Source organism: Pavona decussata, unplaced genomic scaffold (genome assembly GCF_977016875.1).
Source record: "Pavona decussata unplaced genomic scaffold, jaPavDecu1.1 SCAFFOLD_215, whole genome shotgun sequence".
Lineage (NCBI taxonomy): Eukaryota > Metazoa > Cnidaria > Anthozoa > Scleractinia > Agariciidae > Pavona > Pavona decussata.
Window position 1 is genome coordinate 1,528,019 of NW_028145620.1, and position 122,416 is coordinate 1,650,434.

Below are 122,416 nucleotides of genomic sequence, written 5' to 3' on the forward strand. Positions count from 1 at the left end.
CAAACCGGAGATAATTCGTCAAATAAGGAAACAGAGTAGATTTTCACTCGACCGATGTTTGGCTCAAGCTGCTCTCTAGGATGCTTATTATAAGGACAATTTTTTTCTCTGACTTCCAGTATCCTAATGAAAACAGCTGTTGTAAGAGACCAGCAGAGACTCAACTACTTTACCTCCCTTTCGTTGTAACTGGCCAATCAAAATGCAACAATTTTGACAAAGTGGAAAGAAAAGTAAAAGTATATTTTTCGTTTCGGACGACGTGAAAATCATTGTTATTATAAAGACTAGAGTGTCTATACTAAAATTTCAAAAACTAGCTACTTTTGAGGGGAAGAGCCATGGTCACCCTTTTATTTTAAGTCCTCTACTGATATTAGAACTTATACCTTTTAATCCTGCGGTCGGTTTTTTTTTTTGCTGGTAGTTCATGATTCAACCCGATTTTATACGCTTTTCGCAGCAGAAGCTTTCAAGTTAACTCAACTTTCAGTTAAGATAGCTATTCATTTGTCTATTTGCTTAGTTCATTTAGCTCATTGGGAAACTGTTCTGGAATCATTATATCCCTTTAGCTTATATTCACCTGCTAGATATAACGGTGTCTGTTATTGTCGCGAGACCCAGCTATAATAGATAAAAACTGCGCAAAATCATCCATCAAACCGGATTCCATCGGGCGGTGTGCGTCACCACCCATAAACAGTGCTGGGTAAAAATATCGAACGGCTCATGCATTTGCCTCTGATCACGATCGAGTAAACATCTCCCGAACATAAGACTTACAGTGGCACTGAAATGGGCATTCAAACATGCTTCTTTTCGTAAAAAGTATCACTGAAGACAGTAATTCGGCAAATTTAAACGGTCTAGTAGCAGCCGTAGATGCTTCTTGTTGGATACACAGGCGATTTCGTTAATTAGTTAAGCTAATTCGCGGTTCGGAGACAATCGAAGGCGAGAGTTTTTTATGTTTATTCTTGTACTAGTATTTTAAAGACGCTTTTTTATTTAGACCGCGAGCAGTCTCTGTCTTTTCCTCAGTTTTGTAGCGCGCGATGAATCTTGCAAGCGGTAAGACCGGAGGTTCAATTTTTTAATTTGCATAAGTTTATCGTCACTTGGCGACGCGTGTTCTGAGGAAAAAGGTACGACTGCTCTCAGTCTATATTTTATTGTTTTTGCCCATTTTTAGTTTGCTTCGTTATCTTAGGTTGAAAGACATCTACTTTTCCTTCCTGGATTTGTTGGAGAAAAGTAGCCGATTTCGCGGGAGTTGATCTACTTGGTTTACATGATCTCATTATAAATTCCTCATTAGTTCAACGGCTTCCAACGGGAAAACCAAAAGGGGTAGACCCCGAAAATTCTAAAGTAGGAAGGATAAGTTAGCTTAACGTATAAAAAAAATTGGCAAAACCCGGCAACAATAAGAAGCTTTAGCTCCAAGAAAAGCAGTAACATCAACAATCAAAACAACATGGCGGCAGGCGCGAGGTCATCACCTTTAAAATGGTTACAAACGCGAACAAACGCTTCAACTTGAAAAGTAACTTAACCAGCACTAAGCCAATTTGTTGCTCTAACTTTAAAACGAGTTTTAATCGGGAAAAACGGTATCACGGATGTCGTTAACGACGAAATTTGCAACAGGCTAACTTCTCTGGAATGATGTTCGTGGACGCGAAACCTACTGATCAAATGACGCATTCTGATTGGTCGAATTTCGTGACGCACACCACCTGGGATTCCATCAAGAAAATTTCCTAATCTCCCAGAAGGGTATCAAGTGGTACGCAGCAGTAACATAGATTTTCAGAATTAGTAAATTAGACACCTTTGATGTATGCGAGTTGTGCATACTAAAATGGCCATTTTAGTTTTGCGAATAAAGTGTATTGTTACGTTAATTAACTACTGAACATAAAGTGCAACTTTGAGATATTGGTGACAATTTTTTTTTATTTAAACAATATTTGAACAGGACATTTGCTCTAAGAGCAACTAAGTGTTCATCGAGAGAGCTTACGAGCTTACATGGTGACGATTTAATATATTGGTGAGAGAGTTTGAATCAATGTTGGTGATGAATGCCAGCGGTGAACATCACTTTTGAATTATGTTTACAAATTCATAGACTTACATAAAAACGAAGGTAAAGTGATATCTATCATGGCGGAAATGATAATGTTTGCTGAAATTTAAAAGTTTCTAGCTAACGTTAAAAAAATTGAGCAAAAATTTAACGATTTTATTCTCCCTCCCACCGTCAGATATGGCAGTACTTACATTCAAACATCAAGCAATTATATCATGTTGTTAGAGTGTCACTGCATGGTCATAGAAGGAATAGTTCTCTATATTTGAAAAACGCTGTCGTATAAATTAACCTGAACAGTAAAAAAATAACAGGTGTTCTTTTAATTTAATTAATTTTTTGCCAACGAAATTCCCTAAACAAAGTGTTTTATTTTTATCCTATAAGTGCCTTAACGTGCATCAAAATAAAATGAAATAATACGACGGAAAGCTATGGTGAACTTGTCTGAGTTAAAACGTTTCCCCTATATTTTGAATAAAGCAAAGTTATTTTCGTAGTAGTTAAAAAGTGCATTTCTTTGACAATACAATGAACGTTTTATACCCTCTAACGGAAATACAGTAAAAGAAAACGGCATGGCGTCGTACAAGTCAAAGTATTGCTTATAGATAAAATGGGGAAAGGCTTGAGAAAAGGATAATAAAATATCCTTCTGTACTTTGCACATCTTCTGCTAGTGTATGCACCTAATGTATGCGAAATGGTGTGATGGCCAATTTCTGCATTTAGATGAGGTCTTTATTCTGACCGCTGATGGGCACTTTGAATAATCCGTTTTATTATTTGGCGATTGGCAGATAAATAAATTGAGTGATTTTTTCCCATCACCCACGGCCTTCATATCATGCAATGTTACCAAATAAGGAGCGTTGGTTACAGATATTTCGCCGGGAGTAATCAATCTGTCTGCAAACTTGCTCAATCGATAGACAAAGTGATAGGGGAAAAAATTGAACGATATGGTTGACTCTGATACCCTAAAGATAATCCTTTCATGGATGACCATTCCATTTTTTGTCATTGGACTTATCGGAAATGTGTTGATTATCCGAATCGTGCACAAAACGCCAGATATGCACACGCCAACTGATTACCTGCTAGCAAGCATGGCTGTCAGGGATGCCATCGCCATTTTGTCGTGCTCAATATACTGGTTTGGAACCGGAAGATTTATTTGCAAGTTATCAGCTTTCATTGAAATCGTTATGACCGTGTCTTACCTTACTCTTATTGTGCTAGCAGTGGAAAGATATCACGCCTTACTGAAACCTTTAAGAACAGGATTGCGACTGCGAGAAGACAACATTAGGAAAGCCATCGCGATCGTTTGGAGCACAAGTGTTGTCGGATGTTGTCCACAGTTTTTTCTCAAAAAGTGGAGCGAGACTTATTCCACATGTATTGGTCCATGGACTTTGCACAAAACACCGAAAACCAAAGCTTATGTGATCGTAAACGCTAGCTTTGTTTTCATTGATCTGGCGATCTTGTGTTATTGCTATGGGTCTTTAATCAGGGGACTTTACTTTACCAACACAGTTTGCCCAGAAACAACTGAAGAAAGGAGTTCAGAGAAAAAGAAGCTTGTCATTACATTTCTCCTGGCAACTATCGGATTTTTTATTGGCTATGCACCGTTTGTAACTTTTTACACAGTTGTAGCATTAGGAGATGACAAGCCACTGGACTCCGAGTTGTACCATACACTTTCTTTAGTGGTCGAGCTTGTACCAGACAGTAGTTTATGTTTTAACCCGATTTTATACGCTTTTCGCAGTACAAACTTTCAAGAAGGCTTCAAACGTATGCTACGTGGTGAACCCGCACCAGCACCAAACAACATTCAGTTGACGTAAGTGTTCAGTTGTAGAATAAATTTTTAGATCGGGAGTATATTTCCTTATCCAATATATACAAGAAAACCCAGGAACCTTTTTCTTGCGGAATAAAGAATTCACAAAAGCCGAGCAAGTCTGGTTAACCACGCAATAATGGTTGCTAAAAAAAAAATTCGAACATGCAAGTCGCTGGATTATTAAATTGCACTGTCTAGCAGTTTCCTTAGCTTCGGACTTTCAATGAAATCGTCTGAAAAGTCCGTGTTTTTCGCTGAATTCCTTTATCGCAAAGTAAATTCATTTGAAAAGAAGTAATATAATACTCAAAAAGTTTTAGTTTTGAAGAATGACCAAAGTAAGTTTAAGGAACCCTGTTACATAAATAAATGGATAATAATAAACGAATAAAATGTGGTGTTATCCATGTTTACTTTCCAGATTCTTTCGTTAGTTAAGCCTGTTTAACCTGGTTGGGGTTGGGAAGTGCCTGCACTGCCTTTGAACATTACCTTACCTTTCCAAAATTTGTCCGATGGTAATTTCGAATGACAATGAGTTGTTCACGTGCCATGATGTTTCAACGAAAACAGGATTTTGATAACCATGTTTTTCCCGATTTGGATAGTTCTTTTACCTTTTTCGTAAAAAAAGGAATTGGATTTTCCACAGGAATTATTTACGGAACACCAGTGCATTTAAAACACCTTGTTCGCTATGTTACCTTATATGCAATACTGTTGCATAACATGTGAGCTATGCATGATTTTTCAACCTCGTGGGAGGGACGTAAGGTGTCATATTATGTGCTTGCATAAAGTTGGATCGAAGTACACAACTTTCACTTCTCACGTCTCTAAAGCTTTTCTGCGGTTTATTTCTGTCGTTTGCTTTTGGTAAGTTATGCATGGCAGATGTCTGAGGAATTTCACCACAAGTCAGCTACTGCGGAAGGAATGTTCACACGACAACCCCGCTCTACACGATTCCATATCCAGTTAAGTTTCCATTTCACAAGGAGTCGAAAGATTATCCTTAATTTTTTTTAGGTTTTCTTTTCGTAACTGCTTAAGTTGCGTATTAACTGCGAGGATCTTTCTTCTATCTAATCTTTCATCCGCGGTTCAATGTATGATGTTTCATACATTCATATTCGTTTATTCATCCTTCACGGGTATATTACGAACTCACAATATGACTAGCTCCCAGTTGGTTTGATCGCCTGGTAGAGCACTGCACCGGCATCGCAGAGGTCATGGGTTCGAATCCCGTTCAAGCCTGAATTTTTTCAGGCTTTCTTTTCGCAACTGCTTAAGTTGCGTACTCTTATCTTTCATCTGCAGTTAAATATATGATGTGTTTTATATTCATATTCATTTCTTTAGGGCATATCCCGAGAACCGTTTAGAGCAAAAAGAAAAAGAGCTTAAGGGCGAACAAAAAATCGATCTTCTCGCGGAATTGTTTAAGTCATTTTCTCTTGGTTTAAGTTTAATGGCAATCAGAAACAATTCGTAGTTATCGTTGAGCTTAACGAATTAGTCGATAAAATCACAGCAGCAAACGCCGCGAAGGACTACAAGGTAGTAGAATTAACAGAGCAGGCCAAGTCCATTTTGCACAAGAGACAAGCTGATCAAGCTCGCAGATTCAAGTGATGGACTGGCTGGGACGCGTTGTTCAGGAGTACTGGAATCTCAAGACTATTTCCACGGATGATGAAGACGACAAGAAAATTTGAAACGCTAGAGCTACGGCTAAGAGCAAAAGAAAGCAGAAAGAAAGGGAGTGTCAGCAGCAAAAGAATAAGAGGCGGTATGCAGCACCTCAAGCGGGCACAATTGATCATTAGTTTTTGCGTGGTATTTCTTATCCGTTAGATTTTTACTAAGTTGGGTTTTTCATATCTAAATTGTTATAGAGGTGCTTTGTTTGTTTTCGTACTGGCTCCACGCGAGTTACCAACCAATTTGGTCGTTATTGGAACTAATAATATTACTCCTATATGAGATTTAGAAAAACATCTTCATTTGGTCGAGCACAGTGAGTTCATATGAAATGTGAACGTATTTTCCTTAATGTCCCTTCTTTTTTTTTTTTTTTTTTTTTTTTCACCATATTAGCATTTTATTTATCGGAGTTGATTATTTCGGGGTCGATTTGAACCGGGTTTTCTGAGATTTTGGAGAAATAGTGAAATCAAAGATGGCGGCTGTGAAGACTCACAACGTAATTCGCCCATTATATGGCCTCATGGTCCCATTTTTGTATGGCAGAGGAGACAAGTGCGGACGTACCATTTACCCTCCACGTTTCGTTGCATTGTTGTACCTTTAACGTTCTCAGAGTTACGGGAGTTGAGTGGAGGAGGGAGGGGGGGGGGGGGGAAAGGAGGTCACTGCCCCCTCCCCAGGCTTGGGAACTCGAACGATTAGGCTGACCAGGGTTACAAGATGACGGAAGTGTCGGATAAAGGAACAAGAAATCACTACTCCTCTAACACCATCCTGGAAAAAAATATTTCCAAGGAAAGCAATCTTAACCGTTAAGGGGATCTTATTTTCAAGTTAGAGTGTGACATCATCACCAAAGAGATATAATTGGGTCCACTATTTTTCGGCAGAGGCTGAATCTCAATTTCAAAGCTTAGTGAAGAACCACACTGGCGGTTTTTCCGATTCTTTTTTGTTGTTGATTAGAAACGTCCACGATCTCCATGGTTAACTATCCAGGAATTGCCGAGAGTGACATCAGAACAAAACCACCACCGGCATCCAAGAAAGTACGAACAAAACAGGCCACACCCTTAGCTGAACATCTTTACCATCTTCCCTTGTGAAAAAAAAAAGTTTCTGATCTGCCTGGCTTTGCGGTGTGCATCCCGGCGCAGGATCATAACATGACTTCCATCTAATCCTTTCCCTCTTACTCCTTCTTCACTGTACTCGACCACTTTGCATCGCTAGCAGCACCTCTCTAGATTCATTCATCATAATATTTCTGGAGTACATTTCGTCCTTGTGACATTGTCGCTGAGTTTCTCCAAACCAGTGACCATACCTGCGGAAGTGTTTGGTTCTTATGTCCCGGCCTTCCCGGTTGCACTCTATTATAATTTTAACAAACGCGATCTATAATTCGTCAAATAAGGAAAGTTAATTGGAAATTTTATTCGACCCATGTTTAGCTAAAGCTCCTCTCTAGGATGCTTATAATAAAAGCTGTAGTACTATTTTCTCAAATATATCTTCCACTTCTGGTATCCCATTTGAAACAGCTCTTGCCGTGAGAGACCGGCGGATACTAAACACCTTACCTCCCCTTTGCTGGAACTCCTCTATCTAAGGGACCGATCGTTTATTACGTCCTAGGGGGGGGGGGGGGGGGGGGGGGCGGTGTTTTTTGAGGGGGGGTAATTTTTTTAAATGAGCTCTTTTTGGGGGGGTAATTTTTTACCTTGTACGAAAAGTGAGGGGGGTAAAATTTTAAGACATACAAAAGGTACCAACTAAATGTGTTTAGCAATCATTCTCATCAATCATAGAGTTGGTAAAATCGACTAGAAACTTCTCCATATCGCTACTATTCTTCAGAGCGACAAAGATCTTGCACGTAATAGGTTGAGTAATGACATGGACATGCAAACCGTGTATTTCATCAAGCAGTAAAAACAGAATACAAAGTAGAATGCATTTTCAACTGAAGATGTCAAACGGGCTTGTCTAAGCATATAATTAATCGTAGATCCTTTTCTTAGAACCAGAAGACATTGAATAAGCTCTAAAAGGGAAATATGGGGAACATAGGAACGACGCCTACGACTGCTTTCGTCTGCCAACCGCCATTTAATTTTTACCACGTGACGTGTTTCGTCCAATGGCAGCGCGCGGAAATTAAACGGTGGGATATAAATTTGCATATCATTGAGGTCTCTATTCATGAGCCGGTGGTTACCAATTAATGATCAGTTTAATTTGGTGAACATTGACAGACAACGAGGCTGAGAGACCTGCTGATTGCAGCTCATTTGCTTTCACATGATGCACTGTCGCCAAATAAGTTCAAACAGGTGCAGAGAATTTATTCTGGTCTTGGCGGTCTCTCTTTGGACTTCCGAACCTCAATCGACAGATGTTTTGGAAAGTATATTATACTCGACTTCCACAATCGATAGTTGTTTGGAAGATATATTATATTAGGTATTTAAGATACGAATTATGGTTGAGACAGGCGGTGTGAAAATCATCCTTTGCTGGACGACCATTCCGTTTTATATCATTGCCTTTATCGGGAATGTGTTGGTTATTCGAATCGTGCACAAGACACGAGACATGCACACGCCAACTAATTATCTGTTAGTGAGCATGGCTGTTAGCGATGTTACAACCGTTCTGTTGAGTCCAATATCCTACTTTGCATTTGAGAAGTTCGGTTGCAAGTTGAAGTATCTCATCAGCATTTCTTTAACGGTTTCTTCCATTACTCTTATGGTGCTAGCGGTGGAAAGATATCACGCGTTACTGAAACCTTTTCGAATAAGACTGCGGCTGAAAGACGACAACATCGCGAAGGCCATCGCTTTCATTTGGATCGCAAGTGTCACGATATGTTCCCCGGAATTGATCCTCAATGAATGGAGTGAACCATTTGCCACATGCGTTGGGCCATGGAATTTCCAAACGAATCATGCAACCAGAGTTTATGTGACCATAAACGCTATACTGAGTACTTATATTCCTCTGGTGGTCATGTTTTATTGTTATGGAGCCTTAATTAGGGGACTCTATTTTACCAACTCAGTCTGCTCAGAAACGGTTGGACAAAGAAGTGCAGAGAAAAAGAAGCTTGTTGTCACATTTATTCTAGCAACTATTGCTTTTATTGTTGGTTATGTGCCATTTGTACTTTTTCACACAGTTAAAGCATCAACTCGAGAGGACAACCAGATAGACTTCAAGTTGTACTCCGTTCTATCTTCAGTCTTTATTTTTGTGTTTGACTGCAGTTTATGTTTCAACCCGATTTTATACGCTTTTCGCAGTACAAACTTTCAAGAAGGTTTTAAACGCCTGTTATGTCGTGAAAGGGCAGCCTGAATGCAGTCCATGAATTTCTAATATTTCAGCGCTCTACAACATTCGGCATTCGAGGTCTTAAGCCTCACAAATGCCTCTACTACTTTTGTAGTGAGCACAATTCTCGAAAAAAAGCATTTTTTCATGATTTGTGGGACATTTGCCACAACAAAGATGAATGAGAGGATTTATAAACCTCGGGGAAACTCAGAAAAATTAAGACGTTGGGTGTCTTAAAATTAGTTTTTTATTTCAGGTTGAAACCAAAACACACTGCTCACCACCTGTTTGATGGCGAAGAGTCCGGCAGTGCGTGCAAAATTTTAGCAATGGATACACATTTTTCCTTAATTGTGTATTTGTAGTACTTATAGTTTTCAGGTTGAGCTTTAGGTTCGCTACCTTTTTAATAGGCTATCTACGAGTTCATTTTACTTGTTACTAAGCGAGATGGGTGAATAAATGAAATATGTTTTACTTTTTCACGTAAATCAAACTAATTTACATTTGAATGACTTCGCACCAGGATTAATTTTAAAACAGAGACAAAAAGCAATTTTGAATTGGCATATAAGCAGCCTAGTTTTCATTGAAATTGTAAAGAGCTTTCGATACCTTTTTGGATCCACTGAACTCAGTAGTATAGTCGTTTTCGTTGTAGTAGTCGTCGCAGTAGCAAGTAGTGGTAATGGTATAGTAGTAGCGAGAGGAGGAGGAGGAGCAGGTACTCCTTTCCTTCTTACTCTTGTCTCAGTATTTATTTGGTTAATTGATAAGTTTGTTTAGCTCACACAGAACAGTTTTAAATGAGGATTCCGTATGTAAGCTATATGTAGGATACTCTATTGCTTTCTTTATCATGGTAACGAGCTTAAGAACCAAGCGAAGTTGTATAAAATATCCCCAAAATTTACTGAAGGGTAAAAGTCCGTAATATTATAGCTGATCTCCGACGACGCATTATGTAATGAAAGTTACCGCGTTTGATCTTTCCCCTCCACGCTGTATATAATCTGCTAATAGGGGAAGTTGTAATAAAGGTTACAAGCACCATGGATCAGTTTTTACTATACACTGCCGGGTAGGGGTGGGGATGTCTGTCTACTCTAAATTTAAACATTTATCACTTTTTAAATATCCTAGCAAAGACCTCTCAGCATTGTCTCCACAGCCACCAGGTTTTTTAATAAGATTCTACTCAGATCCCAAATTTTTTATATACTTTATATATTTTATTTATATACTAGTAATCGGAAGGTCTTAGGTTCGACTCCTGATAGGAGCACTCGGATTTTTTTCCGAGCATGCCTGTGTCACTTACTGAATAATAAGTCATTCTCGTGTTCTTTTTAGTCATAATTTTCTTCTTATACTGAATGTACTATATGCATTTTCTTTTTTCTTAAAGTATTTCAAGTTATATTGTAGCTTTTATAACTATATATCAAGGGCACCCAACGGATCGTTTCTGTAAATTATCTGTTCGGAAGGTCCTTAATCCCCTACAATTTTCTGAGGGGAATTGTCACCTCGAACTTTCGTGATATGGAAAATTTAAGGCCTAATGTTTTCGGATTAGTAAAAATGTCGTTTCGGGTACCGAAGAAAGGTCAGCTAAAATTTTGGGTTGCAATGTGAATCAAGGCATTTAACGCCATTCTTTCCGGCACCTCGTTCTTGGTTGCTTCTGTTAGTCGTCAGTGGAGGAATATTTAAAATTTCTCCTATCCCTTCCACTTCCTTTCTGGCAAATTTGAGCTGCTTAAACTTGGGCTTACCCTGGTGATTCGTAACTTTCTCCAGACATGGATCTCCAGCAAGCAGTGCTCCTCATCTACTATGGTAGCCATTAAGGGAATCTGTAATAAGGTTTAAACTTATTAGCGAGGGAACTGTGCGAATTCTGATATATTCACTCAGGGTAGACAATAGAGCCAAGAACAGTGGACCATCCAGGAAAATGATCGATTATTCACCTTGACACAAGTCTGCAGTGGGGCCAATTACGTGGCGTAATAAAATGGCTTTAACAAGTCCATTCTACCGTGTAGTACTCTATTGCTTGTTCAAAGTTTTGGATGCTATCATATGAATTACCCAGATTGCCATAGGCATTTCCTTCTCCTAAGATGTCGTAACTTGTTTGGCGATGGCCAAATTTTTTTTATGGTACTCTGCGACTTGTTGGAAGTGTCCCAGGCTATGGTAATCGTTGCCAAGATTGCCATGAGAACGTCCTTCTGTAGCTTTATCGCCCATTTATATATTGATAGCTAGATGTAAGTTTCTTGTGGTACTCTTTAGCTTGTTGCCAATTTTCGAGGCACTGGTAAGTGTTGCTGAGATTGCCACAGGCCGTTCCTTTTGCTTCCCTGTCGCCAATTTCTTTGGTTATAGTCAAATGTTTGTTGTGGTACTCTATGACCTTTATGGCTTGTTGGAGACCTTGGAGGTTTCCAAGTCTTTCATGTACATTGCAGACATTGCAGCACCCAGCTCCTTCTTCTGCAATATCACCTTCTTCTTTGGAAATGGCCAAATCTTTCTTGAGGTACTCTATGGCTTGTTGAAAGTTCTCTAGGCTTTTGTAAACGTTTCACGCCCCTCTACCTGCTGCCCTGTCACCAACATCTTTAGAAATGCTAAGACAAATGTTGTGGTACTCTGTTAGAGTTTTCCAAGGCACTGCGATAAGCAATGCCAAGATTGCTATAGGCACGACCTTCTGTTGTCCTATCGCCAGTTTCATTCGTAATTGCCAAATCTTTTTGACGGCACTCTGAACCTTGTTTAAAGCCTCCGAGGCTTTGATATGCTTTTCCGAGATTGCAATAGGGAACGTCCTCTTCTGATATGTTCCCCTTTTATTTGGCAATGGTTAAGTATTTGTTGAAGTACTCTATAAGTTCTGATTCCTTTCCACCATTTCGTTATTACGTTAAGCAAAGTGGATGGCGTATGTATGAAAATTAATTCACACGCAAGGGACATGAATTTTCTATAACCAACTGGAAAAATTGTACGTAAGGTTTCTTGATTCTGTTTTGGCAGTGATTTGAAAGCAATTTTTTGAGAGCAATAACAAAAACGACACTAGAACAAAATGTTTGTGATTTAACTTTTATTAGCGGATCCCAACTACAACATCAACGAAGTGCTTAAAAAATTGAAAAGCGAAATTATTTTCATTATATAACTTGTAACGGTCAGATCTAAAGATTTTATGCTAACAGAACTACAGGGAGTTTTATTGTTCATTATTTCATTCAAGTTATGTGACACCAAAGGAAAGGTAATAAAATTCGACCATTTGATACCAGCCATGTCCGCAATACATATACCAGAATAGCTCTCGCAGCCTCAGAAACTGCCCTGGTGCTGGAAATTTTCATTTATTACACAGGTGATAAAGTTTAAGTTCTATGATTCTGACACAAACGTCAAACAAAAACTGAAAGTAGAAAAGTGGAAGTGTTTTATTTTAAGCCATTTTAACCGAAGGTCTGAATCGTCTCTATTTCACAAACTTGAAAAACGAATCTTTACTTCCTGAATGCTCTCTTCGTACTCTCTACACAAAGCACGGATGGTGAAAAATAACTGGGAAATGGCGTATCTGCTGACCAGATGAAGTCACATAACGTGACATCCCTTGCTTTGGAAGAGGTGTGAAGAGGAGCATATTTGTGTATCTCTAGTCGAGGGCATTTTGTAAGATTTATATCAATCGTTCAACTGGGTCTTAGGATCGTTGGGTGACCAATGATTAGATTGTCTCAACTTCTTGCAGGTTCACATCCCAATACATACATTCATACATACATTTTCACAGACTTTACTTTAGTTCAAATTCAAATACTGAATAGCACACTAGACGCTATTTTCTCCAAGCAGACAAAGAAAAGGACAGCATGTTAAACAGCACAGCCTCTAATACTACGTTTAAAAGCAGGCAGTGATTTTGTGACCCTTGCATCGTCAGTTAAACTGTTCTATACACTGGCAGCAAAATATCGAAATGAATGCAAACTATAAGTTGTTGTTTTGAACTTACATGATAGTTAGCTTCTAACACCTCTCAGCTAACAACAACTCAAACAACCGGCGAGGGCAGAAATTGGGAAGTTAGATATGTGGGAAATACGTGGGACAAAAACTTTGACTTATAAACTATAATCAGCATATGTTGGATCCTCCCATATCTCAACGACACCAAGTCTATCTACTTTGCAGTAAACCATCACAAGTCACACATTATAAAACTTTAGTTTGGTTTCCATGTGGGCACATTTTCAAGTAAACAGAACGAACAGGAACAAACTGTTTTTTAGAGCACATTAAAGTACTAGTTGACATCATATGTTCACAGGTTGAATAACTTGATAACACGTTGTGGACAGGCATGTATTTGAATGTCACTAGTAAGAACACTTTGTGACCCTAATATGAAATCTAGACCTGAGTACTTGAGTGATGTTATAAATGGTTAAAAACTGCTGGTGACACTTCTTGATGCTTACTTGGGATCTTGACCTGGGTCTTAGGAAAGGGGATAGCCCCGATCAGATGACCTTCAAAGATGTAAAGAGGAAGTATTTTATAATCAGTGGTGGGGAAATTGTGCAACTGACATCAATTTTCAACAGGGCTTTGGGAGGGTTGGGTAATTATAGGCCAAAATAATGTGACAAGCTTGGGGGGTTTACATCCTTTGACAACAAAAAAGGTATAATTTTGAATACCACTAGTAGGCACCCTTTGTGACACCTACATAATTTCCCAACCTGGGGTTTGGAAAAGGTGGGTAACTGATGACCAAATGGTCACTGCAAGGTCAGGCACATCCCAAATTGCAAACAGGCATCTGATAGGGACTCTTCATGATGCTTACATGTGCAACTGTATTAACACCTAACATGAACGTTGTAAAAAAAATAAAAGCCAAACACAGTACAAATAATGTCAGTATATCAACAACGAACAAAACTCCAACATCCAAAGGGGGCGGGAAATATAGAGAGGGGCTGCTTAATAAAAAGTTCAGGCTCCAGTTGTTCAAAGGCCGGATAACTTAATCTTGTGGATAAGTCACTATCGACAGTTTCAATCTGTGCAAAGATTTCAGTATTTCCTCTTGTAGGAGCGAATACATGTATGCACACTCTAACCCGACAGTTAAGTTTGGGAGTATAAGAAAACCTTGGACAACGTTTGATGTGAAGTATATTTTAGACCCTGAATAGTGCCTTATCCAGCAGATAAAGTTATCCGGCCTTTGAACAACTGAGGCCAGGCTATCATGGACGCAACAGAGCGTACGGATACGTCGTGTCACTCCGCATGTTTCTGAACACGTGCAACCTGACCTGCAGACGGCAAATAGGATGACATTCAATTTTTATCAATGTGGTTCGGAATATGAACTCGCCAATAGTTAAAATTGTTTGTTCCATTTAGTTCCATTACCGAAGAAAATGGGAATTTGATTCAGATTATCGATTAAAAATTTCGATCCTATCAATGTTTTTTCAATCTCCGTTCGATTTGAGATTTGATCCCGCGAACAAATTGCTACAGCTTTTTGGTAAGTATATATAAACAGTCTGCTTATTAGCATCGACCTCTAGCTAGGTTGTGCAAAAGATACGGATACAGTAAGAGTGATATTAATTATTACCTGTGAGATTTTTTCTTTTGCTGTGTATGTAGTTCCGTTTCGAATTTGTTGACCCGGCGGATCGCGGTCTAAGATGGAGGGAGACTGGGAGCAACTATTTCTTTATACTGTCGAAAGGACTTCTGGGCTACAAAGGAAAGTTGACTTCCGCTGACTCGCCAGCGCCATCTTGTGACAGTTGCAGGCAAGGCATTTGTAGCTTATAAGTTGTTGTTTTTTTGAGTTTCCAAGATGGGGAATAGAGGTATGGAAGACCTTATTCCCATCATGAACAAAATCCAAGATGCGTTTTCCCAAATTGGACAGCCATCGAGCATTGATCTTCCACAGATCGCCGTTGTAGGAAGCCAAAGTGCCGGGAAAAGTAGTGTGTTAGAAAACTTCGTTGGGAAGTAAGTCGGCTAATCGATGACGTCAAAGTAAATCTCTTTCATTTTGGTTTGATTTTAGTATCTGAAAATAACTTTTCACTGCAGAGATTTCCTGCCGCGTGGATCGGGTATTGTCACAAGAAGACCGCTTATTCTTCAACTCCATCCAGCTAAGTCAGGTTGGTACAAGATTGCAATTTATTTTCCCTGATCGTTAACCTATAAGCATCTGTCTCAAGAGTTACCCGATCGAGAGCAGCTGTACAAATAATAACATTATCAGATGTTTGCCTTTTAAAATCTTGTGTCGATGCCACACAGAAAACGAATGACAGCGTAATTCGTAAAACGATCAACTAAACTGTCACAGGAATTGGTAGAACAAAATTTTCGTTGAAATGTGATTACGTGACATACTAAAAAAAAAAGATGAGTGACACAGAAAATTAAACCGAAGTAACCTGAACATTTTGAAATGTGATGTCTTAATTTAATTTGTTTTAAGCTTTGAACATGATGATTTCAAAACAGAAAATGGTTCAAACAACCAAATGATCAGTAATTACAGTTGCGTACAGTCCAGCACACACTAAACATGTTTTTTGTCAATTCCACATACAACAAATGCTCCTTTCTGGCTACCCCTTACTGGTTCATACTTGGTGTTTTGATTGCCCATTCCAGAAAAAATGAGAGGTCTGTTCCGGGTTGTTCAAAGAGTGGATAGCTCTATCCAGTGAATAAACTGCTATCCAGTGGATAAAAATTAATGTACTCCAACCAATACATTTTATCTGCTGGATAAAGTTATCTGCTCTTTGAACAACTGGGGCCTGGACATAAGCTATCAGTGATGTTTTTGGATTTTTTGGTGTAACAACAAACATGGCAGCACATTATCCTGAAATGTCGTTGTCACAGCTTGAGATTGTGATCAAATATGACAAGGAACATGAAGTTGCCACGGCTTAGTTGACAGGGTTTGTAAAGGTCATGGAAAACCTGGAAAGTCATGGAATTTTAGAATTTCATTTTCCAGGCCTGGAAAGTCATGGAATTTAGTTGTGGGACATGGAAAGTCATGGAAAATTATGTTTATTAAAAAGAACAAAATAAATTGGCATTTTTTGTGAAGAAAGCAGTAAAAACATACCTAAAATGAGTGAGGATTTTCAAGAAAATGGTCAAAAGTAGGTCATGGAAAACTATGGAAAAAGTCATGGAAAGTCATGGAATTTCAAAAGGTCAAAAGAGTATCAACCCTGGTTGATGAATTACAACAACATGCACATGTGAATTGCATAATGTGATCAAAGTTATGGCAAGAGTGAAATCCTGTGCTTGTTATTGTTCCTGAGCTTTTAAAACTATACCATCTTAACTAAAGGTAACAAACAGTGTAAATTATATTTTTTGGGTCAATCCTTCAGGAAGTGAAGCTGGTTGGACATCTTCCTCAGACAGAAGTATTGTTGTTTTGCAGCAGACTTTATGCCCTATTGTGAACATTGTTAAAACCCCTGCATTACTGCACCTTTCAGTAACATGTGAACTCTGGAGTTCATGATTCAATCAACCGTTATGCTTTTCACGGATCATGTTTACTGTAGATGGTACAGCTGTATTGGCCGACACTATTGACCGATATATTGACCGACACTTGTTTGATATGTCGGCCGAGTATTGACCAATTGTCGGTTACATGTAGGTATGGGTTGAGTATTGGCCGATATGTTGGCACGTATGTGTGTCAGTCGACATGGTTGTAGTCTTGTCGACACTTGGCCGATACCTTATCGATACTTTACCAATAGTATACAAATACGTTGCCGATACTTGGTCGACACTCGGTCAATATGTTGGCTGAGTATCGGCAAAAATATTGTCTGATTGGATTTCAATCCACTTTGTCGGTTTCTATATTTTTGTACTCAGCGGTCGCTGTAAATATGATTGACAGCAGTATAAAAACACGTATATCGTTAGTTGCATTTGAAGTTCAGAGTTTGTATGTTATTGAAAGGCGCAGTAACCCAAACAATCGGCTACTAAAGCCATAATGTGGATCTGAATCTATACCCGAACTTCCCATAGATAAAATAGTTCTTGGAGTGGAAATTAGGGATTGATCAAGAGGATTGATCCCTTAGGCCTTATTTTTTTATTTAATAAATTAAAAAAATAAATAAACAAAATTATGTTTTCTCTCATCTATTGAAACTTAACTTAACTTAATTAGCTCATTCCCTTTCCTTTTTGAGTAGTGTGTTTGGTCCTTTTGAGCTGTCCCTTACTTGTTTGAAAAAGCCTAATTTGTGTTTTTATGTTACCGTCCAGAGTGGGCAGAATTTCTTCACTGCAAGGGAAAGAAATTTACTGATTTTGAAGATGTCAGGAAAGAGATTGTAGCTGAGACTGACAGAGAAACTGGCAGCAATAAAGGAATCTCATCTATACCAATCAACCTTCGAGTTTTTTCCCCTCATGGTAAGTCTGAAGTTTTTCCAGTGATAATGAACAAATCAAGTCCAATAGATTAATAAGCCTTTTAACACCATGTTGGAAAGACATATTAAAGAGGGATTATGTGTGATTGTAGTTTTATTATTTAGTTTTTACTTTAATCTTCTCTACTTGACTCAACTCAACTAGCTTCAACTTGAGTCTGTTCTACATGTACATGTATTCTACTCTACCCTTCCTGACTTTTCTTCAAACAGGTAGCTCTAGTCTATACAACGATAATCAAACAGATTGTCAGGCACCAAAACATCAATTTACAATGTATTATGGCCAAAGAACAAAACTGTGAAACAACAGGGTGCGTTGTGTGACCCGAAACTGCAGGAAAATAAAGCTAATTACTTCATATATTATAAGCACACTTGTTGCATGTACAATCTACTCTTATGAACTGTACTTTAAAATACAGTTATAATACTCTATTCAGTTATGTATTACTTGACCAGTATCTACATCTATCTCTTCACAGGAATCAGTTTTTTTCATGGCTTTGTCACACTGATGCATACAATGTATATATAGTTTATGTGTGATAAGTGCATGCTTAATTTCATTGTACAGTTATTTGATATTTTCATTTCTTTCAGTTTTGAATTTGACTTTGGTGGATCTTCCTGGTATGACCAAAGTTCCTGTTGGGGATCAGCCTCCAGATATTGAAATCCAAATAAGAAGCATGCTGCTGCAGTTTATTACCAAACCAAACTGCTTAGTTTTGGCAGTATCTCCAGCAAACTCTGATCTTGCCAACTCTGATGCTTTAAAGATTGCAAAAGAGGTTGATCCTGAAGGTAAGAATTCATTGTGCAGTATGACCAGTTAAGGTGATCTCTGTAAATTAAACTCGTCACCAAAAGATGAGTGTGGACGGGGTAGGTGCATACGTGGTTGGTGGAGCCACATGCAATTCAAGCCAAGGCCAAAGGGTAACCAAGACAACCCTGTAAGCGTCATTTACCTACATGTACCAGCACCATCACACTGACAATTTAGTGGAAAGAAAGTGTACTTACAGTACACTTACAATGTACTCTGAGAGATGGTGTTTACTTTATTCTTTGATTTATACAATATGGGGCCCTGCACCACCAAGGGGGGCGCCAGTGACCTGCAATTGTTTGGAGCTCAACTTAGCCAAAATTAAATCTATTTTAGCATATACATGACTGTATAAACATTAGTTCTTGAAGGGCCAAACATATTTCTCATTTTACATCAGGAGTCAGAACAATTGGGGTGATAACAAAGTTGGATCTTATGGATGAAGGAACAGATGCTCGAGATATCCTGGAAAACAGAGTTCTTCCACTGAGAAGAGGTAAGTGCAATAAAAATTACTCAATAATGCAAAGTCCAGCCTCTGTGAGTCTAACCTCTGTGAGTGACCACCTCTTGTAAGCAGACACCTTCTGACAAAACTACTGTAGCATTGTCTTAAGGTTAATCCACTATATTAATAGTTGGAGCTTCTTGTAAGCAACCACAACATCTTCTAGGGTTATGTTTTGACCTTTTCTATTGTTTTCAACTTCTGGTAAGCAACCCAATCTTGTCAATAAGTCTGTTTGCCAGAAGAATTTGTTTGCTGGCTCGGAGACCGGGAAGTCTTGCCGCCTGGGAAAGTTGAGAGGCCTGGTGCTTGTTTGAGCAGAAAGATCAGTCACTGGTGGAATTGCCAATGGCCAGTTTTTGTGCAGATGCAGGTCTAATTTAACCTTTTCTTAAATCACTCTCTCAATCTAGAGAGTGTCCCTAGTAAATGGCTGATTTACACTGTATTTATCAAATGAATTTGTCACTCGTTTCCACCTACATGTACAAGACAATGTTTACTAAATGTTTTCTACAGGGTACATTGGTGTTGTAAACCGAAGCCAGGCTGACATTGATGGTAGGAAAGACATCAAATCAGCGCTAGCTTCAGAGCGCAAGTTTTTCCTATCCCATGGATCTTATAGGTGAGCATTATTACACGTAAATTAAGTTGAAAAACTAATGTTGCTGAGATGCCAATTGGCATATTGCTCACACAATTTTTTTTGTGTATAATTGATAAAAAATAATGAATTAAAGGATACAGTAAGTAATCATTAGATACAGTATGCTGAAATGCTGTGTTGAAGGGTCCATCATTCAAACATAGGAGCCATGCAAATCTGGTCTCTACAGTGCCCGCCAGTAATTTGTTGAAAACCCAAACAGCTACACTTATCTCTCTGTTTTTTCATTTTGCTCCCAAATTTGCGATCTGACAATTTTGATGTAATAATAATAATGATAATAACTTTATTTCCATAGTGCTCTTATCCTATGTTTAAGGCACTTAACGTAATATATCAAACACGAGAAAGAGTGTTTCATCAGATATCCAAACACTGAGAAGTAGGTTGAAAAAACGAGGCGCAGCCGAGTTTTTTTAAATGAGGTGTTGGATATCTGATGAAACACACTTTCGAGTGTTTGATATGGCTTCTTAAATGATCAATAATTCTTGGAGAAATTCAAGGCTAAAGTTGGCAAAATTTTATGGTAATTAGGATCACATATCCAAACCACGGTCACAGTAGTGATTTGCTTTGTTTTCTCTCTATGAATTATTAATGAGTTTGAGAAAGTCATGTAAAACAACATCATTGATAAATATTTACAAATTTACAACCATCTCCTATTATATTAACGATGATCAAAAATTAAAAACTAACGCAATATATACAAATCTATAGAAACAATGGTCTGTCATTACTGAATGTGCTCTTTCTATCCCTGCTATCATCAGTAGTCCAATTTATTAATCATAATTAACTAGGAACCATGTGCCTTGTTAGGCTATTAGACGTGCAACTGTCTTTACTGTTAGAGTATATAATTTATTCAATTTCAGACACTTTGCTGATAAAATGGGAACAGCTTATCTCCAAAAAGTCCTAAACCAGGTAGGGTCTAGAAAATAAATGTTTTAATTACTGCGTCTTTCAATAACATACGGACTCTGAACTTCAACCCCACCTAACAAATTATTTGCGTGTTTTACTGCCGTCAATCCTAATTACGGCGGCAATCGACCGACCGCACAAATACAGAAACCAACAGAGTGGATCGAAATCTGCCAATCACAGTGCACGAACATGACCTTTTGACCCGTTGAACCAGGCGGTTTTGTATCTTAGAGGTCCGCTGCAGTGATTGACGGCAGTGAAAAGCATAACGGTTGGTTGAATTTTGAACTTCAGAGTCTGCATGTTATTGAAAAGGCGCAGTAATTGGACTCAATGTGTAAAGCACCACTGACGTGAACTATAAAAATTATGCACCCTGGTGGAAATCCCTTTAAGAAGCAAAATATCCTTCAGGGTCTTCTCTCTACATTTACATGTATAATTAAACATACAGCTATATCAGTCTATAATGTACCAGACATAATTAATGTACATGTAAGTATAAATTATTATGTACATGTAAAAGTAACTAACAGTGAAATGAATTTTTTTATCTGCCACATGTGTATAAAGTTGCCTTACTTGCATATATTACTCATTTTGTTTGCTTTATTTTCCAGCAATTGACCAATCATATCAGAGAAACATTGCCAGCCCTTCGAAGCAGACTAGAGGAGAATGTTATGTCACTTGAGAAGGAGGTCAAAGGCTTTGAAAACTTTAATCCTGATGATCCATCCATGAAGACGAAAGCCCTGATGCAGTGAGTAACGTAAAGTCATGTAGTGCATAATGTTCAAATTAACCATAACTAAAAAATCTTGACAAGTTTGCCCAAAAATCTCCTTGTAGTGGTGGGGGTGGGGGTTTCATTAATGTTTCAATAAAGTAGAAGGGTTCTTTATGGTGAATAGACAGGCATCTTTTAGCAATTTTGTTTGTTTGGAAAGATTGTATTGAATAAGTTCAATACACTGTAGACAGTGTGTCCTTCCCTAGACTTGATGAGGGGAATGCCTCTATTTCTCTTGACTCCCTCTCTGTGACTTGTGCTAGATGCTTTAAAGTGCTGCACGCGAGCCTGGTAAGAACTTGATTATGCTGGCTGCACTTGAAGAAAGATTCATGGGTATATTACGAACTCACAGTGTGACCAGCTTCCAGTTGGCTAATGATAGCTTTATTGGTAGAGTAGTGCACAGGCAATGCAGTTCAAATATAAGTTTCATATACATGTATTCATATTCAGAAAGCTGATCATTGGCCATTAGTGTCAGATATTTCTTCTCTGTTGTTGTTAACTTGCTTAGATTGTTATTTGACTTTGGATGGCATAGACTAAAATACATTATTTTTATAGTTATGTTATATATGCCTTCTCTTTAACAGGATGATTCAGCAGTTCAATGCTGATTTTGAAAAAGCCATTGAGGGATCTGGGGACACCATTGACACAAAGGAGCTTTCAGGTGGAGCAAAGATTAACAGAATATTTCACGAAAGATTCCCGTATGAGTTAGTCAAGGTAAAAGGCTCTATCTGCATGATATACTGTACAACCCTTACAAACTTACACCTTCTTTGAGACAAACAACCAAACAATACCTCTTCTCTAGGCAGCTTGCACTGTTGGCTGCTGTAGAAGGTTGTGACACACACAAACTGCATGAAGCCTTTATAAACCCAGGATATTTATTTCAGTGTTATAACAGTTAGACCTTTTCTTAAACCTCAGGTGGAATTTGATGAGAAGCAGCTAAGGAAAGAAATTATGTTTGCAATCAAGAACATTCATGGCATCAGGTAAGTGGAGTAGGCGTGAATATTACAAATAGTGCTACACATCTACCTGCTTGTTGCCGTAATTATCTGGTCTCTTCACACACCTTTCTTCTGTCATCCCTTGTCTCTCTCTCCTTTTGTTCCCTCTCTTTTTTCCACCTTTTTCGTTCCTCTCGTGTTTTTACCCATTTCAAGTTCCTTTTTGTACACCTCCCCACCCTCCTTCCCATATCACCCACCCCACCCCCTTTAATCCCCAGCCTTATCTTAGTTGTTCTTTCTTTCCTGCCCATTTCTCCAGTGCTCTCTCTTACTCCTTTTTCCCACATCATACCCTTTCTCCCTCCTACCCCTCTCTCCAATCCTTCAAACCCAACTTCCCACCCAACCATAACCATTCCCCAATGGTATCTCATCCTCTATTTAACTTCCTGCTCCCTATGACTGTCTTGACCTGTCTGTACCCAGTTACCTCCCTACTCCCCATCCCCCCATTTATTCCTCTGCTTCCAACCCCGCCCCCTTTCTATTCACTCTTTGTGGTTTACACCTACATGTACATCTCCCTCCCGTTTCTCTGCTCTTCATTTTACTACCAGCTCCTTCAAGTTAGACGGGAAGGTCTAGTAAGGAGAGCTCTGAGGTCTTTTTCTGTTTTCAATACAGGGTTGGTCTCTTCACACCTGACATGGCATTTGAGGCTATAGTCAAAAGGCAAATTGACAAACTCAGAAGCCCAGCAGTCAAGTGTGTGGACATGGTTATGTCAGAATTAACAAATGTTATCAAGAAATGTGCTGGCAATGTGAGTGGGATAGCTTAGGTTACATATTAAAAGCTTGCATTAAGGCACTTTTGGATGAATGAGTGAGTGAATTAGTGAGAGGGCAGGTGACCAGTTGAATGAGTGTAGGAGTTCAGTAGAAAATTATATAACCATAAATAATATTGTGAAAGCTTTAAATAGCCAAAGTGGTAAATGAGTATAACTTATTTTATTGAGGGTAGACATGGGGTTATCTGATAGCTGAGAATTGGCCAACATTTTAACTGTCAGTTGAGAAAAAGCAGAAATGTTAAGAAAAGCATTAGCTGAGATGTCTAAACTTTTCCTGTATAGTGTGAATTTTATTTGCCAATGGCTGTGTAGAGAATAAGCTGCTAACGAACAAAGTGGTTTTAAGCTTCTTACAAGTTGTTTCTAGAAGTCGTGAGGTCATCAGAAGGTGATAAGCAGTGTTCATAAAGTCTTGCAAGGGATAGGAATCACTCGAAAGTTCTTCAAAAATCTTCGAACGATACTCAACACTGTTCGGTTAATGCGATACGATACAAAAACGTAAAAAGTAAAACTTAAACTGAGATCCGTCATATTTAACTGACAGCTTGGAAATGGAATGGCTTAAAGTTTGACTGATTGCTGAGATTCCATCACCCTTATGTCTTCATTGTGCGGTGTTATTTTTTTATTAAAGTTTTTCATGCTTGTTGTCTTTTTGTTGACCAGGAACTAATTTATTACTGTAAGTGCAGTTAAACACTCCACAGGAAAAGGCACAGCGCGCTAAATATTGGATTTCTGTTTAACCTCGCCTTACGACTACCTCGTTATTACGACGACTTTTCTGTGCCCCAAATGAATTGAAAGTCCAGTTATTTCCTTAGTTTTACAACCTCGTTAATCCGACTACCCCGTTATTACGACCACATTTTCACGGCCCGAAGGTGGTCGTATTAACGCGGGGTTCCGCAGTTTTTATTTACCAGACTAGTGTAAACCATTTGTTTTTGTTTGTTTGTTTGTTAATTTTTTTTTTCGACGAAGAACAGAACAATTTAATTAGTTCACTTACCTTGGGTATAAAAAGACCAAAGGTTTTTAATTACTACTTGAAATTTCGTAAATGTTTCTTGTGATCGTTTTTGGTTGATCCATGGCACCACGCTAAATTCACCTTGCGATAGAACGGCCACATTTGCAAAATCCAGGGGTTTTTTTTTGTGGTAAGGAGGTCATATACGTTGGTGAAAGTGTCCTGTGTAACCACGCCTCAATATTGAGTTCCTTTCTTTTTCCATTGTAGATGGACAAATACCCACTGCTTAGGGATCAGGTTGAAAAAATTGTTGTGCTGCATGGAAGAAAAGGAGAGACTAAATCGAAAGACCAGGTACTGTTAAAAGGCTAACTTAACCCGGTGGTGTGGGTTACAGTTGTATGCTTCAGTGTTTACCCAGAAATAATTAAACATTAGGCTCCCAAGAAGGTAGTATCACGTGAAATTTTTGAAAGATGAGGTGATCTTCTCCGACTTTTCTGGTTAAATTTGCTCTCACTTCAAAACCGAAATTTCCTAGTTTCAAATCTACGGGCCCAATTTTATTATGATAATCACTCTCATTTTCCTGAGGAAATGGGTTACCAAGAGTTTTGCCAAGTGAAGCAAAGCTACAATGTATCAACTGTTTCCATGGTTTCTCTGACTTCTTCCTGTTCTTTGGAGAGGAGAGAAACAGATCAAGGTTGTGAACATACATGTAACATCTGAGAGTGTGTAAAATTTTCTAAATATCTGTTTGATCAGGGTAATATTATTGAGGATCAGCGTTAAAGTGGTGTTCCCCTCTAAATATTATGAATTTTAGAACAGAAATAGCATCTTTCTACAATGGCGGTTCTTAAATGATATTGTATAGTAAGGTCGCACTTTCGGCCTAATTGGCCCATATGGTTCGTGTCTTAACCCGGTTCCTTTAGTCTGAAGCAACTTGTGAGAGTATTGCTACCACCCCCCTTCGGATGGGCTGCTAGTCCACCGCAGGGTTACCCCCAGCGTTTTGTCGTCAGTACCCATTTATACACCTGGGTGAAGAGAGACAATGTGGAGCAAAGGTTCTTGTCTAAGGAAACAACATATCAATGTCAGAGAGTAACTTAATATTGAACCACTGATGTTACAACTGAAAGCCCGACCAAAATCCCACCAGTCTAATCAGGCCTACGAAACAGTGTGGAAGTCGCTCAACGTATAAATAAAATGAGTGCCTTTGCTATATTGCAGGGTCCGAAATTAACTTTTTTAAGCAGGCGCCAAGTGTAGACTGAAATTTTTTTTTCAGTCGCCATATGGAAAAATGTGGTCGCCAAAAAGCAGAAAAAAAAGTGTCAATAAAATTTTTCCTTCGCAGCGAAACGCAAACCAAAATTTTTGGTTGCCAGATGGAAAATTCTGTTCGCCAATTTTTCTTTTAAGAATCAGAACGAAGAGAAGGCGTTTGGGGCCGCAATGGCGATTTACACTGAAAACCACGACAAACGAATCGAATGCCGGCTATATACCCAGTTTCATAAGACTGCTAAATGTTTTAAGTCAACTTAATACCTTCTCTTGTCTCTACCTTTTGGAGAAGAAATATACCCAATTTAAAAAAAACTGCCGGTTGGTTCTTTGCTCTATGTTCAAAACCGTAAACGATCTTTCCTTTCGCGTTCTGTCAAGACGATCGACGGATCGCCATGTTGTTCGCACCAGGCCACAACCGTGCAGCATTTCTCGTTTAAAAAACATGGCGGCGAAGCTTCGCACTGCTCGAGCTGTGAAGCGTTGTGATAGATTTATAATAACAGGAAAATCAGTTTTATACTTCAAAAGCAGTGGAAAGGTAAAAAGTAAGTGACCAATTGGCGGGCGGCTTTGAATTTTATTTTTATCGATTTGGCTGAAAATCAAAGTTATTGTTTGTATAATGATCGTGGCATGAAATAGTTAATCGCCCGCTGGCGACTAGTTGTAAAATTCTGGTCGCCAGTGCAAAATTTTTAGTCGCATTGGCGACCAGGAAGGCGCAATTTCGGACCCTGTATTGTCATTACTGAGATTTCGATGCTTTGATGTCTCTTTGCAGGTTAAAACATTTATTGACATGGAACTTGCTTATATTAATACAAATCATCCAGATTTCATTGGATATGCAGAGTAAGTACAATTCGTGCATCTTACATGCATCATACAGTGGGACCCAACGAGAGTATTTAAAGGGGCAGTATCATGGGAGATCGATGGGAGATATCATGATTTTTGGCCAAAATTCACTAAATTTAAACTTTGAACACTGTGCTTATTAATTTCTCAATCGCTTATTTAAAGAAATATTAATAGTAATTCTTAGACGAAAGATTAAACCAAAGTATAGTACAACCGGCGATTTTTGGTGCGTTACAACAGCGAAATTTGAAAACTCCGCCAGACGTTTTCAAATTTGAACCCCTCTTTATCTTGGTCATCGTCCGGTGAAAATATCCTGGAATAGTTTCTTTGCATTCTGATAGTCTTTTAATGGGATTTTGTCATTATATCTTGGGTGCTATCAACCGAATAGCGTCTTTCCGATTTTTGATGTGTTACTAAAAATAGCGTAATACTGTCCTTTTAAGCTAAATACTTAAATGTTGTTTCCTGTGTCCCCGGATCGTTTTGTGCCCACATATTTGTGTACTCTAATACAATTTGATCTGTGCGGATAGTTAAGCTGAAAATTAAGTTGAATCTTATTCCCCGAATTTACTCGCTATTGTAAGCTGGTCAAAAATGCTAGCTGACTTTTTTTTCGGATTTTAACGACATTTTTGCTCCTTCGAAAACCAAAGGAATTAGATTTCCAGTGGTAGGAAATTTTGAGCTCACATACTTGCGGGAAGAAACTAAACCCGAATTTCTGAAGAGATGAAGACCTTCCCAACCGAAATGATGATTTGTCGTTGCTAGCTTTTGTCAGTTTTCTGTTGTTTTATTCAGCATTGCAAGCAGATTTTTTGTTTTCTTCGTGTTTAGGGCATCAAATAGCGCCCAACCTGGTGAAAGAAAAGTAAAGAGGACTGTGTCCAACCAGGTGGGGTCATAACTTATTACCGTGTAAACGTGTCGCAAAATGTAATTTAGGTAAGGTTAAGATCGAGACAATGCCGGTCAGCGGTCGCCTCTCTACGTGGCTCAGGGGCAACTTTTGAGCTCTCTGCTGGGGGCGCCTCACGGTTTGCTTTGCATTCGCTGGCTTGCCGCCCCTGTGAGTGAGGTCATTTAGCCTGCTTAATTTTCAAGCTTTTTTCCTTCTCCTCCCTCCCTTTAGTAAGTATTGGGTTCGGTGAGTATTCCACTGACTGGGTTCAGTGTGACAGCGCCTTTGGTGTTGGCCGCTTGCAGGTTTGCCATGGATACCTCCTTCCCCGTGCCTGAGTGCTGCCCGGCTCCACCAACTTTAATTTTTAGGCACCAGCTCCCAAGCTCATCTATTGTTCATGCGTTTAGCGTCAAAATAAGACAAAAAATATCGTTGTCAATCATTTTTTGTAACGCAAGAATGAGGTCTGTTAGTTCTTAAACGAACTATTGTATTCATACCCCTGTCCACGCGGACACAATTTGAAGCTTTCTTCCCACGTGTCGTCTCCAAGAATAAGCTCTGAAACCCCAGACTCTCGAAAATGGTTTCCAAATAGAAACTTTAGAAAGTGAAACGTTTGGAAAAGGAATTCGTATTGACCGCGAGAACGCAAGCTTTTGTAAAACGGGACCTATTTCTGGCACAGTTGTTTTTTACTTCTTATGTAAATATGATTTTTTATTTTTTTTTTCATTTTTTTTTTCAGGTCATTAGGAAAGGCTGGCTAACAATTAGTAATGCAGGCTTCATGAAGGGCATCAGCAAAGAGTACTGGTTTATTCTCACAGGTCAGTTTGTGTACCACCGTTCATGTGGTAACAAAATGTACATGTATTTAACTTGACCTTACCACTCACAAGTCACCACACTACACAATTGCACAAATTGTAAAGACTCATAACCTTTATTCCAAAGTGGCTTCCATTTTAATTTTATTTTTTTCCTGCAATCAAATTAGCCCTTCTTGCCTCGATCAAGGTAAAACATTCTTTTGATTTTTGTGAACGAGGTAAGAAGGGCTTATTTGAATACGAACAAAAGAATATTAAAATGGTAGCCATTTTTAATAAGGTCTATGGGATGTTAGTCCATCACAGTGTTACCCCCAGCAGTTGGGTGGGACCAGCCTAATCCGCTCGAGCCAGCGACGCTCGACACACTAACTACTGCGCAATAGCGCATCTACAATGAAAAATGTTGAAAAACCATTACTTGCCATGACTGTCGTATAACTAAAGGTGCGTTTAAACGGGTTCAAACTTTGCCCGGACGTCAAGCGAATGTTGGGTAAATGTTGAAAGGGGAAACAATGTTTTGTGGAGGCCGTTCAAACGATTTCAACATCGGGCTAACAGTCGACCTAACATTTCCAAGAAATTCATTACGAGGAATTGGGAATCAATTTTTAGAGGCTGACAGTGTGCGCCTCGTGTGCGCCTGCGTTTATGCGACAAATGTTGAGCGAACTGTTCAAACGGCATGGACACCATCCAATATTTTCGAAAAGGAAACGATTCTGAATGAAAGTTTAAACCAACTGAATTTAAATTTGTTTCAACAAACTAAACATGGACATGGACACCATCCAATATTTTCGAAAAGGAAACGATTCTGAATGAAAGTTTAAACCAACTGAATTTAAATTTGTTTCAACAAACTAAACATTTTCGACAATTTTGAACGATTAGTTTAAACGTTCTCCACATTGGTTCAACAAAATGTTGAACGAATGTTGAAGCAAATGTTGAAACCGTTTAAACAAGACTCAAGTAACACAGAGTTAGTTGCCAGTTTGCACCACGTGTGCACGCTTTTATCAGGTCAATTTGTCAAGGAAAGATTTTTGGCCGAAACATCATTCACTCAAGACGTTTCTTGGGTGTGCAAATGGAGTAGCTTTTGCGGTCGAAACAAAGTGCTTGTGAAGAGAATCTGGAGCAGCAAAACAAAGGGAGGGGATGGGGGTAGGGAACAATGTCTCCGCAACAAATGTTAATTGCTCGCTTGCAGAGGACTTACGAAATCTTATCAACGGTAATCATTTTAAATTTGTGATTTCAGCTGAGGCACTTTCATGGTATAAGGACGAGGAGGTATGTTCATTTTTTTTTTTTAGTAGTTATCACCAGTTTCATTGTCTTCTTTTTTGTGCTACTTTGTAATATATAACTGGACATGATTGCTTTTACTTGAACTCTTTAAACCACCAGGTCAGATTTCCCTTCATTACACACTGATTAATTTCCATCGGGTTTGTCGTTTGTGGTTGGTTCTCGTCCCTGCTCCGAGGGTTTTTGATCATGTTCTTCGGTTTTCCTCCCTCCACAAAAACCAACATTTCCAAATTCCAATTCGACGCTGAACGCACGGACAACTTTGAGTCTAGTTGCACAGTAGAGAGCTCTTTGGTGCTCCGTTAGCCTTTTTCAAAGTCGCTCGCTCTCTTCTCATTGAATGGATGAGGCGCTTCCCGCTTCTAAGCAAGGTGCACGATCGCGTTTCGCGCTCTCTGAGCTCGACTTGTAGACAAGTCTAGTGCTCCGCGCGGATAAACAAATTACGCTTCCGTTTACTTTTTAGGTAGCCTCCCACGCAGTCGTTTTTAGGGGACTCGTGTGGGGAGGAGGTAATACGATTCCCCTAAAAACGACTCCGTGGGAGGCTACTTTTTAGGGTGAAAATTAAATTCCTGCATAAAATGGAGTTACTACACTCCTGAATTTGGAATATTGAAAGCAATATTTCGGCGATGTCACAGTAACCTCCCCCCCCCCCCCCTCCAAAAAAGAAAAAGAAAAAAAATTATTTTGAACGTGAATAATTACTGCAATGCTGTTTTGTTTGTTTTTTGTATTTCTTATGATCAGGAGAAAGAACAAAAATATCAGCTGAGGTTGGACGGAGTGCGCCTGCGTGATGCAGAAGCAGGATTTATATCCCGAAAGTCTGCCTTCTCTCTCTTTAATCCTGATCAGAAGTAAGTATGTTTTTTTTTTCTCTCAACAACTCCGAGATTTTTTATCCCGTGATATCTTATCCCGCAGAATTCAACCAATCGTTCATGAAACAGGCTTATTTTGAAACCGTTTCAGAGGATTTACGAGGAAAGTATTGTAGTATTTTTAGGGTGTTCCTTGATTTTAATACGTAGTCTTTTCAACATTTTTCCAGAAACTTGTTTAAAGATTACAAACACCTGGAACTGGCAGGGGAAAACCAAGATGTGGTGGACAGTTGGAAAGCTTCGTTCTTACGTGCAGGGGTTTACCCAGAGAGAGAATCATCAGAAGAAAAAAGTCTGGTAAAGGCCCGGCCTAATTTGTTTCGTCCGTTATACTGTAGCTTGAACACTCGCGCGGCAACGCGCGGGGCAAATATAAACAGCAAATCGTCGTCGTGAATACAGATACCAGCAAAGTCAACTTAGTGGGCATTTTACTGTACTTCGCGCACATTTGCTCTTCGTCAAGACTCTTCGTTGAATATTGTGCCATCATCCAAAAATCAATGTTATTAGTTTGAACCGGCTCTTGGATAGTCTATTGGGGGGTAGATATTGAGTGGTAACTTAATGACGACAATCTTATTTTTTTTTCCTACAGCAAGGAGAGATTGGCACTTTGGATCCTCAGATGGAGCGACAAGTGGAAACGATACGAAACTTGGCGGATTCTTACTTAAAGATCGTCAGCAAGACAGTCCGGGATCTTGTTCCAAAAACTGTGATGTTCTTTATAATAAACAATGTAAGTTTCGCTGAGATCCGTTGATTTGAGAAAAAAGGAAGCTCTCTGTCTTACAATCCTGGCGAGAATTGTCGGACGCTTGCACTAAACTTTACACCACGTTGGTGGTGTGGAACAATAAGATTTTTCTCCTCTGGGAGTTAACGTCCATTTGTTATGGAAACTATGTGAGCAAATTGTCTTTTGTTTTGACCACCAACATGGCGGCAATGCAATCCACCTATTCTCGAAGTTCTCCTCTTTCACAGAGGGTTGATTTCAATATTGTTTCAGTCCTGAATCGGTCCAGTCGTATCAACAATGTTTGGGAGAAGGAATGCGGGATTGGGGGCCTCGACGGTCCCCGAGAACAAGTCTGGCAGATCTTCCTCTGTCGCTATTATATGACCAGAGTACAAACGTTTTACTTTATATTTGTATTTTCACGCGCTGTTCTCAAAAGTAACACAAGAAACTTTGAGCCAGGATTATATTTGGATATCAAGCTTCTTCTTGTTTACTGCTGTTGTAACTATAGTCCATCGTTTTTGTTATGGTTCATCTTCAAGATCTTACCAGAGATGTTTGTCTTTTGCACTGAAATAATGATGAATTACTCGATCTAAACTGGTATAAAAGTATATTTGCTGTTTTATCAGTTATTATGATTATTATACATTCATTGGTGTAGTTACACTAGTAGTACATTTTGACGGCGGAGTTGTACTCGCACGAACGATTAACCCCACCTAATAAGGGTTACTCACGGGCTACTGTTTGGAGCGTCAGACCTGATACGTAGGTTACACTGAAGGCGACTTCATTCTTATCATGTGATAATCATTTCATTCAGTTCAACTTCACCTGTCGTGCGCGCGGTCAGTGGAATGCTAATCACGTGATAGCAACCAGTTTCATCCAGCCCAGTCCACCGTACGTAAAAAGATTGCGGCCGTACATCTTACCACGGTATCTCGTGAACTTATCACAGCCAACAGGCATATAGAAAGCTATTTTTTTTGGGAAGTTTCTCCCTGTACTAACAACATTGGGTATGCAGGGTTTGAAGTTTTTAGAACTTTTGTGTGCGTTTGTTTGAGTGTTTTTAGGGTTTTCATACGCTGAGAAATACGGGTAAATGTTAGAACTTTAGTGTGCGTTTGTTTGAGTGTTTTTAGGGTTTTCGTACCCTGAGAAATATGGGTAAATGTACTATCAGTCGCCATCATTTTCGGCAAGGTGGATTTTAAGGTCCGTTTTAGCACTCTACTACTTCTCATTGTATTGAGGTAAATTCATTTTATCATTCATTCTTGTTTCATACATTTTAGGTGAAGGATTTCATTGGTCAGGAATTGTTAGCGAATTTATACTCTACCGGTAATCAGGTGAGATATGGCAAGGGCTATGATCACGCTATGTCTACTGTTTGTTATTTCTAACGGTACAGTGGCTGACTATCACAATTTGTTTATCAGAATGACTTGATGCAAGAGAGTGACGCTGAGATAGCACGCAGAGAGGAGATGTTACGCATGTTCCACAGTTTGAAGGAAGCCCTTCGGATTATTGGCGATATCGACGCCACAACCATGACCACAGCACTCCCACCGCCTGTTGACACAGGAGACCTGGATCTGACAGACTCATACAAGGCACCACGGTATGCGCGTGACGTAATCAGTTTCATTCACAACAATTCAGAAGCTATGGGGGGACTGGTACGAGCTAGGGATTGTGTGATCGTTTGTTAGACGGATGGAAATTACGCTGATGAATAAGTCCATTTCCCGGCAGTCAGTTGTATGGGAAATACTCTTTTAGATGAAAGCTATTTAACAAGAGCTTCGCTTTCCCCAGACAATTCCCAAAAATTCACTCATTCATCGACGTAATGCGCATGCGTCTACCCAAACGATCCCATAATCCCGCACTCGTACCAGTCTTCTCGCAGATTGTGGAGTGAGGAACAAGAATTGTATATTCAGGGTTTCTTCTCGAGTGCAACAGTTTGGGATTAATGCAAATTAAAATATATTGGCGTATAAAATTTGCAGTAGTGCGTAAAACACTTTAAAGGGAACACCGACATTGTATTTTGGTATTTCTATTCACAGAGGCACCAGACAAATGCCTCCACCTCGACCATCTTCAGGCACAAATCCAGCACCTCCAACGCGTCCTTCCCGTCCCGTCCCGGGTGTGCCATCCCGACCAGACAGCGTACCGTCTGTACCCAGGTGAGTAGATTGTTGCATTTACTTTTGCTTGCGTACCTGTCTTTAAGCGATAGTTACAACTCACAAGGGGTTTATACTATGTTGGGATAAGTATTCGGCATTTCTCAACTTCAGTGGTTGCTGTTGATTTTAAAAGTCTTTGTTCCATTATTTCCGTCCATGTTTGCCCGTATTCTTCCATCTTGCTCTCTTTCATGGGTTTTTTTTTTATTGTTAGCGAAAACCGTGACTCAGATCACTAGAAAAATGTTGATCACTGTGATCTCTTGTGGAAATTTTAAATCATGTTCAGAGAGGTTTTCTTGTCACCCATACTTTCCCTTCCCCGCCTTTCTTTCCCACTACCATTTCAAATCATTGTTCTGAGACTTCGAAATACTAAATTGTGAATGGCAAAACCGCCCAGAATAAGTTACGCTTGACTTATGAATTTCGCTCCTACAAAATGAATAAGCAAAAAATCGACACAATAACAGGAACAGGATGTTTGTCCCATGAACCTTGTTTAACGGCCGTAGCTCCCACCAGTCTCCTGTAGCTCAGTGGTAGAGCATCTGAACTAGTAATCGAAAGGTCTTAGGTTCGACTCCTGATAGGAGTACTCGGATTTTTTCCGAGTATGCCTGTGTCATTTACTGATTAATACATCATTATCAAAACAAAGTTATGTTCAGTGTCGTGTATTTTTGCTTTGTTAAGCAGAGCAACCGGTGACAGTTGTTATTGATTACTTATTTTGATCTTTCGTATCACCACAGGAGACCCAACGCACCAGGCAAGCCTGCTCCTCCACCACCCATTCCCGGTCGCCCCCCTGTGCCATCAAGACCTTAAATGTCTATCACCTCAGCGTAGGATCCCAGTAATGTTACTGAACATTTCTTACACATTACGACCTCTGTTATTTTCCCTCAAAAAACGTTTGTTACAGTATCAATTGAGATTCAAAGCGTTGATCATTGAGCGATGGTATAGTTTAGTTTAGTGTAGGTAGGATATTTAATAGTTGCTCCAAGTTATTGAGCGGCGTAATTGTTTTATTATATAGACAACTCCTGTGTCATGAGTAATATTATTACCGCACCCAAACAAAAAAGCATTTTATTCAACACATTGTAACAATGCCCAAATATGGTCACGGTGAACTCAATATACGTCGTCCGCACTCAACAGATATCCTGCGTTATAATCAATCAAATATTTTCGCTCGCGCGCGATTGGTCTAAACGCCTCACGTGACCGAATATACCCCAGCTAAAACTGGGGAATATCCGATGATATTCCCCAAGTGATATTCCCCAATTTCAAAACCTTCAAGGCGCGTCTTGTTTTCAATTAAAATTAATGTCAAGATGGGGGAACGGTTTGCTTTTGTGACAGAAGGAGAGATAAACCTGCTGGTCGATAAAGCAGTATCAGAAAACAACACACGCTCTAAACGTTTTTGACGGTAAACTGTTCTTAAACGAAATGTTCAAATACTCAAGCTCGTTGCTACATGTTGCGAAAAATATTTGAAGGATAATAACCACAATAGCCTCCATTGGACTCACAGTTTTCCTCGAACTTTTCGCTTCTCGGAACAGATAATGTCCGCGGACAAATATCTGAGCATATTTTCGCGCCAAATAGCGGCTATTGTTTATATAGCTTACTAGTAAGGGGCCAATCAGAGCGCGAGCTTGCTCATATCCAAGGGCTGTCTATATAATAATTAGCAATTAATTATTCCACGAGTGCTCGTTGGATATTTAACAAGCACGAGTGGAATAGTTGTTTTATTACAAACAATGAAGAAATATTGCTAGATCTTGCCGATCTCGCCTTGCAAAGGCAACCAGGAGACAATTTAATGGTCGCTATTTCTCGGGCATGGCATAATAGCTAATATATCATGGCCGCTAAGCCAATCAAATTCCTGGAATTGCATTATACAATGATCCAGTTTTTAAAAATAACGGGTATTACGATAGCGCTTACGACATTTTCTCTTTCACTTCATTAGTCAAAACGTGTGACATGGCATAATGTCCTCTAAGCAAGCTAATATTTACGGCTAAAAGTCAGCAACTTACTTTGAGTGCAGTGTTTGCAACTTAGCAGGACCTTTGAGATAAACTATGAAAAAATTAACACAACCTTCACTTTGATCCAAAAATACGCGGAGGAATAACCCTGCTTTTGGAAAACTGTTCGTTCGGACCCATTCTGTAAAGGTTATGCCCGCAAACAGTTAATTTGATCGTAAAGTAGGTTATTGTTTATGTATTTCTACTTTGCTACTACAAGATGAAAATGGTATACTTGCAGCTAGGATTTCTTATCATTCCAGAGTTATTTTGGCTATGCACAAGTGTAGAAATGGAATGTTGCAAGATTTTACGCAGAAAAATTTCGACATAGAATGGGGCTGTTAGCAAACTTTAGTGAAATTTCATTTCGTGGCACCAAGTTATAAGGTTTGGCAACAAAGTGGGTTTTGGGGGAAGCGCCATGCAAGAGAACCGTGCTGGATTTGATAATTTTGTGTGTTCTAAGAAGATGGATAGCAGAAAATTCGTTCAGCATATGCCCTAGCCAACTACTTAGAAAACCAAGACAAGTTTGGGTTTGGTTAAGAAACGCTTAATCGATTTTGGCCTCGACTTCTTCCAATTTTGTCTGCCTGAAAATATAGGGCGCGCATGACATACGCGAGAGAGACACACGAGGTCACCCTCGCGTGTCTCCCTCCCTCGCGCTCCACGCTTTTCTTTGCGACCTATATATTTTTTTCACGCACCTGCCACGCAGGCTAAATTTTGACTGGTTCATTCCATGTTGAAGTGAACAGATTCATGCATTGGTTACTGCGCTTGCAACTTGGTGTCAGTTTTGTACTGGTTGTTTCTGTAGATATTGAATTTCTCAGGGAAAATAGATGAAAAATTACTGGTAATTGTATTTGTCAATGTGGACCCCCCTACTCCAAGCAATCAGAGAAAGTGACTGCTCGCTAGTTTTTAGTTGAATAGTCGAACATAGAATTTAGAACTTTAGCGCTAGCTATTTAGCAAAGTTCAGACGGGATTTACAAATCCGATTACAATCTTGCCAACCCAATTAGTTAATAATTGTTTCTGTAAGCAGTGTCAAGAAGGCCTGTATCAATGATTAGAATGTAGTCTATATATGTCTGTAATGTAGCCTTAAGGACGGTGCCTACTATTGTTACTGCGCATACGTTCTGCGCATCGGGTTTCCTATGGGTGATGCCTACTAATACAGGGATATTTTTGCGCGGTTTAAAACTATACGAAGAAAGCAGAACTTAGCAAATGCTTTTGGTATCTCAAAAGAAAATTGGGGGTAACCATGCATTTTTCAGAGATAATTAAGCTTCAAGTTGGGAAAAAATCCCATACATTGCTTTATATTTTGGCGCTTTTTAGAGATATTATTGCTTAGTTATCTCTGAAAAATGCATGGTTACCCCCAATTTTCTTTTTGGATTCCAATAGCCCTTGCTAAGATCTGCTTTTCCCGCATAGTCATAAACCGCACAAAAATACTTCGGTATTAGTAGGCACCGTCCTTAACTGCAAGAAGTAGAATGACAAATAAAAAAAGTATCGAATTTTGGCGAAGATGGAACTCCATAGTGACAATCAAGGAATTATTAAAGTGGAATGAAACAAGTCTGAAGTTTTTGGTGTATTCTTTATGTTCGGCATGCACAGGGGACAGTATGTATCCACTTCATTTTAGTTCCTCTAAAAATTTACATTGTTCATTTATTCAGCCAGTTAGTGACGAATCAAAAGGCAGTATGCGACAGGCTTCTTGGGTACAAGGGACAACGGGGGTGCTTACCATTTACATGGAAAACCCAGAAATTCCAGTTAAAATCAAATGGTAGGCATCATTCCATTTGGAGTACTTCTGAAATTGTGGGCCTCTGGTCAAAGTGATGCAGTTTTATTACTCCATTTTGGATTTACAGCTGATTTTCATACATTTTGTATGTTATCCATCTTCTGTTAACCCTTTAAACCCCAAGAGTGCCAATTGGCACATAATGCCATATTGACAGATTTCTATGAATTTTTGACACCAAGATGGTGTTGTGAAAATCTACTCATTAGAAGGATAAAAACTTAACCCCTCCCATATGTGATATGGTTGACCACCCCCATAGCTTTTTTCCCCTAGAAGTTATGGGTCTTAAGACAGCTCTCACATTAATGAACATATTGAGAACTGCAAAATAAGCTATAGTTTAGGGGTATACCTAATATACACAAGGATTTGGACGTTTTTGAACTTTTAAATGTTTACGTTTTAAGGCCATTTAGCTCAAAGCAATAACTTTTCTCATTCATAATTATATCTGTTATGAAATACACTCATGAGTAGCTTTAAAATGGTATATCATACATGGACATTGAGTTTGTAGTCTTGGATCTGGAGAAAATGTTGTTTTGCCTTGGGGGTTAAAGGGTTTATTTCATATTCATCAATTTCCATCTGGGTGGTTTGCGTAAATGGTAAGTACCCCGGATGTTTTTAGGGATCATAGACTCGGAAAATCCCCGCGGTGTTAGAATTAGGAGTTTTTAGTATAAGGATCGGGTTTCACGTTTTCGGGGTTCGTGGACACTGAGGACTTAAGTTTGGGTTCATGTATCTCTTTCTTCCGCAGAGGCTCCGTCAAATAAATAATAATAATATTAAAAAAGCAGGAGCGAAACGTCATTACATGTATTTGTCTCCGCTCGAGCGCGAAGAGAGAGAGGTTCATGAATGGAAAATATACCTCTTCAAGATGCTACTACACAAGGCAATTTGTCTTCGCAACTTGTAATGCCACGCATTCGCGAAACAAGTCGCAGAACAAATGGCACCCCCCCCCCCCCCCAAAAGAAAAAAAAAAAAAAAATTAAGCTAGCGTCTTGTTTCGCATGGAAAACTTCCGTTGCGAGTTAAAAGAAAAGCAGACTAGTCTTCCACTTTTTGCAACGTTGTGAGATAACTTGCGGCGCTTAACATCTTTTCTTTCAACATGATGCTGACGACAGTATTGCGTTGCGAATAGCATCCATCAGCGGGGTTACTTACTCGTTGAATTTGAGATATACGGATGCGTTGGCGTTTCAAGTTGAAAAAGAATTTAGTTTGAGTTTGCAAGTAACGGTGACCTGGTTTACAAACGAGGAAAGTTCTTACGTTTAATATCTCCGTGGAACTCCGCACTAAATCCGAACAGATCCGTTTCCACACTTCACTCTGACAGCCAAAATAATATCTTTCCATTTATTTGAGTATTTGCCTTGAAAATTAAAGTACACTAAGACAAAGTAACATTCCTTAGTAAAGATTTTATGACTGTTCTCGAGAAATATTCTTGACAAAGTAATACTAGTTAAAGAGAAGTAAGATGTTCATCATTCATTGGAGTTGAAGTGCAATCATCAAATCCCTATTTTTCTTCTAGCTTTTATTTTATTTTACTTCTCTTCAAGTTAAATAATTTCCTTCTGCTCCTAAACGTCGCTCTTTTTGTTATTAATCTGACGGTCCACTCATCGCCAATATGGCACGAACAGCCGTTATTTCTATCTACATGTAATAATTAACTATTCACAATCGGCCCTCCAGACCTACTGTCCAATCTACTGCAGCCCCTGCTGTCCGTTAGGAGACTGGATCAGAGAGACAGGCACAGCCTGAGCCACTGTAGACTGGGGCGAGACAGGGAGAGTGACAACTTGAGGTTGCACAGCGCTCAGGATTTGAAACGCGTCCGTGGCAAACAAACTTTCCGTATTCAGAGGTGTTGCTTGCGTGGCCGTCAGGTTTCCTTGCAAGGCAGCTGTTGATAACGTATTTGATGTTGCCACGGTAATGGTGACGTTAGGTTGTGTTTCTTGCGGCTCCGGTTGCTGCGTGGTTTGTTGTTGTGTTTGAGTTGTTTGTTGTATGGTCTGCTGTGGTTGTTGTTGTTGTTGCTGCTGCTGCTGCTGCTGCTGCTGCTGCTGCTGCTGCTGCTGCTGTTGTTGTGATTGTTGTGCCGTCCCCTGTTGAGGCTGTGCTTGCTGTTGTTGTGGTTGAGTTGTCGACTGTTGAATTTGCTGTACTGGCTGAATCTGATGGACAACCTGACAATCAGAACAAGTTTGGTTATAACGACATAGGGGGCTACTGATCGGAGTACAGGTGCGATCAGGTCTGGATGGGGCTTAACTGATGGCAGAGTGTAGTTTTGGTACATACATGTTATTGAACTAGCGTGAGGTCCGTATTGAGTTAAAAAAAAAAAAGGACGAGACCAATATTTTCCCAATACGGACCGAACAAGCTAGTTCAATAAGGTTTTTATTATACAGACCTTCCCGCTTGTTGCTATCTCGTGCGCGTAAAACTTGTTCAAGCAGTGCGAGAAAAGGTGCAATAGCCTGTTCCAGCCTCCTAGAGAGATGCGCGAAGGAGAGTGCGAGGGGACGAAAACGAGGGGGGAATTCCCCCCTCGTTTCCGTCCCCGCGCATCTCTCTAGGAGCCTGGAACAGGCTAAAGGTGCAAGAAAGTGAAAACTCCGACATGGCGGTTTGAACAGTTTCTACTTCATATGGCTTAATTTAAAACACTTTGGCTTTGTGTTTTGTCAAAATTGAAACACTTTACTCCTCTCAAACCTACGTTTTAATGCAAGCAGTCCATCTTAGCGGTCCGTATAGGAAAATTCGGACCGCTCAGGGAGCCAATCAGAATGCTGCTATTCAGCGCGGAACAATTCAGCTATGACTCCCCAAGACGTAATTTTACGTAACATTTCGACATAATACGAGCACTGTTCAAAGCTGAACAGTAAAAAAAAAAATCCTTAACTTTAAACGCTAAACCTTTTACTTACATGCGCCTGTAGTTGCTGCGATGCCTGCTGCTGTAACTGCTGTGTTTGCTGCAATTGTTGTTGCAACTGTTGCTGTTGCTGCTGCAGTTGTAGCTGTTGATATTGAAGCTGTTGGATCTGCTGTTGGTATTGCAGTTGCTGCTGTTGCAGTTGTTGTTGGACTTGCACTTGAACTTGAGGCACTTGGATTGGTTGTGTTGTCTGAATCTGCAAAGGGCAGAAAAACGCAATTGTCAATGCACTGTGTATTTAACAAGTCGATTATCGATTTCACCTCTTCATGCTACGTTGGGAATATTACAATAACTGTCTCAATTCTCGCGCGCTCATTGGCTTATTTTTATCATCAATAAGAGTACAATTAAAATGTGTCGCTGTACCATATTGGCCCACATTATTACAGCGGACGCCGTATCTCACAGCCGGAGCTACCGGAAGTATCTTCCGAAATAGCTTAGCACTGAAACAATTGATAACATACACGTGCACTATAGTGTACACTGAAATAAACTTTAATCAGGTTGAATCCCTTGTAGGAAAGAAACTTTCTTATCTTGTAAATAGCACGCTATACATGCATGACCGGCGATGACTCTCTCTCAACCTTGTATTAGTCAAAAGAAAAATTGTGGTGATAAAGAACGACAACTGGATTAAAATATAAAAAAATAAATATCACTTTATTTAAGTGTCAATGCATTTAGCGCAGAGCACTAATTGGGGAAAAACAAACATACGCGAAAGTTGTAGCTGTTTTAAGTTTGAAATTTAACATTGCAAAAATGCTGTGTCTAAAGAAAAGTTATAACTTTCGGTTTCGATAAGCACTGGCTAAAGGGTGTGGTCTCCGTAATTACCATATGTAAATTACCCGATGAAGTTGTCAAAAATAAAATCGCGTTCAATACGGCTCCATGCACACGGTCATCCCACCTGCTTTTGATGACTATGGCCAGTCGAAGTGGATTCAAGTTAATTTAAGGACAAGACGAAGCAAGTTTTCATCCTATCTTGTCTAGCATCTCTACACAATCAGATTAAAGAGCGACACTGACCTGAATAGGTGCCGACTGCACCTGAATGGTGCCATTAGTGAAGGTGACTGTAGGAAGCAGTTGAGTCTGTGTCAGCTGTGATGTATTCACAGTGGAGAGTGCTGGTATCGCGGATGACACAGCTGGCTGCATCATAACAGCTGAAAGACCTGCTGAACTGACTGCGGCTTGAAGGATATTGACCTGCGGCAATGTCTGCTGGATCTGCTGCAAGGCTACTTGCTGTATGGTCTCTGTTTGTACTTGCTGTTGAGATATTGGCTTCACCTTTGGTTTCTTGGGTTTGGGGTTTTCCTGCCACCATTTTATGAGGCCATGAGACGGAGGCTCCCGATCACCACCTGAAATGAAAACAATAAAACGAGAGATAAGAATAACTTAGCTTGAAAACATACTTTGCCACTTTAGCCTGTGAACAGGCTCCCAAGAGGGGTATAGAGCGAAGAGAAATTCGGTCTGGGGGCAGAACCACTTGCGAGCCTGTTCACAGACTGTAGCACTTCCATTTGCTTTTTAAATGGTCTATGCCATGGGTATTTTTACGTTTTGAAGTCAAAACTGTGATATAATCATACCTAAACTTTTTTACTTTGTGCCTTCTTGGGATCTCTTTCCCACCTTGTTAATTTGCATCTACTGTACTGATTTTCACTTATAACTTCTTCACTCTGTCCTGATATCTGCCCCTGTTCTCTGAGGATCGCTACGTACTTGTAGCTATAAAGCTGTACTGGCATACACTGTACTATTAGTTTTACTTGCCTGTTTGTTTCATTTGCTCATTGACTCTGCCAATTGTGCTGTGACTGCAACCTGTCACCCAAGAAATAAACTTGTAGCAATTTGAACGAGCGCCTCCTGAAGGAGTCAGCATCTCAGCGAGAACTCTTCGTGCCTCTGTCTGGCCTGAAACCGCCCTGTCACGCCACTGCTTCAACAGGTTTGCATGTGTCAGGGCAATCTGTGAAATACAAAGATCAGAAACATTCAATATTATAATTTACTCTTACTTGAGAAGAACGTGAACTACAGTGCAAGTTGGTGAATGCATACGATCACTGAAAACAGGCATTGTCCCATCCATATAAGAAGAGAAGGTGTTTCAATCACATTTAAAATGTAATAATAATCTTTTATTAGGAAGCCTCCATCACGTAACGTGGTTTTCAGTAAGGTCCTATAAAGATTAAATATACAAAAGGTTAAAAAAATACAATATGTAAGACAAAATTACAAACTGATAAAAACAGCAATTCAAACTAGAAGCTGAAACTACAAAGATATCATCGATAGGGTTAAAAACTTTAAATTGATAAAAAATGATCAGAGCAAAGAAGCTAAAACTACAAAAAATTCTTACCGATAAGGTTAGTTAAAAAATCTGGCAAACACGTTTCGCTTAAAAGTAGCAATATTCAGTGCATTTCTGGTCTCTCTCTCTAATTCATTCCAGTCTTTTAGAGAGTGATGGCACACTCTCTGCTTTCCCCAATTTCTGGTAACACGAGGTAGTCTGAGCATGTCTTTGTTCCTTTAAACGCGTTTGAAACCCGTTTCAAACAGTTTCAAACATTTTCAAAATAGACAATGTTTCAAACACGAGAAACATGCTTCATGGCATTATTTTGATACACTGTAAACATTAATTTTTGCATGCAGTACATGTATGACCAGTTTGGTCTCCATACAAACCCATGCCAAATGACAAGGGTCATGTACAGGTCTGATTTTACATGAAACTTGTCAGAAAAATAATTTCATACGGCTCATACCAGTTCCGGTCCAAACAATTCCAGGAGCAGAACCAAAACATATATCTTCAAATCAGACACTCCTGTCTGACTAGTCCAAGTCTTAAACTACAACTTCTGCCCGGCATTTTAGGAGATGAAATATCATAAAATACATGTAACTTCAAACAATTCCAGCACACTAGCCTGACCACTAGTTCGACTGAATCCAACTACAGCAGTCCAAGGAGCTGAACCAATACAAATGACTAGATACTTGCTTAATAGGCTTCTGAGGGACAGGGATAAGGCTCAGCTGTGTAGCTCCTCACAGACTTTAACTTGACCACTCACCATAACACAGTTATCCACACAGCACCGTTCGTTTGGAAGTTCTTCAATCACTCTCAGTTTGCCAAGAGCAGCCTTTCCTTTCTGTCTTTCAACTCGGAGGGGTTTCTAAAGAAGAAATTCACCAGTGAATCATAAGACAAAATAAAATAAATTATAACGAAATCCCATAAACCGTGTTGGTTACCAGTAAGAATAAAGGATTCACCTAAATTTTGGCACATGTGTCGGGCTCTGTTTTTTGCTGCCAGTATATTGTAACAATGTAATCAACTTCAAACATTTTGCAAATAAATCAACAGTATTTAAAAGTGTTCAGTTCTCTCATTCAGTATATTTGTTGGAAAAGCGCAGTGAAGTTGGTAACTTATATAGCTTTTAGTGATTGGAATAATAATAAAAGGAAAATTTGCTTCTGTTCTCCCTTATGTTTGTTTAATTCCACAAAGACGTCCATGCACGTACTGATTTACTACAATGTACATTGTAGCTGCAAATAACACACAGTCAATGGCCATTGTCTGAACAAATTCCACACTGAAGAGTGAAAAAAAATTAATGTCAAATTGAAAAGATGCCGAGAGATCTACATGCAATCTGAGAGATGTAAGACAAGTCATATTTGCCTTGAAAATCATGCATGTACACCTGTATATGTTTGTTTAGTAACTAATCAAATTTGTTTCGCTAATTTCTCACTATTTTTAGACATCTAAAGTAAGCTACACTGCTCCAAATGGGCAAAAGGTTAAATTGGTCAGCAGTATACTCTGATGGCCCTCTGGTTTGACATTATCCTGAGTAATTTACTATTAACTTCAGAGTGAGTCATGTATGCTGGCCAATGGAATTGTGTCTCTGGATGTTAAAAGTCCAACAGGGAATACAAATGTACATGTATGTATCCGATGAAAATTAAAGACATCCCACAAACCAACTGAAGGAAAAATTAAAATTATTTTCTCAATCTTCACATACCGCAGGATCAGTCTTCAGCCTCTTGTGTAAGAAGTTGTTGGAGTAAAGCAACACCCGCTGAGTTGCACGCTCACAGAATTTAAGATCATTCCGAAGGTACTTTCTTTTTTCCAGTACAAATTCCTCAAATTCACTTGACTTCCTTTGGCCATTACCAAGCCCAATGTTTTTGGACCTAGCAAAATTAAATAATAAAGAAAGAGCATTTAGTATTCAGTATGCCATGCACGTGGGATCGGAAAAAGAAAATAATATTATGTGTCCACTTTTGAAAGTTCAACACTCTACCATCAACACACTGCCCAGATGCTTGAGATTCCAAGACCCTTATGCACCAATCAATTTGAACCTTTCAAGTCAACATCCCCAACCTCCCAGATACATGTATACCCTGGGCATTTGACCATGCACTATGCCCAGGGAACTTGAGGAGAGGCCTTGGAGCACTTAAGGGTTGAGCATTAATTTTATAAATGGCTTATTTGACCTTAGGAGGCAGGAATTTGAACAAGCTTATTTTCAAAAATTCAGTTCAAGCAAAATAATTGCGCACATAATTTACTTAAATTGAATGAAACATTTTAAAGGTTCCACAAACTTGCACAAACCTCTTGGATGTTTTTGTCTGGTTTCTCACTTCATCCACATCATAACACTTTTTAGTGCTCAGGTCTTTCGCTTTCTTGAGGAGTTGTAGCATATCACTGGCTCGTTCACGTGATTCTTGCATGTTACTTCCTAAAAAGAAGAAAGAAGATAACTAACCTACATGTAGATGCTTTACTTTCAAGCCTTTACGTCAAAAAGTAATTAAATGGAAAGAAACCTTACAAAGTTTGGTTGACTCTTACATGCACGCAGTGTAATGAAAAAATATATAACTTGCAATGTTTTAAGTCTGCGCCTTTTACAAGGTGATATCACTCCCTGCCCCCCTCCCTTCCCCCCTTCCCCCCCAACTACTTCTCAATATATAGAAAGCTGTACAATAAATTGGTTCACTAAAAACGTGACTTACCATCTCCAATGATGTAACTCTGCAAACAGCCACATGCTCGGAATTTAAAATGTGGACAACACAGCCTTGCAGCTGAAAAAAAAAAAAAAGAGGGAATATACTTCCATCAACAATTGGGTCAATTAGTCTATTTGCTTAGTCTATGGAAGAAACAAAGACGACTTTTATGAACATAATTACAAAATACTTCCTTTGATGCAACAAATGTTTAAAAAGATACATCTTCATTCGCATGGAAATTTAAAAATTACCAATAAAATAATATTGTGTTCAACAGAAAAAGCCTATTGACCATACCAACAATAATTATTTTGAAAAAAAAAAATGGCAGTTAACTACGAGCCAGGGTACATTTAACTTCTTGGATGAAGATAACTCTATTTCAAGATCGAAACGACATGTACTGTATATTATTCAAGTAACTCTTAGATGACACTGAAATTTACCGTAAAATGTACAGTGTAAGATAAAGTGAGGACGAGGTGAACATACACCTGTAACATTAAATAGTAAGAGAATTGATCAAGTTTATGATGTTTGTGTACATACAGTACAGGAAATACATGTACACTGTATCTGTTTATTACCATCAGGATCTCCAAGTCCCTCCACTAAAGACATGGCAAATTGCTTTGCCTCCTCTTCGTACTTTCTCTTTTCTTCAGGGTCTGGCTCACTGCGCTCTTTTCTTGGCTTTTTGGGTCGATCAAACGACAAACCTGAATGTGAAATAGTCAATAACTTTCACTTCAAGATAAAGGTGCTGTTAATCCACTGTACCTAGAAAGATGGTGACTGGTGCATTCTACATTTATCCAAAATTCTTTACCTATGAAAACCCTAAATATGCTCATAAAAATGCAAAGAAAAGCAGACATATAGCGTACACAATAACTGCTGTTTGCACAGCCTGAACCGATTTCACAAAAAATATGACTGGCTGTGTAAGGTTTACAAGGTATTGTGGTAAAATGTACAACTTGGCCATCTTTTTCCTTATGGTGGATTTTAAATTATAAATCATTATAAATAGTCTATTATTTTTTTTGGCATGAACTCATCTCAGAGTCTTGGTTTCTCTAACGAGGCTAAAAAAGTCTCAGGCTTGCAAAAAATGCTATGTACAGCGATTTGCTGTCTCCCAAAGTCTCTTAATTATTTAACATTTGGCACCCCTATTGATGGGAAGCAGTAATTTCCTAGAAATAGAGAATCATGCCAAACAGCTGGTTTTTATTGTCAACTTTCATAATAATATTTGGAATACTTTTATTATCAATAATAAGAACTTTTTTTTTAATTTAATGAATTGCTGCCCCAGCAAGCCTATTAATTTCTCAATTTTTGACAGATTTAAGAACCTCAAAAGAAACTATCAACCAATACTGTTTTCTCTAATAAGAACATCTTTACAATTGTTGTAAAGACGTTCTTCTGAGAAGTCTATAAAGAAGTCAGTAAAACATTATTCTTGTCAGACCTGAGAAGCGGAGTTGAATACTTCCAGTAGAAGGCCCTGTGACCTGAGAACTGTAATGAAATATTATGCAATAGATTATGGAAGACAAGTGTAATGTAGTTCGTAGCACATACCACAAGCATTGCACAGGGTGAGTGTCTTTCCTGTTGCTGGATCAACTTTATGTCTAGGGCTTGGCTGATGAGTAGAGAGTTTAGGACGGTTTCCACGCCGTGTAGGGTTGATTACATAAGGGGAACCACACAAATCACACTTGAATGGAGTGCTAGGGTCGCGGCGAGGTACTCTCAGAAGAGGATTCAATCTTCTTCTTCTCTTCTTTTTGGTTTTAAGTTCGTCCTCTTGGGATTGAAATCGAAATGGCTTTCTCTTTCTTTCACGCTCACTTGCTCTCCTTGTTTCCAGGTCTTCTGGTGATCCCTTTGAAAAATGAATTTTAAGCATTTTCAGGTGGATATAGCAGTTCTAGATACTTATTATACAACCACACAGGAGAACCCTGTACAGACATGACAGACTTAAACCCTGAACAAATTAGCAGTACATAGTGTACAGGATCCTAGTACTTTACAGTGCAATGTTCCTTAGCCACCCAACAAACTTTTTGTACAAGTCAGCCAATCAGGATACGCGAATTTGATTAACAGAATTTGGCCGTTTTCTCCGCGAATTTGTCTCCAAAAATCCCGCGAAATGGGTTATTTCAGAAAAAATCCACACCTCCCCGATGGATGGGATTCTGGAAATTCTCACCGGAGGGGGGTTCAAAGACTCTGGAAATCCAGGCGGGAGGGGGGGGGGGGGGGGTTGAACTTAAGAAAGTCTTCTGCAGGAGTCATTTCAACCGATAGTTCACGCAATTCGAACATTTAGTTCAGTGACACTTCAGCGCTCTCAGACCCTGAAAATAATAGAAATATTTTGTTCACATATTTCTCACCTAAAATAAATGATAATCTAAGTTCCTTCGCAGGTCCTTTTATAGCAGAAAACGCGAACAAGAAGATAGTAAAGAACGAGCCATCGCAACATTGTTGCAACGAAGAGTTTGAAATGCCTGACACATTTCTACTCGTACCAGACCCAGTGCGCCACCGTTGCGTAATTTCACGTCCGCCATTGCATTCTTAGCGTGGATTCCACTGTGTCAGGCAGAAGAATTTTTTACTTGTGCAAGCAAGGATGCAGAGCTATTTGCTGAAGAAGATAATTCCAAAGAATTTTGGTCCAAACATTCCCTCTTCGTCGGAAATACTCGAGAGGAACTTGTAGCCATCTGTACCTCGAAAAAACTTTTGGAAACGTAAGTTATTGCGAAAGCAACAGAAGGAGAAAGTTCTTGGACGGGTTCCTGCAACATATACAGTGGTAACCTCTCTGTAGCACAGTTGAACAAGCAGCCAGTGCATTTTCTACATGCAGTTTTAAAATTCCATGGGTGTTGTCCATTGGGCACAAAGGATGAACTCGTTCGCTTTTTCGCATTGTTGCCCCTTTCTTTTTTTAGTTCCATGCGATAGAGTTTTAAATATTAGCCGAAGCTTTACAAATTAAAAAAGAACATCTTCTAGACGTGATTGCGCATATTTTCTATTAAAAATAAATTGAATTTAAGGCTAATATTTTTTTCCCGAAATCCAGGCGGGAGGGGGGTCTTTTGTTTTGGAAATCCAGACAGGAGGGGGGGGTCTTGTGCTTCAGGAAATCCAGGTGAGAGGGGGGGTTAAAAACGACCCCATCCGTCGGGGGGGTGTGGATTTTTTCTGGAATAACCCAATTTGACTTTTTTCCCGCGAATTATCAGAAGCCCTGTAATATTCATTTTTCTACAAATGTGTGTGTGGAAAAAACTACTGGTAACAAAACCTTACAACAGAGGCTTCCGCAATAGTAAGAGATCTTGAATGTGACAGATTCATTGCCAGTAAAGAAGGCATGACAGAGACACTTTATACCCTTTCAAGACACAATATCATTAATGTTTAATGTACCTCAACATCCCCAATATCTGACAAATTTTCTTGAGTTAAATCCAATGTCCCTTCCTGTAATTCCTTGGATGAAGACAAGCCTGTGCGCTCCTCAGTGGTGCCTTCTGTGACATTCTCATCCCTACCATGGCCAAATATCACACTAAACACTGGATCATCAGCTGCTGGAACTTGATCTAGAGTACTGCTAGATGCTGGGTACAGGTTAGGACCATCGCTTGAGCTGGGCAGGTCATCTGACCCAGCATCAACATCGGCTCTTGCCGCTGGATTTTCCTTCGATGTTTGCTGGCCAGGTACATTTACGGAGTTAACTGAGGAAGATGAATTCTCGGCAAGAAGTGTGGATACTGCTAAACTTTCGCAAGCAGTGCGCACTAATGTCTCTAGTGCACTTGTGTTTGGCGTGCTTGCTGCATGAGATTCAGGCTCGTCATCATCTTCTGACGTAGATAAGACTAAAAAAGAAACAAGAAGTATACTTTAAAAAAATGAAAGCACCTCTGTCAATTCCTTGCTCCTTGTTCAGACAGTTGAAAAGCTTTTTTTTGTCAAATGTAATCAAAAAATAATTAAAACATTTGCAACATTGCTTCACTACAAAGTAACTTGAATGGGTTTCACAGTTTAGGCCAAGAAGTATGTGAAAAAGCAGCCACTTTAGTTAGCTTTAATGTCCAATGCCACAATTGTACGGTGCCATCATAATTTTTTTTATTCAGGTACAGCTGTGAAACATCACAAATAACAGAGAGGGGTTGGGGTAGGCTTGATTCGTTTCTACAACGGTACACTAAATAAATATTTATCCATTAAATGGAATAAAGCATTTAGGTAGCTGCCAATTAACCTTTGGCTAGTTTACAACAGCACGGCTGATAATTTGAGTATTTGGGGCAGTGGAACAGTAAGCAATAAATTATTTTTGGATGCTTGCATTATTCTCACAAACAAAATCTTGACTCTGACTTTGATGGCAGAGACAATAACACTACTTTAATCTAGCTATGAACTAAGTACTTCAACGTTACTTAACAAGTCGTCTATTTGTGCTACAAGGCTTCCCTTAGCTTTGTTGTATAAAAAACCGATCAAACAAGTTTTTTTTTTTTTTTTTACAATTATCGGCTAAAGAGAGCTAAAAAGGTAAAAAGTTGAGAGGAGAACAAAAATTGATGTGCAACTAAAAAATCAGTGAGGTCACATGCATCTACAAGTAGTTTGATCAAGAAACCTCTGCTCTAGTTTAGAGATCGAGTTGAATAATCCTAAGCTTCCAGTAAGGTGAAGTTCTCCACATGCTCGACTACTGACATCTACATGTACGCATATAAATACACCGCTCAAATTAAGCTTATTATAAGGCCCACTCAGAAAGTCAAAATTTCGTATGATTGTAAATAACTGAAGTTTAACGTACATGTAGATCTTCGATACAAATAATCTTACATCAACTCACGACATTAATTTTGGTCCCCAGATCGAGAGGATTGCCAGATTTACCAAGCAGATGGAATGCAAGCTAATATACAACCAGTTGTTTGAATGGTAAGCTTATCCTCGGCACCGGTGAAAAATCACTTGTACTCGATAGATTCATCAATCAGCCACAATCCAATACCTTGTCCTGTCACACTGGAGTCTAATTAAGAAGCTTACGACGTAAATTCCCACAAGAGATGGGGTTAAACTCTCAATTCTCCTATTTCACAGATGATAGAAGCTGGGATAAAAGCTAAAATTTGAGAGAATCTGGAAGCTCATACCAGGTGATCGATTGTTGTCTTTCTCGCTTTCTGTCGCTCCCGAGAGACTAAAGGTAGCATCAGGTTCCCTGTCTTGTTCATGCAATATATCACTCCCAAACTGTTGCTCTGGAACGGGATGAAAGTTCTCCAAGTCGGTGTCTAATGTCTTTTCTGCGTTGATCGATTCCCCGGTTCCATGGGAAGCCATCTTCTTTCTCAAAACTATCACCAATCTCGTACCCAGAGTCCTCAGGCTTTTTGGTCAGCGGGGCGGCGCCAGGAGAGACTCTGGGATAATGGAATTTCTTATCCCAGAAAACGTCAATCTCGTCCCCAGAGCCCGCGCACGTTTAAGGCCAGCGGTGGCCGAGCGGTGGCCACACGTCCACGAGCTCTGGGCTAATCAGAAACCGGAAGCAAGGATCCTGCTTCCGGTTTAAAGGGGCATACTGCTGACCGAGAGGAAGACAGCCTCTGGTAAAGGGCATCAAAGGCCAAGAAAACGAGTGAAAATGGCGACAACCTCCATCCCTCCCGTTTGCCAGTGATTGTCATTTATGTGAGACTTCCTTGGAAACAAAACAACCAAAACAAAGGCTGCGTGAAATTTGGGTTTGTCGGCGATTTGCCTCTCTCGACCGCGACAAAATCATTTTGCACAACAGTTTCAGGTCGTTTTAGAAAACCAAACATTTTCTTCAGGCAGGGGCAAAAACACATATATAGGCTATATCGGTTAGAAACCATTTGTTGGACTATACTCATTTGGAATTAAATTTATCTTGTTTTCGCCTGTAAATGTAGTTTTTAAAACTTTAAAATGGTAGTGAACTGATATGCAGTCTACGCAGTATGAGATAGCCAAGTTTTTTCATGATACCACGGTAAAGTTAATAGCGAAACGAAAATAGAGCCTGGTCGGAGGTTATATAAGCTTCAACCTAATTAACTAACACAGGGTAAAGATTTTCAAACGACATTCAAGAAACTTCAGCAAGATATCGTTCCTAACCTGATTGCCGTCGACGACAAATACCAACACTGATGTTTACAAACGCAAGATTAATTTTTTCCGTCGTAAAATTTACAAACGATAGGTTTCACAAGATCAGATACCACGATACCACGATCCCAGAATAAATACAATAAAATGGCAGAAGTACATTTAATAACAAGACACAATTAACTCTGTAAACGTTCAACCGAAATAACCAGCAACTTGAAAATCTAAGCTTATCAGAAAGATCGGCAATTTTTTTTTTCAATTCACACATTCAGCTTAAGCTTAAGAAACTCACCCTGAAAAAAAATATTTTACCTGCACTCGATGTAGTTTATCAGTCCTATAAGCTGCAAACTTACAAATGAACTTTTGCTCACAAATGAACTGTTGTGTAAAGAGTGACAACGATCGCTATTCCAAGCGTTAATATTTTTGTCTTTCTGTCCGTCCGCTTTCTGAACCACTTTTTGGGCCACGCATTCTTGAATACTCCACTTTTAACGCAGTGGTGACAAAGGCCGTTGGTTTTCCTTGTTCAAGTTCAATTATGTTTCTGCTGGACTGCTGACAAAATATCTGTTCCTGTTCAACAAAGTAATCTTCAATAAATTCTGCTCCAGTTGAATCAACTCGCAGACTCCGCGGCGCGAATGGATTACAAGTTTGCTTCTTTCAGTTCCTTCAACAGCACGAGAAAGGCTGTTAAACTCTTATCCGCTTTAGACAATGTTAAGAACGATTTTAAACGGCCAGCATCGACTATGAACCACATTTCAGAGTCGATAATTAGAGAAGTGTTTCCGAAAATTGTCAGGTCTACCGTTAACCTCGACCGTTGCAAGTGTCATACTCCTGTCATTCAGCTTTGTCAAACGCTGCAACATATCGCAAAGGTTTTCGCGCCTTTTCCGTTAAGTCGTGTGATTTGACTTGTTATCTTTTTCGTGTTTACTTCACTGCAAAAAAAAAAAAAGCGTATTAAATTTAGTTCCATTTCGATTCTATGGCGGCTTTTGCTCCGATATCCTTGACCGGCCGGCAGTCTATTTCATTTCTTGTTTTGAAACCTCCGATTCAAAGACACTTCCGGTAAAATGTAATATCCAATCAGATTTCGATTTACTGGATTTTGACATTGATTAGCCCAGAGGTCTTGCTTCCTTGGTGCTGACCAAAAGGAACGCAGCCTCTGGGAACGAGATTGAGAAAACGTGGGATTCCGGTCTTTGTGCGCATGCTTAAGATTAAAACGGAAGTCAAATGCCCCAAAATGGCAGTCGTGTTGATGTTTTCGGGCCTGAAGGTTTTATCGGGCCTTGAAAGTGTTCGAGAAAGCCAAAGTTGGTTCTTACACGCGATCAAAGGAACTGGATTTTTTCCCGTAAGAGCGGATCAAAGCAACTGGATTTTTTATCCTGTAAGAGCGAGCGAACGGTGGACTTGATTCGACATATCATTGCTACAACACATACAGACAAGTAAATAACAATTATTTCTTTATTATTTTTTATACTTACAAATAAAAAGGAACCATCACTTCTCCTCTCACAGAACTGTGCAGCTGACTGTTTGTTGAATTTATGTTTAAATTACCTTCGCCCTTCCCTTTACAGTTTATTTCCAAATGGGATTTGTTTAAGTTATGTCTGTTTATTAGTTATTGCTTCAATGAACACATAGTGTAAGTTATCGTTTGACAATTTAAATCACCTCTTGATATTTACTGTTTTTGCCTCTTTTTAATTGCAATAGAATGAATTGTGTCCACGCTTTTCTTAAAGTGAATATAATTAGAATGTTATATCTGTTCAGTTGCAAGCTAGTACAATTTAAACATCAGCACATTTTTATACATCTGTCCTGAATGACATGTCATGAGCAGCTTTGAAGTTTTTCTTTCTGAATAGACATTCCTTTTGCCAAGCTTCTGATAGTCTGAAATGTCAGCCGTCTCCTCTCCCTAACCCACTGGGGACGCACTCCCTCTGGGTTAGGAAGAGGAGACAGCTGACATTTCAGACTAAACTTCTGACGAATCTGATAGAGAGTGCTCACATCTTGCATGGTTTTAGTGCTGTAGAGTTGCTCCCAGGTATACTATATATCTAGAAATAAAATGAAGTAGTAATAATTTTTTAACAGTGTTTTAAATGCATAATTTCCAGTGCATGTTGGGTTTATTCAATTCAAATCCCAATACTACCTAGTACCAAACTTTTTCCTGGCACAGGCTATGAAATTAAGGACAGTGAGTTGTGTTGAGGTTTGTTAACTTTTCTGCCTAACCACAGAGTATTTACATGAGAACTGTGTAGAGAGTGGTCATCACCTCTCATCAGTAAATTAGTTATAATGTGATTGTTGAGAGACTGTTGATATCCTGACTATGATATTTCACTTAGTCAATTTCTATACCATGTATATAATCTCCTCAGTCTGTCCTTGTATATTTAATCAAGGTAAAATTAAAACTATCTTATGTGAGTTCTCATATTTTTGGGTGTGTACTATAGGAAGCACAGGGAAGGGGTTAATAGATTGGGGAATTTGTGTTTATATTATTAATTTACATAAATTGGTGGGGCCCAACTTCATTTGGTTGTGGAGTGTACTCTTTAACTAAGAGCTGAGTCAGATAGCTCAGGTACTGACACACATTACCTAATTTATTTTGATTAAAGGGTACAACTGGTAAATTGATAATTTCTGAAGGATTTGCCATTTCTTTCCAGTACTGAATGGTGATCTGATTTGGTATCACACTTTTAATTATTGACTTCAGGCAAGGGAAGTACTCAACCAACACTCTGCTGAATAGTATAATATAATCTCTTCTCTGATCTTGCTGCTCTCGAGTTGACAACAGATAATTATTATTGTCAAACTCCCCAATATCCTGAATGATTGGCACAGTGTTGTTGAGACCTTTGCTGGACACCCTGTCAAAAGTAATGAACTGTGTAAATTATCCAGTGCTTGTGGGAATTTGTTGTCCCTTGACAATAATGTTAGCTAAGACCTAAAAATAAAACAACTATTGACTCTTAGTTCAAGCCCTTCCTGGACTCTAATGGTCTATCATGCCACAATCTAGGTCATCCAGCATATTGCATAATGTTTGGTGGGACTGGGCCAAGTCTAGTGAGCTGCATTGACCAAAGATCTGCAGCAGCTCTATTTAGGGCATTAGAGGCGTCAACAAGAAGAACAGCGTCTGTTTCATTGGCGTCAAAAATATTGTGCATTGCATGAATAACAGCCTAACTCCCACTTTTATGGCCTGCGCACACCTGCAGTGAGCCGCTTGCTTTGACGGCATTTGGTTTTGTTACTCTCATCACCCATTTCCCAATTATCCTCCATATTACTTCACCAACCCCAATCAGCCGGACCGCGCTCTCTCCTTAATAATAATAATAATAATAATAATAATAATAATGATTGTTATTATTATCATCATTGTGGAAAATATTTAATATTTTTGCTGTTTAAATGAGTAATATTAAAAGAGAAACGTTTTTAAGGTGGGTAATTGATTTTAGTGTCCTTTGTGTTAAACTTGTTTTAATAATAACATGAAGAAATGATAGGAAGGGTTGCCAAAATAATTACGTTAGTTAATCTCCCCATTATAAGTGGAGTGTTTGATACCAAGGATATATGATGAAAGTGGTCACTTTCTGTACAAGGCTGTGCAAACATCATCTGGTCGCATGTCACACAAACGGGGGGTACTTGGCTCCCATGTTCATGTACAACAGGTACACTTGCAGTAGAATGAAATCGAGCAGAGACCTTCTCCTGTATCTCCTCAATGATAATTGTGTCCCAATTGAACCCTTCAAGGGAAGACTTGGTGTTCTTCCTTATGACATATAACACAGAAGGTCACAGCACTGCTCATCTATTTTTTTCCAACAACTGGTACTTTAGGCATGATTTCACACTTTGCAATAGCATAATTGCTTTGGAAATCTCAACAGGAATATTTGTCTGCAAGGGAACCCACAGTTTCCTTGTCTCATCCTTCTTCAATGGAGTTTTTGCATGTTCGTGATCAGAAGTAACATTTTAAAAAAGTTAAATCATTTTTACTTACATATTAATATACAGCCTTTAACAGAGTACAATTAAACCATCGTTACCTTTAAATTTTTGCCATCTTAATTTTAAACTCAGTGTGCATTATATGTTTGGTTATATAAAAACTCCAAGCAATATTATAACTTTTGTATTTTAAGATTGAGGAGACTTAATATTCATAAGCCCCATGGTTTCTTAGCCTCCTCTCCACTTATGCTTTTCTTTTATTTGTTTGTCTCTGTACGTTGGGAAATAAATAAATGTAAATATTTTTAAAGTATATCTGCATTTGGAAGACCAGCTTTCTTCAGTATTATCTACACCTGTTCTTTGACAGGTCAAGTTGGGTGGCTACTTCACTGTCACAATGTGTTGACTTTCTTGCAGAGAAGATGGTTGTAAGTAGCAGACTCACAACAAGTCTTTATTCTCAACTGCCCCTCTACTGTAAATCTGTATGTACTGGCTATTACATTTGAGATTTAACTTTCATCTTAAGGTAACCTATAAAACAACGGCCTTTTACACTTTTAAACGTTTACATTCAAAACAAAATCTCTCAACATTTGAGAAAATGTTCCACACGCCATTATAATGCTGAAAATAAAATAGATTACCTCCGCCTCTAAAAGGGATTTTTTTTCTGAGTGGTTAGCTAGCTTTGGCAAGATGGGCCGTGACTGAAAAAAGTGAAACGTTTGCTCCGTGTGCGGCGTTTGATCATCGTGGAGATGTGTTCAGCGTTTCCCTTGTGGCAAAACCGAAGGGGAAACGGCAACCTGAGATGGACTTCGCTCCACAACAGATCTCTTCATCTCCAAATTTTCATCCACAACAAGGTAAGTAGCTGCTTGCATTTTGCCGTGTTTTACCATCGTATGGCAGTAGTGCAACTTCCCACGCTAAAACGACTGATGTTTCGTCGGCTAGAAATTGTTGCACTGACAATGACATAATTCAAAACCCGTCTTTGAATTGGAGTGTTTCTAATTTTTGATGTAAATGGAGGCGATAGGAAAAAAAAAAACGTGACACACACATAAAAATTACAAAGCTCCGAGTTTGACATTTCAAATCTCCCTCCAAAACAGGGAAGTTGGTTCGGGGGGTTTCCGGTTTAGTTAACTTCCGCAAATGACCAACGGACTTCCTGTCGGTCTTCCATTGTTATGCAGACGACCAATCAAAAAAATTATATTTTTCCATTATCCCAGAGTCTCTCCTGGCGCCGCCCCGCTGACCAAAAAGCCTGAGGACTCTGGGTACGAGATTGAACTATCACCTGCCGATCACCCGGAGTGCATGATGGGATTTATCCCGGGAAAACCCGATTACTACCGACAATTTTCCGACCCATTGTATTGTGAATCGTAACTACGTTTGGTAGTTCGTTTCGTACTTTTCGTAAAACCGAGCCGCTTGGCTTGTCAGCGTTCAATCGTCCGAGACGAGTGCAGGGCAGAGTGAATCGACGAGTGAATCACAAATACCATCCGCGTTTTTCGGCTGAAAAATTGGTTTTCCTTATGTCTTAACGAGAAGTTAAGAGGGCCATCTAGTAGATACGTCTAGTAAATACGTGAAAATGCAGAACGCCCAATACCCTCCAATTACAGATATCAAGATTGTTTCTCAGAAGGATCGTCGCCCTGCAAAATATTTTATGGTAAGTTGAAGTCTAAGTCTTAATTAAGTTGAGATGGAAGTAATTTAGTTATTGCCAGTGAACTGTCAGTCCATGGAAGGACCTCAAACAGTTTTTGGATACAAGCGAGAATGATTTGGAGTGGATTTTTACCGCAGGTATTCTCCTGTGTATGACATTGACTTGGCAATTATGTTTTTCCTTGTTCAAAACTGAGTTGTTGGGTAGTGGCAAAACTTGCTCATGTCAGTCATCCTGGACAAGGTTTTACATAACAAGTTTAATTTTCTCAGATGCAGCAAAATTTGTCAAGCTTCTCTGCTTGACAAGTCTCCTTGTTCAAGAAAATTAATACGCTTGAACCTCTTGTAAGCGACCACCTCCCATAAGGGAATACTAAATCTTTGCAGTTTGGGTGGTCGCTTACGAGAATGGAATGGGAGGGGGTCTCTTCCGAGAACAGGTCAGTCTCCCACCCAGAGTCCTCAGGCTCTTTGGCCAGCGGTTGGTCACCAGAAGAGACTCTGGGGAATTGGAAATTTCATTGTTTAAAGTTTTTGATTGGCTGCCATGCGGCACAGCTCGAGCAAATGGTTGACATCAACTGGGGAGCTGTAAATTTACTGAGGCCCTGCAAAACCCTCGGGCCGCCCCGCCTAATTTAAGGGAGTTAAGACCGCTGGCCAGCAGTGTCTTGAGTTTAACCTTGCCTAAATTACATTTAGCTCCATGTAACAGCGTTCATTGTTTTACTGCAGAAATCCTGCAGGTGTCATTAATATAATTATCATTGTAAATGCAAATTTTAAACATGACTGAGTAGTGATTGATTGAAGCTGAAAATTTGTCCTCGAGGAGAGGTTAATGATTAATGCTGGCGGTTTTGTCAGGTGATTATTAAAATTAATGTATGGTTATAAATCAAAACAAATAACAGATGGTGAACACAGACATCAGCACTAGCTTTTAACTTCTTCATCTTTGAATAATTACAATGTATGTTTAGATACAGTACTGTTGTATAATAATAATATGATGATGATAATATTGATAAGGACAGGTTGTAATCGTTATTTTGTTCATGGCAGCCGTATGCAGAGCTGTAACAAAAAACATTACGCGTAAATTAGATCTCACAAATCTTTATAATTTTGTTTAAAGTAAAAATTTCTTGTTCTTGTAGATTGAAAAGACAATACAAGGGCATGATGGTCAGTTGTTTGACAGCACATGGCGGCAAAAAGGAAAGCGTTATCTCTGCTTTTCACGTGAGGTATGCCAGTAAATTCTGCATGTATATACAGTGGTTTACATGAATGTTTATTATATGCACCATTGTGCTGGTACATGTTGTAACAAATTGTCCACTTCTTGATGTTTGTTCACTTAACTATGCACATAATCTGATGAGAGGATTTGAGAGCAACAGTAACAAAGTTAATATTATCCTCCCTCTGTTCCTCTATCTTGCAAGTAATAAAGAAACAATACAATGATTGCTTCACTCAGTTGCAGGAATGCTTGATGCAAAAACATGCAGAGCCAAATATAAATACATGTATACCACAGTTACTCAAGTTTCACGCACTAAGCAATCATCAGACTGTACCGTTGGAGTTTGTAGAGTTATAATTAAAGGAGGACGGTTGGAGCGATCTTGCTTCTGATTGGCTGCGTAGAATTTATTTTCATGCCTGCATTTTGTAATTACTGTAACTCAGATCGTTTGTTGAGGAGGGTAGATTTGTCAGCAGATAGGATGCAGAGCTTCTCAGATAAGCACAAATTGCAGCGCGAGGGATGTCGGTGATATATATTTTTTATGTCTTTCTTTATTTTTTCTTTATTTTTTCTTTATTTTTAATCTGTTTAATGTATTAAGTTACACTTGATTGGCCTTTTCTGCCAGGCGGGAGTGAATGTAATTGAAGACCTGACAGTTATTGGTGAAGATGATAATGTGCTAGCAGGATTCACAGCAATTACCAAAGCCCATGATGATGGTATGTAAATACATCCTCACACTATATGCCAATCACTCTGTACATAATAAAGTCAACCAGCATTCATGGACTAGTGTGGCAGTGGAAACTCATTAGATATGTGACCACCAGTGCTGAATGAGCCATGAAATCTTACTCTTATCAGGACTGTAACCTGTAACACCTGTTTCAGCTGAATACCATTCAAAGATCCTTGTAGGGGTGATCCTGGTGGTTGTAAGGTCATTTTACTCAGAAACTGATAAGATTACGGGCAAGAAGCTCACTGCAACATGGGTCTAAAAAACTTAATGAGAGCCCCACTTATTTCAACCCTCTGAGCCCCAAGAGTGTCCAGCCGCTTCCAATGTCTCCTTTAAGTATACAATAATTTCAAAATGTCTTAGCCCGGTTGTTCAAAAACCTATTAACGCTAATGAATCCACGTTATTAAAAGTTAGTCAAGGTTTTCATCTTGCTCATTAAAATTGTTTTAAAGACCAAAAAGCTAGAGGTAAAGAAAAGTCTTAAGAAATCAAAACTGAGGAACAAAACTCTTTTTAAAGAAACTTTATTGATTAGTAATTAAACTTGAATCAAAGTTCACATTAACCCAGGATTACCTAATAATTGGGCTTTCAACAACTGGGCTTTGATGTTTAAAGAAATTCTTCCAGCTAGAATGGTTACCATAAAGAAATGATTTATACAGAGAATTGTAAGGAGAGTACAAAAGTCAAGCATGCATGTTGATAAGTCTGTTGCTTAAAGGCTGCTGGAAATGTTTGTACATGTAGTGTCGTGACAAATGCTGTAAACCCTGTAAGATACTGGGAAATACAGCTGACTGTGTACATGTACAACAGGTTTTGCAGCCCTCTGAATCTGATTCATTTGGGATGAAAGCAATTCACTTAATATCTTTTCTTCCAGATGACAAAGCCTTAAGGAAACACTTTCTCTGCCTCAAACTTCAGTCAAGCATGACAGCTAGTAATGCCATTTGTGATATCGTGTTAATAAACAGAACCAAAGGAGAGACAGCTCCTCCTGGATATCATGTAATTGCGTAAGTACAACATGAAGTGATTCCAAGTTGCTGTTAAATCTGTGAAACGTACTTGTTTGCTTTCAGTTGAACAATTCACTGCAAAAACAGTGTAAGTGCATATAATTATGACTGTCATTAAAGTGCTTGATTTTTTTATTAGAATCATCTCAATCTTAACTCAGGGCATGTATTATAGTTTAATTCTATGTATGCACAGGTATGATACTTACATGTACAATACCTTGCCTTATACTGTAGAGCCATAAATGGAGGATGTTAATTTATTATTATCATCATCACCATCATCATCATTTATGCAGTATAAAGCATAAGAATGCTAATCATGAACCACATTTGATACACAGCGTAGCCCTTGTGGCCTTAAACGGCTTTCACACGGCAAACTAAAGTTGGCAAACTCGTGTTGGCGAACTTCAAGAAGTTGACAAATTCGTGCTTTCACAACACGTTAAATTTGCAACATGTGTTAATCGCCGAAGAAGAAACAGAAAGCGCTGAAAAAATAGAAAGGTTTTGAACGAAACCTTATATCAGTAGAAATCCCACCCTTGGAGCGTCAAATACGAGTTTACCAACACAAAAAAGTTGGTGAAAAAGTTGGCGAGAATAGAGGCTAGTTCTTTTTGTGGCCAACAGTTTACCAACTTGTTTGCCGACTGTTTTTGTGCCGTTCACACACACCAACTTGAGTTTGCCAACTTTAGTTTGCCGTGTGAAGGCCGCGCTAGAGGACTGTTGTTTCATATTTTAAATTACTTAAAATCTAATTCTAAATAACTTGGTGATAAAATGTTGCAAAAAATAATTTATTATTATTGATTATTTATAATTATTGATTATTATTATTATTGTTATGTTAATTTAATTTGTTATTTATTATTTTTTCACCTACAGTAACTTGAAGTCAACTAAAGCCCCATTTACACTACAGAAAATTTTTGGCCCCGCTCGGATAAAAATTGCATGCGTACCCAAAAAAAAGGTTCAGCTCTGGTAAATTTTGTAGTGTAAATGATTTTGCCGTACCAAATTTTATCCCTGCTGACCCAAAATTTTACCCGTGCTCGGCCCTTCTGAAAAGGTAGTCCGAGCACGGGTGAAATTGGTACGCGTTCCCAAAAACTCGGCCCGGCTCGGACGAAATGTGTAGTGTAAACGATTGACCGTGCCAAACCAATTTTTTCCTGATGAGCCTTCATAACTGTGGTCAGCACCATCTGCTGGAGCATGTGTAGTAATTCCATTCAACATGGTGGAATCGGCGCGCCCTGCAACAAGCAAGTCGCCAAGAAAATCTCACGGTCACTCTTAGAAAGGAAATGAAGTAAAGGAATACACTCCTTGTCCCTGAATACTGTTTCTAGCAACTCAAATCAGTGACCCTTACGTGTTAACATCCAAAATCGTTGCTCGATAGGACAGTTACAAGCCAGCAATTTTTGCTGCTATGACAATGAACATATTTGAATCTTCACGCCTTTTCTATTATTCTGGAAAGAAGAACACGAAGAGACTAATTTTCGACGTCCTAGCGACAAGATGTGTGGCCTTTTTAGAAGTAGACACTCCAAATACTTCTCACCCGCCATGTTTGAATGAAATAAGCCATTGGCCGCATGCGCCCTAAGGAATAATCGCGTACCCTACCCAAGATGTTGAGCCTTTTACCCGTACCAAAACATTTTCTCACGCCGCTTAGCACAGCAGAAAAAAAAGAAGTGTAAACAGGACATCAGTGCCATAGTTTTTGGTACGTGTACCATTTTTATCCGAGCCGTGCCAAAAATTTCCTGTAGTGTAAATGGGGCTTAAGAATACTATAAAAAAATTGGTGTAAAATTTGGTCCTTTGAAGATACACTCCATGATGTTTGTACAGTCCCCAAAAATTATATATGAAGTTGCAATCCAGCTTCATGGACTAAAAGTTTGTTGTATATAATTCATCTTCTTTGCTTTAGGAATGAGGTGAATGACCTGACTTTATGTTACAAAACGGCACCCATTATGAGAGCTCAACCTGTGCCACCCAATACAGGGCATCCGTATATGTACTCCAGTGCTCCTCATGCTCTTGGACCAACCAGACAGGAATGGTAAGTTAATGGTGGTCTGGTCTTTGTCCGATATTATCATGGTTGGGTGGGAAAATGCTCGGAGATATTAGCTGCATAAGCTACTCTACAATCCCAGGGTAAATAAAGATTGATGATGATGATGATGAATGGCTGTTCTGCCTGATGTTAAAAACGTCATAAGTGACATTCATGTAGCTGTGTGTTTTTATTTTATTTTACTGCAGGTATGGCCAGTCTTCAGCCCCAGGTCCCTGGCAACAGCAACAATATCCCGGTCACCCATTTCCTCACCAGGCCCCATATCCAACTCACTCAATAGTGCCTGCTAAACCAGGCGGAAGTTCTGGTATGTGGTACGCAATCACCCTGTCCAATTGAAACTGTCACATTTTGTTTGTACATGTATTTGTGTGTGATTTGAAGCCACCCTGACAACAATGTTGTCATATACAATGTACACTGCCCATGATCTTATTCTGTGTAATTGTTTAATTGGTTGTGCAGTTACTGTACAATTCTGCTTTGATTTACCAGGTAGCTAGAGTTCTTGCTTTCCAGGGCAGATGTACTTGGCTTTTTTCGCGACCGGGATACAATTCCGCCGTTGTTGCCCTCTCAGTTTTTTTTGTTTGTTTGTTTTGCTGTGATTGTTGAAGGGAAAGTCTAAATATATAACCAAGTACTTAATGTATGTTCCCTCAGGAAACTAGTTAGTTTTGTTTTCCCTGGAGTCCTGATGTTTCCCTCGAACTAACTGTTTCCCTCAGGACGATACATTGCCGGTAAATGTATACTTGTTGTTTCCAGGTTAATTTGCATGTCATAAATACATTGTACTAATGGCAGTGTTTTATGCAAGAGGATCACAGGTGACTAAATCAAAATTGCTCCAGATAAGCACACAGACTGGCGATCATGTGAAAAACTTACTGTAGCTGCTTATTACTTAGTTTTTGAGCAAAATGCTAAATAAACAAGAAATCATTCGCTTGATTACTTTTCTTTAAAACACAAGCAAACTACACTGTACACAAAGAGGAACAGACCCTTGACTGAATTCTTTTGTTTACAACCATGAATGCTCAGCTTCAGCTGGTTCAGTTTCGTACATACCGGTAATAGAAATTCCATCAAGCATTAAGGTGGCCGAATACAGTTTTTTAGTGTACAGGTGTTAGAAGACGTTATTTGGAAACTATGTATTTCTGGACGCCCAAAATTGGTATGGTGTAAGACTAATTAAGAAGGAATGTATTTGCGTATGTCTTGTTGAGCTAAGTACCGTTTCCATGGCAACGTGGCAAACTATTAAACGTCCATAAATAGTAGGTTTCCTTAATTTTTAGGAAATGTACCCATTAGATTTTTTCCAATTTTTTGTATCCAGAAAAACGCACAAAACACTGACACATTTGCACTACTTTCATGTAATTTTAACAGAGAGATCTCCTGAAAATATTGATTTTGCATTTGAATGTTTTGTGAAGATACATGTACCCTCTGTTAGATTTAAGTTTCTCTTTGTAGGCGAGTTACGCTTTTAGGGAACTATTTTCATGCCAAATGTCACGAAATTCTAATGAGCGGTTCCTTAGAAAACAGTTCATTTCCATGAAAACAACCTGTCACAATTTTTTGGTCAAATGCGCATGCATGGCTTAATTGGGTTTCACGGCGAAGATGAAATACATGCAAAAGATCTTGGTGAATGACTTTTTTGCTCGGAAAGAAAAGAAAAAGGGTCCAGAAACGAGAAACTTAGTTATTTAGGATCGAAACTTAACTTTATTATCCATTTCATGTGAAATTGAGGGATCACTTTATCGACCGCCGTATTTGCGTACCACAACCCTAGTGCACGCTTAATTGCATCACTAACAGAATCTGTAAAGCGTGTGCAAACTGTGTTCGGCCACCTTAACTAGTCTCTTTTTTGTGAAGGTCACATTTGCTTCAAAGAAAAGTACATGTAGTGAGCTATTTCTTGTTTGTTTAGCATTTTGCTCCAAAACTAAATATGCAACTACCGTATAAAGTTTCTTACCTGATAATCAGTCTCTGTGCCAAAATAGAGCTTATCTGGAGCAATTTGGATTTTAAGGCAATAAGGGCACTTACCATCCTCTTGCATAAAACCCTTTAATTGTTTTTGCTGAGAATCTCAATTATCTGGAAGTCCTGTGATTAGGAGTCCCAGTAAGACCAGATAATTGAGGTGCAATTGCCTTATCTTACTTTTTTTTATTTGCACCATAGCTATTGAAGGGCTTCCCTTTCAAGTTAATTCCAAGTTTGATGTGTTATGGAAAAAGTCGGGGGTAAGTTCGGTTGTACAAGTAGTTTTTGAGTCTCGTTTCGTGTATGGCCATTATGGATCAGCATTGCAAGATAAGAAAACCAAGACAATAACTGAGTAGCAGTCTATAAACTTGGAGTACTTTGCTAGTGAACACTAAACAGATGCGTGGAATATAATCCAAACATACCCAGTGAGCAGAGTAAGCCAAGGGAGGCTTGGGGAGGGAGGGGAGGGGGACAAGGCCACCTACTCCAATTCTCTACACTTTGGCACTGTTCACAAATTCTTCCTACTTGTACACATGCCCCTCTCCACTACAGTAGAAGCCCTTGCTACATGTATGCTGAGACAGAGTGTTATTTGGTGCACTGTTCTTTGGGCGAAAACAGAGAAATTTTCATAAAACCCAGATTTTAGGCTATTGGTTTTCGACTCTATGCATTTTGATCAAAGACGTTTTTATTTGGCTTACATGTACAGCTGTGGGGATTTAGAAGAACTCAGTATTATGAAAAATTGTTCAAATATCGTCCATCAGATTGCTAAGTAGATTTCAGGGCCTCGATTAACACCAATCAAGAAAAACACGTTCACCAAACTTGAAGTTTTTTCTCATTAAAATTAATATCGTTGCAACAGTTGTAGCTGCTACACGTCTCAAGAAAATTTCCAGGAATTTTTTTCTATAATCTACAAAAATGTTAATACTTATACCTGCGTTGATCAACCAGGCTTTGAAGATAGTTGCCGCACGTTTCTTTGAAAGCGCAGGCAATTTATTACTTGACAAAAAGTCGAGTAAAAACACAAACTGTGTCTCAAATGGGAAAAAGGTTTAATCGAACTGACTTGCTATGTATCTCATTTTAGCCTGCAATACCGAATATGCAAAGTTTATCCGTCAGCGACATAAATTCTAAGGTAAGTCATTTTTTCCCTTATGAACTATCTTGTGTTTATTACATGGGTAGTTTTCAGGGGGTTGTAAACCCTAGGAAATACTCGGTAGCCAAAGGCAAACGACCCCAACCAGTTTAGTTTGTTTGTTTTCTCATGCATAAATGTACAAGGCCAAATAGCAATAAACATACGTACCACGGTTTATCCTGGAAGTAATTGACTTGTGAGGGAACAGTTGGTGGCGTTTAGTTGGCTTTTTTCCGCAATAGTGTGGGTGAAGGAGATATTATTTGGACATCTTTATGCACAGCTCTAAATTTAATGATAAATTGGTGGAAAGTAACGTTGCCTAAGTTGGTCCTGCTGAATGGGAGAGTATATGTTCATAGCGTAGTTTGTTGTTTGTAGTGAAAATGAAAGCAATTCAGTGTCAACCGATTACTTTTGAACCATCAAACCGTCCCATTGGCAAACCCCTCCGACGACGTCTCTCTGCCAAGTTTGGCAAAGTTGTGCCTCACCGTTGTAAAACTTTTTTGCATTATTTTTATGCAATAGATAACATAAGCGGAAGTGCGCGAAGAACGAGCAGTCATGGTGAATGAAAGGGCACGTTTTGCATCGTGGCGCGCTGAAAACTACAAGTTTGATTACGGCTGTAATAAGAATGTTTTTATATTTTTATTGCTTTTGAATGGAAAAATCGTGCAAGTTTCAGGGTCATTTTTAGAGCAACTTGAAGTTCTAAAAAATGGTGCTTTTGTCAAAATGTTTATATAGTGTTAACGTACAATGCCCAGGAGCTAGTTTTCATCGGCTAAGGGTGGGATAAATTTTCATTCTGTGAATTCATTTTCGCTATTTGTTAACAATGCGCGGGACAATGCATTATTTTAAACTCCTTCTGAAACCCCTCTGCCCCTCCACCCCACCCCTTCCTTGTGGAAATAAACAGTAAAATATGCATGAGTAAATTAAAGACCAATTCTCTTGTCCTTTTTATAGGCTCTGCTATCAGAAGTTAATTTTCACTTCTGTGTTCCTTTTCTTGCAGTACGATTACGACTTCAGCAAGGAGCGAGCTTTGATCTCAAGATAAAACAGAAAGGATGCCTGGATACATAATGACTGTAGAATATAATTCCTTTATGCTTTACGACTGCCTGCTTGGATTAAAGTAAATCTCGCGGCGTTTCATGGCGAGGTAAAATGAATGCTGTGGCGGTCGGCACCATTTACCGCAATGTACCTCTACTGAGCCATTCTGAACATCTTTAAAGATGAGGGAATTGAATCAGTTGTAAATACGGGAAATATTGGCTACCAGACCACCTTGTGCGAGTTGACAGTTTAATCAGTAGACTATCAGTAAGCTTGACTGTTCCCCGAAGTAGTTTACGTGAAGAAAGGACCACTCAAGATTAACTGACCCTACAAGGCAGAACTCTTAGACTGGTTGTACAGGAGCAAATTTTCCTTGACCCATTCTGAATTTAACGAGCTTTATATTCTTGCATGTAGAACAAAACTTATCATTAAGTTGTTTCCTGACAAGTGTCCTTGTTCGAGTATTGTCGCTCCAGGTTTTTGACAAGTTCACTGAAGACATGTTGATCCTTAGCCTTGCACGCAGTCGTTTCTATGGGCAACGTATTACTCTCCTCCCTGCGACTGCGTGTGTGGCTTGTTCATCCTTTACACAAGAACAAGTTAAACTTGCCTTAAAACTCGTCAAGGAAAACGTGCTCTTGTTCTTGCCTTAGGCAACCTCGTTCCCAGAGCATTTTCTCTTTAAAATTGGTAGGGGCGGGAAAAAGACCCTGGCATCGGCTGGTCACGTGACTACCAAACACCCGAAAATCTTGGGTGTAATAAATTAGCGGCGACTAGATTATGCATAATGTTGATATCGACTGGCGCTTCGCGCTCGCGATCGGGTAAATGCGCCAGTTATGCAGGCTACATCAAGGCTCGAATCTTGCGCAATATTATAGCCTGGTTTTCACTAGGACAGAAGTAGAAGCATAAACGCCGTTTTATCATGTGAGAACACGTGCTACATAAGCATAAGCATAAGAAGCTTCTTGTGCTTATGCTTATGCTTATGTCGCCGTTTTCACCAATGAGAACAGGGACGACATAAGCACAAGGCAGTCAACCGTTTCGTCCTCCATCTTGCTTAACGTTGAGGGCAGCTGGTATCGAGAATTCCGTCAAGAAATGGTTTTCTGCGCGTGCGTCTGTCCTTATGCTTCTGTAGGTAGTGTTCTCACTTGCTTATCTTTATGCTTATGCTTATGTCCTAGTGAAAACCAGCCTATAATCGTAGCAAGATGGCGTGAACAGGCAGAAAGTATCGGCTATGGTTGGCTCTAAACTATCATAAAGCCAGGAAGACATTGTGAATTGTGATAAACAACAGGGTACAGAAGAGTTATTCCGGATAAATTCAAGGAGCACCCTTGTGGCCCATGTAAATCGAATTTGTTGATTCAAATATATGAACGTGACAAAACCCCAGTGAGGTGGGGTACTCCGGATTTCAAGTTGCGGGGATAATCGAATGGGGCAAAAGTCGAAACCCAAAAAATCCCTGGACCAAAAATTAACCCCCAAAAAATCCCATGCCGCAGAAAGCATTAAATGATATGAGACGAAAAATAAAAACATTAGAAATTGAACGTTTGTGTTTGTTTACTCATCACACCATATCTGAAGTTATCGTTTCCGCATCTCGAGACACCAAACAATAACATGCAGAATGACAACTCAAAGGGCCTGTTTACATGGAGGGAGGGTAACCCTCCTCCTCCATTGTTTTTCCCGGTTTCGTTTACATGCAAGGTAGGGTTACCCTAGGAGAAGGGTAACCCTCTCTGCATGCTAGGGTTACCCTCCTAGGAGGGGCAACTTTTTGTTTGTTTAAGCCATGTAAATGCTAGGGTTACCCTCCTAGAAGGGTCAAGTTTAGGGTGATTAGATTACTGTTACATTCTCGTCAACTATAAACATGGCTAAACGTTCAAATGTTTCGAACCATAACCAAACATTATTTTTCCTTTATTTCTTTTCGTGTAACGTTTATTATGAGACTATAAGTATTTCTGTACGACGAATATTTACAAAGTAATAAATTTTGCAACAAATATTTTATTTTTATTCGAGCGGCCAAATTGCACGCGAGGAAACATTACGTGGTAGCCAAATTTTCTTTATTGTGCGCATTTTCAAACTTTACACAAAATGCATTAATAGTTTCCACAGGAGAAATATTTGAGAGAGAGCGTAATTTGTTCATCCACAATTGTTTTATGCTCTCGAACGTCATCGGAATTCAGCAATGTGATCAAGCACGATCAACAAGAACAGCTTACGGTTCAAATATTTTCCGCTGACGGGTAAAAAGTTTGCTTTATATGCACTTAAGATATATAACTCGAGACAGGATGTAGAATTTGTAACGTTATTTCGTTCATACAATAAGCAGAGTAGCATGTATATAAATGCTATTAAAAGGGAATTGTGGAGGTCCGCTTTTAGGCTTGGCTAAATATATATATTAGGGTTATTTGGCCACCATAAAGAGATTCGAGTACTGGCGTTTCGGATTCCGTGTTACTTGAAACGTGCCCTGCCTTCCCACCAATACGTCAGTCATCTGACCTTGTATTTATTTTTTTCCATAACGCATCACGTATTCTCGGTTTTCACGTGACGTCACCAAATTCTAGAATTCAAAACTGGGAGACCTACAAAATTTTTACCTTCATTCAAGGAAAGATTACCTAAAAATATGTCTGTTCACAATTTCTTAGCTCGATGTAGCGCTTCCTTTTGAAAATAGAACAGTTTCAATTTCCGAGTTTCCATCGTGCGTTACATAAGGAGGACGGCCGTGACAGAGCTTTTCCGTATCTTAAAAATGACTCTTCGGGTGATTTTCAGCATTCTAAACAATTCAAGTTTGAGGAGAAATATTAATCCAAACATTCGAAAATTCACAAGGGCAAACAAACCTATTTTCTGGCAAAAGTGAACTCCAGATGTTTTTTCGTATTTCCGGCCGCCATGTTTGTGCCCTTCAGAGGGACACAAGCATGGCGTCTCCATACTAAGCTCTATAAATTTATGTGGAACATTTTGTCAAATAACTCGAGTACGGAATGCCGCACAGACCTGACACCTGGACAGATGCCTTATTTATTTATCCTCTATACCATGTCAATTTCTTGACTTCATTCATGGAATGGTTTCGATTTTTTTTTTCAATGGCAACCGAGAATAATACAGCTATTTCAGTTAACGTTGTCGGTTCAAAGCATAAAGCTAAAAGACAAGGCCGAAAATTTACGTGGGATTTTTATGAACAAATTAATCAAAATCAGTCATGCCTGGAGAAAACAATAGGTTGTAATTAGCAGTACAATGACCTGCACGTGCAGGAATGATTTTGATGAAATTATTCATGAACAATAATCCCACAAAACATTGCGGTCTTGTCTTTTAGCTTGATTTTAATCCGACAACGTTAATTGAAATAGCTGTATACAAAAACCGTGTGAATGCGCAATTCCTTTAAATACCAACCCGCAGCTGACAAGATGGTCGTCTTGCGTGGATCGAACCTGTTGCTGTTTCTGGCGATTTATCTGACAAAGGCACAAGGTAGACCGGTTAAACATGACTAGTGTCAGTTTATCGACTTTCTCTCTTGAACAGTTGCTTGTCCAAAGGTGCCGTGGATTTATTAAATGGAACGAAGCATAGAAGCGACACTACTGAACCAAGTCTGAGTTTGTATCAGATTGGAGATACGGCTATGGTCATTTCTACCAGCTGATGAGCCTTAACAATAGTTCGTGATAAGACATTCATCTACCCTTGAGCTGAAAATTTCCAAATCGGGTTTTAATTAAGAAGCTTGCTGAAATTTTACATTCAGATATCATCTCGAATTCGAGACCCTTTCACATTCTGCTCAAACGCACTGACACTTCTCTTTCAAAGGTCTTGGACTACGGTGGATACTGACAAATTAGAGATCACCAATGGGTTGAAAATTCAACGAAAGCTAAAGAAGTCAAAAATTTCCTTTTGTATGCTTATATATTCAAAATCTGAATGTAAACTTGTCATTTACATAAAAGTCAGTCTCGTCAAGCAGAATTGCTTTTGCATAATTCAACGAATCGGTTCTGCGTGATAATGGGCACGTTTCAGACGTTTAAGCATCCGTAGCCCCGTAAAATACACTTGACGAAGAACTTGGCCATCGCCAATTAGAGTAGTCAACCCGGAGAAGAATACGAATTTGCTGTCAAGTTCGGTCTGCTGAACTATTAAAAATAACAAAGCAGTAAAACTATGATAATTATATATAAGATTAGCAGGGTGGAGGTCGTGCATACAATATTAGGGTCAATTTACATTGACTGTTTTCTTTTTTCAGCTCAGGATAATTTTGGGATCGTCGAGCCATTTCCAGAAAACTTATATCCAATTGAATTCACCTCAGCTCAGGTTACTTGTGTGGCTTTTGATTCTACCGGAGTAAAGACTCCCGACAAAATACAGTTTATGAGGAAAAATAACTTTGCTATATACACAAAGCTAACAGAGAACGAGAATTTGTACTTTACAAGAAGGCAAGCAGTGGACGTAGGGCAAGGTAAGTACTTGAGTATGAAAAACGAAACTCTTTTTTAAGGTCAAAGTAGCCTTCTGCCGCATACGGTTTCCTGGATTCTTAAGGACAATCCTATGAAATAAAAGCCACACTACGATTTTGTTCAAGTTTCGTCAAGTTACTAATCTAAAACTGTGTGCTTCAAAATTGGAATATAAAGAGGGGGTCATCATGGGGCCGTTCCCGAGTAAGCCTACTTCGCGCTGACTGCTAGATCTAATAATTTTTTTAACTTTATAAATTAAATGAGTTGAAATGTGAGGCGTTTTCGCACAGAATCTTCAACCATTCCCAGACAGTGAATGTGGATTTGAACCATAAAGTTGAGCAGTATTTACCGCTTTAATTTGGGAGTGGGGGAATTAAGGAGAATAAGAATTGCATTGCAACAGGGTAACGCGTTTCGTAACAGAATCTTCAGCCATCACCAAATCTGTGGATAAAAATCTGTATGTAAAGTTGTTCTCTCATCAAAGATTTCAGGCGCTCGGCAGTATTTACCGTTGTCCCAAGCTGTGCGCTTACTCCTGATTTATCATAGCCATATAAGTTATTGTTCTTGAAACACGACAACAGAATCAAATTCCTATCAGCATCAGCCTCCGATGCTGATGCAAAGCAAAGGACTTCAAAGAGAGAGAAGCTAAAACATACAAGGAATGACTTCAGCAAAAAACCAAGAAAGTAAAACTTTGGTGTAGGCATAACAGGCAGAAAACTATGGTACAAGGGTCAAACACCAGGAAGAGAGGCAGACGGATCAAACATGTCACGCCATTTTCTACTGTCTTTTAGTAGTAAAATCATATCAAACCGTAGAAATCTGTCATTATTTGAACAGGGTACATTGTGTCTACAACTAGCACATAATTGTGACAATGAATTAGAATAGAGAAAATGGACAGTGCGTATATAACCACATGCGACCAGTGTCCGTAAAGCGAGGTTGACGATGTATGAGAGTTTGTCACTCGGGACACAGAAAAGTGTCCATTGTCCGTATTAACCGGTGTCCGTGTTAAGCGGGTTAATTTAAGAGAAAATGTATGAACTTTTCGCCGGGACAAAGGAAACTGTCCGTAATATCCGGGTGTCCGTATAAAGCGGGTGTCCGTAGAGCGGGGTTCCATTGTACTTTCCATAGAAAAACCTTTCACTTAACTCCAGTGGAAACACTGCTTCTCCTTTCGGTGGGTCTCTTCGAGATGTTTCTGACAGGCCCTTTTAAAGACTAAAATGGCATTTTCCCTACCCTTTCTATACTTCAGCTCGCGACACTCCTACCATTTTCCATCCTGATAAAGGTAGCCATTTCGCGACAAGCCTCCCCGTACGGTCCATTAAAGGAGTGCCCCCCTCGCCCCTTACCCCTACTCTGGTGGTGTACATTACAATGCAGCTATGAAGAAACCACTGTACAACTACGAGATGTCATCCGTGGCAAGTTTATTAAACATTTCTGTAAAGTTTCACGCAATATCGGTTCTGGGATAAATGCAACCTTTTATGCCAAAACTCCAGCAGACATAAGACAACTGATAGACTCCCTATGCGGCGTCGGTAAACCGTAAGCGACCACCAAGGCTTGACATGTTAGCTAGGCGGTCGCTTATGGGAGGTCCGCGAATTCATTTTAAAAAGTAATACGCGAATTAAACTTTGCAGAAGGCAAACAACTGAAGAAGCTCTTCGTTACTTTGCACATTCGGAATGTAACGTTGGAAGATGATACCCAATTTGGTCCACTGGGAAGGTACGAGTGTCACGCTTATGCAATCAATGACTCGACAGTGAGGAAGCACGGCTTTAGCGTCATTGTTATAAGAAGTAAGTACTTTGATACACAAATTACTTAAATCCAACATTTGAAGGGTCTGTTTATATGGAGAGAAGTTGGCCCGGTAAGGTAGGCCACCCTCCTTGCCAGGCCGGTAAAAGTTGACCCGGTTTCTCCTTGAAAGAGTTCGCAGCGTTTTGGTATAAAAGTTGGCTCAGAAAAGTGGGTGACAACTTTTCTCCACATAAACGTTCCGCCTAAGAGAGGAACAAAAGATACAATAGGCGAAACTAATACAGGCCAGGTAACGACCCGCTAGAAGCCTAAGTGGCCCATACGGCTGGAGCCTAGCCCGGTTTCTGTAGCATGAAGCAACTGGGAGTATTGCTACTCCCCCCAGGATGGGATGATAGTCCATCGCAGGGTTATCCCCAGTACTATGTCAAGGTAACCACTTCACTATATCAGTACATATACCCATTTATACACCTGGCTGAAGAGAGACAATGTGGAAAACATTTCTAGTCCAAGGACATAACACGGAAATGCCAATAAAACCTCTGGACGTTCGTCATCCAATGGTCCAATTTTTAATATATATTTTTTTATACACTGAGCTGCATGGTGCTGGATATTGGCATAATCCTAGTTTTTGTCATTTGTTTGTTTGTTTTTGCGCCGTTACAGTATATATTGTCATAAATCATACCAAAGGCTTTTTATAATCAGTGACAGACGATGTGAATATCTTATTTCTCGTTTTTAAGATACTAAGATACTTAAATTTTTTTCTTAAGATACTTAAATTAATAACACCTCCCTTTCTAGCTAGGCAGCGATCAATTTACTATTCTTAAGATATACATTGGGTTATTTGTGGGTGATCGAATTTTTAAGACGGAAATGAACTCAGCTAGAGTGCATCTTCGATGTTAAATTTTGTGTGCATTAATGTCGTCCTTTTCAGGGGCAGAAATCCCCTCAGTATCTGTCACTAAACCCAGTATTCTACAGCATGGAGATGATGTGACAATTGTTTGCAACTTGACTCAAAGCCAGGGCTTCTCAAACACAGCGCTGAACAGGATATCGTGGTTCAAAAATGGTGTATTATTACAAAGTGTGCGAAACCCTGATCCGAGGAATCCTCGGGATTTCCTGGAACCTCTGGTTTTAAGTAAACTTGGTGTTAGAGATGGAGGCAATTACACCTGTCTTCTTGAAGTGAAGCTACGCAACATAAAAAAACACAACGTGTCAGATTCCACCATGATTGGAAGTGAGTTGGTATATTCAGTGTGTATATCTTAGATCCCCACTACGCTTCACTTAGTATTTAACCATAGCGTCCATTGAAGTATAATTCCATTGCACGCTTCAACATTGCAGCGTTTCCAGTTTCTTAGGGTTGGGAATCGCTTTGAAAAGGAAGACGAATCACTAGTTGCATTACGTTCCCATTGAAAAATACGCCCCATTAACATTTGCCACGAATTTCTCGAAATAATACGTTTTCATCACAGAAGAATTAATACTTGCTGTTTTGATTTTTTCGTCAGTTGCCCCGTGGCTTGATAGACCCGAAGAGGATCCTCAGTTCAAGAAGAATATAGGAGACAGGGTTTCATTTGTGTGTCCGGCTCAAGGATTTCCTTTGGAAGTTGAATGGAAGGTGCAGAAAATTGAAGGTGCACCAACTTGCATAAGAAAGGGTGGTAAGCTTATTAGTATTGTATTTTGGCGCATGTTGGTTTATCAATGGAGATGATAATTAAAGGTAAATTGCTCATGGATCATCGGTATGGGCTTCTGTTGGGGTCTGCATGAGGGTGGTAGATTCTTATGTATCAGTTGAAAGTTTGGCCATTTCTCAGCTATCCGTTAATTAAGACGGATCACTGCATCACTTCAGACGTGTTTTGTGCTTGTATCGTATCCGCGGTGTATCGTATTCATCCGACGACTTCTGTAGAACTTCCGAGTGATTCCAATATTTTTCAAAAGTAACATTGCTTATCGTCTTTAAACGATCTCGATCTCTGACGTTTCGAGCGTTAGCACTCCTTCGTCAGAGTAAACTCAGTGATCGAATCAACTTGCTGCGCCAAAGACGAGCTTGTTTGTATTCGGTAGGGCGCGTCAAACGAAAGGGAGCTGAACCCGGCTTTCATCGTTGGTTGTTACAAGTGGAACTTTTATAAAATCACAGAACTACAATATTACTCGGTTAGGAGAACTGTCCGAAAAATTCGCACGAAAGAAACAAACGTAAAGCGTCTACAGGCTATTTATTTTAACAGATGAATCAGATGGAAAATACCACATTGAGCGCCGGGGAATTTACGACCCTTATGTGCTGACGGTATCTAATCTGCAGCACAGTGATGATGGTATCTACTCCTGCTGCGTTTCCAACAACTGCTCATCAGGTCGTACCACTGGAGACTTGTGCCAGCGCTTTTTTCTCAACTTGTCAGCTGGTCAGAGGTAAGATGCTTGATATTAGTTTCGTTACGTGGTCACAATTCAATCCAACTTTCAAATCTTATAAATGTATAAATGTATAAACTTCTTCCTTTCTTATCGTTTATTCGGACCTTGTTTCTTGTACTCAAAATTAAAGTGCACCCGAAACCCCAAATGTTTTTTTTTTTTGCTTAAATAATTCTACTTAAGATTCAACTAATTCTGAGAAAAAAAAGTTGCCTTTGCTCGAATTTAACATGTTCAGTGACCCAGTGAAGTTTCGGAAATACCGCCAAAAACGGCGCCATTTATACATAGTTTGTTTCTTGTCACGGCTTTTTGTGTTGATCTTTTATTTATGCTGGGGCTTACTTTAGAGATACGTAAGGCTTAAGTCTAAGATGTGGATGATTTTTGGTCATCGCTTCGCTGCGCATAATAACTGAGTTTAGTTTTGTGTTTGTCTGCTCGTAAGTCAGAGACTCTGCTTCAACCTTCAAGCTCTTTACAACAATAACATTTGTCCGGTTGTAATTTGCAACAACTCGACCCCACAACTCCCAAACCTACAAGTGGAAAAAAGGGAGAAGGTTTAGTCAGAGATTAGTCCAGAAAAACAAAGGAAACATGTGCTTTGACAATGTACTTTTTATAGCTATAGCTGATAACTGCTGCGAGAATTGCGAACGTTTCCTTCCATTCTCTGACTTCTTCAGCGCTGTCTAGGCGACCCTTGAGCTTTAATTTCTTCAAGCTTTTTGTTTGCCTTCATCTCGTTTGCTTTTCTTTACGTCAATTCCTGGTCTGCAAGTGGCTCACCTTGTCTTCGTCGCTTGAAGTGCTGCGTCAGTTTGTTTTGCGTGTTGCCGACCCCACTTAATTTCTACATCATGAATGAAGTTTATTTTGCAATTCTCAGTTGTTATACAAATCCAAACTCGACTCTGACTCCGAGGACGACGGGACGTAATTTTAACGCATTATGTTGACAATGATCACATTTGTACGCTCCGATGATCCACACAAAACCTTGCAAATAAAGAAAATAACTTAGACACCATTGTTCTCTGTTCCGGGGTGACGTCATCAACCCCGCTTGACCCAGATTCCTTGTACTCGGTCGTGCGACAGAGCAGGTCAGACTTTCGTATGGCAAAGAAAATCGAGGATTCAATCGAATCCAAAAACGTTTTCGAAGAAATTCTTCGAATAGCAAATTTTGGGGTTAGGTGCACTTTAAGTTTCGGGAATTTAAATTTGGCTCAAATCTGAGGATCAATTTTACTCTGTATCACCATGGCGTCATTCGAAGGTGTCAATGGGGTTAACCGTCAAACAGCCTAAAATTTAACCGTCAACTGTCAAAAAAGGGTAACTTTTACTGGCAACCGTCAAAAAGAACAGTTATTATTAGCCGTCAAACGGTTTCAAGGTCTTTGAAATATCATTATTTTTTATGTTAATCACAGAGAGAGAAGAGGGGTCAGGGAAAGACTGTTCATGAATTAAATAACTTGTCTAAGTGTTTGTTTGTTTCTTCGTTATAGTACATCATGCCAAATATACAAGAGTTATCTGTTTGCGATGGTAGTTCTTAGGTAAGCCATAATGTTCATAGACCACAGGCCTGCATGTTTCTAACCTCGTCACCAGTTACTTTTTTATGGAAGGGGGATGGGGAAGGGTAGTCAAATGTGACGTCGACAAACCCCTTTCTCGCAAGCTCAGTTGGCTTGATAAGCGCGTTCAGGCCTGGAAATGAGACTGTCCTGTTTTGATTTTTTTTAGCACTATTTAGAGCGGGTAGGGGCGGGGAAAGGGGTGCAGATTCTGCCCTCCGTAGCTTTGAACCTGAATAGCATTTTTAACATTAGATCAAGCAAACGGCATGAATGAAACTTCAGGACTTTTTGGAAATTAATGTAGAAAGAACCTGATGTGGTCGGTTAGTGTTCATTAATTTTTGAAAGGCAGTTTTTTTTTTATGAAAATACCTTTATAACTGAAGAAAAATTACTTTTCGTAACGAAACTTTTGTTTTCTTAGCTCATACTAGTGTTCCTTTATTGGTTTTTATTATTTCCCGGCGCTTTGCTGGAGTTTTGGGGAAATTCAGAAATCCAAGATGGCGGATCCAACATGGCCGCCATTTGGCAATCATGACGTAATTACCACGTAATATGACGTCACCAGTTTATATCTTATTTCTCTATCTCTTGCGTTGCAGCACGCTTTTGATTTATGCAAGGAACGAACTGTAACTTCCGACTGAAGCAGAGAGGACAGTGGCTGATATATTTAACGTAGGGAGATGTTAACGTGACCTCTATGTATTTGATAAAACATGCCGATATCACATATGCTTTGTCTTAATTGCAGTGAGGGCCAATTTAAGTCCGTGAGCATAGATGATACACTACAGGGAGTTGTAAACCCTAGGAAATACTCGGAAGCCAAACGCGAACGACCCCAACCAGTTTAGTTTGTTTGTTTTCTCATGCATGAATGTACAAGGCTAAATACCAACAAACAAACATTCCACTTTTTATCCTGGAAGTAACTGGCTTGTGAGGGAACAGTGGGTGGCGTTTGGTTGGACTTTTTCCGCAAAAGTGTGGGTGAGGGAGATATTATTTGGACATCTTCATGCACAGCTCTAAATTTAATGATAAATTGGTGGAAAGTAACGTTGCATAAGTTGGTCCTGCCCAGTGGGAGAGTAGATGTTCATAGCGTAGTTCGTTGTTTGTAGTGAAAATGAAAGCAATTCAGTGTCAACCGATTACTTTTGAACCATCAAACTATCCCATTGCCATCTCCTCTGACGACGTCCCTTTGCCAAGTTTGGAAAAGTTCTGCCTTACCGTTGTAAAACTTTTTTGCATTTTATGTAATCGATAACATTAGCGGAGGTACGCGTAGAACGAGCAGTCGTTGTGAATGAAAGGGCTTAAAAAGGGCAAATTTTGCATCGTGCGCATGCGCGCTGAAAACTACAAGGTTGAGTACGGCTCTAACAAGAAAGTTACTTATGTTTTTATCACTTTTGAATGAACAAAATTGTGCCATTTTCAAGGTTATTTTGGAGCAACTTGAAGTTTTACAAAATGGTGCTTTTGACTGAATGTTTATAAAGTGTTAACGTACAATGACCAGGAGCTAGTTTTCATCTGCTAAGGCTGGGATAAATTTTCATTCTGTGAATTCATTTTCCCTGTTTGTTAGCAATGCGCGGAATAATGCATTTAAGCTCCTTCTGAAACCCCTCCGCCCCTCCATCCCACCCCTTCCTTGTGGAAATAAACAGTAAAATATGCATGAGTTAATTACAGACCAATTATCTTGTTGCTTTTGTCCTTTTTATAGGCTGTGCTATCAGAAGTTAATTTTCACTTCTGTGTTCCTTTTCTTGCAGTACGATTACGACTTTAGCAAGGAGCGAGCTTTGATCTCAAGATAAAACAGAAAGGATGCCTGGATCCATAATGACTGTAGAATATAATTCCTTTATGCTTTACGACCGCCTGCTTGGTTTAAATTAAATCTCGCGGCGTTTCATGGCGAGGCAAAATGAATGCTGTGGCGGTCGGCACCATTTTCCGCAATGTACCTCTACTGAGACATTCTGAACATCTTTAAAGATGAGGGAATTGAATCAGTTGTAAATACGGGAAATATTGGCTACCAGACCACCTTGTGCGAGTTGACAGTTTAATCAGTAGATCATCAGTAAGGGCTTGACTGTTCCCCGAAGAAGTTTACGTGAAGAAAGGACCACTCAAGATTAACTGACCGTACAAGGCAGAACTCTTAGGCTGGTTGTACAGGAGCAAATTTTCCTCGGCCCATTCTGAATTTAACAAGCTTTATATTCTTGCATGTAGAACAAAACTTGTCAAGTTGTTTCCGGACAAGTGTCCTTGTTCGAGTATTGGTTTTTAACAAGTTCACTGAAAACACGTTCATCCTTAGCCTTGCACGCAGTCGTTTCTATGGGCGACGTATTACTCTCCTCCCTGCGACTGCGTGTGTGGCTTGTTCATTGGCTTGTTGCCTTTGGCAACCTCGTTCCCAGGGCATTTTCTCTTTAAAATTGGTAGGGGCGGGAAAAAGACCCCGGCATCGGCTGGCCACGTGACTGCCAAACACCCGAAAATCTTGGGTGTAATAAATTAGCGTCGACTAGATTATACATAATGTTGATATCGACTGGCGCTTCGCGCTCGCGATCGGGTAAATGCGCCAGTTATGCAGGCTACATCAAGGCTCGAATCTTGCGCAATATTATAGCCTGGTTTTCACTAGGACAGAAGCAGAAGTATAAACGCCGTTTTATCATGTGAGAACACGTTCTACATAGGCATAAGCATAAGAAGCTTCTTGTGCTTATGCTTATGCTTATGTCGCCGTTTTCACCAATGAGAACAGGGACGACATAAGCACAAGGCAGTCAACCGTTTCGTCCTCCATCTTGCTTAACGTTGAGGGCAGCTGGTTTCGAGAATTCCGTCAAGAAATGGTTTTCTGCGCGTGCGTCTGTCCTTATGCTTCTGTAGGTAGTGTTCTCACTTGCTTATCTTTATGCTTATGCTTATGTCCTAGTGAAAACCAGCCTATAATGGTAGCAAGATGGCGTGAACAGGCAGAAAGTATCGGCTATGGTTGGCCCTAAACTATCATAAAGCCAGGAAGCCATTGTGAATTGTGATAAACAACAGGGTACAGAAGAGTTATTCTGGATAAATTCAAGGAGCACCCTTGTGGCCCATGTAAATCGAATTTGTTGATTCAAATATATGAACGTGACAAAACCCCAGTGAGGTGGGGTACTCCGGATTTCAAGTTGCGCGGATAATCGAATGGGGCAAAAATCAAAACCCAAAAAATCCCTGGACCAAAAATTAACCCCCAAAAAATCCCATGCCGCAGAAAGCATTAAATGATATGAGACGAAAAATAAAAACATTAGAAATTGAACGTTTGTGTTTGTTTACTCATCATACCATATCTGAAGTTATCCTTTCCGCATCTAGTATTCATTCTAACAACACTCGAGACACCAAACAATAACATGCAGAATGACAACTCAAAGGACCTGTTTACATGAAAGGAGGGTAACCCTCCTCCTCCATTGTTTTTCCCGGTTTCGTTTACATGCGAGGTAGGGTTACCCTAGGAGAAGGGTAACCCTCTCTGCATGCTAGGGTTACCCTCATAGGAGGGGCAACTTTTTGTTTGCATGTAAATGCTAGGGTTACCCTCTTAGAAGGGTCAAGTTTAGGGTGATCAGATTACTGTTACATTCTCGTCAACTGATGAACATGGCTAAACGTTCAAATGTTTCTAACCATAACCAAACATTATTTTTCCTTCATTTCTTTTCTTGTAACGTTTATTATGAGACTATAAGTATTTTTGTACGACGAATATTTACAAAGTAATAAATTTTGAAACAAATATTTTATTTTTATCCGAGCGGTCAAATTGCACGCGAGGAAACATTACGTGGTAGCCAAATTTTGTTTATTGTGCGCATTTTCAAACTTTACACAAAATGCATTAATAGTTTCCACAGGAGAAATATTTGAGAGAGAGCGTAATTTGTTCATCCACAATTGTTTTATGCTCTCGAACGTCATCGGAATTCAGCAATGTGATCTCGCACGATCAACAAGAACAGCTTATGGTTCAAAACATTTTCCGCTGACGGGTAAAAAGTTTGCTCTATATGCACTTAAGATATATAACTCGAGACAGGATGTAGAATTTGTAACGTTATTACGTTCATACAATAAGCAGAGTAGCATGTATATAAATGCTATTAAAAAGGAATTGAGGAGGTCCGCTTTTAGGCTTGGCTAAATATATATATTAGGGTTATTTTGCCACCATAAAGAGATTCCAGTACTGGCGTTTCGGATTCTGTGTTACTTGAAACGTGACCTGCCTTCCCACCAATACGTCAGTTATCTGACCTTGTATTTATTTTTTTCCATAACGCATCACGTATAGTTTCCCCGCATATACAGAAACCGTGTGAATGCGCAATTCCTTCAAATACCAACCCGCAGCTGACAAGATGGTCGTATTGCGTGGAAACCTGTTGCTGTTTCTGGCGATTTATCTGACAAAGGCACAAGGTAGGCCGGTTAAACGTGACTAGTGTCAGTTTATCGACTTTCTCTCTTGAACAGTTGCTTGTCCAAAGGTGCCATGGATTTATTAAATGGAACGAAGCATAGAAGCGACACTACTGAACCAAGTCTGAGTTTGTATCAGATTGGAGATACGGTTATGGTCAGCTCTACCAGCTGATGAGCCATAACAATAGTTCGTGATAAGACATTCATCTACCCTTGAGCTGAAAATTTCCAAATCGGGTTTTAATTAAGAAGCTTGCTGAAATTTTACATTCAGATATCATCTCGAATTCGGGACCCTTTCACATTCTGCTCAAACGCACTGACACTTCTCTCTCAAAGGTCTTGGACCACGGTGGATACTGAATTAGAGATCACCAATGGGTTGAAAATTCAACTAAAGCTAAAGAAGTCAAAAATTTCCTTTTGCATGCTTATATATTCAAAATCTGAATGTAAACTTGTCATTTACATAAAATTCAGTCTCGTCAAGCAGAATTGCTTTTGCATAATTCAACGAATCGGTTCTGCGTGATAATGGGCACGTTTCAGACGTTTAAGAGGGTGTCTTTTTTAAAACCACCCACTCGAATTTCGCATCAAAATCAATCTTGCCTGAAACTCTGGCAAATGAAAGCCTACACCAAAGCAAGAAATAAGCAGGTTTGGTTTGGTTCAAATTGATCTTGTGCTCGCGCTGTGAGCCGTTAAAAATTTTGCCCCGTCTGGGGGGAAAAGGGCCATCCCGAAAATTGAAAATTAGGCATATTTCGTAGCGCTGTAAAATATTTTATTCGCAACAACTAACCACACATTTTACATCAAATTACTCATAAACCTTTCTAGTGTTCTAATACAGCAACAATTTTTCTCTTAGTGCAGATAGAAAAGCGAAATTATGCGTATTATGGACCCCCTCTATTGGCCATCGAACGAAGGCTGGAAATGGCCTTAGATTAGAGGCCAATTTCTAAAATGTGGGACCTAGCTGAAAGCTCTAGCTTATACAGCCGTAAAGTATAGTCATTTAGTGGCTAAACTATGCAAAAACCCCTGTACGATTTCAGTATTTTAAAAGTTATGACCGTTTGTATCAGCCCATGTGCGAGCATTCAAAATACTTCCGTCTATTGTCAAATTCCCTACTCACAAGCACATTTTGTCATAGAAACGACTTACCTGCTTCGCAAGTGGAGATAACTTCCAAATTCCCCCATTTTCTAGTCCCTCAGATGTTTGAATTCCGTAAAAGATCCAGTAAATAGGCAGCTGTAGTTCTCAAAACTTTACAACGGCCTCCATCGGGTCGCTTGTCAACAGACCACAGCTCGAACACATGACCACATTTCTTACTAATGCATCAGCTCAGAGCTGAATGTCTCCGGGAATCAGACAATAAACTACTTAATTCCGAACTTAAGAAAGAAAATTGAAATATAAGGGCCTCAATTTCGAAGAAATCTCGCTATTTAGATCACTAAATAATCGAACACTGTTGTGATTGCTGCTTCTGAAGGTAGGTACCTCATATATGGTGGTTGTTACGTCCCCATATTTTATTTTTCGTAATCACCGTATGTGCAATGTATGCAATGTACCTTGCGCTCTTTACCTTTTTTTTAAGGTGGATTCCCACTGTCGCTAAGAGAAAAAGATATAAACGGTTTGCACAAATATAAAAAGTTGAGCCTCACTCAGCTGTGAAAAAGCCACAATTTCGCCAGCCTCGCCACCGAGGCGACTAACCACATACAAAGAGTCTGCGGACTCTGGGGCGCGATTGTTACCTTGAAATGGCCAGATGCGTACTAATGAGACCGAAAATCATGCTGGGTTTACAACAACACACTAATATTTTGTTCAGTGTTACAGGGGCGGATCCAGGATTTCATAACGTGGGGGGGGGGGGGGAGGGGCGGGGTGGTTGTCAGTCGGTATGAGTCCATATGGGGTCCAGGGGGACATGCCCCGCCAAGAACGTTTGAAAATTAACATCGTAAATAAGATATTTGCACCGTTTTCAACCCCTCATAGTGGCCCCTTCAACCCTGGATCCGCCTCTGTGGCACCAGATACAAGTGACCAAATATAAACTGTACAATCAGATGACGGTGCTGTCCATAGCTATGAAATGTCCTGAACTTGCTGTTCGTTTTGATTCTGCTGAGTTCACAGACCTGACCGTCAGTTAAGTGGTCAGCTTCTTGGTGAAAATTAACGTGCTATCAGTGTTTTTTCTGAGATGTTTCAAATTTTTTACGGTTGTTCTAAGAAACAATGCTGTCAGACTACCACGCAACAGATAATAAACCATTCTATAGCATACTTCAACTGAATGATTTTCCGCTAAGAGCGTATACATCATCATAGAATATAATGTTACAGATATTCGTATCTTGCAAACACAATTAATGTGATGGAGGCCACTACAGCCGTGACGCTGAACCCAACTGTACATTTTCCACACTACAGAATGATGTGGCTAGGTAGCTCCATAGCCTTACGACATGGACCGGTGACAAACTATCGGATATGATCAGCGAATGTGAGTGTGATGGTTCTAGTGAGTAACACACTCACATTCGCGGATCATATCAGACAGTTTGTCTATGAGAACTTTCTTTTTGTCTCTCGATTTTACATGGATCTCAAAGTGAATACAGATGGTCTTCAACATGGCAACATTAAATTCTTGGAGTGTGTTGCTGTGATAACGTTCACAGAGGTCATAGGTGTCGTAACAGATGGGATGCGAGACGTTGATTTCGCTGTTTACCATGTCTACCAGATCTTGTCTGTCAGCAGTTTCCTTCAAGCATTCGACATCTTCCTCATCATCCACCGACATTCCAACAACACCCTGACCTTTGCGACGCGTTGCTGCTAGCCGCGAGAAAAAGCTCTGGACTTGAGTCTTCGTCAACCATTCGGCTCTAGTGAACACACGCTCATTCGATTCATTTCTGGTGTTTCGCATGTCTGCTGCAACTTGGGTAGGATCGGCCTTGCGCCCAGTTCTTTCTCCAAGCATAAACCGTGCAGTAAGGTACTTTAATGACTTTTTTGACTTTCAGCAGGTTGAGCAGGTCTTCTAGAATTGATGTCACTAAGTACGAGTCCTGCGTACATTGGTCGAATAAGTGCGCGTAGGAGATGACTTCAGTCGTTCCAGACTGGCTTCGAGATATCACGCTACTGATGTGCCAACTCAGCCCTCTTTTTCCAAACCAGTCGCTTTGTTTCTCTCCATAGCGCAGTTGCAGAAACTTCATTGCCCAATCTACCACAATGAGACACGAGCTTGGGTCAAGCTTTGCGAGGATATCTTGCTTCGCGCATTCTTGGTTGACAGATCGCATTATGTGAGCTTTCCATTGGTTAATGGTCTCCGAAGCCTTCTGGATATCGTCCAGCAGGTCATCTTGTTGTTCTTTGCTATAAAAGTTCAAGGTTCTGTCATCCTTGACAATCAGGTGCATCTTGCTCAAACAGGAAGTGACGTCATCGCAATTAGGACAGCAAAGCGTATGTCCGTGGGAACATTGTTCTTGTAAATCGCGATCATTGGGATCACTCAGCCCAAATTTACGACAGTGGTCGCGACATTGGCTTTCATCATCCTCGCAGTGACTCTGGTAATTAGTTTTGAAATATTTTTTACCGTCTCGAAGGGATGTACGCAAGCTCTTCTCCAGGCCTATTTGGTCAAGTTCGTCTACTATTCGACAGAGACGATCAAACGCCGCTGACCCGTCAGCTGCTGTGTTGTCTAAGCCACTAAGGGACTTTTGTTGGAAAGCTTCCCTTACCTCGAGAATGCGAAATAAAGTCGCACGAATTAGTGGATCGAATTGTTCTTCTTCGCAGAACTGAAGGTACTGCGTGACCATTGTTGACCTTGTGACTTTGCGAATGACATTTGGCATTGTGATCCTCTCGCCACCAGTGAGCCTCAGTTTCCTCCTACCGAACGCCACATCTTGATAGAAGTAGGGGCGGTTGACAAAGTCTAAAAAATGGTCAAGTTTCACTGGTGGCAGTCGAACTCGATGGGACGGCGATTTTTCTACTAAGGAACCTGGACCACAATCTCTCGCATGAGCTCTGGCGCGTCTGATTTGCCACTCTGTCAACTTGGCGTAAGGTTCATGGATCTTCTGAATCTTCTTGACTGGATATCGATATGCATATAGGCTCAGAATCTGGGTCTTTACGGTTCTCGTCGTAGCATTGCTATAGGCCTGTATTAGTGGTATAAGTTCTCCATAGTTGGTCTCTTTATCTGGTGAGAAACAGGATTGAAATAGCTCCTGTCCAGCCTTTGGTGCTATGACGTCGCACACGAGACTACAGGCTTCAGTGGCCTTATCAATGCACACTTCTTTCTCGTCTTCCCTTGCCTCATCCCATGTGGTCTTCAGCTGGGACGTTAAGGGACTGACCTGACCAGCATTGGTTGCCACTTGGTTCAGATTCTCCATAGCAGCATTGAACGCTAATATTGCCGACTCGCCAGCACTTTCAGCTACCTCGTCGTCTTCGGAGCTCTGACTGTTCGAACCGGGTCTATACTCTAAAGTCCACTCAGCTGTGCAGGCAGCTTCGTTTGGTCGAGCTGGTGTTATAGCAGGGGTTGACGTGACTAATGTAAGATTCATGGCTGCGATACGTTTAGCGAGTCTGAGGGAGTAGTAAAAAAAAACATTATAACCTATCTTCACTTATTGATCCATTGTAAGGTTTTATCCCAGACCGTGACCACTATAAACAACATTATACTCCCCTGTAAATAACCTCAAAATAAATACTGCTGTTTTGTTAACAACCGCTAAGAAGAAATAAACTTCGAAAGAAAGTCTTGTTCGCAAGCGTTTTCCATAATAGCAAATACAGGTTACTTAGTAATATGATAAATTGGCTTCATTCATACGAGCAAACATCACCTTGAAGGCTCATCCTTCTGTTCATCACTTTCCTGGGCCAGCTGCTGCCCCTGAATCCAAGCCATATTTTCATCAAGCTTGATTTTGTGTAGGTTAGAGCAAGATACACAAATCACTGAAAAGCACAGTAAAAAATAAGCAATACAGCGCTAGGAAAGAAATGAAAATCGAAACTTATTGAGGAACGTAACACAAACCAAACAAAGAAGATAGGCACGCAATGTATTCAGAAATGATTACATTTTCAGACATGAGTTTTGTCGTAATTTTAGGCTATGGGACAAATTCCGAAGAACGCTACCTTATTATGCATCCGAGTATTGAAATGAACAGTACAGGCTAACCGCCTACCCCAGTTCACCGTATGTCAACCCGACGTTCTCTCCAAAGATGTATACTGCATTTGAAAATTTGAACTTTGCAACGCAGTAAATTAAAGAAATCTCTGCTCAATCAATTGCACTACCCTGCATATTTTATAAACAAAATCCATAGTCCACAGTCCACAGTCCACAGTCCGGATTCCTAATTATAACCTAATAAACTAGCAGATGGAACCTGTTTTTGTAACATTGCTGGCTGCCAGGGCTCGAAATTGCGACTGATAAGTTGCGGCTAAAGATTTGCAGTAGTTGCCATTTGGGGACTATTTGATAGCCAAAGTTCATTTTGAACAGGAACAAATTCCTATTTCATGTTGCGTGATACAAGATTAGCGCGTAATTTAGCCATATGAAAGAGCGATTTGTTGGAATGAAATGTTTCCAATCAGAACAATTTCCTTTGTAAAAAGGCGCTTTATTTTTGTCTTCTTTTAATATAATTATGTAGTGTAAATGTAAGAAAATTCCACAACTTCTGCGAAATTAAACATGCCACGAAACAAGGTCCGATTTATGCAAATTTCGTGCAAAAGTGTAATTCGATATCATGTTTGTTTTCATGACCACAGAACTTTTGTCGCGAAAGGTGGCTTGTTTCTTTGTCTTTTCTTTCTTTTTTTTTACTTTCGAGCCTTGTCAACTTGCCCGTAAATATTTCCACAGTTTTTTATGAAAACAAAATAATTATTACAAAGTCAGGTATATCTCTTGCTTCTTGGAAACAAATTTTGCCACCGTAGCAATTTCATTCCTGCGCGCATACTAAGGAAACATTTGGGGAAATATGTTGTAACAAAAATTTTCATCGTTTGCGGCGGAGATTGACTTACAGGATCCTACTGGGACTTGTTTTCCGTAGATAGTGTTGATTTCCTTTGACATAAAAGGGTTAACCGCATTTCTGGTCCTGAGTTTCTTTTTTCTGCCGGAATGCAGTGGGTACTGACAGGTGCGACGCGGCCGCCAGTTTCTCCCCATGTCACTTCTGTGCTTCTCACAGATCCATAGCTGCTGAAGCTGATCTGAAGAAAGGTCGTGAGGCAGTCCCGACCTATTGATGATAAGCTCATATTCTTGCAAGGTTCCTTGAATCTGACTGAGGTTCCATGCTTGTAACTGGTCATCGATATTACTTCTGCACTCAGACAGCTTTATCAACTTGACAGCGGAATCACTGCACACTGACTCCCCTCTGGTCTCAAATAAGCATTTGCATTCCATTTAAGTAACAGAAAAAGCCAAACGTGCTAAGTAATAAAAAACTAAAAGAACTTTCTTCTGAATTACAGTGGAACTACACCTGTATACTTTACAAAGCTTTCATCGAAAACGATGTGTTGTCCGCGATACATCTGGATAGCGGAACTCTGTAGAAACCGCATCACGGAAGCAGTCGATCTTTCGGTGATCAACATGGGAGTTATTTCTCAATATTTCGTCGAAATTGAAGCCAAATTTCAATTTTCTTTCTAAACAGCAGAGCAGTATAGTTCATTTTTCGACTCTCCAAGAAATCTGACCTCTTGCTGCCCTTAGCTGAAGTCTTTAGAAGATATATATCGAGAGATCGAACTGTGGTCCGTTGACAAGCGACCCGATGGAGGTTGTTCTAAAGTTTTGAAAACTACAGCTGCCTATTTACTGGATCTTTTATGGAATTCAAACATCTGAGGGATTAGAAAATGGGGGAATTCGGAAATTATCTCCAGTTGCGAAGCAGGTAAGTGATGTCTATGACAAAATGTGCTTGTGAGTAGGGAATTTGACAGTAGGCGGAAGTACCGTGAATGCTCGCACATGGGCTGATACAAACGGTCATAACTTTTAAAATACTGAAATCGTACAGGGGTTTTTGCATAGTTTTGCCACTAAATGACTAAACTTTACGGCTGTATAAGCTAGAGCTTTCAGCTAGGTCCCAAATTTTAAAAATTAGCTTCTAAACTAAGGCCATTTCCAGCCTTCGTTCGATGGCCAATAGAGGGGGTCCATAATACGCATAATTTCGCCCTTCTATCTGCACTAAGAGAAAAATTGTTGCTGTATTAGAAAACTAGAAAGGTTTATGAGCAATTTGATGTAAAATGTGTGGTTAGTTGTTGCGAATGAAATATTTTACAGGGCTACAAAATGTGCCTAATTTTCAATTTTCGGGATGTCACTTTCGCCCCAGACGGGGCAAAATTTTTAACGGCTCACAGCGCAAGCACAAGATCATTTTGAACCAAACCAAACCTGCTTCTTTCTTGACTTGGTGTAGGCTTTCATTTGCCAGAGTTTCAGGCAAGATTGATTTTGATGCGAAATTCGAGTGGGTGGTTATAAAAAAGACACCCTCTTAAGCATCCGTAGCCCCGTAAAATACACTTGACGAAGAACTTGGCCATCGCCAGTTAGAGTAGTCAACTCGGAGAAGAATACGAGTTCGGTCTGCTGAACTATTAAAAATAACAAAGCAGTAAAACTATGATAATTATATATAAGATTAGCAGGGTGGAGGTCGTGCATACAATTTTAGGGTCAATTTACATTGACTGTTTTCTCCTTTCAGCTCAGGATAATTTTGGGATCGTCGAGCCATTTCCAGAAAACATCTATCCAATTGAGTACACTTCAGCTCAGGTGACATGTGTGGCTTTTGATTCAAGCGGAGTAAAGACTCCCGACAGAATACAGTTTATGAGGAAAAGTAGGTTTGCTATGTACGCAAACCTAACAGAGAACGAAAATTTGTACTTTACAAAAAGGCAAGAAGAGGAAATAGGGCTAGGTGAGTACGGTCTCCTGGATTATTAAGGACAATCCCATGAAATAAAAGCCACACTATGATTTTGATTAAGTTTCTTCAAGTTACTAATTATAATCTAAAAATGTTTGCTCCAAAATTGGAATAATAAGAGGGATCATCATGCGGCCGTTCCCGAGAAACGAAGAAGTGAAAAGCCTGTTTCGCACCGACTGCTAGATCTAACAGTCTTTTTTATCTTTATAAATTAAATAAGTTGAAATGTGAGACCTTTATGTAACAGAATCTTCAACCATTCCCAGACAGTGAATGTGGATTTGAAGCATAAAGTTGTTACATTCTTTCATCGAAGATTCGCCGCTCAGCGGTATTTACCGTTTTAATTGCGGGGAAAATTAATATGGTAACTCGTTTCGTAACAGAATCTCCCGGGGGGGGGGGTACACCCTTATATGGGCTATATAGGTATGTGCGGCGTCAAAGGGTATGGTTTTTCGGCTGTTTTGGTCATAAATAGGGTGTCGCTTTTAGCCATTTTGCTGCCATTTTGGTAATAAATAGGGTATAGATTGTTGCACTCTAGTCCTGGGTCCTGGCACTTTACTGACAAAATAATAATTCGGGACTTTGGATAGTGGCCGCTTAATGGAGGGTGGCCGCTTAATACAGGTCCGACTGTACTTGGATAGAGAGGTGCGGCCCGGGCGTTCAAACCCTGACCCTGTTTGAGACACAATTCTCTGATTTCCCTATCCCGTTTAAGACAGAATTCAGAATTTTCAGACCCTATCTAAGACATTTAACCCCAAATCATACCCTGTTTAAGACTAGAATGAAATAAGATACATTCGTTTCTTACTGTATTTTATTGGCGGTCCTTTACAGATTACTCTTAATTGAAATATGCTTCGTTCTTCAAAAGACCAATAAACAGACATTTAATTAAGCTTATCCTGTTTACGCCATTAGGTCACGTAGCGATACCCTGTTTAAGACAGAAAGTGATGAAATAGATACCCCGTTCAAGACAAAACACCCTGAAAACCATACGCTATCGGGCGGCACGTCTCCGTTAAGGTCAGTATAAGGGGTACCCTCCCCGGGGGTGTAGGCATAACAGACAGAAAACTACGGTGCATTGGTCAAACACCGGAAGAAAGACAAATGGATCAAACACGTCACGCTATTTTCTACTGTCTTTTAGTAGTAAAATCATATTAACCCGTATAAATCTGTCATTATTTGAACAAGGTACATTGTGACTACAACTAGCACATAATTGTGACAATGAAAATACCGAAAATAGACAGTGCGCATATAACCACATGCAATCAGTGTCCGTAAAACGGGGCTGACGATATATCAGAGTTTGTCACTCGGAACACAGAAAGTTTCCGGTGGGTTAATTTTAAAGACAATATATGAGCTTTTCTTCGGGACAAACGAAACTGTCCGTAATATCCGGGTGTCCGTATTACGCGGGTGTCCATAGAGCGGAATTTCACTGTACTTTCCATAGAAAAACCTTTCACTTACCTCCAGTAGCAACACTGCTTCTCCTTTCGGTGGGTCTGTTCGACATGTTTTTGAAGGGCCCCTTTAAATACTTTAATGGCAGTTTACTTACCCTTTTTTATACTTTAGCTCGCGACACTCCTACCATTTTGTACCCTGATAAAGGTAGCCCTTTCGCGGCAAGTCTCCCAGCATGGTCCATTAAAGGGAGTACCCCCACCCCCTTCCCCCTACCCTTGTGGCATTCATTACAATGCAGCTATGAAGAAACCACTGTACAACTACGAGATGTCACCCGTGGCAAGGTTATAAAAACATTTCTGTAACGTTGCGCGCAATATCGGTTCTGGGATAAATGCAACCTTTTATGATAAAACTCCAGCAGACATAAGACAAATATAGACTCCCTGTGGGGCGTTAAGCGTAAGCGACCACCAAGGCTTGGCATGTTAGCTAGGCGGTCGTTTATGGGAGGTCCGCGAATTAATTTTAAAAAGTAATGCGCGAATTAAACTTTGCAGATGGCAAAAAATTGAAGAAGCTCTTCGTTACTTTGCACATTCGGAATGTAACGTTGGAAGATGATAGCCAATCTGGTCCACTGGGAAGGTACGAGTGTCACGCTTATGCATTCAATGACTCGACGGAGAAGAAGCACAGCTTTACTGTCAATGTTATAAGATGTAAGTACTCAGTTTAATATACAAATTACTTAGACCCAACATTTGAAAGGTCTGTTTATATGGAGAGAAATTGGCCCGGTAATGTAGGTCACCCTCCTTGCCAGGCCGGGAAAAGTTGACCCGGTTTCTCCATGAAACAGTTCGCAGCGTTTTGGTATAAAAGTTGGCTCAGGAAAGTGGGTGACAACTTTTCTCCACATAAACGTCTTCGCCTAAGAGAGGAACAAAAGACACAATAGGCGAAACTAATACAGGCCAGCTAAAGACCCACTAGGAGCCTAAGTGGCCCATACGGCTGGAGCCTAGCCCGGTTTCTGTAGCATGAAGCAACTGGGAGTATTGCTACTCCCCACAGGATGGGATGATAGTCCATCGCAGGATTATCTCCAGCACTATGTCAAGGTAACCACTCCACTATATCAGTACCCATATATACACCTGGCTGAAGAGAGACAATGTGGAGTAACATTTCTTATCTAAGGACACATAACACAATGAAACAACTAACCGAGGCTCGTACAACCGACCCATCGATCGTCCGATCAAAATTCCGACGCGCTGGTTGAGCATAAACATGAACACACAGGCAAACATAAGTATTTTGTGAACTGCTTCCAAAACCGGAACGAACGTTCCCACCTTCGCGAAGTTTTCTTTTTCTTTTCATATGAAAGAAAGGGACATACTGATGGTCTTTCTCGATTTTGCAAAGTTATATATCTGTTTTATGGGCTGAATGTTGATCTCAGCCGAGCTTAGTTGATTTGCTGTATTAAAATAGCAGTAAGGTTTATCCACTGAGCAAACCGAGTTTACGACGGCAGGTTTCACTTTTCTAGACCAGAATCCGAAAATTAAGCTATATGTGGAGAATCGTTAGCTCCAAACGTTGTTTTAGGACTCTATCAGCCCATTGCTGTATGCTCGTGGGTCATTTCTAATTGAACTGAAAATGATTTTTATACCATAAAGCCATCAGCAGTTTCATCTCTCCTCTTGTTCAACCTCAATCCCAGACGAAGATCTACCAGACAAATGGCGGGAGAAACCCAAGCACCCCTCCCCTCTACGCACGTTTCCGCTCGGCTTGTAGCATCCAAAGGATTCCAGAGTCAAACTTTGCTACAGAGAAAAAGAGTGCAAGACGTCTAGGTGCCATGATCATATTTTCTGGGGTTGCTGAAACAGTAAAACCACATGATCATTAGCAATTATTCCAAGAGCGCGCGTTGGATATGAGATGAAGGATACGCACCTCGTTGGCCGAGTATCATGATCATCCCACATCCAACAAACGCGAATGAATGCTTGGTGATATCCGCACTCTCGGCTATGCCAATCAAAACTCTGGAAGTACGTTATCCAATGATCCAATTTTTAATATATATATATTTTTAACACTGAGCTGCATGGTGGCTGGATATTGGCATAATCCTAGTTTTCGTATTTGGCTTTTAGCATTATTATTTGTTTGTTTTTTGTTTGTTTGTTTTTGAGCTGTTACAGTATATATATTGTCATAAATCATTCCATAGGCTTTCTATAATCAGTGACAGACGACGGAATATCTTATTCCTCCGTCATTAGATACTTAGATACTTAAATTAATAATACCTTCCTTTCTAGCTAGGCAACAATCAATTTATTATTCTTAAATATACATTGTGTTATTTGTGGGTGGTCTGATTTTTAAGAGGGAAGTTAACTCAGTTAGAATGCACCTCCGATGTTACATTTTGCTGTGTATTAATGTCCTTTTCAGGGGCAGAAATCCCCGGAGTATCTGTCACTAGCCCCAGTATTCTACAGCATGGAGATAATGTGACAATTGTTTGTAACTTGACTCAAAGTCAGAGTTGGTCAGCGCTGAACAGGATATCGTGGTTAAAAAATGGTGTATTATTACAAAGTGTGCGAAACCCTGACCCGTGGAGTCCTCGGGATTTCCTGGGACCTCTGGTTTTAAGTAAACTTGGTGTTAGAGATGGAGGAAAGTACACCTGTCTTCTTGAAGTAAAGCTACGCAACGTAAAAAAACACAACGTGTCAGATTCCACCATGATTGGAAGTGAGTTGGTATATTCAGTCTGTATATCTTAGATCCCCACTACGCTTCACTTAGTATTCCAGCATTAAACCATAGCGTCCTTTGAAGTATAAGTCCGTTGCAAGCTTCAACATTGCAGCGTTTCCAGTTTCTTAGGGTTGGGAATCGCTTTGAAAAGGAAGACGAACCACTTAAAATGGAAGTTGCTACGTTCCCATTGAAATACGACCCATTAACATTTGTCACGAATTTCTCGAAATAATACGTTTTCATCACAGAAGAATTAATACTTGCTGTTTTGATTTCTTCGTCAGTTGCCCCGTGGCTTGATAGACCCGAAGAGGATCCTCAGTTCAAGAAGAATATAGGAGACAGGGTTTCATTTGTGTGTCCGGCTTAAGGATTTCCTTTGGAAGTTAAATGGAAGGTGCAGAGAATTGAAGGTGCACCAACTTGCATAAGTAAGGGTGGTAAGCTTATTAGTATTGTATTTTGGCGCATGTTGGTTTATATATAGAGTTAGGATAATTAAAGGTAAATTGATCACCGTAAAGAAAATGATTCGAGTCAATCTCATTAGGGTGTCCAATTTACCTTAAGTTATCAAACAACATTCGTTTCTACTTCGCACCGACAGTAGCACAGTTTCTTTAGAAACCTACCCCCTTATTGATTTTTTGGAGGAATTTGTTTCAAGAATTGGTGAATTTAGGATCAAATGCTTTGCCGGCATGAGTTTGACAGATTGATATTTTATACTGAAAATTTACCTTAAAAACTAATTGTGCATGGACAAACTGCTTTGTATGGTTTCTATTTTTAACATTCTAGACAGCCGCAGGTCTCTCTTACAAAACAATCGTTGTGAGAAGTAGGAGGAAAATTTTATTGCATTCCCTGTTTTGATTTGGCAAAATTACGCTACAATGTCCATTTTCCTTCTATCGAACGCGGGGCCGATTGAGCCATGCGCCCCGTTCAGAAGCCGCAGCTCTTACGTACTGAAGTAGGGTTACGCCGTGGGTTAGACAGTAGCTGTACAGCGTCTGAATAAATTTGGTTCGGCCGATTTGAATTAGTTTCAGGGAAAATCTTAAGGAACGACAGAGCTTGCATACGTTGAACCAAGCGTTGCAAGTCAGGTGCGGCGAAGGTTTTAGAGATGTACGAACACTGAAAAATGCAATTTGGGTCGGCAGATTTGAATTCAGTAGGGGAAAAGTTGGCTACATAAAGCGACAATGGAGTCGGTGTTTTCGATTCATACGTCGTAGCTTTCATGCGCCGAAGCTTAGATGTCTCTTTCCATTGTGGTGTTGCTCCGGCAGTTCCGGCACGGGCTTTTATTGGGAATTGCATGAGGCCAGTGCTAGATTCTGACGTATCAGTTGAAAGTTTGGCCATCTCTCAACTATCAGTTAATTGAGACGGATCACATTACTTCTGACGTGTTTTTGTGCTTGTATCGTATCCACGGCGTATCTTATTAATCCGACGATTTCTGTAGAACTTCCGAGGATTCCAATATTTTTCGAAAGTAACATTGCTTATCATCTTTAAACGATCTCGATCTCTGACGTTTCGAGCGTGAGCCCTCCTTCGTCGGAGTAAACTCAGTGATAGAATCAACTTGCTGCGCCAAAGACGAGCTTGTTTGTATTCGGTAGAGCGCGTCAAACGAAAGGGAGCTGAACCCGGCTTTCATCGTTGGTTGTTACAAGTGGAACTTTTATAAAATCACAGAACTACAATATTACTCGGTTAGAAGAACTGTCCGAAAAATTCGCACGAAAGAAACAAATGTAAAGCGTCTAAAGGCTGTTTATTTTAACAGATGAATCAGATGGAAAATACCACATTGAGCGCCGGGGAATTTACGACCCTTATGTGCTGACGGTATCTAATCTGCAGCACAGTGATGATGGTATCTACTCCTGCTGCGTTTCCAACAACTGCTCATCAGGTCGTACCACTGGAGACTTGTGCCAGCGCTTTTTTCTCAACTTGTCAGCTGGTCAGAGGTAAGATGCTTGATGTTAGTTTCGTTACGTGGTCACAATTCAATCCAACTTTCAAATCTTATAAATGTATAAATGTATAAACTTCTTCCTTTCTTATCGTTTATTCGGACCTTGTTTCTTGTACTCAAAATTAAAGTGCACCCGAAACCCCAAATGTTTTTTTTTTGCTTAAATAATTCTACTTAAGATTCAACTAATTCTGAGAAAAAAAGTTGCCTTTGCTCGAATTTAACATGTTCAGTGACCCAGTGAAATTTCGGAAATACCGCCAAAAACGGCGCCATTTATACATATTTTGTTTCTTGTCACGGCTTTTTGTGTTGATCTTTTATTTATGCTGGGGCTTACTTTAGAGATACGTAAGGCTTAAGTCTAAGATGTGGATGATTTTTGGTCATCGCTTCGCTGCGCATAATAACTGAGTTTAGTTTTGTGTTTGTCTGCTCGTAAGTCAGAGACTCTGCTTCAACCTTCAAGCTCTTTACAACAATAACATTTGTCCGGTTGTAATTTGCAACAACTCGACCCCACAACTCCCAAACCTACAAGTGGAAAAAAGGGAGAAGGTTTAGTCAGAGATTAGTCCAGGAAAACAAAGGAAACATGTGCTTTGACAATGTACTTTTTATAGCTATAGCTGATAACTGCTGCGAGAATTGCGAACGTTTCCTTCCATTCTCTGACTTCTTCAGCGCTGTCTAGGCGACCCTTGAGCTTTAATTTTTTCAAGCTTTTTGTTTGCCTTCATCTCGTTTGCATTTCTTTACGTCAATTCCTGGTCTGCAAGTGGCTCACCTTGTCTTCGTCGCTTGAAGTGCTGCGTCAGTTTGTTTTGCGTGTTGCCGACCCCACTTAATTTCTACATCATGAATGAAGTTTATTTTGCAATTCTCAGTTGTTATACAAATCCAAACTCGACTCTGACTCCGAGGACGACGGGACGTAATTTTAACGCATTATGTTGACAATGATCACACTTGTACGCTCCGATGATCCACACAAAACCTTGCAAATAAAGAAAATAACTTAGACACCATTGTTCTCTGTTCCGGGGTGACGTCATCAACCCCGCTTGACCCAGATTCCTTGTACTCGGTCGTGCGACAGAGCAGGTCAGACTTTCGTATGGCAAAGAAAATCGAGGATTCAATCGAATCCAAAAACGTTTTCGAAGAAATTCTTCGAATAGCAAATTTTGGGGTTAGGTGCACTTTAAGTTTCGGGAATTTAAATTTGGCTCAAATCTGAGGATCAGTTTTACTCTGTATCACCATGGCGTCATTCGAAGGTGTCAATGGGGTTAACCGTCAAACAGCCTAAAATTTAACCGTCAACTGTCAAAAAAGGGCAACTTTTGCTGGCAACCGTCAAAAAGAACAGTTATTATTAGCCGTCAAACGGTTTCAAGGTCTTTGAAATATCATTATTTTTTATGTTAATCACAGAGAGAGAAGAGGGGTCAGGGAAAGACTGTTCATGAATTAAATAACTTGTCTAAGTGTTTGTTTGTTTCTTCGTTATAGTACATCATGCCAAATATACAAAGGTTATCTGTTTGCGATGGTAGTTCTTAGGTAAGCCATAATGTTCATAGACCACAGGCCTGCATGTTTCTAACCTCGTCACCAGTTACTTTTTTATGGAAGGGGGGTGGGGAAGGGTAGTCAAATGTGACGTCACCCAACCCCTTTCTCGCAAGCTCAGTTGGCTTGATAAGCGCGTTCAGGCCTGGAAATGAGACTGTCCTGTTTTGATTTTTTTAGCACTATTTAGTGCGGGTAGGGGCGGGGAAGGGGGTGCAGATTCTGCCCTCCGTAGCTTTAAACCTGAATAACATTTTAAACATTAGATCAAGCAAACGGCATGAATGAAACTTCAGGACTTTTTGGAAATTAATGTAGAAAGAACCTGATGTGGTCGGTTAGTGTTCATTAATTTTTGAAAGGCAGTTTTTTTTTATGAAAATACCTTTATAAATGGTTTAGCTCATACTAGTGTTCCTTTATTGGTTTTTATTATTTCCCGGCGCTTTGCTGGAGTTTTGGGGAAATTCAGAAATCCAAGATGGCGGATCCAACATGGCCGCCATTTGGCAATCATGACGTAATTACCACGTAATATGACGTCACCAGTTTATATCTTATTTCTCTATCTCTTGCTTTGCAGCACGCTTTTGATTTATGCAAGGAACGAGCTGTAACTTCCGACTGAAGCAGAGAGGACAGTGGCTGATATATTTAACGTAGGGAGATGTTAACGTGACCTCTATGTATTTGATAAAACATGCCGATATCACATATGCTACGTCTTAATTGCAGTGAGGGCCAATTTAAGTCCGTGAGCAGAGATGATACACTACAGGGGGTTGTAAACCCTAGGAAATACTCGGAAGCCAAAGGCGAACGACCCCAACCAGTTTAGTTTGTTTGTTTTCTCATGCATGAATGTACAAGGCTAAATACCAACAAACAAACATTCCACGTTATATCCTGGAAGTAACTGGCTTGTGAGGGAACAGTGGGTGACGTTTGGTTGGACTTTTTCCGCAAAAGTGTGGGTGAGGGAGATATTATTTGGACATCTTCATGCACAGCTCTAAATTTAATGATAAATTGGTGGAAAGTAACGTTGCATAAGTTGGTCCTGCCCAGTGGGAGAGTAGATGTTCATAGCGTAGTTCGTTGTTTGTAGTGAAAATGAAAGGAATTCAGTGTCAACCGATTACTTTTGAACCATCAAACTATCCCATTGGCAAACCCCTCTGACGACGTCTCTTTGCCAAGTTTGGCAAAGTTCTGCCTTACCGTTGTAAAACTTTTTTGCATTTTATGCAATCGATAACATTAGCGGAGGTACGCGTAGACGAGCAGTCGTTGTGAATGAAAGGGCTTAAAAAGGGCAAATTTTGCATCGTGCGCATGCGCGCTGAAAACTACAAGGTTGAGTACGGCTCTAACAAGAAAGTTACTTATGTTTTTACCGCTTTTGAATGAACAAAATTGTGCCAGTCTCAAGGTTATTTTGGAGCAACTTGAAGTTCTACAAAATGGCGCTTTTGACTGAATGTTTATACAGTGTTAACGTACAATGACCAGGAGCTAGTTTTCATCGGCTAAGGGTGGGATAAATTTTCATTCTGTGAATTCATTTTCGCTGTTTGTTAACAATGCGCGGAATAATGCATTTAAGCTCCTTCTGAAACCCCTCTTCCCCTCCAACCCACCCCTTCCGTGTGGAAATAAACAGTAAAATATGTATGAGTTAATTACAGACCAATTCTCTTGTTGCTCTTGTCCTTTTTATAGGCTCTGCTATTAAAAGTTAATTTTCACTTCTGTGTTCCTTTTCTTGCAGTATGATTACGACTTCAGCAAGGAGCGAGCTTTGATCTCAAGATAAAACAGAAAGCACGCCAGAACACATAATGACTGTAGAATATAATTCCTTCATGCTTTACGACCGCCTGCTTAGATTAAATTAAATCTCGCGGCGTTTCATGGCGAGGCCAAATGAATGCTGTGGCGGTCGGCACCATTTACCGCAATGTCCCTCTACTGAGACATTGCATGAGACGCAGTGAGGGAATTGAATCAGTTGTAAAAACGGGAAATATTGACTACCAGACCACGTTGTGCGAGTTGACGGTTCAATTAGTAGACTACATCAGTAAAGGCTTGACTGTTCCCCGAAGAAGTTGACGTGAAGGAAGGAGGACCGTGCAAGGCAGAACTCTTAGGCTAGTTGTACAGCAGTAAATTTTCCTTCACCCATTCTGAATTTAAAAAGCCTTATATTCTTGCATGTAGAACAAAACTTATCAAGTTGTTTCCTGACAAGTGTCCTTGTTCGAGTATTGTTGCTCCAGTTTTTTAACAAGTTCACTGAAAACACGTTCATCCTTAGCCTTGCACGCAGTCGTTTCTATGGGCGACGTATTACTCTCCTCCCTGCGACTGCGTGTGTGGCTTGTTCATCCTTTACACAAGAACAAGTTAAACTTGTCTAAAAACTCGCCAAGGAAAACGTGCTCTTATTTTTGCCTTTGGCAACCTCGTTCCCAGGGCATTTTCTCTTTAAAATCGGCAGGGGCGGGAAAAAGACCCTGGCATCGGCTGGTCACGTGACCACCAAACACCCGAAAGTCTTGGGTGTAATAAATTAGCGGCGACTAGATTATGCATAATGTTGATACCGACTGGCGATCGGGTAAATGCGCCAGTTATGCAGGCTACATCAAGGCTCGAATCTTGCGCAATATTATAGCCTGGTTTTCACTAGGACAGAAGCAGAAGCATAAACGCCGTTTTATCATGTGAGAACACGTTCTACATAAGCATAAGCATAAGAAGCTTCTTGTGCTTATGCTTATGCTTATGTCGCCGTTTTCACCAATGAGAACAGGGACGACATAAGCACAAGGCAGTCTACCGTTTCGTCCTCCATCTTGCTTAACGTTGAGGGCAGCTGGTATCGAGAATTCCGTCAAGAAATGGTTTTCTGCGCGTGCGTCTGTCCTTATGCTTCTGTAGGTAGTGTTCTCACTTGCTTATCTTTATGCTTATGCTTATGTCCTAGTGAAAACCAGCCTATAATCGTAGCAAGATGGCGTGAACAGGCAGAAAGTATCGGCTATCGTTGGCTCTAAACTATCATAAAGCCAGGAAGACATTGTGAATTGTGATAAACAACAGGGTACAGAAGAGTTATTCCGGATAAATTCAAGGAGCACCCTTGTGGCCCATGTAAATCGAATTTGTTGATTCAAATATATGAACGTGACAAAACCCCAGTGAGGTGGGGTACTCCGGATTTCAAGTCGCGGGGATAATCGAATGGAGCAAAAATCAAAACCCAAAAAATCCCTGGACCAAATATTAACCCCCAAAAAATCCCATGCCGAACTTCCGAGCCTTAAAAATTTCCAGAAAACATTAAATGATATGAGACGAAAAATAAAAACATTAGAAATTGAATGTTTGTGTTTGGTTACTCATCATACCATCTGAAGTTATCTTTTCCGCATCTAGTATTCATTCTAACAACACCCAAGAACATCTTTCGTTTCAACAATAACATTATGCAGAATGACAATTCTAAAGGCCTGTTTACAGGGAAGGAGGGTAACCCTCCTTCCATTGTTTTTCCCGGTTTCGTTTACATGCGAGGTAGGGTTACCCTAGGAGAAGGGTAACCCTCTCTGCATGCTAGGGTTACCCTTCTAGGAGGGTCAACTTTTTGTTTGTTTAAGCCATGTAAATGCTAGGGTTACCCTGTTACGCCGCAAAATGTAACAATTAACGCAAACTGTAACATTAACGCGAAATGTAACAACTTTTGACGCAAAATTTAATATTAACCCGAATTGTAACAACTTCTAACGCAAAATGTAACAATTTCTTTAACGCGAATTGTAACAACTTTTTAATGCAAAATGTAACAACTTCTTTAACGCGAAATGTAACAACGCAAAACGTAACAATCTTTTTGATGGATTATTGTTAGTAAAGCTTAAGGTACATTACTATCCACTGTGTGCGGGTGGCTAAACTTGATCACACCAACCTTCAGTACAGCTTTAGCTATTATCCCTCAGTTGTCTGGCTTATGAAGTATGGATTTTTGGATCCCCAAATTAATAAACTGCTGTTTATATTACTATCAATACCAGGGAAAAAGGAGCGAAGGCTCACAATATTCCCAAGTTTTCAGAATTTGGGCGAGGACAAGCTAAAAAGTTAAGCGGAAGCGGTCGTCAGATTAAGTGGTAAAGGCGTAAACGTGGTGTTTTCCAAGGTTGCTACCAACACTACATACATACAGGAGGAGTTTCGATCGAAAGCTTTATCGCTGGTACCTGGAGAATATATGGTTACTTAAACGACTTCTACTACCTACTTACACTTGCATTTACTTACAATACACTGTTGCTTTTCTCCATCATTAATCAAAGAACACAAAGAGAGTCAAAGTTACAGTAAAGAGAAGCTAAAAATCAAATTTAATCAGCCATTTAACAAGGGTAAGAGAGTTGTTCTACCACTCTACGCTCTTTATTCTATGCGCTCCTGAATAATGTTCTCCTCTTTTCATTAAACGATTTCTTAGCTTAACATTTTAATTCAAGAGAAAACATCGATCTTTCTAAACCGAATGATTCTATTTGATACAGTTAACTCTTTCTTAGCGGCCACTTCTCGTTAGCGACCACCTCCCGTTTTGCTAAATACCGCTCCACAACCTCTCTCAACGGGACTTTTGACCAGTAGGTTTGTATAATTTGCTTTTCAGTAGATGTTTAGCTTGACAAGAAGGCTAATATGTCTAAATTTCCTTCTTTATATACCAAGGCCAGAGTTGTCACATTTTGGGTTGTTACATTTCGCGTCAAAGAAGTTGCTACATTTCGCGTTAAAAAGTTGTTACAATTCGCGTTAAAGGATTTGTTACATTTTGCGTTAAAAGTTGTTACAATTCGGGTTAATATTACATTTTGCGTCAAAAGTTGTTACATTTCGCGTTAATGTTACATTTTGCGTTAATTGTTACATTTTGCAGCGTAACATACCCTCCTAGAAGGGTCAAGTTTAGGGTGATTAGATTACTGTTACATTCTCGTCAACTATTAACATGGCTTCGCATGGTTACAAAACCTGAATAATTATTTCGGACATCTATGCTGACAAGAGCGGCGAATCCAAGTCGGAACGAGGGCAGCAGTTTGGCGGCTGGAATGAAACATTCTGATGATGTGACGTCAATTAAAAGGCGAAATTCTTGACCAAAACGAAGGCTCGAGAGACGGAGCCATACAAGATCAGCGGCTAAGCAATAAATCGGAAGGGAAAAGAAAGGGATCAATTGACCAACGTCTTTGTCGAAAAAGGCAAATAAATTGCGACGAACACCCGAAACCTTTGAACTGCTTCTCAAATATATCAAAGAATACAAGACGAAGTGGAATTCGGTGGCGTCGATTTCGAATGACCTCAGTTCAGGTTTCCGCGGCTTTGTTAGCAGACTGGTAGCTCCAGAGATAACCCTACACAGTGGGGCCCCCACTACACATGCAAAGGAGGGCTATCTTATGACCCTTCTACAAGGGGAAACCCTTCGAGTAGGGTTACCCTCCCTCCATGTAAACAGGGCCTAAACAAGAAAAAAATCCCGGAATCGAAAATTTCCAACCCAAAAAAATCCTTCGATCATCCCCAGGATCATCCCCGTCATTTGAAATCCGGAGTATTCGCCCGTATTCGCCCTGGGGACAAAACAAAGCGTCATGAGATCTAATGCTACGTGTTTGTTGAAATATTATCTAGAAACTTGACCTCACACTAACAGTATCATCTGTATCATACCGTTGGCCTTTTGTGTTTGTGATTGAGTTCAAAGCTCAGACAAAGAGCGACGCTTTTGTCTCTCTTCAAGGGCAAGAAGTCAGGTAGGATTTGGAAAAGAAGCGATTTTCTGGAACCATTTGGGAGAACAGCAACAACATCTTAGCCTGCGAACGCAGACGTATTTTCAGCTGACGCTTCGTTAGTTTTCGGCGGAGTTGAGCAACAGCCGAAAATACGTCTGCGTTCGCAGGCTAACAAGAAGCTGTTACCAGCTTAAACTCTGGCCAGATTTGACGTCGTGGTGCGTAAGCCTACGATCTTTTAGCAGTGATAAACTCCAGCATCGCTAACTCCCCCAAATCGATAGATATGAGAGATATAGTAAGGCAATAAGTAACCACCAGGTAGAATTCAGTGAATTGCATTACTTGCAGTCAGAATGACTGATACAGGGAAAAACGACATTTGTTAAATAGAATACCTTGTACTTCATACGGATGCTTTAATCTCCGGGCTTTGATCCTTACGTTTTCGCCTTTGATTTGAAGAGAGAAACTATTTGTACATTGATTTTTTTTTTTTTAATAGTAATCGTGAGTCAGATATGTAGCTGTGTGACGCCGGGTGACATGATTACGCTATCACATCACGCTATCACATCGCATCAACAGTGATAGAACTTATACCCCTACAAATGAAAGGTGAATAACAAATTATTTCCCTGTATTTCATTTATAAATATAAACAGCGGAACATTGACAAACGTACGAGGGTCTACGAGGACAACGTGCGCGTGATGCATAACGTTACTCTTGATCATACCGGAAATTGCGATGTGATAGCGTAACCATGACCCGGCGTCACACAGCTACATATCTCAGTGACTCACGATTAGTATTGAAAAAAAAAGTCAATGTACAAATGGTTTCTGTCTTCAAATCAAAGGCGAAAACGTAAGGATTAAAGCCTGGGGATTAAAGCATCTATATGAAGTATTAAGAAATGTCGTTTTCCCCTGTATTTCATTCTGACTGCAAGTAATGCAATTCTATCTGGTGGTTACTTATTGCCTCACTATATCTCTGTATCTATCGATTTGGGGGAGTAAGCGATGCTGGGGGTTATCACTACTAAAAGATCGTAGGCTTACAAACCACACAGTCAAATATGGCCCGAGTTTAAGCTGGTAACAGCTTCTTATTGTTCTCTAGAAAATATGTCTTGGCGCTTTGCATAAAGAATTCAGGTAACCAACACAAGGGGAGCTTGAAGGATTTTTGCTGACTGAACAACCTCGACACTCTAACAGTCAAGGCGTGATTCAATAACAAACGACAGGCTTCGGACACAGATGGTTAGATAACACCGATAATAGAATGTTGCACTCCCTAATTAATTTTTACTTTTTTTCCTTTTTGTATATTTTTTCAGACGTAGCACTAGTCAAAATAATGTTATTTGTAACCACGCAAAGAAATCGATGAGTAATCAATACAATCGATGTCTAATCGATAATATTAATGACTAATTATTAACTACAACGCTCGGTGAGCTTACTCCTCTAAACTTTTGGTAGGGGTCTGTCTCGGTTCTCCAAACGTTGGCCCTGTTTCTGACCAGAATGTGTAATTTTTCGGTGCTTTTTTCAGACTCGGTTTCTAGAATCCATACCACACCCGTTTCTCTTAAGTCCACACCCGTTAGGAACTGTAAGCTAAAACGTTAAAAAGACCGGTAATTACACAGAGTATACATGATAAGAGGTAAAGAACTGAAGAGTAAATACAAGAAATAACGAGAAATCTGCCTGACTGCTATCACGTTTTTTTAATTCCTAGAGGCTCAACACTCTTGAATGCTTCAATTTTTTTTGGCAGGCGTAAGTTCCCTACAAGTTTACTCTATTTTGATTTGTGCACATAAATTGACACCTGTCACTGTCGCACATAAAATTACGCCGCGATAGTGGAAATCCACCAGTTTAGGTTACGCTCACACGGGGCCGGTCCCAAATCAGGATCCGAATGTTTAGTTAATTTTAAACAGGGCTAGCTCGGGTTGATAGGGTTATTTGGTCACCATAAAGAGATTCGAGTACTGGCGTTTCGGATTCCATGTGGACATAGCATTAGTCGTTACTTGAAACGTGACCTGCATTCCCACCAATACGTCAGTCATCTGACCTTGTATTTATTTTTTTTTCCATAACGCATCACGTTTGGTTTGCACAATTTCCGTTTTTTCCACCGCATAATACAAAAACCGTGCGAATGTGCAATTCCTTCAAATACCAACCCGCAGCTGAGAAGATGGCCGTCTTACGTGGAAACTTGTTGCTGTTTCTGGCGATTTATCTGACAAGGGCTCAAGGTAGGCCGGTTAAACGTGACTATTCTCGGTTTATTGACTTTCTCTCTTGAACAGTTGCTTGTCCAAAGGTGCCATGGATTTATTAAATGGAACGAAGCATAGAACGGATACCACTGAACAGAGTCTGAGTTCATATCAGATTGGAGATACGGCTATAGTCAGTTCTGCCAGCTGATTAACGATAACTATATAGTTCCTGATAAGACATTCATCTACCCGTTGAGCTGAAAATGTCAAAATCGGGTTTTAATTTAGAAGCTTGATGAAATTTTACATTCAGATATCATCTTGAATTCGGGACGCTTTCCAATTCTGCTCAAATGCACTGGCACTTCTCGTCCGAAGGTCCGGAAGTGGATACTGACAAATTATAAATCACCAATGGGTTGAAAATTCAACTAAAGCTAAAGTAGTCAAAAATTTCCTTTTGCATACATATGTATTCAAAATGTGAATGTAAACTTTTCATTCACGTAAATGTCAGTCTCGTCAAGCAGACTTGCTTTCGCATAATTTAGCGAATCGGTTTTGAGTGATAATGGGGACGCTTTGAGCATCCGTGGTCCCGTAAAATACGCTTGACAAAGAACTTGGCCATCGCCAGTTAGAGTAGTCATGCAGCCCGGAGAAGAATAAGAATTTGCTGTCCAATTCGGTCTGTAGAACTATTAAAAGTACAAAAGCAGTAAAACTATTGTAAGTAAATACAAGATTAGCAGCGTGGAGGTCGTGCATACAATTTTAAGGTCACTGATTTGCATTTACTGTTTTCTCCTTTCAGCTCAGGATAATTTTGGGATCGTCGAGCCATTTCCAGAAAACTTATATCCAATTGAATTCACCTCAGCTCAGGTTACTTGTGTGGCTTTTGATTCTACCGGAGTAAAGACTCCAGACAGAATACAGTTTATGAGGAAAAATGATTTTGCTGAATACACAAAGCTAACAGAGAATGAGAATTTGTACTTTACAAGAAGGCAAGCAGTGGACGTAGGGCAAGGTATGTACTTGAGTTTGAAAAACGAAACTCTTTTTTAAGGTCAAAGTAGCCTTCTGCCGCATACGGTTTCCTGGATTCTTAAGGACAATCCTATGAAAAAATAAGCCACACTACGATTTTGTTCAAGTTTCGTCAAGTTACTAATCTAAAACTGTGTGCTTCAAAATTGGAATAAAAAGAGGGGGTCATCATGGGGCCGTTCCCGAGTAAGCCGACTTCGCGCTGACTGCTAGATCTAATAATTTTTTTAACTTTATAAATTAAATGAGTTGAAATGTGAGGCGTTCTTCAACCATTCCCCGACAGTGAATGTGGATTTGAAGCATAAAGTTGTTACGTTCTTTCATCGAAGATTAAAGCCGTTCAGCAGTTTTTACCGTTTTAATTTGGGGGTGGGGGAATTAAGGAGAATTAGAATTGCATTACAACAAGGTAACGCGTTTCGTAACAGAATCTTCAACCATCACCAAATATGTGGATAAAAATCTGTATTTAAAGTTGTTCTCTCATCAAAGATTTCAGGCGCTTGGCTGTATTTACCGTTGGGGAAAAAAATTGGAACAGAGTAACGCGTTTCTGTGCATGTACTCCCGATTTATCATAGCCATATAAGTTATTGTTCTTGAAACACGACAGAATCAAATTCCTATTAGCATCAGCCTCCGAGGCTGATGCAAATTAAAGGACTTCAAAGAGGAAGAAGCTAAAAGATATAAGGAATGACTACAGCGAAAAAAAAAACAAGAAAGTAAAACTTTGGTGTAGGCATAACAGACAGAAAACTGCGGTACAAGGGTCAAACACTGGAAGAAAGACAGACAGATCAAACATGTCACGCCATTTTGTACGGCCTTTTAGTAGTAAAATCATATTAACCCGTATAAATCTGTCATTATTTGAACAGGGTACATTATGTCTACAACTAGCACATAATTGTGACAATGAATTAGAATAGAGAAAATAGACAGTGCGTATATAACCACATGCAACCAGTGTCCGTAAAGCGGGGTTGACGATGTATGAGAGTTTGTCACTCGGGACACAGAAAAGTGTCCATTGTCCGTATTAACCGGTGTCCGTGTTAAGCGGGTTAATTTAAGAGAAAATGTATGAGCTTTTCGTCGGGTCAAAGGAAATTCTCCGTAATATCCGGGTGTCCGTATAAAGCGGGTGTCCGTAGAGCGGGGTTCCATGGTACTTTCCATAGAAAAACCTGAGAGGCCCTTTTAAAGACTAAAATGGCAGTTTACCTACCCTTTCTATACTTCAGCTCGCGACACTCCTACCATTTTCCATCCTGATAAAGGTAGCCCTTTCGCGACAAGCCTCCCCGTACGGTCCGTTAAAGGAGTGCCCCCCTCCCCCCTTACCCCTACCCTGGTGGTGTACATTACAATGCAGCTATGAAGAAAGCACTGTACAACTACGAGATGTCATCCGTGGCAAGTTTATTAAACATTTCTGTAAAGTTTCACGCAATATCGGTTCTGGGATAAATGCAACCTTTTATGCCAAAACTCCAGCAGACATAAGACAACTGATAGACTCCCTATGCGGCGTCGGTAAACCGTAAGCGACCACCAAGGCTTGACATGTTAGCTAGGCGGTCGCTTATGGGAGGTCCGCGAATTCATTTTAAAAAGTAATACGCGAATTAAACTTTGCAGAAGGCAAACAACTGAAGAAGCTCTTCGTTACTTTGCACATTCGGAATGTAACGTTGGAAGATGATAGCCAATTTGGTCCACTGGGAAGGTACGAGTGTCACGCTTATGCAATCAATGACTCGACAGTGAGGAAGCACGGCTTTAGCGTCAATGTTATAAGAAGTAAGTACTTTGATACACAAATTACTTAAATCCAACATTTGAAGGGTCTGTTTATATGGAGAGAAGTTGGCCCGGTAAGGTAGGTCACCTCCCTTGCCAGGCCGGTAAAAGTTGACCCGGTTTCTCCTTGAAACAGTTCGCAGCGTTTTGGTATGAAAGTTGGCTCAGAAAAGTGGGTGACAACTTTTCTCCACATAAACGTCTTCGCCTAAGAGAGGAACAAAAGATACAATAGGCGAAACTAATACAGGCCAGGTAAAGACCCGCTAGAAGCCTAAGTGGCCCATACGGCTGGAGCCTAGCCCGGTTTCTGTAGCATGAAGCAACTGGGAGTATTGCTACTCCCCCCAGGATGGGATGATAGTCCATCGCAGGGTTATCCCCAGCACTATGTCAAGGTAACCACTTCACTATATCAGTACATATACCCATTTATACACCTGGCTGAAGAGAGACAATGTGGAAAACATTTCTAGTCCAAGGAGATAACACACAATGAAACGACCAACCTAGGCCCGAACGACCGATCCATCGATCGTCCGATCAAAATTCCGACGCGCTGGCTGAACCACAACACGCCCGCGTCTCCGCTAATCTCACAGGCAAACATCAGTATTTTGTAAACTGCTTAAAAAAACTGGAACGAATGTTTCCACCTTACTTTAGTGGAGATTTTTTTGTCTTTCTAAATGAAAGAAAGGGATATACTGATGGTCTTTCTAGATTTTGCAAAGTAATATATCTAATTCATTGGCTGAATGATGATCTCAATTTAGTTGAGTTGATGTATAAAATAGCAGTGAGCTTTAACCCACTGAGGAAACCGGGTTTAAGATGGTAAGTTTGACTTTCCTAGACCAGAATCCGAAAATTAAGCTATATGTGGAGAATCGTTAGTTCTAAACGTTGTTGAAAAACGTTATATATACACTTAGCTGCATGGTGGTTGGATATTGGCATAATCCTAGTTTTCGTCTTTGTTTTTTATTATTATTATCATGATCATTTGTTTGTTTGTTTTTGCGCCGTTACAGTATATATTGTCATAAATCATACCAAAGGCTTTTTATAATCAGTGACATACGATGTGAATATCTTATTTCTCGTTTTTAAGATACTAAGATACTTAAACTTTTTTTCTTAAGATACTTAAATTAATAACACCTCCCTTTCTAGCTAGGCAGCGATCAATTTACTATTCTTAACATATACATTGTGTTATTTGTGGGTGATCGAATTTTTAAGAGGGAAATAAACTCAGTTAAAGTGCATCTTTGATGTTAAATTTTGTGTGTATTAATGTCGTCCTTTTTAGGGGCAGAAATCCCCGCAGTATCTGTCACTAAACCCAGTATTCTACAGCATGGAGATGATGTGACAATTGTTTGCAACTTGACTCAAAGCCAGGGCTTCTCAAACACAGCGCTGAACAGGATATCGTGGTTCAAAAATGGTGTATTATTACAAAGTGTGCGAAACCCTGATCCGAGGAATCCTCGGGATTTCCTGGGACCTCTGGTTTTAAGTAAACTTGGTGTTAGAGATGGAGGCAATTACACCTGTCTTCTTGAAGTGAAGCTACGCAACATAAAAAAACATAACGTGTCAGATTCCACCATGATCGGAAGTGAGTTGGTATATTCAGTGTGTATGTCTTAGATCCCCACTACGCTTCACTTAGTATTAAACTATAGCGTCCATTGAAGTATAATTCCATTGCATGCTTCAACATTGCTGGCAGCGTTTCCAGTTTCTTAGGGTTGGGAATCGCTTTGAAAAGGAAGACGAATCACTAAAAATGGAAGTTGCATTACGTTCCCATTGAAAAATACGCCCCATTAACATTTGCCACGAATTTCTCGAAATAATACGTTTTCATCACAGAAGAGTTAATAGTTGCTGTTTTGATTAATTCGTCAGTTGCCCCGTGGCTTGATAGACCCGAAGAGGATCCTCAGTTCAAGAAGAATATAGGAGACAGGGTTTCATTTGTGTGTCCGGCTCAAGGATTTCCTTTGGAAGTTGAATGGAAGGTGCAGAAAATTGAAGGTGCACCAACTTGCATAAGTAAGGGTGGTAAGCCTATAAGTATTGTATTTTGGCGCATGTTGGTTTATCAACGGAGTTGATAATTAAAAGTGAATTGGTCATGGATCATCGGTATGGGCTTCTATTGGGGTCTGCATGAGGGTGGTAGATTCTTATGTATCAGTTGAAACTGAGTTTGGCCATTTCTCAGCTATCCGTTAATTAAGACGGATCACTGCATTACTTCAGACGTGTTTTGTGCTTGTATCGTATCCGCGGTGTATCGTATTCATTCGACGATTTCTGTAGAACTTCCGAGTGATTCCAATATTTTTCGAAAGTAACATTGCTTATTGTCTTTAAACGATCTCGATCTCTGACGTTTCGAGCGTTAGCCCTCCTTCGTCAGAGTAAACTCAGTGATCGAATCAACTTGCTGCGCCAAAGACGAGCTTGGTTGTATTCGGTAGAGCGCGTCAAATGAAAAGGAGCTGAACCCAGCTTTCATCGTTGTTTGTTGCAAGTGGAACTTTTATAAAATCACAGAACTACAATATTACTCGGTTTAGAAGAATAGTCCGAAAAATTCGCACGAAAGAAACAAACGTAAAGCGTCTAAAGGCTGTTTATTTTAACAGATAAATCAGATGGAAAATACCACATTGAGCGCCGTGGAATTTACGACCCTTATGTGCTGACGGTATCTAATCTGCAGCACAGTGATGATGGTATCTACTCCTGCTGCGTTTCCAACAACTGCTCATCAGGTCGTACCACTGGAGACTTGTGCCAGCGCTTTTTTCTTAACTTGTCAGCTGGTCAGAGGTAAGATGCTTGATATTAGTTTCGTTACGTGGTCACAATTCAATCCAACTTTCAAATCTTATAAATGTACAAATGTATAAATTTCTTCCTTTCTTATCGTTTATTCGGACCTTGTTTCTTGTACTCAAAATTAAAGTGCACCCGAAAACCCAAATGTTTTTTTTTTTTTGCTCAAATAATTCTACTTAAGATTCAACTAATTCTGAGAAAAAAAGTTACCTTTGCTTGAATTTAACATGTTCAGTGACCCAGTGAAGTTTCGGAAATACCGCCAAAAACGGCGCCATTTATACATATTTTGTTTCTTGTCACGACTTTTTGTGTTGATCTTTTATTTAGCTGGGGCTTACTTTAGAGATACGTAAGGCTTAAGTCTAAGATGTGGATGATTTTTGGTCATCGCTTCGCTGCGCATAACAACTGAGTTTAGTTTTGTGTTTGTCTGCTCGTAAGTCAGAGACTCCGCTTCAACCTTCAAGCTCTTTACAACAATAACATTTGTCCGGTTGTAGTTTGCAACAACTCGACCCCATGCACAACTCCTAAACCTACAAGTAGCAAAAAGGGAGAAGGTTTAGTCAGAGATTTGTCCAGGAAAACAAAGGAAACATGTGCTTTGACAATGTACTTTTTATAGCGAATAACTGCTGCGAGAGTTGCGAACGTTTGCTTCCATTCTCTGACTTCTTCAGCGCTGTCTAGGCGACCCTTGAGCTTTAATTTTTAATTTTCAAGCTTTTTGTTTGCCTTCATCTCGTTCGCTTTTCTTTACGTCAATTCCTGGTCTGCAAGTGGTTTACCTTGTCTTCGCCGCTTGAGGTGCTGCGTCAGTTTGTTTTTCTACATTATGAATGAAGTTTAGTTTGCAATTCTCAGTTGCTAAACGAATCCAAACTCAACTCTGACTCCCAGGACGACAGGACGTAATTTTAACACATTGTGTTGACAATGATCAGACTTGTACGCTCCGATGATCCACACAAAACCTTGCAAATAAAGAAAATAACTTAGACACCATTGTTCTCTGTTCCAGGATGACGTCATCAACCCCGCTTGACCCAGATTCCTTTTACACGGTCGTGCGACAGAGCAGGTTAGACTTTCGTATGGCAAAGAAAATCGAGGATTCAATCGAATCCAAAAACGTTTTCGAAGAAATTCTTCGAATAGCAAATTTTGGGGTTAGGTGCACTTTAAGTTTCGGGAATTTAAATTTGGCTCAAATCTGAGGATCAATTTTACTCTGTATCACCATGGCGTCATTCGAAGGTGTCAATGGGGTTAACCGTCAAACAGCCTAAAATTTAACCGTCAACTGTCAAAAAAGGGCAACTTTTACTGGCAACCGTCAAAAAGAACAGTTATTATTAGCCGTCAAACGGTTTCAAGGTCTTTCAAATGTTAATCACAGAGAGAGAAAGAGGGGTTAGGGAAAGACTGTTCATGAATTAAAGAACTTGTCTAAGTGTTTGTTTGTTTCTTCATTATAGTACATCATGCCAAATATACAAAGGTTATCTGTTTGCGATGGTAGTTCTTAGGTAAGCCATAATGTACATAGACTACAGGCCTGCATGTTTCTAACCTCGTCACCAGTTACTTTTTTTTTATGGAAGGGGGGGGGGGGGGGGGAGGGCAAGGGTAGTCAAATGTGACGTCACCAAACCCCTTTCTCGCAAGCTCTGTTGGCTTGATAAGCCCGTTTAGGCCTGGGAATGAGACTGTCCTGTTTTGATTTTTTTAGCAGTATTTAGAGCCGGGAGGGGGGGGGGGGATGGGGGGAAAGGGGGAGGGGGTGCACCTTCTGCTTATCCGTAGCTTTGAACCTGAATACATTTTAAACATTAGAGCAAACGGCATGAATGAAACTTCAGGACTTTTTTGAAATTTATGTAGAAAGAACCTGATGTGGTCGGTTAGTGTTCATTAATTTTTGAAAGGCAGTTTTTTTTTTCGTACCGAAACTTTTGTTTTTTAGCTCATACTAGTGTTCCTTTATTGGTTTTTATTATTTCCCGGCGCTTTGCTGGAGTTTTGGGGAAATTCAGAAATCCAAGATGGCGGATCCAACATGGCCGCCATTTGGCAATCATAACGTAATTACCACGTAATATGACGTCCCCAAGTTATATCGTATTTCTCTATCTCTTGCTTTGCAGCACGCTTTTGATTTATGCAAGGAACGAGCTGTAACTTCCGACTGAAGCAGAGAGGACAGTGGCTGATATATTTAACGTATATAATGCTTGTGTTAAACGTCTTCTTTAGTTACAAAACTGATAAATAGGAAGCTATCGCATGAGGTTCAGCCAGATAGCAGGAATTGTTAATGCCAAATCAGCATTGATAAATCTCAGTTAGTTTCTGTAGGTGCCACGTTACTATTTCGATGCCATCGTTAAAAAAAAAAAAGCTTTGAGCTCTTAGGAAATAAAGTGACAAACTGCGTAGTAGCACAGTGTCTCCAACAGCCCCACCCTTGATTGCCCTAGTTACAAAACCCCCACAGAAATGAGTATTTTGTTTGAAATAGGCGCATCAATTTCAACGTAAAGTTACATTTGTAAGAAACCATTGGATTTAGTAATGTTAACCTCTAAAGCGCTTTTTTAATAGATATTTGGCAAAAGTTGGTTATTTTAGCATTAAGTTTTATAGAATGTATAGCTGTATCATATTTTGAGTATTTTGGACTGCACGAATAATTGGATTTGCTCTTTTTTTGATTCGTATCAACGATGAGGTCAAATATAATAACATTTTTGACAACACATTTGATGCGCATCCAAAATACGTCAAATATGTGACGCCCTTTCCAGATACCTTTGACTCCAATCAAAAGTGAGTTCAAATGTATTAGCAACTTTGACCCTACCTTTGAGGCGCGTCAAATTGAAAGCAAACAACTTTGACTCCGCCTATGACGCGTATCAAAGGGGGATCAAATATGTGATATCTTTACAAATATCTTTGATTTGAATCAAATTTGACTCCACCTTTGACGCGCGTGAATCAAATGCGGCCTTTGTCACCTGTGATTCGAATCAAAGGTAATCAAAGGTGGCCTTTGACATTCTTTGACCACACATTTGATGTGCAGTGCGTAAAGGCGTTTTTTCGTGCAGTGTTGTGTTGAGTGCGTTTGATTACTGTGAAGAATAAATGTTATTTTGCCTATCAAGATACCTATTGCGATTATTGACATTAAATAGTAACTTAATTTCTCACAGGTTCTTTTGAAATAAATGGTCTTATACTATTTCCGAAATCGACGACAATTTTATCTTTGTTTCTCTTTCTGGGTAAGGTTAGACCTAAAGAAGTACGTTAATGTGTTGGAAATAAAGACCGGCCTACCCACACAACAGTATTCGATAAAATTCCTTTAATGGGACGGGAGGTCAAGTTGAATTTTTCTCTTTCTATCACCCCATAACAATATAGTCCAAACATCTGTGGAGGGCGTTGAATAGGTCTGTTATTCCTAACATCAACAATAATACCAACTAGGCCTTAGTAAGGGAGTTAAGGGAAAGCCGAATTTCTTTTCTTTGACTGTTATAACATGTGATCGCGGCTCAGGAGAGTATGGATGGTTCAATATTCAATTGTATTCTATTAACCTAAAATTTACCCGGCAACTGTTTTGTATGACATTTAACGTTTTACGTGACTTGATGTTTTCATGGAAACATGATTATGGTGACACCCACGTTTACCAAATTTTGTCAAAACATTTACGTGCATCGTCGCTACTATATTTATTTATTGGTTTTGATTGTTGTGGGGTCAATTTGTTTTTTTTCCTGAGGCAATACTGCGAATTCAAGTTGGCGGAAGTGAAAAGTCACTGACAAATTGCCACGTCACATGACGTCATCGTTGTCTGACATTTCTGTATTTACTGTAATCCTTCATTAAAGGGCCCTAGTCAGCCACACCTTTGTTTTTGTTCATATGTTAGAGTTTGGCTATTATATTTTATTCGAAGCATTTCAAAATGAACGAAATCACTGTGAAACTACTAAAGATAATGAAATATATTTTAAGGAACACAACATAGTGTAAAGCAACAAGATTTCGCTTCACCATGCAATATCAATAATTTCGATGGCATCGAAAATGGCGGAGGCTGACTAGGGTCCTTTAAGCTCTAATATAATGACTCCTTATTTAATTATTTTTCTCGTAAAACTGAGTATCTTAATTGGCAGGTGCATATAAGCTCCTCAAATCTTTCCCAGGAAAACAATAACAACAACTCAATACGTCCTTCCGTTCCAAATAAATTTTTGTCAAACAAAACTTGGTAACGTAAATGAATTTCTCAAAACAAGGTGTAGAGACTAATGGCATTTTCCTAAAATTATTCTCCGAAATTTCTGTCCATTAGAGGGTGTTCACTCCTCCCTTTGTCGTTTACAATTGAAATAGCTTTAGTGAAAAAGGAATTCCCCTAGATTAACTGCTATCAATGAAACAGTTTCTTGGAAGTTAAAGTTCTCAAGAAGTCCTCATAATTTGGTTTTATTTTCGTTCATCATGGAGTTTGCTGAATTAAAGAGGGATTAGGCTCTATAACGGGCTCCATATCGACGGTAAAGTTGTCGATATCATAGACATTTCCCTGCGCTATTTGATTGGCTATTGTCATTTTCCTGTGAAATCTTTGTTACAAAAAATAGCCTACTCGCGCGGTGGTGTTTTTAAAAATACTTTCGCAACCAACACTTGCAAGTGCAAGTGATCCCACATGTATCGTTGAAACACTTACAGAGAAGGTACATCACAAATGTTCCTGGACAACTCAAGAACACTGACAGGCGTCAATATAGAGTTTGCGTTTACAAAGGAAATACAAATAAGATGATTCTCATCTTTAGGATTTTCCTTAAGGATAAATAAATTAATTCTAACAAATTTACGCCATCATAGACCTTATGCAACAATGGTTGCCATTTCAACCTTCTTTGTCTGCATTCAAATTCAACTCAGTCATACTAGCCTCGTTCCACGGAAAATATTCGTTTGATATTTGAACCCAAGAACGAGGTTAGTAGCTTTAATTTGAATACAAAAAGAAAAGTAATAATATAATTGTAATAATATTAAAATGTCAGGCAATTTTTTGCATAGGGTCTAAAACTACGATGTGTCATGAAATATCATGAAACAACAAGTGGTATGAATAAATCTGTTATCTTTTCCACGGTTACCAATCTAAACACGGCCTGAAACACCGCCGAATCGAAATAGGCCACTTTCGAGTTGCCGTGAACCTCACTATGAAAGCGAGGCTAAGTGCAAAACTTTTCATTGCGTCGACGAAGGAGACGCTTCCTAATCGAGTCGTCCCAATACTGTCCATCATGCCCAGCGCGCGTGTTCCTTAGCGCAAAAAATCGAGAAAATATGTCGGTGCAAAATCGCACCGTCACAATAGCATAATGAATATGACAGTCCATCATGCCCAGCGCGTTTCGTACCCAGTGCCTACCGCTGCAAATGTTCAGCGGCAGCAGCCTACCGCTGTAAATGTTCCTAAGCGCGAGTAATCGAGAAAAGAGGTTGTATATCGAATAGGATTGTATATCAGATGGGATTGATATAAAAATTAATATTAATAATGTTTTGAAAAAACACACACACACACTCGGGTATATAACCCTTGCTCAGTGTGGAGAAAACCGCTTTTTGCACTAAGAATCTGTGCACATGCATGTTACTAAGCGCGAGAAATCGAGAAAAGGTTGTATATCGGATATGATTGATATAAAAATAAATATCAAAAAGTGCAAAAACGGTTTAAAAAACACAGACGTTTCTTCTGTGTGGTCATGTCATGCATCTCCGAGGAACTTTTCTTACACCGTTCATTATAAAAACGTCACAATAGCATCTTAACGTCCCGGGTCGCTACGAAAAGTAGGTAAGTAAGTAAGTAAGTTTATTTTGCCACACCACAAATACAATGTAAACAAAAAAAAATAGAAAAAGATAGATGTAACAATGGCGAGGAGACCTAAAGGAAACTGTGAAGCTTATATTAATTAGGTCTCCTCAGTTATTATTTTACAAGATGAAATCAAAAAAGAAGATAAGAACACGACGACGGATACAATTACAATTTCATACAATTACAATGTCAAACGGAAGGATATATTACGAAAAGAAAAGCTACAAGAAAATTAAAACTACTAATAGTTATTATAGAAAAACGCCTTAAGTGCTTTTTTAAAGGAGATAGAGGTACAAAGTACAAAACGAAAAGTACAAGACAAGGTGTAAGATCCTTTTCTTTCTGAAATATTCGCCGCATCCTTGGTAGGATGCCCTATAAACACCTGGGACTGGCAGCATAAAACGTTTCTAACGGCTGTTGACAATTGTTCCGAGACAATAAGCTAATGTTTTGCAACTATACTTACAGGTTCCTGTAATCTTAACATGATTAATGTAACCCAGTAGGGGTGCCTAAGGGGCTAAGTCGACGCACTATAATCTTCGATTACTACTAGTATGAAAATTAGTTTTGTTTGCATGTGAATGAAACTAATTTTCATAACAAAAACTTTGCACTTAGCCTCGCTTTGATAATGAGGTTCAAAGCAACTCGGAAATGGTCTATTAAAACTGACTTTCACCTAGAAAATTTTCCGGAAGGCGTTTACCAAAGTCAGTTGGTTGGCATTTACAATCACGAAAATTAACAAACGCAAGTAAACTTATATGTTCAAATACAAACAAGTGTTAATACGTATAAGTAAGGTTGGACACGGCAGAAAGGATAGACTTTCTGTTCAGTCACTGGTCAGGTGATCCTAATGACGTCATACTGTGGTTTACGGATGAAATACCTCTCCAATGACAAATTACAATCGTCCCTAACAACGGCCCAGAAAGGAAATAAATAATTCAATGGTCTTAACAATTTATCAAATGGTTTCGTGCTTAAACTAGCGTACGTGATTATTATGACATTGTTTTTCTCAATTAAGGGTAAGTAAGTAAGGTTGGCTGATAACAAGATGGTCACCAATAGAAACTTGGTGCTGTGTCTGGTACTTTGCCTGATAGAAAAGACCCAAGGTAGGGGATCAATGCCACAGCATTGCTTTTGAGTGTTTATTGATGGGCTGTTAAGAAAGCTTGCTTTTCAAACGCAAACATTACGATGTCTCAAGAATTGGTAATGAAACCAACAGAGCGAAACAAAGAAAAAACAGCAAAACTTGCTGACTCAATGACACCTCGAGTTTTTGAATGTCATAAATCTTCCGGATTGGCCAATAAAACGGTCGGAAGTGGTCGTAAGATTGTATATAGGTATGATTTGCTTTTGCTTTCCTCTGAAAAGAGCAGGTCATTGTAATGCGGAAATAAGTTTTCGCCAACCGAATGCAAATTTTATCGCGGTGAACTGCAACATGGAAATTTCTTTTACGGCTGTCGTCACTACCATAAAGCTGTATTTTTTTGCGGTCATTCACCTCAATGCGAACTTTATAGCTCCGACACTCGGTCATAATGTCATTGCTGTTGCAGGATAAGGAAAGATAGGCAAAAGGAAATGTTTTTGTTTTAAATTTGTCTCTCTGATATTGTAACCTTGTCAAAACGAAACATTTAATTAATTTATGGCAGACAAGCATGCTCACATGCAGCACACGCGCAACTGAGTTCAGTAAAATTAAATTCCCCTCAATAATGGCTCCATACCATTCAACTTGTCGAAAGCTCCCTCTTATTAGGTAAACATCAAGAAACTGGGAGTCCCTGTTTCAAAATACGCAGAACAGTAAAAAAAAAAACTGTTCAATTTTGAAGTCCTACTTCCTACTTCCCCGGGAAAGTAAACAAGCCGACAACGCGAAATACAAGAGACGCGAACGACCTCGTACATGCTTAACGACTTTGCCAGAGAAACCTCCACTAGCAGGGTAAATGTTTTCAGACACTCAGATAAAAATTGAAATTGTCTTTATAGATTTTATTATTGTAGACACGATTTGCCGGTATGGAGTCTTTTGCCGTTCTTCTCAGAGACGGCGATGAAGCATTTAAATTTGAGAAGGTGATCGGCAATAACTTATACTAATGCGGACCTTAAAGTTTCGTTGAAAAATTCATTTGTCACTATATATGGAAAAGCGAATTGACTAAGCAGACTCTACTGACGAATATCGAGCTAAATTACTTATGATGTGTGTGGTGTGGTAGAAAACTAAATGATGGTAAGCTGATAGGCTACAAGAAAGAAGAAAAACGATTACTGTATTGCTTTCCTGTTCATTCTTGTTCAATTTTCTGTGTGTTTTGTAATCGGTTTGGCTTTTAGTGAGGCTGGCTTAAGCAGTGTCAGTAGCGTTGGTGTAAGAAATCTCTAGTCGTTGAATATTGCTTTTTTTTTTTTGAAGTTTGAAAGGTAGTTTTTAATTATTTGTTTTGTTTTCCTTGCTTTTCGTTTTAATTCTCGCTAGTGAAAGGTTCACTTCTTTGCGAAGGTATATCTAATCGCTGACCTCAGACCACTTTTTACAATAGTAAATTGTTGAATACTGCTTATTAATTGCTACCGGTCGGGAGTTAGGTTTAAGAAGAGGAAAACGTAGGTTTCCACAGAGTTGTGTTAAAAAGTGGAATTTGGGTAAACGAGAACATTTACAACTCTGCCCGCGGGCTGACTTTTGAGTTTGCAGCTGCTCAGTGAGGAGTTTGCCTGTCAGAGCTAAATGACCGTAAATTCTAAAGCACATTTAAAAAGTAAATTCCTGACATGCTGGTTAGTTTTTATAGTGCGCGTACTGATCACTCACGCCCCCAAATGGCTTCAATTCCTTGGGGCCTAGACTGTCACGACTAATACCACACGAGAACCAATCATTTTTAACTTCCAGTAAATCATTTTGACAGAAAGCACGAAATACTCTTAGCTCGCCCTACTTGCCTGGGAAAGGCTGCTATGTGGCGTTTACCTTGCACTTCATGGACAGCAATTAAGAAGATTTTGTTGCGAAGTTCACGTGCCCATCCATTTGTGAATTTTATAGTCAATACAATGTCGCTCAAGTCGGTCAACGGTTTTCTATCACAGTCGCCACATTAATCTATTTTCCTTGGCCGGACATACCTTCAAACACCTAATACGTTCAAAGACCCTAAAGCAAAGGTACATCGTGGTTATTCTGCTTTGTTTTGAAATTACATGAATGTTTTCAGAGGTTTAAAATCTCAGCGAAAACAGAATCGCGGCGGGCAATTTGTTTACTCCAAGATGCAGTAGTATAGACGATCTTCTCGAACTTTACGTCGCTCGTACAAAGCGTAGCTAAAATTACCCAAGACAAATTTTACTTATCTTTAAGAATATCCTCTCATTTGCTTACAACTGGAATTACACACTGAATGAGCCTTACCACATGGTTAAATACTTCCTCGCGTTTCCAGGATAAAATTTTATTTGGCGTAGCGGGAAAAACAAAGTCGTTCTGAATATTGCAAGCTTCCTTTTCAGATCGATGTTAGAACTGAAATTTTCCTGCGAAGTATTTACTCAAGGCCTCCTCAATCTATTTATGATTACAGAGTTTGAATAAAAGTCTTTGTTCGTATGCAAAACAAGCTTTCAGACCACCCAATTTTGCTTCCAGCTTTTCGTGTCTTTGAGACCGCCAACAGCCGAACTAAATTTTCTTAAATTGTTAAAAATTCCGGCGGGATTTCGAAAAACGAACTACACCATGTTTGTTGAAATGATAATACCTACCAACAAATCAAAGCGCAATGAAAACTAAATTTTAAGCCTGAGCGTGACCGAGAATTCTTGATTTTGCTCAATATTAATGGACATTCACTCTTAATAGCAGTCCTTTGCTCCGGGTTCAGCTGAATTAACGTATCTCCATGCGAATTAAAGAAGTTTAGTCGTTTCCTCGAGTGTAAATTCCAAAATCAACAGGACACTCGAAAGAGTTCTCTTCGGTCGGTCATATTTTGATCTTTGCTAAACCGGATGTAGTTTTGGTCTAGATATGACTTTGATTGACAGACGATTGACCAATTGTAATACATCATTGCCTCTCGTTCGCTGACGAACGGCGTTCGGTAAAATGTCTGGGCTCAGCGGCAGGCGTTTCCTTAGCGTGTTCCAGGCTTCTTGAGAGACGCGCAAAGGAGAGGGTGAGGGGTCGAAAACGAGGCTCACCCTCTCGATCCTTCGCGCCTCTCTCTAGGAGCCTGGAACAGGCTAGCGTTTCCTTTCCTTCCCCTCCCTTCTTCCCCGCTCCTACCTCAGTGCTCCTTTTTGCCCAAGCCCCTCGCGCGTCTTTCGTGCTTGCCTCTACGCAGGCTGGTATTTCAGCCTTCTTTTGTTTGTATTCAAATGCAAATCAGTCCAACAAGCCCCGTTCAACGTAAAATAACTTTTGTTTTTTGAGCTCAAAAACTAGGTTAGTAGGCTTAATTTGAATGCAAAAAATTAACAATATAATAATAATAATAATAATAATAATAATAATAATAATAAATATAATAATAATAATAATAACAATAACAATAACAATAACAATAACAATAACTTGGCACATATTTTTCATTTCTTTCTGGCTGTTTAATTTACTGTATTTAACATGTGTAAATGGTCAATAAAGCTGTTAAAAACATAATAAAAATAATAGTAATAATAATAATAATAATAAATAATAATAATAATAATAATAATAATAATAATAATAATAATAATAATAGTAATAATAATAATAATAATAATAATAATAATAATAATAATAATAGTATTAAAATGTCAGTCATTTTTTGCAATAGTGTCTAAAACCCGGATGTGTCATGAAATATCATGAAATAACAATTGGTCTGATTTAATCTTTATCTTTTCCATGGTTACCAAGCTTAACAATGGCTGCACCGCCGAATCGAAATTCAAAGTTTCACCTGGAAAATTTTCCAGATGGCGTTTACTTAAGTCAATTGGTTGGCATTTACAATCACAAAAATTAACAAAAGCAAGTAAACTTTTATGCTCAAATGCAAACAAGTGTAAACACGTAAGCTTGGACGGCAGAGAGGATAGACTTTCTGTTTAGCTAGTCACTG

At 39.6% G+C, this 122,416-nt stretch overlaps 8 protein-coding genes and 2 long non-coding RNA genes across 16 annotated transcripts; 7 read left to right on the plus strand and 3 right to left on the minus strand.

Annotated features, from left to right (window-relative positions):
- Positions 1 to 3,060: 3,060 nt before the first annotated feature.
- LOC146459924 (QRFP-like peptide receptor) lies at positions 3,061 to 3,957 on the plus strand. The gene has a single exon (XM_085088773.1). The coding sequence runs from the start codon at positions 3,061 to 3,063 to the stop codon at positions 3,955 to 3,957; it is 897 nt and encodes a 298-aa protein (XP_084944899.1).
- A 4,196-nt stretch (positions 3,958 to 8,153) lies between these two features.
- LOC146459925 (somatostatin receptor type 5-like) lies at positions 8,154 to 9,032 on the plus strand. The gene has a single exon (XM_085088774.1). The coding sequence runs from the start codon at positions 8,154 to 8,156 to the stop codon at positions 9,030 to 9,032; it is 879 nt and encodes a 292-aa protein (XP_084944900.1).
- Positions 9,033 to 14,828: 5,796 nt separating this feature from the next.
- On the plus strand, positions 14,829 to 36,890 carry LOC146459926 (dynamin-1-like). 2 transcript variants are annotated; one of them, XR_014857808.1, is made up of 24 exons: positions 14,829 to 15,080; positions 15,165 to 15,238; positions 17,397 to 17,546; positions 18,170 to 18,373; positions 18,802 to 18,900; positions 19,432 to 19,540; positions 20,464 to 20,515; positions 21,139 to 21,281; positions 21,908 to 22,043; positions 22,254 to 22,321; positions 22,967 to 23,105; positions 24,385 to 24,471; positions 26,207 to 26,277; positions 27,133 to 27,190; positions 27,948 to 28,029; positions 29,303 to 29,334; positions 30,109 to 30,218; positions 30,413 to 30,542; positions 30,844 to 30,987; positions 32,298 to 32,354; positions 32,445 to 32,629; positions 33,084 to 33,206; positions 33,965 to 36,097; positions 36,252 to 36,890. XR_014857808.1 is itself a non-coding variant. In XM_085088860.1 (23 exons), exons 1-23 carry the CDS (start codon positions 14,920 to 14,922, stop codon positions 34,038 to 34,040), a joined length of 2,490 nt encoding a protein of 829 aa, XP_084944986.1. In that variant the 5' UTR covers positions 14,829 to 14,919; the 3' UTR covers positions 34,041 to 36,890. The 2 variants fall into 2 exon arrangements, 1 of the variants encoding a protein (XP_084944986.1); XM_085088860.1 differs by having other exon boundaries at positions 33,965 to 36,890.
- A 1,594-nt stretch (positions 36,891 to 38,484) lies between these two features.
- LOC146459927 (uncharacterized) lies at positions 38,485 to 50,671 on the minus strand. The gene is made up of 12 exons (XM_085088859.1): positions 50,466 to 50,671; positions 48,700 to 49,157; positions 46,822 to 47,128; positions 45,816 to 45,947; positions 45,229 to 45,300; positions 44,819 to 44,948; positions 44,211 to 44,385; positions 43,236 to 43,340; positions 41,914 to 42,112; positions 41,152 to 41,492; positions 40,097 to 40,303; positions 38,485 to 39,343 (listed from the first exon to the last, which is right to left on the minus strand). The coding sequence occupies exons 1-12, from the start codon at positions 50,653 to 50,655 to the stop codon at positions 38,858 to 38,860; spliced, it is 2,802 nt and encodes a 933-aa protein (XP_084944985.1). The 5' UTR covers positions 50,656 to 50,671; the 3' UTR covers positions 38,485 to 38,857.
- A 6,312-nt stretch (positions 50,672 to 56,983) lies between these two features.
- LOC146459928 (multivesicular body subunit 12B-like) lies at positions 56,984 to 68,189 on the plus strand. Its single transcript, XM_085088720.1, has 9 exons — positions 56,984 to 57,199; positions 58,362 to 58,451; positions 59,088 to 59,181; positions 60,094 to 60,229; positions 62,193 to 62,327; positions 62,534 to 62,655; positions 64,566 to 64,627; positions 65,479 to 65,529; positions 66,563 to 68,189. The coding sequence occupies exons 1-9, from the start codon at positions 57,119 to 57,121 to the stop codon at positions 66,605 to 66,607; spliced, it is 816 nt and encodes a 271-aa protein (XP_084944846.1). The 5' UTR covers positions 56,984 to 57,118; the 3' UTR covers positions 66,608 to 68,189.
- A 1,827-nt stretch (positions 68,190 to 70,016) lies between these two features.
- On the plus strand, positions 70,017 to 80,414 carry LOC146459929 (neural cell adhesion molecule 1-like). 2 transcript variants are annotated; one of them, XM_085088712.1, is made up of 9 exons: positions 70,017 to 70,173; positions 70,958 to 71,176; positions 72,860 to 73,021; positions 73,939 to 74,250; positions 74,531 to 74,686; positions 75,281 to 75,458; positions 76,985 to 77,035; positions 77,665 to 77,740; positions 78,853 to 80,414. In XM_085088712.1, the coding sequence occupies exons 1-8, from the start codon at positions 70,071 to 70,073 to the stop codon at positions 77,696 to 77,698; spliced, it is 1,215 nt and encodes a 404-aa protein (XP_084944838.1). In that variant the 5' UTR covers positions 70,017 to 70,070; the 3' UTR covers positions 77,699 to 77,740; positions 78,853 to 80,414. The 2 variants fall into 2 exon arrangements, with proteins under 2 accessions (XP_084944838.1, XP_084944837.1); XM_085088711.1 differs by having other exon boundaries at positions 70,018 to 70,173; positions 75,272 to 75,458.
- A 4,120-nt stretch (positions 80,415 to 84,534) lies between these two features.
- On the minus strand, positions 84,535 to 88,165 carry LOC146459930 (uncharacterized). The gene is made up of 3 exons (XM_085088775.1): positions 87,734 to 88,165; positions 86,521 to 86,635; positions 84,535 to 86,257 (listed from the first exon to the last, which is right to left on the minus strand). Exons 1-3 carry the CDS (start codon positions 88,122 to 88,124, stop codon positions 84,535 to 84,537), a joined length of 2,229 nt encoding a protein of 742 aa, XP_084944901.1. The 5' UTR covers positions 88,125 to 88,165.
- A 4,331-nt stretch (positions 88,166 to 92,496) lies between these two features.
- Positions 92,497 to 109,763, minus strand: LOC146459931 (uncharacterized). The gene is made up of 2 exons (XR_014857789.1): positions 109,384 to 109,763; positions 92,497 to 93,247 (listed from the first exon to the last, which is right to left on the minus strand). It is a non-coding gene; the product is annotated as an uncharacterized LOC146459931 (long non-coding RNA).
- Positions 96,189 to 100,888, plus strand: LOC146459932 (uncharacterized). Its single transcript, XR_014857788.1, has 4 exons — positions 96,189 to 97,027; positions 97,439 to 97,489; positions 98,082 to 98,157; positions 99,270 to 100,888. It is a non-coding gene; the product is annotated as an uncharacterized LOC146459932 (long non-coding RNA).
- On the plus strand, positions 103,272 to 113,742 carry LOC146459933 (neural cell adhesion molecule 2-like). Of its 5 annotated transcripts, none has more exons than XM_085088705.1 (10): positions 103,272 to 103,356; positions 105,557 to 105,625; positions 106,407 to 106,625; positions 108,293 to 108,454; positions 109,770 to 110,081; positions 110,375 to 110,530; positions 111,121 to 111,307; positions 112,341 to 112,400; positions 112,798 to 112,848; positions 113,467 to 113,742. In XM_085088705.1, the coding sequence occupies exons 2-10, from the start codon at positions 105,565 to 105,567 to the stop codon at positions 113,498 to 113,500; spliced, it is 1,242 nt and encodes a 413-aa protein (XP_084944831.1). In that variant the 5' UTR covers positions 103,272 to 103,356; positions 105,557 to 105,564; the 3' UTR covers positions 113,501 to 113,742. The 5 variants fall into 5 exon arrangements, with proteins under 5 accessions (XP_084944831.1, XP_084944832.1, XP_084944830.1 ...); XM_085088706.1 differs by having other exon boundaries at positions 103,273 to 103,356; positions 110,375 to 110,521; XM_085088704.1 differs by lacking the exon at positions 103,272 to 103,356 and having other exon boundaries at positions 105,068 to 105,625.
- Positions 113,743 to 122,416: the final 8,674 nt, after the last annotated feature.

What these genes read in the sequence shown, in the direction of transcription:
- LOC146459924 (XM_085088773.1), top strand. Translation starts at nt 3,061, where the DNA reads ATGGTTGACTCTGATACCCTAAAGATAATCCTTTCATGGATGACCATT.
- LOC146459925 (XM_085088774.1), top strand. Translation starts at nt 8,154, where the DNA reads ATGGTTGAGACAGGCGGTGTGAAAATCATCCTTTGCTGGACGACCATT.
- LOC146459926 (XM_085088860.1), top strand. Translation starts at nt 14,920, where the DNA reads ATGGGGAATAGAGGTATGGAAGACCTTATTCCCATCATGAACAAAATC. An exon ending in GTACTGGTTTATTCTCACAG is followed by an intron (nt 28,030 to 29,302) that starts GTCAGTTTGTGT and finishes TTGTGATTTCAG; the next exon opens with CTGAGGCACTTTCATGGTAT. An exon ending in CATGGTATAAGGACGAGGAG is followed by an intron (nt 29,335 to 30,108) that starts GTATGTTCATTT and finishes TCTTATGATCAG; the next exon opens with GAGAAAGAACAAAAATATCA.
- LOC146459927 (XM_085088859.1), bottom strand. Translation starts at nt 50,655, where the DNA reads ATGGCTTCCCATGGAACCGGGGAATCGATCAACGCAGAAAAGACATTA. An exon ending in GGCTGAAGACTGATCCTGCG is followed by an intron (nt 43,341 to 44,210) that starts GTATGTGAAGAT and finishes TTTCTTCTTTAG; the next exon opens with AAACCCCTCCGAGTTGAAAG. An exon ending in TGCAGTCGGCACCTATTCAG is followed by an intron (nt 40,304 to 41,151) that starts GTCAGTGTCGCT and finishes TGCCCTTTGCAG; the next exon opens with ATTCAGACAACACAACCAAT.
- LOC146459928 (XM_085088720.1), top strand. Translation starts at nt 57,119, where the DNA reads ATGCAGAACGCCCAATACCCTCCAATTACAGATATCAAGATTGTTTCT. An exon ending in GCCCTGCAAAATATTTTATG is followed by an intron (nt 57,200 to 58,361) that starts GTAAGTTGAAGT and finishes TTGTTCTTGTAG; the next exon opens with ATTGAAAAGACAATACAAGG. An exon ending in TAAACCAGGCGGAAGTTCTG is followed by an intron (nt 62,656 to 64,565) that starts GTATGTGGTACG and finishes TTTGCACCATAG; the next exon opens with CTATTGAAGGGCTTCCCTTT.
- LOC146459929 (XM_085088711.1), top strand. Translation starts at nt 70,071, where the DNA reads ATGCGCAATTCCTTTAAATACCAACCCGCAGCTGACAAGATGGTCGTC. An exon ending in AGCAGTGGACGTAGGGCAAG is followed by an intron (nt 71,177 to 72,859) that starts GTAAGTACTTGA and finishes TAAACTTTGCAG; the next exon opens with AAGGCAAACAACTGAAGAAG. An exon ending in TTTGCGATGGTAGTTCTTAG is followed by an intron (nt 77,036 to 77,664) that starts GTAAGCCATAAT and finishes CTTGCGTTGCAG; the next exon opens with CACGCTTTTGATTTATGCAA.
- LOC146459930 (XM_085088775.1), bottom strand. Translation starts at nt 88,124, where the DNA reads ATGGAATGCAAATGCTTATTTGAGACCAGAGGGGAGTCAGTGTGCAGT. An exon ending in ACAAGTCCCAGTAGGATCCT is followed by an intron (nt 86,636 to 87,733) that starts GTAAGTCAATCT and finishes TGTGCTTTTCAG; the next exon opens with TGATTTGTGTATCTTGCTCT. An exon ending in CAGAAGGATGAGCCTTCAAG is followed by an intron (nt 86,258 to 86,520) that starts GTGATGTTTGCT and finishes CTACTCCCTCAG; the next exon opens with ACTCGCTAAACGTATCGCAG.
- LOC146459933 (XM_085088704.1), top strand. Translation starts at nt 105,526, where the DNA reads ATGTGCAATTCCTTCAAATACCAACCCGCAGCTGAGAAGATGGCCGTC. An exon ending in AACTTGTCAGCTGGTCAGAG is followed by an intron (nt 111,308 to 112,340) that starts GTAAGATGCTTG and finishes TCTCTGTTCCAG; the next exon opens with GATGACGTCATCAACCCCGC. An exon ending in TTTGCGATGGTAGTTCTTAG is followed by an intron (nt 112,849 to 113,466) that starts GTAAGCCATAAT and finishes CTTGCTTTGCAG; the next exon opens with CACGCTTTTGATTTATGCAA.